This window comes from Ambystoma mexicanum, chromosome 1p (assembly GCF_040938575.1).
Source record: "Ambystoma mexicanum isolate Mex_15411 chromosome 1p, UKY_AmexF1_1, whole genome shotgun sequence".
Classification (NCBI taxonomy): Eukaryota; Metazoa; Chordata; class Amphibia; order Caudata; family Ambystomatidae; genus Ambystoma; species Ambystoma mexicanum.
Window position 1 is genome coordinate 1,028,002,682 of NC_090921.1, and position 128,312 is coordinate 1,028,130,993.

The 128,312-nt window shown below is 41.4% G+C and overlaps 43 non-coding genes across 43 annotated transcripts; all 43 read right to left on the reverse strand.

The window, feature by feature from the left end:
* Positions 1-4,309: 4,309 nt before the first annotated feature.
* TRNAY-GUA (transfer RNA tyrosine (anticodon GUA)) lies at positions 4,310-4,395 on the reverse strand. The gene is given in 2 exon segments: positions 4,310-4,345; positions 4,359-4,395. It is a non-coding gene; the product is annotated as a tRNA-Tyr (tRNA).
* Positions 4,396-10,748: 6,353 nt separating this feature from the next.
* On the reverse strand, positions 10,749-10,834 carry TRNAY-GUA (transfer RNA tyrosine (anticodon GUA)). Its single transcript is given in 2 exon segments — positions 10,749-10,784; positions 10,798-10,834. It is a non-coding gene; the product is annotated as a tRNA-Tyr (tRNA).
* A 2,498-nt stretch (positions 10,835-13,332) lies between these two features.
* On the reverse strand, positions 13,333-13,418 carry TRNAY-GUA (transfer RNA tyrosine (anticodon GUA)). Its single transcript is given in 2 exon segments — positions 13,333-13,368; positions 13,382-13,418. It is a non-coding gene; the product is annotated as a tRNA-Tyr (tRNA).
* A 2,498-nt stretch (positions 13,419-15,916) lies between these two features.
* TRNAY-GUA (transfer RNA tyrosine (anticodon GUA)) lies at positions 15,917-16,002 on the reverse strand. The gene is given in 2 exon segments: positions 15,917-15,952; positions 15,966-16,002. It is a non-coding gene; the product is annotated as a tRNA-Tyr (tRNA).
* Positions 16,003-19,789: 3,787 nt separating this feature from the next.
* TRNAY-GUA (transfer RNA tyrosine (anticodon GUA)) lies at positions 19,790-19,875 on the reverse strand. The gene is given in 2 exon segments: positions 19,790-19,825; positions 19,839-19,875. It is a non-coding gene; the product is annotated as a tRNA-Tyr (tRNA).
* Positions 19,876-21,727: 1,852 nt separating this feature from the next.
* On the reverse strand, positions 21,728-21,813 carry TRNAY-GUA (transfer RNA tyrosine (anticodon GUA)). Its single transcript is given in 2 exon segments — positions 21,728-21,763; positions 21,777-21,813. It is a non-coding gene; the product is annotated as a tRNA-Tyr (tRNA).
* Positions 21,814-22,373: 560 nt separating this feature from the next.
* TRNAY-GUA (transfer RNA tyrosine (anticodon GUA)) lies at positions 22,374-22,459 on the reverse strand. Its single transcript is given in 2 exon segments — positions 22,374-22,409; positions 22,423-22,459. It is a non-coding gene; the product is annotated as a tRNA-Tyr (tRNA).
* A 1,850-nt stretch (positions 22,460-24,309) lies between these two features.
* TRNAY-GUA (transfer RNA tyrosine (anticodon GUA)) lies at positions 24,310-24,395 on the reverse strand. The gene is given in 2 exon segments: positions 24,310-24,345; positions 24,359-24,395. It is a non-coding gene; the product is annotated as a tRNA-Tyr (tRNA).
* A 2,496-nt stretch (positions 24,396-26,891) lies between these two features.
* TRNAY-GUA (transfer RNA tyrosine (anticodon GUA)) lies at positions 26,892-26,977 on the reverse strand. The gene is given in 2 exon segments: positions 26,892-26,927; positions 26,941-26,977. It is a non-coding gene; the product is annotated as a tRNA-Tyr (tRNA).
* Positions 26,978-29,449: 2,472 nt separating this feature from the next.
* Positions 29,450-29,535, reverse strand: TRNAY-GUA (transfer RNA tyrosine (anticodon GUA)). Its single transcript is given in 2 exon segments — positions 29,450-29,485; positions 29,499-29,535. It is a non-coding gene; the product is annotated as a tRNA-Tyr (tRNA).
* A 560-nt stretch (positions 29,536-30,095) lies between these two features.
* TRNAY-GUA (transfer RNA tyrosine (anticodon GUA)) lies at positions 30,096-30,181 on the reverse strand. Its single transcript is given in 2 exon segments — positions 30,096-30,131; positions 30,145-30,181. It is a non-coding gene; the product is annotated as a tRNA-Tyr (tRNA).
* A 2,589-nt stretch (positions 30,182-32,770) lies between these two features.
* On the reverse strand, positions 32,771-32,856 carry TRNAY-GUA (transfer RNA tyrosine (anticodon GUA)). Its single transcript is given in 2 exon segments — positions 32,771-32,806; positions 32,820-32,856. It is a non-coding gene; the product is annotated as a tRNA-Tyr (tRNA).
* A 1,206-nt stretch (positions 32,857-34,062) lies between these two features.
* TRNAY-GUA (transfer RNA tyrosine (anticodon GUA)) lies at positions 34,063-34,148 on the reverse strand. The gene is given in 2 exon segments: positions 34,063-34,098; positions 34,112-34,148. It is a non-coding gene; the product is annotated as a tRNA-Tyr (tRNA).
* Positions 34,149-36,620: 2,472 nt separating this feature from the next.
* TRNAY-GUA (transfer RNA tyrosine (anticodon GUA)) lies at positions 36,621-36,706 on the reverse strand. The gene is given in 2 exon segments: positions 36,621-36,656; positions 36,670-36,706. It is a non-coding gene; the product is annotated as a tRNA-Tyr (tRNA).
* Positions 36,707-39,295: 2,589 nt separating this feature from the next.
* On the reverse strand, positions 39,296-39,381 carry TRNAY-GUA (transfer RNA tyrosine (anticodon GUA)). The gene is given in 2 exon segments: positions 39,296-39,331; positions 39,345-39,381. It is a non-coding gene; the product is annotated as a tRNA-Tyr (tRNA).
* A 560-nt stretch (positions 39,382-39,941) lies between these two features.
* On the reverse strand, positions 39,942-40,027 carry TRNAY-GUA (transfer RNA tyrosine (anticodon GUA)). The gene is given in 2 exon segments: positions 39,942-39,977; positions 39,991-40,027. It is a non-coding gene; the product is annotated as a tRNA-Tyr (tRNA).
* A 1,811-nt stretch (positions 40,028-41,838) lies between these two features.
* Positions 41,839-41,924, reverse strand: TRNAY-GUA (transfer RNA tyrosine (anticodon GUA)). Its single transcript is given in 2 exon segments — positions 41,839-41,874; positions 41,888-41,924. It is a non-coding gene; the product is annotated as a tRNA-Tyr (tRNA).
* A 560-nt stretch (positions 41,925-42,484) lies between these two features.
* TRNAY-GUA (transfer RNA tyrosine (anticodon GUA)) lies at positions 42,485-42,570 on the reverse strand. Its single transcript is given in 2 exon segments — positions 42,485-42,520; positions 42,534-42,570. It is a non-coding gene; the product is annotated as a tRNA-Tyr (tRNA).
* Positions 42,571-45,183: 2,613 nt separating this feature from the next.
* Positions 45,184-45,269, reverse strand: TRNAY-GUA (transfer RNA tyrosine (anticodon GUA)). The gene is given in 2 exon segments: positions 45,184-45,219; positions 45,233-45,269. It is a non-coding gene; the product is annotated as a tRNA-Tyr (tRNA).
* A 1,206-nt stretch (positions 45,270-46,475) lies between these two features.
* On the reverse strand, positions 46,476-46,561 carry TRNAY-GUA (transfer RNA tyrosine (anticodon GUA)). Its single transcript is given in 2 exon segments — positions 46,476-46,511; positions 46,525-46,561. It is a non-coding gene; the product is annotated as a tRNA-Tyr (tRNA).
* Positions 46,562-47,768: 1,207 nt separating this feature from the next.
* TRNAY-GUA (transfer RNA tyrosine (anticodon GUA)) lies at positions 47,769-47,854 on the reverse strand. Its single transcript is given in 2 exon segments — positions 47,769-47,804; positions 47,818-47,854. It is a non-coding gene; the product is annotated as a tRNA-Tyr (tRNA).
* A 4,956-nt stretch (positions 47,855-52,810) lies between these two features.
* On the reverse strand, positions 52,811-52,896 carry TRNAY-GUA (transfer RNA tyrosine (anticodon GUA)). The gene is given in 2 exon segments: positions 52,811-52,846; positions 52,860-52,896. It is a non-coding gene; the product is annotated as a tRNA-Tyr (tRNA).
* Positions 52,897-59,765: 6,869 nt separating this feature from the next.
* TRNAY-GUA (transfer RNA tyrosine (anticodon GUA)) lies at positions 59,766-59,851 on the reverse strand. The gene is given in 2 exon segments: positions 59,766-59,801; positions 59,815-59,851. It is a non-coding gene; the product is annotated as a tRNA-Tyr (tRNA).
* A 1,206-nt stretch (positions 59,852-61,057) lies between these two features.
* On the reverse strand, positions 61,058-61,143 carry TRNAY-GUA (transfer RNA tyrosine (anticodon GUA)). Its single transcript is given in 2 exon segments — positions 61,058-61,093; positions 61,107-61,143. It is a non-coding gene; the product is annotated as a tRNA-Tyr (tRNA).
* A 1,207-nt stretch (positions 61,144-62,350) lies between these two features.
* TRNAY-GUA (transfer RNA tyrosine (anticodon GUA)) lies at positions 62,351-62,436 on the reverse strand. Its single transcript is given in 2 exon segments — positions 62,351-62,386; positions 62,400-62,436. It is a non-coding gene; the product is annotated as a tRNA-Tyr (tRNA).
* Positions 62,437-63,642: 1,206 nt separating this feature from the next.
* Positions 63,643-63,728, reverse strand: TRNAY-GUA (transfer RNA tyrosine (anticodon GUA)). The gene is given in 2 exon segments: positions 63,643-63,678; positions 63,692-63,728. It is a non-coding gene; the product is annotated as a tRNA-Tyr (tRNA).
* A 6,894-nt stretch (positions 63,729-70,622) lies between these two features.
* TRNAY-GUA (transfer RNA tyrosine (anticodon GUA)) lies at positions 70,623-70,708 on the reverse strand. Its single transcript is given in 2 exon segments — positions 70,623-70,658; positions 70,672-70,708. It is a non-coding gene; the product is annotated as a tRNA-Tyr (tRNA).
* Positions 70,709-72,557: 1,849 nt separating this feature from the next.
* On the reverse strand, positions 72,558-72,643 carry TRNAY-GUA (transfer RNA tyrosine (anticodon GUA)). The gene is given in 2 exon segments: positions 72,558-72,593; positions 72,607-72,643. It is a non-coding gene; the product is annotated as a tRNA-Tyr (tRNA).
* Positions 72,644-74,494: 1,851 nt separating this feature from the next.
* Positions 74,495-74,580, reverse strand: TRNAY-GUA (transfer RNA tyrosine (anticodon GUA)). Its single transcript is given in 2 exon segments — positions 74,495-74,530; positions 74,544-74,580. It is a non-coding gene; the product is annotated as a tRNA-Tyr (tRNA).
* Positions 74,581-79,663: 5,083 nt separating this feature from the next.
* On the reverse strand, positions 79,664-79,749 carry TRNAY-GUA (transfer RNA tyrosine (anticodon GUA)). Its single transcript is given in 2 exon segments — positions 79,664-79,699; positions 79,713-79,749. It is a non-coding gene; the product is annotated as a tRNA-Tyr (tRNA).
* Positions 79,750-86,643: 6,894 nt separating this feature from the next.
* TRNAY-GUA (transfer RNA tyrosine (anticodon GUA)) lies at positions 86,644-86,729 on the reverse strand. Its single transcript is given in 2 exon segments — positions 86,644-86,679; positions 86,693-86,729. It is a non-coding gene; the product is annotated as a tRNA-Tyr (tRNA).
* A 1,849-nt stretch (positions 86,730-88,578) lies between these two features.
* TRNAY-GUA (transfer RNA tyrosine (anticodon GUA)) lies at positions 88,579-88,664 on the reverse strand. The gene is given in 2 exon segments: positions 88,579-88,614; positions 88,628-88,664. It is a non-coding gene; the product is annotated as a tRNA-Tyr (tRNA).
* Positions 88,665-90,515: 1,851 nt separating this feature from the next.
* TRNAY-GUA (transfer RNA tyrosine (anticodon GUA)) lies at positions 90,516-90,601 on the reverse strand. The gene is given in 2 exon segments: positions 90,516-90,551; positions 90,565-90,601. It is a non-coding gene; the product is annotated as a tRNA-Tyr (tRNA).
* Positions 90,602-98,199: 7,598 nt separating this feature from the next.
* On the reverse strand, positions 98,200-98,285 carry TRNAY-GUA (transfer RNA tyrosine (anticodon GUA)). Its single transcript is given in 2 exon segments — positions 98,200-98,235; positions 98,249-98,285. It is a non-coding gene; the product is annotated as a tRNA-Tyr (tRNA).
* Positions 98,286-99,422: 1,137 nt separating this feature from the next.
* TRNAY-GUA (transfer RNA tyrosine (anticodon GUA)) lies at positions 99,423-99,508 on the reverse strand. The gene is given in 2 exon segments: positions 99,423-99,458; positions 99,472-99,508. It is a non-coding gene; the product is annotated as a tRNA-Tyr (tRNA).
* Positions 99,509-100,667: 1,159 nt separating this feature from the next.
* On the reverse strand, positions 100,668-100,753 carry TRNAY-GUA (transfer RNA tyrosine (anticodon GUA)). Its single transcript is given in 2 exon segments — positions 100,668-100,703; positions 100,717-100,753. It is a non-coding gene; the product is annotated as a tRNA-Tyr (tRNA).
* A 560-nt stretch (positions 100,754-101,313) lies between these two features.
* On the reverse strand, positions 101,314-101,399 carry TRNAY-GUA (transfer RNA tyrosine (anticodon GUA)). Its single transcript is given in 2 exon segments — positions 101,314-101,349; positions 101,363-101,399. It is a non-coding gene; the product is annotated as a tRNA-Tyr (tRNA).
* Positions 101,400-104,540: 3,141 nt separating this feature from the next.
* TRNAY-GUA (transfer RNA tyrosine (anticodon GUA)) lies at positions 104,541-104,626 on the reverse strand. The gene is given in 2 exon segments: positions 104,541-104,576; positions 104,590-104,626. It is a non-coding gene; the product is annotated as a tRNA-Tyr (tRNA).
* A 9,410-nt stretch (positions 104,627-114,036) lies between these two features.
* On the reverse strand, positions 114,037-114,122 carry TRNAY-GUA (transfer RNA tyrosine (anticodon GUA)). The gene is given in 2 exon segments: positions 114,037-114,072; positions 114,086-114,122. It is a non-coding gene; the product is annotated as a tRNA-Tyr (tRNA).
* A 1,159-nt stretch (positions 114,123-115,281) lies between these two features.
* On the reverse strand, positions 115,282-115,367 carry TRNAY-GUA (transfer RNA tyrosine (anticodon GUA)). Its single transcript is given in 2 exon segments — positions 115,282-115,317; positions 115,331-115,367. It is a non-coding gene; the product is annotated as a tRNA-Tyr (tRNA).
* A 3,786-nt stretch (positions 115,368-119,153) lies between these two features.
* Positions 119,154-119,239, reverse strand: TRNAY-GUA (transfer RNA tyrosine (anticodon GUA)). The gene is given in 2 exon segments: positions 119,154-119,189; positions 119,203-119,239. It is a non-coding gene; the product is annotated as a tRNA-Tyr (tRNA).
* Positions 119,240-120,975: 1,736 nt separating this feature from the next.
* On the reverse strand, positions 120,976-121,061 carry TRNAY-GUA (transfer RNA tyrosine (anticodon GUA)). The gene is given in 2 exon segments: positions 120,976-121,011; positions 121,025-121,061. It is a non-coding gene; the product is annotated as a tRNA-Tyr (tRNA).
* A 2,498-nt stretch (positions 121,062-123,559) lies between these two features.
* Positions 123,560-123,645, reverse strand: TRNAY-GUA (transfer RNA tyrosine (anticodon GUA)). Its single transcript is given in 2 exon segments — positions 123,560-123,595; positions 123,609-123,645. It is a non-coding gene; the product is annotated as a tRNA-Tyr (tRNA).
* Positions 123,646-128,312: the final 4,667 nt, after the last annotated feature.

Sequence of the window (128,312 nt, forward strand, 5' to 3'; positions counted from 1 at the left end):
AGGTTCCCGAATTGAGTAAAAGCACATCAGTTCCCAATTAAAAAAATGACCCCATCCGCAGTCTCCCGCATGTTAATGACCACCATACTAAGGGGGAAAAGTTGAAAGGCGGCGCCTCACAGGCCATCTCCTCAGAGTATTCAGCCGTGTTGGGCCTTGACAATATTTTAATATCTTGGATGGTGTATAGTGTTCTCTCATTTCCCTTGAGAAATCAAGATTGTCAAGGGGATTCTGCTGTTTTGCCAGTTCATAGCAAGAGATGGGGATCCAAAACACCTGACAGGAAACCAATGAAGATTCGTGTTGGACAGAAAAATAACGTGGCCACAGCCTCAAAGCAAAAGGCATCTATTTTCAGTGATGAAATATAATATAATTATAAATTGTCTGTTATTTTACTTTCCAAGTATTTTACTTTCCAAGTATTCAATAAAATGTGCATTTGGCAAAAGTCCTTTGAGCCAGATTTGAACCAGCGACCTAAGGATGCCTGTTTTACCATTACAGTCCTCCGCTCTACAAACTGAGCTATCAAAGGCTTGGCAAATCATTCTCTAGCAAACTCAATACGAGCTTCCACTTCAACCGTCGACTTGTAAACATCTCTTGCAATTCGTGCAAAATACTACAAATTTGGCTTGTGAGGTTCCCGAATTGAGTAAAAGCACATCAGTTCCCAATTTAAAAAATGACCCCCTCCGCAGTCTCCCGCATGTTACTGACCACCATACTAAGGAGGAAAAGTTGAAAGGCGGCACCTCACAGGCCATCTCCTCAGAGTATTCAGCCGTGTTGGGCCTTGACAATATTTTAATATCTTGGATGGTGTATAGTGTTCTCTCATTTCCCTTGAGAAATCAAGATTGTCAAGGAGATTCTGCTGTTCTGCCAGTTCATAGCAAGAGATGGGGATCCAAAACACCTCACAGGAAACCAATGAAGATTGGTGTTGGACAGAAACATAACGTGGCGACAGCCTCAAAGCAAAAGGCATCTATTTTCAGTGATGAAATATAATATAATTATAAATTGTCTGTTATTTTATTTTCCAAGCATTTTACTTTCCAAGTATTCAATAAAATTTGCATTTGGCAAAAGTCCTTCAATCAGAATTTGAACCAGCGACCTAAGGATGCCTGTTTTACCACTACAGTCCTCCGTTCTACCAACTGAGCTATCGAAGGCTTGGCAAACCGTTCTCTAGCAAGCTCAATTCGAGCTTCCACTTCAACCGTCGACATGCAAACATCTCTTGCAATTCGTACAAAATACTACAAATTTGGCTTGTGAGGTTCCTGAATTGAGAAAAGCACATCAGTTCCCAATTAAAAAAATGACCGCCTCCGCAGTCTCCCGCATGTTACTGACCACCATACTAAGGAGGAAAAGTTGAAAGGCGGAACCTCACAAGCCATCTCCTCAGAGTATTTAGCCGCGTTGGGCCTTGACAATATTTTAATATCTTGGATGGTGTATAGTGTTCTCTCATTTTCCTTGAGAAATCAAGATTGTCAAGGGGATTATGCTGTTTTGCCAGTTCATAGCAAGAGATGGGGATCCAAAACACCTCACAGGAAACCAAAGAAGATTGGTGTTGGACAGAAAAATAATGTGGCCACAGCCTCAAAGCAAAAGGCATCTATTTTCAGTGATGAAATATAATATAATTATAAATTGTCTGTTATGTTATTTTCCAAGTATTTTACTTTCCAAGTATTCAATAAAATTTGCATTTGGCAAAAGTCCTTCGAGCCGGGTTTGAACCAGCGACCTAAGGATGCCTGTTTTACCACTACAGTCCTCCCCTCTACCAACTGAGCTATCGAAGGCTTGGCAAACCGTTCTCTAGCAAGCTCAATTCGAGCTTCCACTTCAACCGTCGACATGCAAACATCTCTTGCAATTCGTACAAAATACTACAAATTTGGCTTGTGAGGTTCCCGAATTGAGAAAAGCACATCAGTTCCCAATTAAAAAAATGACCGCCTCCGCAGTCTCCCGCATGTTACTGACCACCATACTAAGGAGGAAAAGTTGAAAGGCGGCGCCTCACAGGCCATCTCCTCAGAGTATTCATCAGTGTTCGGCCTTGACAATATTTTAATATCTTGGATGGTGTATGGTGTTCTCCCATTTCCCTTGAGAAATCAAGATTGTCAAGGGGATTCTGCTGTTTTGTCAGTTCATAGCAAGAGATGGGGATCCAAAACACCTCACAGGAAACCAACGAAGATTGGTGTCGGACAGAAAAATAACGTGACCACAGCCTCAAAGCAAAAGGCATCTATTTTCAGTGATGAAATATAATATAATTATAAATTGTCTGTTATTTTACTTTCCAAGTATTTTACTTTCCAAGTATTCAATAAAATGTGCATTTGGCAAAAGTCCTTTGAGCCCGATTTGAACCAGCGACCTAAGGATGCCAGTTTTACCATTACAGTCCTCCGCTCTACCAACTGAGCTATCGAAGGCTTGGCAAACCGTTCTCTAGCAAGCTCAATTCGAGCTTCCACTTCAACCGTCGACATGCAAACATCTCTTGCAATTCGTACAAAATACTACAAATTTGGCTTGTGAGGTTCCCGAATTGAGAAAAGCACATCAGTTCCCAATTAAAAAAATGACCGCCTCCGCAGTCTCCCGCATGTTACTGACCACCATACTAAGGAGGAAAAGTTGAAAGGCGGCGCCTCACAGGCCATCTCCTCAGAGTATTCATCAGTGTTCGGCCTTGACAATATTTTAATATCTTGGATGGTGTATGGTGTTCTCCCATTTCCCTTGAGAAATCAAGATTGTCAAGGGGATTCTGCTGTTTTGTCAGTTCATAGCAAGAGATGGGGATCCAAAACACCTCACAGGAAACCAACGAAGATTGGTGTCGGACAGAAAAATAACGTGGCCACAGCCTCAAAGCAAAAGGCATCTATTTTCAGTGATGAAATATAATATAATTATAAATTGTCTGTTATTTTACTTTCCAAGTATTTTACTTTCCAAGTATTCAATAAAATGTGCATTTGGCAAAAGTCCTTTGAGCCGGATTTGAACCAGTGACCTAAGGATGCCTGTCCGCTCTACCAACTGAGCTATCGAAGGCTTGGCAAATCAACTCTAGCAAACTCAATACGAGCTTCCACTTCAACCGTGGACTTGTAAACATCTCTTGCAATTCGTGCAAAATACTACAAATTTGGCTTGTGAGGTTCCCGAATTGAGTAAAAGCACATCAGTTCCCAATTAAAAAAATTACCCCCTCCGCAGTCTCCCGCATGTTACTGACCACCATACTAAGGGGGAAAAGTTGAAAGGCGGCACCTCACAGGCCATCTCCTCAGAGTATTCAGCCGCGTTGGGCCTTGACAATATTTTAATATCTTGGATGGTGTATAGTGTTCTCTCATTTCCCTTGAGAAATCAAGATTGTCAAGGGGATTCTGCTGTTTTGCCAGTTCATAGCAAGAGATGGGGATCCAAAATACCTCACAGGAAACCAATGAAGATTGGTGTTGAACAGAAATATAACGTGGCCACAGCCTCAAAGCAAAAGGCATCTATTTTCAGTGATGAAATATAATATAATTATAAATTGTCTGTTATTTTATTTTCCAAGTATTTTACTTTCCAAGTATTCAATAAAATTTGCATTTGGCAAAAGTCCTTCAATCCGGATTTCAACCAGCGACCTAAGGATGCCTGTTTTACCCTACAGTCCTCCGCTCTACCAACTGAGCTATCGAAGGCTTGGCAAATCAGTCTCTAGCAAGCTCAATACGAGCTTACACTTCAACCGTCGACTTGTAAACATCTCTTGCAATTCGTGCAAAATACTATAAATTTGGCTTGTGAGGTTCCCGAATTGAGTAAAAGCACATCAGTTCCCAATTAAAAAAATGACCCCCTCCGCAGTCTCCCGCATTTTAATGACCACCATACTAAGGGGGAAAAGTTGAAAGGCGGCGCCTCACAGGCCATTTCCTCAGAGTATTCAGCCGTGTTGGGCCTTGACAATATTTTAATATCTTGGATGGTGTATACTGTTCTCTCATTTCCCTTGAGAAATCAAGATTGTCAAGGGGATTCTGCTGTTTTGCCAGTTCATAGCAAGAGATGGGGATCTGAATCACCTCACAGGAAACCAATGAAGATTGGTGTTGGACAGAAACATAACGTGGCCACAGCCTCAAAGCAAAAGGCATCTATTTTCAGTGATGAAATATAATATAATTATAAATTGTCTGTTATTTTATTTTCCAAGTATTTTACTTTCCAAGTATTCAATAAAATTTGCATTTGGCAAAAGTCCTTCGAGCCGGATTTGAACCAGCGACCTAAGGATGCCTGTTTTACCACTACAGTCCTCCGCTCTACCAACTGAGCTATCGAAGGCTTGGCAAATCATTCTCTAGCAAACTCAATACGAGCTTCCACTTCAACCGTCGACTTGTAAACATCTCTTGCAATTCGTGCAAAATACTACAAATTTGGCTTGTGAGGTTCCCGAATTGAGTAAAAGCACATCAGTTCCCAATTAAAAAAATGACCCCCTCCGCAGTCTCCCGCATGTTAATGACCACCATACTAAGGGGGAAAAGTTGAAAGGCGGCGCCTCACAGGCCATCTCCTCAGAGTATTCAGCCGTGTTGGGCCTTGACAATATTTTAATATCTTGGATGGTGTATAGTGTTCTCTCATTTCCCTTGAGAAATCAAGATTGTCAAGGGGATTCTGCTGTTTTGCCAGTTCATAGCAAGAGATGGGGATCCAAAACACCTGACAGGAAACCAATGAAGATTCGTGTTGGACAGAAAAATAACGTGGCCACAGCCTCAAAGCAAAAGGCATCTATTTTCAGTGATGAAATATAATATAATTATAAATTGTCTGTTATTTTACTTTCCAAGTATTTTACTTTCCAAGTATTCAATAAAATGTGCATTTGGCAAAAGTCCTTTGAGCCGGATTTGAACCAGCGACCTAAGGATGCCTGTTTTACCATTACAGTCCTCCGCTCTACTAACTGAGCTATCAAAGGCTTGGCAAATCATTCTCTAGCAAACTCAATACGAGCTTCCACTTCAACCGTCGACTTGTAAACATCTCTTGCAATTCGTGCAAAATACTACAAATTTGGCTTGTGAGGTTCCCGAATTGAGTAAAAGCACATCAGTTCCCAATTTAAAAAATGACCCCCTCCGCAGTCTCCCGCATGTTACTGACCACCATACTAAGGAGGAAAAGTTGAAAGGCGGCACCTCACAGGCCATCTCCTCAGAGTATTCAGCCGTGTTGGGCCTTGACAATATTTTAATATCTTGGATGGTGTATAGTGTTCTCTCATTTCCCTTGAGAAATCAAGATTGTCAAGGGGATTCTGCTGTTCTGCCAGTTCATAGCAAGAGATGGGGATCCAAAACACCTCACAGGAAACCAATGAAGATTGGTGTTGGACAGAAACATAACGTGGCGACAGCCTCAAAGCAAAAGGCATCTATTTTCAGTGATGAAATATAATATAATTATAAATTGTCTGTTATTTTATTTTCCAAGCATTTTACTTTCCAAGTATTCAATAAAATTTGCATTTGGCAAAAGTCCTTCAATCTGGATTTGAACCAGCGACCTAAGGATGCCTGTTTTACCACTACAGTCCTCCGTTCTACCAACTGAGCTATCGAAGGCTTGGCAAACCGTTCTCTAGCAAGCTCAATTCGAGCTTCCACTTCAACCGTCGACATGCAAACATCTCTTGCAATTCGTACAAAATACTACAAATTTGGCTTGTGAGGTTCCCGAATTGAGAAAAGCACATCAGTTCCCAATTAAAAAAATGACCGCCTCCGCAGTCTCCCGCATGTTACTGACCACCATACTAAGGAGGAAAAGTTGAAAGGCGGCACCTCACAAGCCATCTCCTCAGAGTATTTAGCCGCGTTGGGCCTTGACAATATTTTAATATCTTGGATGGTGTATAGTGTTCTCTCATTTTCCTTGAGAAATCAAGATTGTCAAGGGGATTATGCTGTTTTGCCAGTTCATAGCAAGAGATGGGGATCCAAAACACCTCACAGGAAACCAAAGAAGATTGGTGTTGGACAGAAAAATAATGTGGCCACAGCCTCAAAGCAAAAGGCATCTATTTTCAGTGATGAAATATAATATAATTATAAATTGTCTGTTATGTTATTTTCCAAGTATTTTACTTTCCAAGTATTCAATAAAATTTGCATTTGGCAAAAGTCCTTCGAGCCGGGTTTGAACCAGCGACCTAAGGATGCCTGTTTTACCACTACAGTCCTCCCCTCTACCAACTGAGCTATCGAAGGCTTGGCAAACCGTTCTCTAGCAAGCTCAATTCGAGCTTCCACTTCAACCGTCGACATGCAAACATCTCTTGCAATTCGTACAAAATACTACAAATTTGGCTTGTGAGGTTCCCGAATTGAGAAAAGCACATCAGTTCCCAATTAAAAAAATGACCGCCTCCGCAGTCTCCCGCATGTTACTGACCACCATACTAAGGAGGAAAAGTTGAAAGGCGGCGCCTCACAGGCCATCTCCTCAGAGTATTCATCAGTGTTCGGCCTTGACAATATTTTAATATCTTGGATGGTGTATGGTGTTCTCCCATTTCCCTTGAGAAATCAAGATTGTCAAGGGGATTCTGCTGTTTTGTCAGTTCATAGCAAGAGATGGGGATCCAAAACACCTCACAGGAAACCAACGAAGATTGGTGTCGGACAGAAAAATAACGTGACCACAGCCTCAAAGCAAAAGGCATCTATTTTCAGTGATGAAATATAATATAATTATAAATTGTCTGTTATTTTACTTTCCAAGTATTTTACTTTCCAAGTATTCAATAAAATGTGCATTTGGCAAAAGTCCTTTGAGCCCGATTTGAACCAGCGACCTAAGGATGCCAGTTTTACCATTACAGTCCTCCGCTCTACCAACTGAGCTATCGAAGGCTTGGCAAACCGTTCTCTAGCAAGCTCAATTCGAGCTTCCACTTCAACCGTCGACATGCAAACATCTCTTGCAATTCGTACAAAATACTACAAATTTGGCTTGTGAGGTTCCCGAATTGAGAAAAGCACATCAGTTCCCAATTAAAAAAATGACCGCCTCCGCAGTCTCCCGCATGTTACTGACCACCATACTAAGGAGGAAAAGTTGAAAGGCGGCGCCTCACAGGCCATCTCCTCAGAGTATTCATCAGTGTTCGGCCTTGACAATATTTTAATATCTTGGATGGTGTATGGTGTTCTCCCATTTCCCTTGAGAAATCAAGATTGTCAAGGGGATTCTGCTGTTTTGTCAGTTCATAGCAAGAGATGGGGATCCAAAACACCTCACAGGAAACCAACGAAGATTGGTGTCGGACAGAAAAATAACGTGGCCACAGCCTCAAAGCAAAAGGCATCTATTTTCAGTGATGAAATATAATATAATTATAAATTGTCTGTTATTTTACTTTCCAAGTATTTTACTTTCCAAGTATTCAATAAAATGTGCATTTGGCAAAAGTCCTTTGAGCCGGATTTGAACCAGTGACCTAAGGATGCCTGTCCGCTCTACCAACTGAGCTATAGAAGGCTTGGCAAATCAACTCTAGCAAACTCAATACGAGCTTCCACTTCAACCGTCGACTTGTAAACATCTCTTGCAATTCGTGCAAAATACTACAAATTTGGCTTGTGAGGTTCCCGAATTGAGTAAAAGCACATCAGTTCCCAATTAAAAAAATGACCCCCTCCGCAGTCTCCCGCATGTTACTGACCACCATACTAAGGGGGAAAAGTTGAAAGGCGGCACCTCACAGGCCATCTCCTCAGAGTATTCAGCCGCGTTGGGCCTTGACAATATTTTAATATCTTGGATGGTGTATAGTGTTCTCTCATTTCCCTTGAGAAATCAAGATTGTCAAGGGGATTCTGCTGTTTTGCCAGTTCATAGCAAGAGATGGGGATCCAAAACACCTCACAGGAAACCAATGAAGATTGGTGTTGGACAGAAACATAACGTGGCGACAGCCTCAAAGCAAAAGGCATCTATTTTCAGTGATGAAATATAATATAATTATAAATTGTCTGTTATTTTATTTTCCAAGCATTTTACTTTCCAAGTATTCAATAAAATTTGCATTTAGCAAAAGTCCTTCAATCTGGATTTGAACCAGCGACCTAAGGATGCCTGTTTTACCACTACAGTCCTCTGCTCTACCAACTGAGCTATCGAAGGCTTGGCAAATCAGTCTCTAGCAAGCTCAATACGAGCTTCCACTTCAACCGTCGACATTCAAACATCTCTTGCAATTCGTGCAAAATACTACAAATTTGGCTTGTGAGGTTCCCGAATTGAGTAAAAGCACATCAGTTCACAATTAAAAAAATGACCCCCTCCGCAGTCTCCCGCATGTTACTGACCACCATACTAAGGGGGAAAAGTTGAAAGGCGGCGCCTCACAGGCCATCTCCTCAGAGTATTCAGCCGTGTTGGGCCTTGACAATATTTTAATATCTTGGATGGTGTATAGTGTTCTCTCATTTCCCTTGAGAAATCAAGATTGTCAAGGGGATTCTGCTGTTTTGCCAGTTCATAGCAAGAGATGGGGATCCAAAACACCTGACAGGAAACCAATGAAGATTCGTGTTGGACAGAAAAATAACGTGGCCACAGCCTCAAAGCAAAAGGCATCTATTTTCAGTGATGAAATATAATATAATTATAAATTGTCTGTTATTTTACTTTCCAAGTATTTTACTTTCCAAGTATTCAATAAAATGTGCATTTGGCAAAAGTCGTTCGAGCCGGATTTGAACCAGCGACCTAAGGATGCCTGTTTTACCACTACAGTCCTCCGCTCTACCAACTGAGCTATCAAAGGCTTGGCAAATCATTCTCTAGCAAACTCAATACGAGCTTCCACTTCAACCGTCGACTTGTAAACATCTCTTGCAATTCGTGCAAAATACTACAAATTTGGCTTGTGAGGTTCCCGAATTGAGTAAAAGCACATCAGTTCCCAATTTAAAAAATGACCCCCTCCGCAGTCTCCCGCATGTTACTGACCACCATACTAAGGAGGAAAAGTTGAAAGACGGCGCCTCACAGGCCATCTCCTCAGAGTATTCAGCCGTGTTGGGCCTTGACAATATTTTAATATCTTGGATGGTGTATAGTGTTCTCTCATTTCCCTTGATAAATCAAGATTGTCAAGGGGATTCTGCTGTTCTGCCAGTTCATAGCAAGAGATGGGGATCCAAAACACCTCACATGAAACCAATGAAGATTCGAGTTGGACAGAAACATAACGTGGCCACAGCCTCAAAGCAACAGGCATCTATTTTCAGTGATTAAATATAATATAATTATAAATTGTCTGTTATTTTACTTTCCAAGTATTTTACTTTCCAAGTATTCAATAAAATTTGCATTTGGCAAAAGTCCTTCGAGCGGGATTTGAACCAGCAACCTAAGGATGCCTGTTGTACCACTACAGTGCTCCGCTCTACCAACTGAGCTATCGAAGGCTTGGCAAATCATTCTCTAGCAAACTCAATACGAGCTTCCACTTCAACCGTCGACTTGTAAACATCTCTTGCAATTCGTGCAAAATACTACAAATTTGGCTTGTGAGGTTCCCAAATTGAGTAAAAGCACATCAGTTCCCAATTAAAAAAATGACCCCCTCCGCAGTCTCCCGCATGTTACTGACCACCATACTAAGGGGGAAAAGTTGAAAGGCGGCACCTCACAGGCCATCTCCTCAGAGTATTCAGCCGCGTTGGGCCTTGACAATATTTTAATATCTTGGATGGTGTATAGTGTTCTCTCATTTTCCTTGAGAAATCAAGATTGTCAAGAGGATTCTGCTGTTTTGTCAGTTCATAGCAAGAGATGGGGATCCAAAATACCTCACAGGAAACCAACGAAGATTGGTGTCGGACAGAAAAATAACGTGGCCACAGCCTCAAAGCAAAAGGCATCTATTTTCAGTGATGAAATATAATATAATTATAAATTGTCTGTTATTTTACTTTCCAAGTATTTTACTTTCCAAGTATTCAATAAAATGTGCATTTGGCAAATGTCATTCGAGCCGGATTTGAACCAGCGACCTAAGGATGCCTGTTTTACCACTAAAGTCCTCCGCTCTACCAACTGAGCTATCGAAGGCCTGGCAAATCATTCTCTAGCAAACTCAATACGAGCTTCCACTTCAACCGTCGACTTGTAAACATCTCTTGCAATTCGTGCAAAATACTACAAATTTGGCTTGTGACGTTCCCGAATTGAGTAAAAGCACATCAGTTCCCAATTAAAAAAATGACCCCCTCCGCAGTCTCCCGCATGTTACTGACCACCATACTAAGGGGGAAAAGTTGAAAGGCGGCTCCTCACAGGCCATCTCCTCAGAGTATTCAGCCGTGTTGGGCCTTGACAATATTTTAATATCTTGGATGGTGTATACTGTTCTCTCATTTCCCTTGAGAAATCAAGATTGTCAAGGGGATTCTGCTGTTTTGCCAGTTCATAGCAAGAGATGGGGATCCGAATCACCTCACAGGAAACCAATGAAGATTGGTGTTGGACAGAAACATAACGTGGCCACAGCCTCAAAGCAAAAGGCATCTATTTTCAGTGATGAAATATAATATAATTATAAATTGTCTGTTATTTTATTTTCCAAGTATTTTACTTTCCAAGTATTCAATAAAATTTGCATTTGGCAAAAGTCCTTCGAGCCGGATTTGAACCAGCGACCTAAGGATGCCCGTTTTACCACTACAGTCCTCCGCTCTACCAACTGAGCTATCGAAGGCTTGACAAATCATTCTCTAGCAAACTCAATACGAGCTTCCACTTCAACCGTCGACTTGTAAACATCTCTTGCAATTCGTGCAAAATACTACAAATTTGGCTTGTGACGTTCCCGAATTGAGTAAAAGCACATCAGTTCCCAATTAAAAAAATGACCCCCTCCGCAGTCTCCCGCATGTTAATGACCACCATACTAAGGGGGAAAAGTTGAAAGGCGGCGCCTCACAGGCCATCTCCTCAGAGTATTCAGCCGTGTTGGGCCTTGACAATATTTTAATATCTTGGATGGTGTATAGTGTTCTCTCATTTCCCTTGAGAAATCAAGATTGTCAAGGGGATTCTGCTGTTTTGCCAGTTCATAGCAAGAGATGGGGATCCAAAACACCTGACAGGAAACCAATGAAGATTCGTGTTGGACAGAAAAATAACGTGGCCACAGCCTCAAAGCAAAAGGCATCTATTTTCAGTGATGAAATATAATATAATTATAAATTGTCTGTTATTTTACTTTCCAAGTATTTTACTTTCCAAGTATTCAATAAAATGTGCATTTGGCAAAAGTCCTTTGAGCCGGATTTGAACCAGCGACCTAAGGATGCCTGTTTTACCATTACAGTGCTCCGCTCTACCAACTGAGCTATCGAAGGCTTGGCAAATCATTCTCTAGCAAACTCAATACGAGCTTCCACTTCAACCGTCGACTTGTAAACATCTCTTGCAATTCGTGCAAAATACTACAAATTTGGCTTGTGAGGTTCCCAAATTGAGTAAAAGCACATCAGTTCCCAATTAAAAAAATGACCCCCTCCGCAGTCTCCCGCATGTTACTGACCACCATACTAAGGGGGAAAAGTTGAAAGGCGGCACCTCACAGGCCATCTCCTCAGAGTATTCAGCCGCGTTGGGCCTTGACAATATTTTAATATCTTGGATGGTGTATAGTGTTCTCTCATTTTCCTTGAGAAATCAAGATTGTCAAGAGGATTCTGCTGTTTTGTCAGTTCATAGCAAGAGATGGGGATCCAAAATACCTCACAGGAAACCAACGAAGATTGGTGTCGGACAGAAAAATAACGTGGCCACAGCCTCAAAGCAAAAGGCATCTATTTTCAGTGATGAAATATAATATAATTATAAATTGTCTGTTATTTTACTTTCCAAGTATTTTACTTTCCAAGTATTCAATAAAATGTGCATTTGGCAAATGTCATTCGAGCCGGATTTGAACCAGCGACCTAAGGATGCCTGTTTTACCACTAAAGTCCTCCGCTCTACCAACTGAGCTATCGAAGGCCTGGCAAATCGTTCTCTAGCAAACTCAATACGAGCTTCCACTTCAACCGTCGACTTGTAAACATCTCTTGCAATTCGTGCAAAATACTACAAATTTGGCTTGTGACGTTCCCGAATTGAGTAAAAGCACATCAGTTCCCAATTAAAAAAATGACCCCCTCCGCAGTCTCCCGCATGTTACTGACCACCATACTAAGGGGGAAAAGTTGAAAGGCGGCTCCTCACAGGCCATCTCCTCAGAGTATTCAGCCGTGTTGGGCCTTGACAATATTTTAATATCTTGGATGGTGTATACTGTTCTCTCATTTCCCTTGAGAAATCAAGATTGTCAAGGGGATTCTGCTGTTTTGCCAGTTCATAGCAAGAGATGGGGATCCGAATCACCTCACAGGAAACCAATGAAGATTGGTGTTGGACAGAAACATAACGTGGCCACAGCCTCAAAGCAAAAGGCATCTATTTTCAGTGATGAAATATAATATAATTATAAATTGTCTGTTATTTTATTTTCCAAGTATTTTACTTTCCAAGTATTCAATAAAATTTGCATTTGGCAAAAGTCCTTCGAGCCGGATTTGACCCAGCGACCTAAGGATGCCAGTTTTACCACTACAGTCCTCCGCTCTACCAACTGAGCTATCGAAGGCTTGACAAATCATTCTCTAGCAAACTCAATACGAGCTTCCACTTCAACCGTCGACTTGTAAACATCTCTTGCAATTCGTGCAAAATACTACAAATTTGGCTTGTGACGTTCCCGAATTGAGTAAAAGCACATCAGTTCCCAATTAAAAAAATGACCCCCTCCGCAGTCTCCCGCATGTTACTGACCACCATACTAAGGGGGAAAAGTTGAAAGGCGGCTCCTCACAGGCCATCTCCTCAGAGTATTCAGCCGTGTTGGGCCTTGACAATATTTTAATATCTTGGATGGTGTATAGTGTTCTCTCATTTCCCTTGAGAAATCAAGATTGTCAAGAGGATTCTGCTGTTTTGTCAGTTCATAGCAAGAGATGGGGATCCAAAATACCTCACAGGAAACCAACGAAGATTGGTGTCGGACAGAAAAATAACGTGGCCACAGCCTCAAAGCAAAAGGCATCTATTTTCAGTGATGAAATATAATATAATTATAAATTGTCTGTTATTTTACTTTCCAAGTATTTTACTTTCCAAGTATTCAATAAAATTTGCATTTGGCAAAAGTCCTTCGAGCCGGATTTGAACCAGCGACCTAAGGATGCCCGTTTTACCACTACAGTCCTCCGCTCTACCAACTGAGCTATCGAAGGCTTGACAAATCATTCTCTAGCAAACTCAATACGAGCTTCCACTTCAACCGTCGACTTGTAAACATCTCTTGCAATTCGTGCAAAATACTACAAATTTGGCTTGTGACGTTCCCGAATTGAGTAAAAGCACATCAGTTCCCAATTAAAAAAATGACCCCCTCCGCAGTCTCCCGCATGTTAATGACCACCATACTAAGGGGGAAAAGTTGAAAGGCGGCGCCTCACAGGCCATCTCCTCAGAGTATTCAGCCGTGTTGGGCCTTGACAATATTTTAATATCTTGGATGGTGTATAGTGTTCTCTCATTTCCCTTGAGAAATCAAGATTGTCAAGGGGATTCTGCTGTTTTGCCAGTTCATAGCAAGAGATGGGGATCCAAAACACCTGACAGGAAACCAATGAAGATTCGTGTTGGACAGAAAAATAACGTGGCCACAGCCTCAAAGCAAAAGGCATCTATTTTCAGTGATGAAATATAATATAATTATAAATTGTCTGTTATTTTACTTTCCAAGTATTTTACTTTCCAAGTATTCAATAAAATGTGCATTTGGCAAAAGTCCTTTGAGCCGGATTTGAACCAGCGACCTAAGGATGCCTGTTTTACCATTACAGTGCTCCGCTCTACCAACTGAGCTATCGAAGGCTTGGCAAATCATTCTCTAGCAAACTCAATACGAGCTTCCACTTCAACCGTCGACTTGTAAACATCTCTTGCAATTCGTGCAAAATACTACAAATTTGGCTTGTGAGGTTCCCAAATTGAGTAAAAGCACATCAGTTCCCAATTAAAAAAATGACCCCCTCCGCAGTCTCCCGCATGTTACTGACCACCATACTAAGGGGGAAAAGTTGAAAGGCGGCACCTCACAGGCCATCTCCTCAGAGTATTCAGCCGCGTTGGGCCTTGACAATATTTTAATATCTTGGATGGTGTATAGTGTTCTCTCATTTTCCTTGAGAAATCAAGATTGTCAAGAGGATTCTGCTGTTTTGTCAGTTCATAGCAAGAGATGGGGATCCAAAATACCTCACAGGAAACCAACGAAGATTGGTGTCGGACAGAAAAATAACGTGGCCACAGCCTCAAAGCAAAAGGCATCTATTTTCAGTGATGAAATATAATATAATTATAAATTGTCTGTTATTTTACTTTCCAAGTATTTTACTTTCCAAGTATTCAATAAAATGTGCATTTGGCAAATGTCATTCGAGCCGGATTTGAACCAGCGACCTAAGGATGCCTGTTTTACCACTAAAGTCCTCCGCTCTACCAACTGAGCTATCGAAGGCCTGGCAAATCGTTCTCTAGCAAACTCAATACGAGCTTCCACTTCAACCGTCGACTTGTAAACATCTCTTGCAATTCGTGCAAAATACTACAAATTTGGCTTGTGACGTTCCCGAATTGAGTAAAAGCACATCAGTTCCCAATTAAAAAAATGACCCCCTCCGCAGTCTCCCGCATGTTACTGACCACCATACTAAGGGGGAAAAGTTGAAAGGCGGCTCCTCACAGGCCATCTCCTCAGAGTATTCAGCCGTGTTGGGCCTTGACAATATTTTAATATCTTGGATGGTGTATACTGTTCTCTCATTTCCCTTGAGAAATCAAGATTGTCAAGGGGATTCTGCTGTTTTGCCAGTTCATAGCAAGAGATGGGGATCCGAATCACCTCACAGGAAACCAATGAAGATTGGTGTTGGACAGAAACATAACGTGGCCACAGCCTCAAAGCAAAAGGCATCTATTTTCAGTGATGAAATATAATATAATTATAAATTGTCTGTTATTTTATTTTCCAAGTATTTTACTTTCCAAGTATTCAATAAAATTTGCATTTGGCAAAAGTCCTTCGAGCCGGATTTGAACCAGCGACCTAAGGATGCCAGTTTTACCACTACAGTCCTCCGCTCTACCAACTGAGCTATCCAAGGCTTGACAAATCATTCTCTAGCAAACTCAATACGAGCTTCCACTTCAACCGTCGACTTGTAAACATCTCTTGCAATTCGTGCAAAATACTACAAATTTGGCTTGTGACGTTCCCGAATTGAGTAAAAGCACATCAGTTCCCAATTAAAAAAATGACCCCCTCCGCAGTCTCCCGCATGTTAATGACCACCATACTAAGGGGGAAAAGTTGAAAGGCGGCGCCTCACAGGCCATCTCCTCAGAGTATTCAGCCGTGTTGGGCCTTGACAATATTTTAATATCTTGGATGGTGTATAGTGTTCTCTCATTTCCCTTGAGAAATCAAGATTGTCAAGGGGATTCTGCTGTTTTGCCAGTTCATAGCAAGAGATGGGGATCCAAAACACCTGACAGGAAACCAATGAAGATTCGTGTTGGACAGAAAAATAACGTGGCCACAGCCTCAAAGCAAAAGGCATCTATTTTCAGTGATGAAATATAATATAATTATAAATTGTCTGTTATTTTACTTTCCAAGTATTTTACTTTCCAAGTATTCAATAAAATGTGCATTTGGCAAAAGTCCTTTGAGCCGGATTTGAACCAGCGACCTAAGGATGCCTGTTTTACCATTACAGTCCTCCGCTCTACCAACTGAGCTATCAAAGGCTTGGCAAATCATTCTCTAGCAAACTCAATACGAGCTTCCACTTCAACCGTCGACTTGTAAACATCTCTTGCAATTCGTGCAAAATACTACAAATTTGGCTTGTGAGGTTCCCGAATTGAGTAAAAGCACATCAGTTCCCAATTTAAAAAATGACCCCCTCCGCAGTCTCCCGCATGTTACTGACCACCATACTAAGGAGGAAAAGTTGAAAGGCGGTGCCTCACAGGCCATCTCCTCAGAGTATTCAGCCGTGTTGGGCCTTGACAATATTTTAATATCTTGGATGGTGTATAGTGTTCTCTCATTTCCCTTGAGAAATCAAGATTGTCAAGGGGATTCTGCTGTTCTGCCAGTTCATAGCAAGAGATGGGGATCCAAAACACCTCACAGGAAACCAATGAAGATTGGTGTTGGACAGAAACATAACGTGGCGACAGCCTCAAAGCAAAAGGCATCTATTTTCAGTGATGAAATATAATATAATTATAAATTGTCTGTTATTTTATTTTCCAAGCATTTTACTTTCCAAGTATTCAATAAAATTTGCATTTGGCAAAAGTCCTTCAATCTGGATTTGAACCAGCGACCTAAGGATGCCTGTTTTACCACTACAGTCCTCCGTTCTACCAACTGAGCTATCGAAGGCTTGGCAAACCGTTCTCTAGCAAGCTCAATTCGAGCTTCCACTTCAACCGTCGACATGCAAACATCTCTTGCAATTCGTACAAAATACTACAAATTTGGCTTGTGAGGTTCCCGAATTGAGAAAAGCACATCAGTTCCCAATTAAAAAAATGACCGCCTCCGCAGTCTCCCGCATGTTACTGACCACCATACTAAGGAGGAAAAGTTGAAAGGCGGCACCTCACAGGCCATCTCCTCAGAGTATTTAGCCGCGTTGGGCCTTGACAATATTTTAATATCTTGGATGGTGTATAGTGTTCTCTCATTTTCCTTGAGAAATCAAGATTGTCAAGGGGATTATGCTGTTTTGCCAGTTCATAGCAAGAGATGGGGATCCAAAACACCTCACAGGAAACCAAAGAAGATTGGTGTTGGACAGAAAAATAATGTGGCCACAGCCTCAAAGCAAAAGGCATCTATTTTCAGTGATGAAATATAATATAATTATAAATTGTCTGTTATGTTATTTTCCAAGTATTTTACTTTCCAAGTATTCAATAAAATTTGCATTTGGCAAAAGTCCTTCGAGCCGGGTTTGAACCAGCGACCTAAGGATGCCTGTTTTACCACTACAGTCCTCCCCTCTACCAACTGAGCTATCGAAGGCTTGGCAAACCGTTCTCTAGCAAGCTCAATTCGAGCTTCCACTTCAACCGTCGACATGCAAACATCTCTTGCAATTCGTACAAAATACTACAAATTTGGCTTGTGAGGTTCCCGAATTGAGAAAAGCACATCAGTTCCCAATTAAAAAAATGACCGCCTCCGCAGTCTCCCGCATGTTACTGACCACCATACTAAGGAGGAAAAGTTGAAAGGCGGCGCCTCACAGGCCATCTCCTCAGAGTATTCATCAGTGTTCGGCCTTGACAATATTTTAATATCTTGGATGGTGTATGGTGTTCTCCCATTTCCCTTGAGAAATCAAGATTGTCAAGGGGATTCTGCTGTTTTGTCAGTTCATAGCAAGAGATGGGGATCCAAAACACCTCACAGGAAACCAACGAAGATTGGTGTCGGACAGAAAAATAACGTGACCACAGCCTCAAAGCAAAAGGCATCTATTTTCAGTGATGAAATATAATATAATTATAAATTGTCTGTTATTTTACTTTCCAAGTATTTTACTTTCCAAGTATTCAATAAAATGTGCATTTGGCAAAAGTCCTTTGAGCCGGATTTGAACCAGCGACCTAAGGATGCCAGTTTTACCATTACAGTCCTCCGCTCTACCAACTGAGCTATCGAAGGCTTGGCAAACCGTTCTCTAGCAAGCTCAATTCGAGCTTCCACTTCAACCGTCGACATGCAAACATCTCTTGCAATTCGTACAAAATACTACAAATTTGGCTTGTGAGGTTCCCGAATTGAGAAAAGCACATCAGTTCCCAATTAAAAAAATGACCCCCTCCGCAGTCTCCCGCATGTTACTGACCACCATACTAAGGAGGAAAAGTTGAAAGGCGGCGCCTCACAGGCCATCTCCTCAGAGTATTCAGCCGTGTTGGGCCTTGACAATATTTTAATATCTTGGATGGTGTATAGTGTTCTCTCATTTCCCTTGAGAAATCAAGATTGTCAAGGGGATTCTGCTGTTCTGCCAGTTCATAGCAAGAGATGGGGATCCAAAACACCTCACAGGAAACCAATGAAGATTGGTGTTGGACAGAAACATAACGTGGCGACAGCCTCAAAGCAAAAGGCATCTATTTTCAGTGATGAAATATAATATAATTATAAATTGTCTGTTATTTTATTTTCCAAGCATTTTACTTTCCAAGTATTCAATAAAATTTGCATTTGGCAAAAGTCCTTCAATCTGGATTTGAACCAGCGACCTAAGGATGCCTGTTTTACCACTACAGTCCTCCGTTCTACTAACTGAGCTATCGAAGGCTTGGCAAACCGCTCTCTAGCAAGCTCAATTCGAGCTTCCACTTCAACCGTCGACTTGTAAACATCTCTTGCAATTCGTACAAAATACTACAAATTTGGCTTGTGAGGTTCCCGAATTGAGTAAAAGCACATCAGTTCCCAATTAAAAAAATGACCCCCTCCGCAGTCTCCCGCATGTTACTGACCACCATACTAAGGAGGAAAAGTTGAAAGGCGGCGCCTCACAGGCCATCTCCTCAGAGTATTCAGCCGTGTTGGGCCTTGACAATATTTTAATATCTTGGATGGTGTATAGTGTTCTCTCATTTCCCTTGAGAAATCAAGATTGTCAAGGGGATTCTGCTGTTTTGCCAGTTCATAGCAAGAGATGGGGATCCAAAACACCTCACAGGAAACCAATGAAGATTGGTGTTGGACAGAAACATAACGTGGCGACAGCCTCAAAGCAAAAGGCATCTATTTTCAGTGATGAAATATAATATAATTATAAATTGTCTGTTATTTTATTTTCCAAGCATTTTACTTTCCAAGTATTCAATAAAATTTGCATTTGGCAAAAGTCCTTCAATCTGGATTTGAACCAGCGACCTAAGGATGCCTGTTTTACCACTACAGTCCTCTGCTCTACCAACTGAGCTATCGAAGGCTTGGCAAATCAGTCTCTAGCAAGCTCAATACGAGCTTCCACTTCAACCGTCGACATTCAAACATCTCTTGCAATTCGTGCAAAATACTACAAATTTGGCTTGTGAGGTTCCCGAATTGAGTAAAAGCACATCAGTTCACAATTAAAAAAATGACCCCCTCCGCAGTCTCCCGCATGTTACTGACCACCATACTAAGGGGGAAAAGTTGAAAGGCGGCGCCTCACAGGCCATCTCCTCAGAGTATTCAGCCGTGTTGGGCCTTGACAATATTTTAATATCTTGGATGGTGTATAGTGTTCTCTCATTTCCCTTGAGAAATCAAGATTGTCAAGGGGATTCTGCTGTTTTGCCAGTTCATAGCAAGAGATGGGGATCCGAATCACCTCACAGGAAACCAATGAAGATTGGTGTTGGACAGAAACATAACGTGGCCACAGCCTCAAAGCAAAAGGCATCTATTTTCAGTGATGAAATATAATATAATTATAAATTGTCTGTTATTTTATTTTCCAAGTATTTTACTTTCCAAGTATTCAATAAAATTTGCATTTGGCAAAAGTCCTTCGAGCCGGATTTGAACCAGCGACCTAAGGATGCCTGTTTTACCACTACAGTCCTCCGCTCTACCAACTGAGCTATCGAAGGCTTGGCAAACCATTCTCTAGCAAACTCAATACGAGCTTCCACTTCAACCGTCGACTTGTAAACATCTCTTGCAATTCGTGCAAAATACTACAAATTTGGCTTGTGAGGTTCCCGAATTGAGTAAAAGCACATCAGTTCCCAATTAAAAAAATGACCCCCTCCCCAGTCTCCTGCATGTTAATGACCACCATACTAAGGGGGAAAAGTTGAAAGGCGGCGCCTCACAGGCCATCTCCTCAGAGTATTCAGCCGTGTTGGGCCTTGACAATATTTTAATATCTTGGATGGTGTATAGTGTTCTCTCATTTCCCTTGAGAAATCAAGATTGTCAAGGGGATTCTGCTGTTTTGCCAGTTCATAGCAAGAGATGGGGATCCAAAACACCTGACAGGAAACCAATGAAGATTCGTGTTGGACAGAAAAATAACGTGGCCACAGCCTCAAAGCAAAAGGCATCTATTTTCAGTAATGAAATATAATATAATTATAAATTGTCTGTTATTTTACTTTCCAAGTATTTTACTTTCCAAGTATTCAATAAAATGTGCATTTGGCAAAAGTCCTTTGAGCCAGATTTGAACCACCGACCTAAGGATGCCTGTTTTACCACTACAGTGCTCCGCTCTACCAACTGAGCTATCGAAGGCTTGGCAAATCATTCTCTAGCAAACTCAATACGAGCTTCCACTTCAACTGTCGACTTGTAAACATCTCTTGCAATTCGTGCAAAATACTACAAATTTGGCTTGTGAGGTTCCCAAATTGAGTAAAAGCACATCAGTTCCCAATTAAAAAAATGACCCCCTCCGCAGTCTTCCGCATGTTACTGACCACCATACTAAGGGGGAAAAGTTGAAAGGCGGCACCTCACGGGCCATCTCCTCAGAGTATTCAGCCGCGTTGGGCCTTGACAATATTTTAATATCTTGGATGGTGTATAGTGTTCTCTCATTTTCCTTGAGAAATCAAGATTGTCAAGGGGATTCTGCTGTTTTGTCAGTTCATAGCAAGAGATGGGGATCCAAAATACCTCACAGGAAACCAACGAAGATTGGTGTCGGACAGAAAAATAACGTGGCCACAGCCTCAAAGCAAAAGGCATCTATTTTCAGTGATGAAATATAATATAATTATAAATTGTCTGTTATTTTACTTTCCAAGTATTTTACTTTCCAAGTATTCAATAAAATGTGCATTTGGCAAATGTCCTTCGAGCCGGATTTGAACCAGCGACCTAAGGATGCCTGTTTTACCACTAAAGTCCTCCGCTCTACCAACTGAGCTATCGAAGGCTTGGCAAATCGTTCTCTAGCAAACTCAATACGAGCTTCCACTTCAACCGTCGACTTGTAAACATCTCTTGCAATTCGTGCAAAATACTACAAATTTGGCTTGTGACGTTCCCGAATTGAGTAAAAGCACATCAGTTCCCAATTAAAAAAATGACCCCCTCCGCAGTCTCCCGCATGTTACTGACCACCATACTAAGGGGGAAAAGTTGAAAGGCGGCTCCTCACAGGCCATCTCCTCAGAGTATTCAGCCGTGTTGGGCCTTGACAATATTTTAATATCTTGGATGGTGTATACTGTTCTCTCATTTCCCTTGAGAAATCAAGATTGTCAAGGGGATTCTGCTGTTTTGCCAGTTCATAGCAAGAGATGGGGATCCGAATCACCTCACAGGAAACCAATGAAGATTGGTGTTGGACAGAAACATAACGTGGCCACAGCCTCAAAGCAAAAGGCATCTATTTTCAGTGATGAAATATAATATAATTATAAATTGTCTGTTATTTTATTTTCCAAGTATTTTACTTTCCAAGTATTCAATAAAATTTGCATTTGGCAAAAGTCCTTCGAGCCGGATTTGAACCAGCGACCTAAGGATGCCTGTTTTACCACTACAGTCCTCCGCTCTACCAACTGAGCTATCGAAGGCTTGGCAAATCATTCTCTAGCAAACTCAATACGAGCTTCCACTTCAACCGTCGACTTGTAAACATCTCTTGCAATTCGTGCAAAATACTACAAATTTGGCTTGTGACGTTCCCGAATTGAGTAAAAGCACATCAGTTCCCAATTAAAAAAATGACCCCCTCCGCAGTCTCCCGCATGTTAATGACCACCATACTAAGGGGGAAAAGTTGAAAGGCGGCGCCTCACAGGCCATCTCCTCAGAGTATTCAGCCGTGTTGGGCCTTGACAATATTTTAATATCTTGGATGGTGTATAGTGTTCTCTCATTTCCCTTGAGAAATCAAGATTGTCAAGGGTATTCTGCTGTTTTGCCAGTTCATAGCAAGAGATGGGGATCCAAAACACCTGACAGGAAACCAATGAAGATTCGTGTTGGACAGAAAAATAACGTGGCCACAGCCTCAAAGCAAAAGGCATCTATTTTCAGTGATGAAATATAATATAATTATAAATTGTCTGTTATTTTACTTTCTAAGTATTTTACTTTCCAAGTATTCAATAAAATGTGCATTTGGCAAAAGTCCTTTGAGCCGGATTTGAACCAGCGACCTAAGGATGCCTGTTTTACCATTACAGTCCTCCGCTCTACCAACTGAGCTATCAAAGGCTTGGCAAATCATTCTCTAGCAAACTCAATACGAGCTTCCACTTCAACCGTCGACTTGTAAACATCTCTTGCAATTCGTGCAAAATACTACAAATTTGGCTTGTGAGGTTCCCGAATTGAGTAAAAGCACATCAGTTCCCAATTTAAAAAATGACCCCCTCCGCAGTCTCCCGCATGTTACTGACCACCATACTAAGGAGGAAAAGTTGAAAGGCGGCGCTTCACAGGCCATCTCCTCAGAGTATTCAGCCGTGTTGGGCCTTGACAATATTTTAATATCTTGGATGGTGTATAGTGTTCTCTCATTTCCCTTGAGAAATCAAGATTGTCAAGGGGATTCTGCTGTTCTGCCAGTTCATAGCAAGAGATGGGGATCCAAAACACCTCACATGAAACCAATGAAGATTCGTGTTGGACAGAAACATAACGTGGCCACAGCCTCAAAGCAACAGGCATCTATTTTCAGTGATGAAATATAATATAATTATAAATTGTCTGTTATTTTACTTTCCAAGTATTTTACTTTCCAAGTATTCAATAAAATTTGCATTTGGCAAAAGTCCTTCGAGCAGGATTTGAACCAGCAACCTAAGGATGCCTGTTGAACCACTACAGTGCTCCGCTCTACCAACTGAGCTATCGAAGGCTTGGCAAATCATTCTCTAGCAAACTCAATACGAGCTTCCACTTCAACCGTCGACTTGTAAACATCTCTTGCAATTCGTGCAAAATACTACAAATTTGGCTTGTGAGGTTCCCAAATTGAGTAAAAGCACATCAGTTCCCAATTAAAAAAATGACCCCCTCCGCAGTCTCCCGCATGTTACTGACCACCATACTAAGGGGGAAAAGTTGAAAGGCGGCTCCTCACAGGCCATCTCCTCATGTATTCAGCTGTGTTGGGCCTTGACAATATTTTAATATCTTGGATGGTGTATACTGTTCTCTCATTTCCCTTGAGAAATCAAGATTGTCAAGGGGATTCTGCTGTTTTGCCAGTTCATAGCAAGAGATGGGGATCCAAATCACCTCACAGGAAACCAATGAAGATTGGTGTTGGACAGAAACATAACGTGGCCACAGCCTCAAAGCAAAAGGCATCTATTTTCAGTGATGAAATATAATATAATTATAAATTGTCTGTTATTTTATTTTCCAAGTATTTTACTTTCCAAGTATTCAATAAAATTTGCATTTGGCAAAAGTCCTTCAATCTGGATTTGAACCAGCGACCTAAGGATGCCTGTTTTACCACTACAGTCCTCTGCTCTACCAACTGAGCTATCGAAGGCTTGGCAAATCATTCTCTAGCAAACTCAATACGAGCTTCCACTTCAACCGTCGACTTGTAAACATCTCTTGCAATTCGTGCAAAATACTACAAATTTGGCTTGTGACGTTCCCGAATTGAGTAAAAGCACATCAGTTCCCAATTAAAAAAATGACCCCCTCCGCAGTCTCCCGCATGTTAATGACCACCATACTAAGGGGGAAAAGTTGAAAGGCGGCGCCTCACAGGCCATCTCCTCAGAGTATTCAGCCGTGTTGGGCCTTGACAATATTTTAATATCTTGGATGGTGTATAGTGTTCTCTCATTTCCCTTGAGAAATCAAGATTGTCAAGGGGATTCTGCTGTTTTGCCAGTTCATAGCAAGAGATGGGGATCCAAAACACCTGACAGGAAACCAATGAAGTTCGTGTTGGACAGAAAAATAACGTGGCCACAGCCTCAAAGCAAAAGGCATCTATTTTCAGTGATGAAATATAATATAATTATAAATTGTCTGTTATTTTACTTTCCAAGTATTTTACTTTCCAAGTATTCAATAAAATGTGCATTTGGCGAAAGTCCTTTGAGCTGGATTTGAACCAGCGACCTAAGGATGCCTGTTTTACCATTACAGTCCTCCGCTCTACCAACTGAGCTATCAAAGGCTTGGCAAATCATTCTCTAGCAAACTCAATACGAGCTTCCACTTCAACCGTCGACTTGTAAACATCTCTTGCAATTCGTGCAAAATACTACAAATTTGGCTTGTGAGGTTCCCGAATTGAGAAAAGCACATCAGTTCCCAATTAAAAAAATGACCGCCTCCGCAGTCTCCCGCATGTTACTGACCACCATACTAAGGAGGAAAAGTTGAAAGGCTGCGCCTCACAGGCCATCTCCTCAGAGTATTCATCAGTGTTCGGCCTTGACAATATTTTAATATCTTGGATGGTGTATGGTGTTCTCCCATTTCCCTTGAGAAATCAAGATTGTCAAGGGGATTCTGCTGTTTTGTCAGTTCATAGCAAGAGATGGGGATCCAAAACACCTCACAGGAAACCAACCAAGATTGGTGTCGGACAGAAAAATAACGTGGCCACAGCCTCAAAGCAAAAGGCATCTATTTTCAGTGATGAAATATAATATAATTATAAATTGTCTGTTATTTTACTTTCCAAGTATTTTACTTTCCAAGTATTCAATAAAATGTGCATTTGGCAAAAGTCCTTTGAGCCGCATTTGAACCAGCGACCTAAGGATGCCTGTTTTACCACTACAGTCCTCCGCTCTACCAACTGAGCTATCGAAGGCTTGGCAAATCAGTCTCTAGCAAGCTCAATACGAGCTTACACTTCAACCGTCGACTTGTAAACATCTCTTGCAATTCGTGCAAAATACTACAAATTTGGCTTGTGAGGTTCCCGAATTGAGTAAAAGCACATCAGTTCCCAATTAAAAAAATGACCCCTCCGCAGTCTCCCGCATGTTACTGACCACCATACTAAGGGGGAAAAGTTGAAAGGCGGCGCCTCACAGGCCATCTCCTCAGAGTATTCAGCCGTGTTGGGCCTTGACAATATTTTAATATCTTGGATGGTGTATACTGTTCTCTCATTTCCCTTGAGAAATCAAGATTGTCAAGGGGATTCTGCTGTTTTGCCAGTTCATAGCAAGAGATGGGGATCCGAATCACCTCACAGGAAACCAATGAAGATTGGTGTTGGACAGAAACATAACGTGGCCACACCCTCAAAGCAAAAGGCATCTATTTTCAGTGATGAAATATAATATAATTATAAATTGTCTGTTATTTTATTTTCCAAGTATTTTACTTTCCAAGTATTCAATAAAATTTGCATTTGGCAAAAGTCCTTCGAGCTGGATTTGAACCAGCGACCTAAGGATGCCTGTTTTACCACTACAGTCCTCCGCTCTACTAACTGAGCTATCGAAGGCTTGGCGAATCATTCTCTAGCAAACTCAATACGAGCTTCCACTTCAACCGTCGACTTGTAAACATCTCTTGCAATTCGTGCAAAATACTACAAATTTGGCTTGTGAGGTTCCCGAATTGAGTAAAAGCACATCAGTTCCCAATTAAAAAAATGACCCCCTCCGCAGTCTCCCGCATGTTAATGACCACCATACTAAGGGGGAAAAGTTGAAAGGCGGCGCCTCACAGGCCATCTCCTCAGAGTATTCAGCCGTGTTGGGCCTTGACAATATTTTAATATCTTGGATGGTGTATAGTGTTCTCTCATTTCCCTTGAGAAATCAAGATTGTCAAGGGGATTCTGCTGTTTTGCCAGTTCATAGCAAGAGATGGGGATCCAAAACACCTGACAGGAAACCAATGAAGATTCGTGTTGGACAGAAAAATAACGTGGCCACAGCCTCAAAGCAAAAGGCATCTATTTTCAGTGATGAAATATAATATAATTATAAATTGTCTGTTATTTTATTTTCCAAGCATTTTACTTTCCAAGTATTCAATAAAATTTGCATTTGGCAAAAGTCCTTCAATCTGGATTTGAACCAGCGACCTAAGGATGCCTGTTTTACCACTACAGCCCTCTGCTCTACCAACTGAGCTATCGAAGGCTTGGCAAATCAGTCTCTAGCAAGCTCAATACGAGCTTCCACTTCAACCGTCGACATTCAAACATCTCTTGCAATTCGTGCAAAATACTACAAATTTGGCTTGTGAGGTTCCCGAATTGAGTAAAAGCACATCAGTTCACAATTAAAAAAATGACCCCCTCCGCAGTCTCCCGCATGTTACTGACCACCATACTAAGGGGGAAAAGTTGAAAGGCGGCGCCTCACAGGCCATCTCCTCAGAGTATTCAGCCGTGTTGGGCCTTGACAATATTTTAATATCTTGGATGGTGTATAGTGTTCTCTCATTTCCCTTGAGAAATCAAGATTGTCAAGGGGATTCTGCTGTTTTGCCAGTTCATAGCAAGAGATGGGGATCCGAATCACCTCACAGGAAACCAATGAAGATTGGTGTTGGACAGAAACGTAACGTGGCCACAGCCTCAAAGCAAAAGGCATCTATTTTCAGTGATGAAATATAATATAATTATAAATTGTCTGTTATTTTATTTTCCAAGTATTTTACTTTCCAAGTATTCAATAAAATTTGCATTTGGAAAAAGTCCTTCGAGCCGGATTTGAACCAGCGACCTAAGGATGCCTGTTTTACCACTACAGTCCTCCGCTCTACCAACTGAGCTATCGAAGGCTTGGCAAATCGTTCTCTAGCAAACTCAATACAAGTTTCCACTTCAACCGTCGACTTGTAAACATCTCTTGCAATTCGTGCAAAATACTACAAATTTGGCTTGTGAGGTTCCCGAATTGAGTAAAAGCACATCAGTTCCCAATTAAAAAAATGACCCCCTCCCCAGTCTCCCGCATGTTAATGACCACCATACTAAGGGGGAAAAGTTGAAAGGCGGCGCCTCACAGGCCATCTCCTCAGAGTATTCAGCCGTGTTGGGCCTTGACAATATTTTAATATCTTGGATGGTGTATAGTGTTCTCTCATTTCCCCTGAGAAATCAAGATTGTCAAGGGGATTCTGCTGTTTTGGCAGTTCATAGCAAGAGATGGGGATCCAAAACACCTGACAGGAAACCAATGAAGATTCGTGTTGGACAGAAAAATAACGTGGCCACAGCCTCAAAGCAAAAGGCATCTATTTTCAGTAATGAAATATAATATAATTATAAATTGTCTGTTATTTTACTTTCCAAGTATTTTACTTTCCAAGTATTCAATAAAATGTGCATTTGGCAAAAGTCCTTTGAGCCAGATTTGAACCAGCGACCTAAGGATGCCTGTTTTACCATTACAGTAGTCCGCTCTACCAACTGAGCTATCGAAGGCTTGGCAAATCAACTCTAGCAAACTCAATACGAGCTTCCACTTCAACCGTCGACTTGTAAACATCTCTTGCAATTCGTGCAAAATACTACAAATTTGGCTTGTGAGGTTCCCGAATTGAGTACAAGCACATCAGTTCCCAATTAAAAAAATGACTCCCTCCGCAGTCTCCCGCATGTTACTGACCACCATACTAAGGGGGAAATGTTGAAAGGCGGCGCCTCACAGGCCATCTCCTCAGAGTATTCAGCCGTGTTGGGCCTTGCCAATATTTTAATATCTTGGATGGTGTATAGTGTTCTCTCATTTCCCTTGAGAAATCAAGATTGTCAAGGGGATTCTGCTGTTCTGCCAGTTCATAGCAAGAGATGGGGATCCAAAACACCTCACATGAAACCAATGAAGATTCGTGTTGGACAGAAACATAACGTGGCCACAGCCTCAAAGCAACAGGCATCTATTTTCAGTGATGAAATATAATATAATTATAAATTGTCTGTTATTTTACTTTCCAAGTATTTTACTTTCCAAGTATTCAATAAAATTTGCATTTGGCAAAAGTCCTTCGAGCAGGATTTGAACCAGCAACCTAAGGATGCCTGTTGTACCACTACAGTGCTCCGCTCTACCAACTGAGCTATCGAAGGCTTGGCAAATCATTCTCTAGCAAACTCAATACGAGCTTCTACTTTAACCGTCGACTTGTAAACATCTCTTGCAATTCGTGCAAAATACTACAAATTTGGCTTGTGAGGTTCCCAAATTGAGTAAAAGCACATCAGTTCCCAATTAAAAAAATGACCCCCTCCGCAGTCTCCCGCATGTTACTGACCACCATACTAAGGGGGAAAAGTTGAAAGGCGGCACCTCACAGGCCATCTCCTCAGAGTATTCAGCCGCGTTGGGCCTTGACAATATTTTAATATCTTGGATGGTGTATAGTGTTCTCTCATTTTCCTTGAGAAATCAAGATTGTCAAGGGGATTCTGCTGTTTTGTCAGTTCATAGCAAGAGATGGGGATCCAAAATACCTCACAGGAAACCAACGAAGATTGGTGTCGGACAGAAAAATAACGTGGCCACAGCCTCAAAGCAAAAGGCATCTATTTTCAGTGATGAAATATAATATAATTATAAATTGTCTGTTATTTTACTTTCCAAGTATTTTACTTTCCAAGTATTCAATAAAATGTGCATTTGGCAAATCGACCTAAGGATGCCTGTTTTACCACTAAAGTCCTCCGCTCTACCAACTGAGCTATCGAAGGCTTGGCAAATCGTTCTCTAGCAAACTCAATACGAGCTTCCACTTCAACCGTCGACTTGTAAACATCTCTTGCAATTCGTGCAAAATACTACAAATTTGGCTTGTGACGTTCCCGAATTGAGTAAAAGCACATCAGTTCCCAATTAAAAAAATGACCCCCTCTGCAGTCTCCCGCATGTTACTGACCACCATACTAAGGGGGAAAAGTTGAAAGGCGGCTCCTCACAGGCCATCTCCTCAGAGTATTCAGCCGTGTTGGGCCTTGACAATATTTTAATATCTTGGATGGTGTATACTGTTCTCTCATTTCCCTTGAGAAATCAAGATTGTCAAGGGGATTCTGCTGTTTTGCCAGTTCATAGCAAGAGATGGGGATCCGAATCACCTCACAGGAAACCAATGAAGATTGGTGTTGGACAGAAACATAACGTGGCCACAGCCTCAAAGCAAAAGGCATCTATTTTCAGTGATGAAATATAATATAATTATAAATTGTCTGTTATTTTATTTTCCAAGTATTTTACTTTCCAAGTATTCAATAAAATTTGCATTTGGCAAAAGTCCTTCGAGCCGGATTTGAACCAGCGACCTAAGGATGCCTGTTTTACCACTACAGTCCTCCGCTCTACCAACTGAGCTATCGAAGGCTTGGCAAATCATTCTCTAGCAAACTCAATACGAGCTTCCACTTCAACCGTCGACTTGTAAACATCTCTTGCAATTCGTGCAAAATACTACAAATTTGGCTTGTGAGGTTCCCGAATTGAGTAAAAGCACATCAGTTCCCAATTAAAAAAATGACCCCCTCCGCAGTCTCCCGCATGTTAATGACCACCATACTAAGGGGGAAAAGTTGAAAGGCGGCGTCTCACAGGCCATCTCCTCAGAGTATTCAGCCGTGTTGGGCCTTGACAATATTTTAATATCTTGGATGGTGTATAGTGTTCTCTCATTTCCCTTGAGAAATCAAGATTGTCATGGGGATTCTGCTGTTTTGCCAGTTCATAGCAAGAGATGGGGATCCAAAACACCTGACAGGAAACCAATGAAGATTCGTGTTGGACAGAAAAATAACGTGGCCACAGCCTCAAAGCAAAAGGCATCTATTTTCAGTGATGAAATATAATATAATTATAAATTGTCTGTTATTTTACTTTCCAAGTATTTTACTTTCCAAGTATTCAATAAAATGTGCATTTGGCAAAAGTCCTTTGAGCCGGATTTGAACCAGCGACCTAAGGATGCCTGTTTTACCATTACAGTCCTCCGCTCTACCAACTGAGCTATCAAAGGCTTGGCAAATCATTCTCTAGCAAACTCAATACGAGCTTCCACTTCAACCGTCGACTTGTAAACATCTCTTGCAATTCGTGCAAAATACTACAAATTTGGCTTGTGAGGTTCCCGAATTGAGTAAAAGCACATCAGTTCCCAATTTAAAAAATGACCCGCTCCGCAGTCTCCCGCATGTTACTGACCACCATACTAAGGAGGAAAAGTTGAAAGGCGGCGCCTCACAGGCCATCTCCTCAGAGTATTCAGCCGTGTTGGGCCTTGACAATATTTTAATATCTTGGATGGTGTATAGTGTTCTCTCATTTCCCTTGAGAAATCAAGATTGTCAAGGGGATTCTGCTGTTCTGCCAGTTCATAGCAAGAGATGGGGATCCAAAACACCTCACATGAAACCAATGAAGATTCGTGTTGGACAGAAACATAACGTGGCCACAGCCTCAAAGCAACAGGCATCTATTTTCAGTGATGAAATATAATATAATTATAAATTGTCTGTTATTTTACTTTCCAAGTATTTTACTTTCCAAGTATTCAATAAAATTTGCATTTGGCAAAAGTCCTTCAATCCGGATTTCAACCAGCGACCTAAGGATGCCTGTTTTACCACTACAGTCCTCCGCTCTACCAACTGAGCTATCGAAGGCTTGGCAAATCAGTCTCTAGCAAGCTCAATACGAGCTTCCACTTCAACCGTCGACTTGTAAACATCTCTTGCAATTCGTGCAAAATACTACAAATCTACCAACTGAGCTATCAAAGGCTTGGCAAATCAACTCTAGCAAACTCAATACGAGCTTCCACTTCAACCGTCGACTTGTAAACATCTCTTGCAATTCGTGCAAAATACTACAAATTTGGCTTGTGAGGTTCCCAAATTGAGTAAAAGCACATCAGTTCCCAATTAAAAAAATGACCCCCTCCGCAGTCTCCCGCATGTTACTGACCACCATACTAAGGGGGAAAAGTTGAAAGGCGGCACCTCACAGGCCATCTCCTCAGAGTATTCAGCCGCGTTGGGCCTTGACAATATTTTAATATCTTGGATGGTGTATAGTGTTCTCTCATTTTCCTTGAGAAATCAAGATTGTCAAGGGGATTCTGCTGTTTTGTCAGTTCATAGCAAGAGATGGGGATCCAAAATACCTCACAGGAAACCAACGAAGATTGGTGTCGGACAGAAAAATAACGTGGCCACAGCCTCAAAGCAAAAGGCATCTATTTTCAGTGATGAAATATAATATAATTATAAATTGTCTGTTATTTTACTTTCCAAGTATTTTACTTTCCAAGTATTCAATAAAATGTGCATCTGGCAAATCGACCTAAGGATGCCTGTTTTACCACTAAAGTCCTCCGCTCTACCAACTGAGCTATCGAAGGCTTGGCAAATCGTTCTCTAGCAAACTCAATACGAGCTTCCACTTCAACCGTCGACTTGTAAACATCTCTTGCAATTCGTGCAAAATACTACAAATTTGGCTTGTGACGTTCCCGAATTGAGTAAAAGCACATCAGTTCCCAATTAAAAAAATGACCCCCTCCGCAGTCTCCCGCATGTTACTGACCACCATACTAAGGGGGAAAAGTTGAAAGGCGGCTCCTCACAGGCCATCTCCTCAGAGTATTCAGCCGTGTTGGGCCTTGACAATATTTTAATATCTTGGATGGTGTATACTGTTCTCTCATTTCCCTTGAGAAATCAAGATTGTCAAGGGGATTCTGCTGTTTTGCCAGTTCATAGCAAGAGATGGGGATCCGAATCACCTCACAGGAAACCAATGAAGATTGGTGTTGGACAGAAACATAACGTGGCCACAGCCTCAAAGCAAAAGGCATCTATTTTCAGTGATGAAATATAATATAATTATAAATTGTCTGTTATTTTATTTTCCAAGTATTTTACTTTCCAAGTATTCAATAAAATTTGCATTTGGCAAAAGTCCTTCGAGCCAGATTTGAACCAGCGACCTAAGGATGCCTGTTTTACCACTACAGTCCTCTGCTCTACCAGCTGAGCTTTCGAAGGCTTGGCAAATCATTCTCTAGCAAACTCAATACGAGCTTCCACTTCAACCGTCGACTTGTAAACATCTCTTGCAATTCGTGCAAAATACTACAAATTTGGCTTGTGAGGTTCCCGAATTGAGTAAAAGCACATCAGTTCCCAATTAAAAAAATGACCCCCTCCGCAGTCTCCCGCATGTTAGTGACCACCATACTAAGGGGGAAAAGTTGAAAGGCGGCGCCTCACAGGCCATCTCCTCAGAGTATTCAGCCGTGTTGGGCCTTGGCAATATTTTAATATCTTGGATGGTGTATACTGTTCTCTCATTTCCCTTGAGAAATCAAGATTGTCAAGGGGATTCTGCTGTTTTGCCAGTTCATAGCAAGAGATGGGGATCCGAATCACCTCACAGGAAACCAATGAAGATTGGTGTTGGACAGAAACATAACGTGGCCACAGCCTCAAAGCAAAAGGCATCTATTTTCAGTGATGAAATATAATATAATTATAAATTGTCTGTTATTTTATTTTCCAAGTATTTTACTTTCCAAGTATTCAATAAAATTTGCATTTGGCAAAAGTCCTTCGAGCTGGATTTGAACCAGCGACCTAAGGATGCCTGTTTTACCACTACAGTCCTCCGCTCTACCAACTGAGCTATCGAAGGCTTGGCGAATCATTCTCTAGCAAACTCAATACGAGCTTCCACTTCAACCGTCGACTTGTAAACATCTCTTGCAATTCGTGCAAAATACTACAAATTTGGCTTGTGAGGTTCCCGAATTGAGTAAAAGCACATCAGTTCCCAATTAAAAAAATGACCCCCTCCGCAGTCTCCCGCATGTTAATGACCACCATACTAAGGGGGAAAAGTTGAAAGGCGGCGCCTCACAGGCCATCTCCTCAGAGTATTCAGCCGTGTTGGGCCTTGACAATATTTTAATATCTTGGATGGTGTATAGTGTTCTCTCATTTCCCTTGAGAAATCAAGATTGTCAAGGGGATTCTGCTGTTTTGCCAGTTCATAGCAAGAGATGGGGATCCAAAACACCTGACAGGAAACCAATGAAGATTCGTGTTGGACAGAAAAATAACGTGGCCACAGCCTCAAAGCAAAAGGCATCTATTTTCAGTGATGAAATATAATATAATTATAAATTGTCTGTTATTTTATTTTCCAAGCATTTTACTTTCCAAGTATTCAATAAAATTTGCATTTGGCAAAAGTCCTTCAATCTGGATTTGAACCAGCGACCTAAGGATGCCTGTTTTACCACTACAGTCCTCTGCTCTACCAACTGAGCTATCGAAGGCTTGGCAAATCAGTCTCTAGCAAGCTCAATACGAGCTTCCACTTCAACCGTCGACATTCAAACATCTCTTGCAATTCGTGCAAAATACTACAAATTTGGCTTGTGAGGTTCCCGAATTGAGTAAAAGCACATCAGTTCCCAATTAAAAAAATGACCCCCTCCGCAGTCTCCCGCATGTTACTGACCACCATACTAAGGGGGAAAAGTTGAAAGGCGGCGCCTCACAGGCCATCTCCTCAGAGTATTCAGCCGTGTTGGGCCTTGACAATATTTTAATATCTTGGATGGTGTATAGTGTTCTCTCATTTCCCTTGAGAAATCAAGATTGTCAAGGGGATTCTGCTGTTTTGCCAGTTCATAGCAAGAGATGGGGATCCGAATCACCTCACAGGAAACCAATGAAGATTGGTGTTGGACAGAAACGTAACGTGGCCACAGCCTCAAAGCAAAAGGCATCTATTTTCAGTGATGAAATATAATATAATTATAAATTGTCTGTTATTTTATTTTCCAAGTATTTTACTTTCCAAGTATTCAATAAAATTTGCATTTGGCAAAAGTCCTTCGAGCCGGATTTGAACCAGCGACCTAAGGATGCCTGTTTTACCACTACAGTCCTCCGCTCTACCAACTGAGCTATCGAAGGCTTGGCAAATTGTTCTCTAGCAAACTCAATACGAGCTTCCACTTCAACCGTCGACTTGTAAACATCTCTTGCAATTCGTGCAAAATACTACAAATTTGACTTGTGAGGTTCCCGAATTGAGTAAAAGCACATCAGTTCCCAATTAAAAAAATGACCCCCTCCCCAGTCTCCCGCATGTTAATGACCACCATACTAAGGGGGAAAAGTTGAAAGGCGGCGCCTCACAGGCCATCTCCTCAGAGTATTCAGCCGTGTTGGGCCTTGACAATATTTTAATATCTTGGATGGTGTATAGTGTTCTCTCATTTCCCTTGAGAAATCAAGATTGTCAAGGGGATTCTGCTGTTTTGTCAGTTCATAGCAAGAGATGGGGATCCAAAACACCTGACAGGAAACCAATGAAGATTCGTGTTGGACAGAAAAATAACGTGGCCACAGCCTCAAAGCAAAAGGCATCTATTTTCAGTAATGAAATATAATATAATTATAAATTGTCTGTTATTTTACTTTCCAAGTATTTTACTTTCCAAGTATTCAATAAAATGTGCATTTGGCAAAAGTCCTTTGAGCCAGATTTGAACCAGCGACCTAAGGATGCCTGTTTTACCATTACAGTACTCCGCTCTACCAACTGAGCTATCGAAGGCTTGGCAAACCAACTCTAGCAAACTCAATACGAGCTTCCACTTCAACCGTCGACTTGTAAACATCTCTTGCAATTCGTGCAAAATACCAAAAATTTGGCTTGTGAGGTTCCCGAATTGAGTAAAAGCACATCAGTTCCCAATTAAAAAAATGACTCCCTCCGCAGTCTCCCGCATGTTACTGACCACCATACTAAGGGGGAAATGTTGAAAGGCGGCGCCTCACAGGCCATCTCCTCAGAGTATTCAGCCGTGTTGGGCCTTGCCAATATTTTAATATCTTGGATGGTGTATAGTGTTCTCTCATTTCCCTTGAGAAATCAAGATTGTCAAGGGGATTCTGCTGTTCTGCCAGTTCATAGCAAGAGATGGGGATCCAAAACACCTCACATGAAACCAATGAAGATTCGTGTTGGACAGAAACATAACGTGGCCACAGCCTCAAAGCAACAGGCATCTATTTTCAGTGATGAAATATAATATAATTATAAATTGTCTGTTATTTTACTTTCCAAGTATTTTACTTTCCAAGTATTCAATAAAATGTGCATTTGGCAAATCGACCTAAGGATGCCTGTTTTACCACTAAAGTCCTCCGCTCTACCAACTGAGCTATCGAAGGCTTGGCAAATCGTTCTCTAGCAAACTCAATACGAGCTTCCACTTCAACCGTCGACTTGTAAACATCTCTTGCAATTCGTGCAAAATACTACAAATTTGGCTTGTGACGTTCCCGAATTGAGTAAAAGCACATCAGTTCCCAATTAAAAAAATGACCCCCTCCGCAGTCTCCCGCATGTTACTGACCACCATACTAAGGGGGAAAAGTTGAAAGGCGGCTCCTCACAGGCCATCTCCTCAGAGTATTCAGCCGTGTTGGGCCTTGACAATATTTTAATATCTTGGATGGTGTATACTGTTCTCTCATTTCCCTTGAGAAATCAAGATTGTCAAGGGGATTCTGCTGTTTTGCCAGTTCATAGCAAGAGATGGGGATCCGAATCACCTCACAGGAAACCAATGAAGATTGGTGTTGGACAGAAACATAACGTGGCCACAGCCTCAAAGCAAAAGGCATCTATTTTCAGTGATGAAATATAATATAATTATAAATTGTCTGTTATTTTATTTTCCAAGTATTTTACTTTCCAAGTATTCAATAAAATTTGCATTTGGCAAAAGTCCTTCGAGTCGGATTTGAACCAGCGACCTAAGGATGCCTGTTTTACCACTACAGTCCTCTGCTCTACCAACTGAGCTATCGAAGGCTTGGCAAATCATTCTCTAGCAAACTCAATACGAGCTTCCACTTCAACCGTCGACTTGTAAACATCTCTTGCAATTCGTGCAAAATACTACAAATTTGGCTTGTGAGGTTCCCGAATTGAGTAAAAGCACATCAGTTCCCAATTAAAAAAATGACCCCCTCCGCAGTCTCCCGCATGTTAATGACCACCATACTAAGGGGGAAAAGTTGAAAGGCGGCGCCTCACAGGCCATCTCCTCAGAGTATTCAGCCGTGTTGGGCCTTGACAATATTTTAATATCTTGGATGGTGTATAGTGTTCTCTCATTTCCCTTGAGAAATCAAGATTGTCATGGGGATTCTGCTGTTTTGCCAGTTCATAGCAAGAGATGGGGATCCAAAACACCTGACAGGAAACCAATGAAGATTCGTGTTGGACAGAAAAATAACGTGGCCACAGCCTCAAAGCAAAAGGCATCTATTTTCAGTGATGAAATATAATATAATTATAAATTGTCTGTTATTTTACTTTCCAAGTATTTTACTTTCCAAGTATTCAATAAAATGTGCATTTGGCAAAAGTCCTTTGAGCCGGATTTGAACCAGCGACCTAAGGATGCCTGTTTTACCATTACAGTCCTCCGCTCTACCAACTGAGCTATCAAAGGCTTGGCAAATCATTCTCTAGCAAACTCAATACGAGCTTCCACTTCAACCGTCGACTTGTAAACATCTCTTGCAATTCGTGCAAAATACTACAAATTTGGCTTGTGAGGTTCCCGAATTGAGTAAAAGCACATCAGTTCCCAATTTAAAAAATGACCCCCTCCGCAGTCTCCCGCATGTTACTGACCACCATACTAAGGAGGAAAAGTTGAAAGGCGGCGCCTCACAGGCCATCTCCTCAGAGTATTCAGCCGTGTTGGGCCTTGACAATATTTTAATATCTTGGATGGTGTATAGTGTTCTCTCATTTCCCTTGAGAAATCAAGATTGTCAAGGGGATTCTGCTGTTCTGCCAGTTCATAGCAAGAGATGGGGATCCAAAACACCTCACATGAAACCAATGAAGATTCGTGTTGGACAGAAACATAACGTGGCCACAGCCTCAAAGCAACAGGCATCTATTTTCAGTGATGAAATATAATATAATTATAAATTGTCTGTTATTTTACTTTCCAAGTATTTTACTTTCCAAGTATTCAATAAAATTTGCATTTGGCAAAAGTCCTTCAATCCGGATTTCAACCAGCGACCTAAGGATGCCTGTTTTACCACTACAGTCCTCCGCTCTACCAACTGAGCTATCGAAGGCTTGGCAAATCAGTCTCTAGCAAGCTCAATACGAGCTTCCACTTCAACCGTCGACTTGTAAACATCTCTTGCAATTCGTGCAAAATACTACAAATCTACCAACTGAGCTATCAAAGGCTTGGCAAATCAACTCTAGCAAACTCAATACGAGCTTCCACTTCAACCGTCGACTTGTAAACATCTCTTGCAATTCGTGCAAAATACTACAAATTTGGCTTGTGAGGTTCCCGAATTGAGTAAAAGCACATCAGTTCCCAATTAAAAAAATGACCCCCTCCGCAGTCTCCCGCATGTTACTGACCACCATACTAAGGGGGAAAAGTTGAAAGGCGGCGCCTCACAGGCCATCTCCTCAGAGTATTCAGCCGTGTTGGGCCTTGACAATATTTTAATATCTTGGATGGTGTATAGTGTTCTCTCATTTCCCTTGAGAAATCAAGATTGTCAAGGGGATTCTGCTGTTCTGCCAGTTCATAGCAAGAGATGGGGATCCAAAACACCTCACATGAAACCAATGAAGATTCGTGTTGGACAGAAACATAACGTGGCCACAGCCTCAAAGCAACAGGCATCTATTTTCAGTGATGAAATATAATATAATTATAAATTGTCTGTTATTTTACTTTCCAAGTATTTTACTTTCCAAGTATTCAATAAAATTTGCATTTGGCAAAAGTCCTTCGAGCGGGATTTGAACCAGCAACCTAAGGATGCCTGTTGTACCACTACAGTCCTCCGCTCTACCAACTGAGCTATCGAAGGCTTGGCAAATCAATCTCTAGCAAACTCAATACGAGCTTCCACTTCAACCGTCGACCTGTAAACATCTCTTGCAATTCGTGCAAAATACTACAAATTTGGCTTGTGAGGTTCCCAAATTGAGTAAAAGCACATCAGTTCCCAATTAAAAAAATGACCCCCTCCGCAGTCTCCCGCATGTTACTGACCACCATACTAAGGGGAAAAAGTTGAAAGGCGGCACCTCACAGGCCATCTCCTCAGAGTATTCAGCCGCGTTGGGCCTTGACAATATTTTAATATCTTGGATGGTGTATAGTGTTCTCTCATTTTCCTTGAGAAATCAAGATTGTCAAGGGGATTCTGCTGTTTTGTCAGTTCATAGCAAGAGATGGGGATCCAAAATACCTCACAGGAAACCAACGAAGATTGGTGTCGGACAGAAAAATAACGTGGCCACAGCCTCAAAGCAAAAGGCATCTATTTTAAGTGATGAAATATAATATAATTATAAATTGTCTGTTATTTTACTTTCCAAGTATTTTACTTTCCAAGTATTCAATAAAATGTGCATTTGGCAAATCGACCTAAGGATGCCTGTTTTACCACTAAAGTCCTCCGCTCTACCAACTGAGCTATCGAAGGCTTGACAAATCGTTCTCTAGCAAACTCAATACGAGCTTCCACTTCAACCGTCGACTTGTAAACATCTCTTGCAATTCGTGCAAAATACTACAAATTTGGCTTGTGACGTTCCCGAATTGAGTAAAAGCACATCAGTTCCCAATTAAAAAAATGACCCCCTCCGCAGTCTCCCGCATGTTACTGACCACCATACTAAGGGGGAAAAGTTGAAAGGCGGCTCCTCACAGGCCATCTCCTCAGAGTATTCAGCCGTGTTGGGCCTTGACAATATTTTAATATCTTGGATGGTGTATACTGTTCTCTCATTTCCCTTGAGAAATCAAGATTGTCAAGGGGATTCTGCTGTTTTGCCAGTTCATAGCAAGAGATGGGGATCCGAATCACCTCACAGGAAACCAATGAAGATTGGTGTTGGACAGAAACATAACGTGGCCACAGCCTCAAAGCAAAAGGCATCTATTTTCAGTGATGAAATATAATATAATTATAAATTGTCTGTTATTTTATTTTCCAAGTATTTTACTTTCCAAGTATTCAATAAAATTTGCATTTGGCAAAAGTCCTTCGAGCCGGATTTGAACCAGCGACCTAAGGATGCCTGTTTTACCACTACAGTCCTCCGCTCTACCAACTGAGCTATCAAAGGCTTGGCAAATCATTCTCTAGCAAACTCAATACGAGCTTCCACTTCAACCGTCGACTTGTAAACATCTCTTGCAATTCGTGCAAAATACTACAAATTTGGCTTGTGAGGTTCCCGAATTGAGTAAAAGCACATCAGTTCCCAATTTAAAAAATGACCCCCTCCGCAGTCTCCCGCATGTTACTGACCACCATACTAAGGGGGAAAAGTTGAAAGGCGGCGCCTCACAGGCCATCTCCTCAGAGTATTCAGCCGTGTTGGGCCTTGACAATATTTTAATATCTTGGATGGTGTATACTGTTCTCTCATTTCCCTTGAGAAATCAAGATTGTCAAGGGGATTCTGCTGTTTTGCCAGTTCATAGCAAGAGATGGGGATCCGAATCACCTCACAGGAAACCAATGAAGATTGGTGTTGGACAGAAACATAACGTGGCCACAGCCTCAAAGCAAAAGGCATCTATTTTCAGTGATGAAATATAATATAATTATAAATTGTCTGTTATTTTATTTTCCAAGTATTTTACTTTCCAAGTATTCAATAAAATTTGCATTTGGCAAAAGTCCTTCGAGCCGGATTTGAACCAGCGACCTAAGGATGCCTGTTTTACCACTACAGTCCTCCGCTCTACCAACTGAGCTATCGAAGGCTTGGCAAATCATTCTCTAGCAAACTCAATACGAGCTTCCACTTCAACCGTCGACTTGTAAACATCTCTTGCAATTCGTGCAAAATACTACAAATTTGGCTTGTGAGGTTCCCGAATTGAGTAAAAGCACATCAGTTCCCAATTAAAAAAATGACCCCCTCCGCAGTCTCCCGCATGTTACTGACCACCATACTAAGGGGGAAAAGTTGAAAGGCGGCGCCTCACAGGCCATCTCCTCAGAGTATTCAGCCGTGTTGGGCCTTGACAATATTTTAATATCTTGGATGGTGTATAGTGTTCTCTCATTTCCCTTGAGAAATCAAGATTGTCAAGGGGATTCTGCTGTTCTGCCAGTTCATAGCAAGAGATGGGGATCCAAAACACCTCACATGAAACCAATGAAGATTCGTGTTGGACAGAAACATAACGTGGCCACAGCCTCAAAGCAACAGGCATCTATTTTCAGTGATGAAATATAATATAATTATAAATTGTCTGTTATTTTACTTTCCAAGTATTCAATAAAATTTGCATTTGGCAAAAGTCCTTCGAGCGGGATTTGAACCAGCAACCTAAGGATGCCTGTTGTACCACTACAGTCCTCCGCTCTACCAACTGAGCTATCGAAGGCTTGGCAAATCAATCTCTAGCAAACTCAATACGAGCTTCCACTTCAACCGTCGACCTGTAAACATCTCTTGCAATTCGTGCAAAATACTACAAATTTGGCTTGTGAGGTTCCCAAATTGAGTAAAAGCACATCAGTTCCCAATTAAAAAAATGACCCCCTCCGCAGTCTCCCGCATGTTACTGACCACCATACTAAGGGGAAAAAGTTGAAAGGCGGCACCTCACAGGCCATCTCCTCAGAGTATTCAGCCGCGTTGGGCCTTGACAATATTTTAATATCTTGGATGGTGTATAGTGTTCTCTCATTTTCCTTGAGAAATCAAGATTGTCAAGGGGATTCTGCTGTTTTGTCAGTTCATAGCAAGAGATGGGGATCCAAAATACCTCACAGGAAACCAACGAAGATTGGTGTCGGACAGAAAAATAACGTGGCCACAGCCTCAAAGCAAAAGGCATCTATTTTAAGTGATGAAATATAATATAATTATAAATTGTCTGTTATTTTACTTTCCAAGTATTTTACTTTCCAAGTATTCAATAAAATGTGCATTTGGCAAATCGACCTAAGGATGCCTGTTTTACCACTAAAGTCCTCCGCTCTACCAACTGAGCTATCGAAGGCTTGACAAATCGTTCTCTAGCAAACTCAATACGAGCTTCCACTTCAACCGTCGACTTGTAAACATCTCTTGCAATTCGTGCAAAATACTACAAATTTGGCTTGTGAGGTTCCCGAATTGAGTAAAAGCACATCAGTTCCCAATTAAAAAAATGACCCCCTCCGCAGTCTCCCGCATGTTACTGACCACCATACTAAGGGGGAAAAGTTGAAAGGCGGCGCCTCACAGGCCATCTCCTCAGAGTATTCAGCCGTGTTGGGCCTTGACAATATTTTAATATCTTGGATGGTGTATACTGTTCTCTCATTTCCCTTGAGAAATCAAGATTGTCAAGGGGATTCTGCTGTTTTGCCAGTTCATAGCAAGAGATGGGGATCCGAATCACCTCACAGGAAACCAATGAAGATTGGTGTTGGACAGAAACATAACGTGGCCACAGCCTCAAAGCAAAAGGCATCTATTTTCAGTGATGAAATATAATATAATTATAAATTGTCTGTTATTTTATTTTCCAAGTATTTTACTTTCCAAGTATTCAATAAAATTTGCATTTGGCAAAAGTCCTTCGAGCCGGATTTGAACCAGCGACCTAAGGATGCCTGTTTTACCACTACAGTCCTCCGCTCTACCAACTGAGCTATCGAAGGCTTGGCAAATCATTCTCTAGCAAACTCAATACGAGCTTCCACTTCAACCGTCGACTTGTAAACATCTCTTGCAATTCGTGCAAAATACTACAAATTTGGCTTGTGAGGTTCCCGAATTGAGTAAAAGCACATCAGTTCCCAATTAAAAAAATGACCCCCTCCGCAGTCTCCCGCATGTTAATGACCACCATACTAAGGGGGAAAAGTTGAAAGGCGGCGCCTCACAGGCCATCTCCTCAGAGTATTCAGCCGTGTTGGGCCTTGACAATATTTTAATATCTTGGATGGTGTATAGTGTTCTCTCATTTCCCTTGAGAAATCAAGATTGTCAAGGGGATTCTGCTGTTTTGCCAGTTCATAGCAAGAGATGGGGATCCAAAACACCTGACAGGAAACCAATGAAGATTCGTGTTGGACAGAAAAATAACGTGGCCACAGCCTCAAAGCAAAAGGCATCTATTTTCAGTGATGAAATATAATATAATTATAAATTGTCTGTTATTTTACTTTCCAAGTATTTTACTTTCCAAGTATTCAATAAAATGTGCATTTGGCAAAAGTCCTTTGAGCCGGATTTGAACCAGCGACCTAAGGATGCCTGTTTTACCATTACAGTCCTCCGCTCTACCAACTGAGCTATCAAAGGCTTGGCAAATCATTCTCTAGCAAACTCAATACGAGCTTCCACTTCAACCGTCGACTTGTAAACATCTCTTGCAATTCGTGCAAAATACTACAAATTTGGCTTGTGAGGTTCCCGAATTGAGTAAAAGCACATCAGTTCCCAATTTAAAAAATGACCCCCTCCGCAGTCTCCCGCATGTTACTGACCACCATACTAGGAGGAAAAGTTGAAAGGCGGCGCCTCACAGGCCATCTCCTCAGAGTATTCAGCCGTGTTGGGCCTTGACAATATTTTAATATCTTGGATGGTGTATAGTGTTCTCTCATTTCCCTTGAGAAATCAAGATTGTCAAGGGGATTCTGCTGTTCTGCCAGTTCATAGCAAGAGATGGGGATCCAAAACACCTCACATGAAACCAATGAAGATTCGTGTTGGACAGAAACATAACGTGGCCACAGCCTCAAAGCAACAGGCATCTATTTTCAGTGATGAAATATAATATAATTATAAATTGTCTGTTATTTTACTTTCCAAGTATTTTACTTTCCAAGTATTCAATAAAATTTGCATTTGGCAAAAGTCCTTCAATCCGGATTTCAACCAGCGACCTAAGGATGCCTGTTTTACCACTACAGTCCTCCGCTCTACCAACTGAGCTATCGAAGGCTTGGCAAATCAGTCTCTAGCAAGCTCAATACGAGCTTCCACTTCAACCGTCGACTTGTAAACATCTCTTGCAATTCGTGCAAAATACTACAAATCTACCAACTGAGCTATCAAAGGCTTGGCAAATCAACTCTAGCAAACTCAATACGAGCTTCCACTTCAACCGTCGACTTGTAAACATCTCTTGCAATTCGTGCAAAATACTACAAATTTGGCTTGTGAGGTTCCCGAATTGAGTAAAAGCACATCAGTTCCCAATTAAAAAATGACCCCCTCCGCAGTCTCCCGCATGTTACTGACCACCATACTAAGGGGGAAAAGTTGAAAGGCGGCGCCTCACAGGCCATCTCATCAGAGTATTCAGCCGTGTTGGGCCTTGACAATATTTTAATATCTTGGATGGTGTATAGTGTTCTCTCATTTCCCTTGAGAAATCAAGATTGTCAAGGGGATTCTGCTGTTCTGCCAGTTCATAGCAAGAGATGGGGATCCAAAACACCTCACATGAAACCAATGAAGATTCGTGTTGGACAGAAACATAACGTGGCCACAGCCTCAAAGCAACAGGCATCTATTTTCAGTGATGAAATATAATATAATTATAAATTGTCTGTTATTTTACTTTCCAAGTATTTTACTTTCCAAGTATTCAATAAAATTTGCATTTGGCAAAAGTCCTTCGAGCGGGATTTGAACCAGCAACCTAAGGATGCCTGTTGTACCACTACAGTCCTCCGCTCTACCAACTGAGCTATCGAAGGCTTGGCAAATCATTCTCTAGCAAACTCAATACGAGCTTCCACTTCAACCGTCGACTTGTAAACATCTCTTGCAATTCGTGCAAAATACTACAAATTTGGCTTGTGAGGTTCCCAAATTGAGTAAAAGCACTTCAGTTCCCAATTAAAAAAATGACCCCCTCCGCAGTCTCCCGCATGTTAGTGACCACCATACTAAGGGGGAAAAGTTGAAAGGCGGCACCTCACAGGCCATCTCCTCAGAGTATTCAGCCGCGTTGGGCCTTGACAATATTTTAATATCTTGGATGGTGTATAGTGTTCTCTCATTTTCCTTGAGAAATCAAGATTGTCAAGGGGATTCTGCTGTTTTGTCAGTTCATAGCAAGAGATGGGGATCCAAAATACCTCACAGGAAACCAACGAAGATTGGTGTCGGACAGAAAAATAACGTGGCCACAGCCTCAAAGCAAAAGGCATCTATTTTCAGTGATGAAATATAATATAATTATAAATTGTCTGTTATTTTACTTTCCAAGTATTTTACTTTCCAAGTATTCAATAAAATGTGCATTTGGCAAAAGTCATTCGAGCCGGATTTGAACCAGCGACCTAAGGATGCCTGGTTTACCACTACAGTCCTCCCCTCTACCAACTGAGCTATCGAAGGCTTGGCAAATCGTTTTCTAGCAAACTCAATACGAGCTTCCACTTCAACCGTCGACTTGTAAACATCTCTTGCAATTCGTGCAAAATACTACAAATTTGGCTTGTGAGGTTCCCGAATTGAGTAAAAGCACATCAGTTCCCAATTAAAAAAATGACCCCCTCCGCAGTCTCCCGCATGTTACTGACCACCATACTAAGGGGGAAAAGTTGAAAGGCGGCTCCTCACAGGCCATCTCCTCAGAGTATTCAGCCGTGTTGGGCCTTGACAATATTTTAATATCTTGGATGGTGTATACTGTTCTCTCATTTCCCTTGAGAAATCAAGATTGTCAAGGGGATTCTGCTGTTTTGCCAGTTCATAGCAAGAGATGGGGATCCGAATCACCTCACAGGAAACCAATGAAGATTGGTGTTGGACAGAAACATAACGTGACCACAGGCCTCAAAGCAAAAGGCATCTATTTTCAGTGATGAAATATAATATAATTATAAATTGTCTGTTATTTTATTTTCCAAGTATTTTACTTTCCAAGTATTCAATAAAATTTGCATTTGGCAAAAGTCCTTCGAGCCGGATTTGAACCAGCGACCTAAGGATGCCTGTTTTACCACTACAGTCCTCTGCTCTACCAACTGAGCTATCGAAGGCTTGGCACATCATTCTCTAGCAAACTCAATACGAGCTGCCACTTCAACCGTCGACTTGTAAACATCTCTTGCAATTCGTGCAAAATACTACAAATTTGGCTTGTAACGTTCCCGAATTGAGTAAAAGCACATCAGTTCCCAATTAAAAAAATGACCCCTTCCGCAGTCTCCCGCATGTTACTGACCACCATACTAAGGGGGAAAAGTTGAAAGGCGGCGCCTCACAGGCCATCTCCTCAGAGTATTCAGCCGTGTTGGGCCTTGACAATATTTTAATATCTTGGATGGTGTATAGTGTTCTCTCATTTCCCTTGAGAAATCAAGATTGTCAAGGGGATTCTGCTGTTTTGCCAGTTCATAGCAAGAGATGGGGATCCAAAATACCTCACAGGAAACCAATGAAGATTGGTGTTGAACAGAAATATAACGTGGCCACAGCCTCAAAGCAAAAGGCATCTATTTTCAGTGATGAAATATAATATAATTATAAATTGTCTGTTATTTTATTTTCCAAGTATTTTACTTTCCAAGTATTCAATAAAATTTGCATTTGGCAAAAGTCCTTCAATCCGGATTTCAACCAGCGACCTAAGGATGCCTGTTTTACCACTACAGTCCTCCGCTCTACCAACTGAGCTATCGAAGGCTTGGCAAATCAGTCTCTAGCAAGCTCAATACGAGCTTCCACTTCAACCGTCGACTTGTAAACATCTCTTGCAATTCGTGCAAAATACTACAAATTTGGCTTGTGAGGTTCCCGAATTGAGTAAAAGCACATCAGTTCCCAATTAAAAAAATGACCCCCTCCGCAGTCTCCCGCATGTTACTGACCACCATACTAAGGGGGAAAAGTTGAAAGGCGGCGCCTCACAGGCCATTTCCTCAGAGTATTCAGCCGTGTTGGGCCTTGACAATATTTTAATATCTTGGATGGTGTATACTGTTCTCTCATTTCCCTTGAGAAATCAAGATTGTCAAGGGGATTCTGCTGTTTTGCCAGTTCATAGCAAGAGATGGGGATCCGAATCACCTCACAGGAAACCAATGAAGATTGGTGTTGGACAGAAACATAACGTGGCCACAGCCTCAAAGCAAAAGGCATCTATTTTCAGTGATGAAATATAATATAATTATAAATTGTCTGTTATTTTATTTTCCAAGTATTTTACTTTCCAAGTATTCAATAAAATGTGCATTTGGCAAAAGTCCTTCGAGCCGGATTTGAACCAGCGACCTAAGGATGCCTGTTTTACCACTACAGTCCTCCGCTCTACCAACTGAGCTATCGAAGGCTTGGCAAATCATTCTCTAGCAAACTCAATAGGAGCTTCCACTTCAACCGTCGACTTGTAAACATCTCTTGCAATTCGTGCAAAATACTACAAATTTGGCTTGTGAGGTTCCCGAATTGAGTAAAAGCACATCAGTTCCCAATTTAAAAAATGACCCCCTCCGCAGTCTCCCGCATGTTACTGACCACCATACTAAGGGGGAAAAGTTGAAAGGCGGCTCCTCACAGGCCATCTCCTCAGAGTATTCAGCCGTGTTGGGCCATGACAATATTTTAATATCTTGGATGGTGTATACTGTTCTCTCATTTACCCTTGAGAAATCAAGATTGTCAAGGGGATTCTGCTGTTTTGCCAGTTCATAGCAAGAGATGGGGATCCGAATCACCTCACAGGAAACCAATGAAGATTGGTGTTGGACAGAAACATAACGTGGCCACAGCCTCAAAGCAAAAGGCATCTATTTTCAGTGATGAAATATAATATAATTATAAATTGTCTGTTATTTTATTTTCCAAGTATTTTACTTTCCAAGTATTCAATAAAATTTGCATTTGGCAAAAGTCCTTCGAGCCGGATTTGAACCAGCGACCTAAGGATGCCTGTTTTACCACTACAGTCCTCCGCTCTACCAACTGAGCTATCGGAGGCTTGGCAAATTGTTCTCTAGCAAACTCAATACGAGCTTCCACTTCAACCGTCGACTTGTAAACATCTCTTGCAATTCGTGCAAAATACTACAAATTTGGCTTGTGACGTTCCCGAATTGAGTAAAAGCACATCAGTTCCCAATTAAAAAAATGACCCCCTCCGCAGTCTCCCGCATGTTACTGACCACCATACTAAGGGGGAAAAGTTGAAAGGCGGCGCCTCACAGGCCATTTCCTCAGAGTATTCAGCCGTGTTGGGCCTTGACAATATTTTAATATCTTGGATGGTGTATACTGTTCTCTCATTTCCCTTGAGAAATCAAGCTTGTCAAGGGGATTCTGCTGTTTTGCCAGTTCATAGCAAGAGATGGGGATCCGAATCACCTCACAGGAAACCAATGAAGATTGGTGTTGGACAGAAACATAACGTGGCCACAGCCTCAAAGCAAAAGGCATCTATTTTCAGTGATGAAATATAATATAATTATAAATTGTCTGTTATTTTATTTTCCAAGTATTTTACTTTCCAAGTATTCAATAAAATGTGCATTTGGCAAAAGTCCTTCGAGCCGGATTTGAACCAGCGACCTAAGGATGCCTGTTTTACCACTACAGTCCTCCGCTCTACCAACTGAGCTATCGAAGGCTTGGCAAATCATTCTCTAGCAAACTCAATAGGAGCTTCCACTTCAACCGTCGACTTGTAAACATCTCTTGCAATTCGTGCAAAATACTACAAATTTGGCTTGTGAGGTTCCCGAATTGAGTAAAAGCACATCAGTTCCCAATTTAAAAAATGACCCCCTCCGCAGTCTCCCGCATGTTACTGACCACCATACTAAGGGGGAAAAGTTGAAAGGCGGCTCCTCACAGGCCATCTCCTCAGAGTATTCAGCCGTGTTGGGCCTTGACAATATTTTAATATCTTGGATGGTGTATACTGTTCTCTCATTTACCCTTGAGAAATCAAGATTGTCAAGGGGATTCTGCTGTTTTGCCAGTTCATAGCAAGAGATGGGGATCCGAATCACCTCACAGGAAACCAATGAAGATTGGTGTTGGACAGAAACATAACGTGGCCACAGCCTCAAAGCAAAAGGCATCTATTTTCAGTGATGAAATATAATATAATTATAAATTGTCTGTTATTTTATTTTCCAAGTATTTTACTTTCCAAGTATTCAATAAAATTTGCATTTGGCAAAAGTCCTTCGAGCCGGATTTGAACCAGCGACCTAAGGATGCCTGTTTTACCACTACAGTCCTCCGCTCTACCAACTGAGCTATCGGAGGCTTGGCAAATTGTTCTCTAGCAAACTCAATACGAGCTTCCACTTCAACCGTCGACTTGTAAACATCTCTTGCAATTCGTGCAAAATACTACAAATTTGGCTTGTGACGTTCCCGAATTGAGTAAAAGCACATCAGTTCCCAATTAAAAAAATGACCCCCTCCGCAGTCTCCCGCATGTTACTGACCACCATACTAAGGGGGAAAAGTTGAAAGGCGGCTCCTCACAGGCCATCTCCTCAGAGTATTCAGCCGTGTTCGGCCTTGACAATATTTTAATATCTTGGATGGTGTATACTGTTCTCTCATTTCCCTTGAGAAATCAAGCTTGTCAAGGGGATTCTGCTGTTTTGCCAGTTCATAGCAAGAGATGGGGATCCGAATCACCTCACAGGAAACCAATGAAGATTGGTGTTGGACAGAAACATAACGTGGCCACAGCCTCAAAGCAAAAGGCATGTATTTTCAGTGATGAAATATAATATAATTATAAATTGTCTGTTATTTTATTTTCCAAGTATTTTACTTTCCAAGTATTCAATAAAATTTGCATTTGGCAAAAGTCCTTCGAGCCAGATTTGAACCAGCGACCTAAGGATGCCTGTTTTACCACTACAGTCCTCCGCTCTACCAACTGAGCTATCGAAGGCTTGTCAGACCATTCTCTAGCAAACTCAATACAAGCTTCCACTTCAACCGTCGACTTGTAAACATCTCTTGCAATTCGTGCAATATACTACAAATTTGGCTTGTGACGTTCCCGAATTGAGTAAAAGCACATCAGTTCATAGTGTTCTCTCATTTCCCTTGAGAAATCAAGATTGTCAAGGGGATTCTGCTGTTTTGCCAGTTCATAGCAAGAGATGGGGATCCAAAACACCTCACAGGAAACTAATGAAGATTGGTGTTGGACAGAAACATAACGTGGCGACAGCCTCAAAGCAAAAGGCATCTATTTTCAGTGATGAAATATAATATAATTATAAATTGTCTGTTATTTTATTTTCCAAGCATTTTACTTTCCAAGTATTCAATAAAATGTGCATTTGGCAAAAGTCCTTCGAGCCGGATTTGAACCAGCGACCTAAGGATGCCTGTTTTACCACTACAGTCCTCCGCCCTACCAACTGAGCTATCGAAGGCTTGGCAAATCGTTCTCTACCAAACTCAATACGAGCTTCCACTTCAACCGTCGACTTGTAAACATCTCTTGCAATTCGTGCAAAATACTACAAATTTGGCTTGTGACATTCCCGAATTGAGTAAAAGCACATCAGTTCCCAATTAAAAAAATGACCCCCTCCGCAGTCTCCCGCATGTTACTGACCACCATACTAAGGGGGAAAAGTTGAAAGGCGGCGCCTCACAGGCCATCTCCTCAGAGTATTCAGCCGTGTTGGGCCTTGACAATATTTTAATATCTAGGATGGTGTATACTGTTCTCTCATTTCCCTTGAGAAATCAAGATTGTCAAGGGGATTCTGCTGTTTTGCCAGTTCATAGCAAGAGATGGGGATCCGAATCACCTCACAGGAAACCAATGAAGATTGGTGTTGGACAGAAACATAATGTGGCCACAGCCTCAAAGCAAAAGGCATCTATTTTCAGTGATGAAATATAATATAATTATAAATTGTCTGTTATTTTATTTTCCAAGTATTTTACTTTCCAAGTATTCAATAAAATTTGCATTTGGCAAAAGTCCTTCGAGCCGGATTTGAACCAGCGACCTAAGGATGCCTGTTTTACTACTACAGTCCTCCGCTCCACCAACTGAGCTATCGAAGGCTTGGCAAATCCTTCTCTAGCAAACTCAATACGAGCTTCCACTTCAACCGTCGACTTGTAAACATCTCTTGCAATTCGTGCAAAATACTACAAATTTGGCTTGTGAGGTTCCCGAATTGAGTAAAAGCACATCAGTTCCCAATTAAAAAAATGACCCCCTCCGCAGTCTCCCGCATGTTAATGACCACCATACTAAGGGGGAAAAGTTGAAAGGCGGCGCCTCACAGGCCATCTCCTCAGAGTATTCAGCCGTGTTGGGCCTTGACAATATTTTAATATCTTGGATGGTGTATAGTGTTCTCTCATTTCCCTTGAGAAATCAAGATTGTCAAGGGGATTCTGCTGTTTTGCCAGTTCATAGCAAGAGATGGGGATCCAAAACACCTGACAGGAAACCAATGAAGATTCGTGTTGGACAGAAAAATAACGTGGCCACAGCCTCAAAGCAAAAAGCATCTATTTTCAGTAATGAAATATAATATAATTATAAATTGTCTGTTATTTTACTTTCCAAGTATTTTACTTTCCAAGTATTCAATAAAATGTGCATTTGGCAAAAGTCCTTTGAGCCGGATTTGAACCAGTGACCTAAGGATGCCTGTTTTACCATTACAGTCCTCCACTCTACCAACTGAGCTATCGAAGGCTTGGCAAATCAACTCTAGCAAACTCAATACGAGCTTCCACTTCAACCGTCGACTTGTAAACATCTCTTGCAATTCGTGCAAAATACTACAAATTTGGCTTGTGAGGTTCCCGAATTGAGTAAAAGCACATCAGTTCCCAATTAAAAAAATGACCCCCTCCGCAGTCTCCCGCATGTTACTGACCACCATACTAAGGGGGAAAAGTTGAAAGGCGGCACCTCACAGGCCATCTCCTCAGAGTATTCAGCCGCGTTGGGCCTTGACAATATTTTAATATCTTGGATGGTGTATAGTGTTCTCCCATTTCCCTTGAGAAATCAAGATTGTCAAAGGGATTCTGCTGTTTTGTCAGTTCATAGCAAGAGATGGGGATCCAAAACACCTCACAGGAAACCAACGAAGATTCGTGTTGGACAGAAAAATAACATGGTCACAGCCTCAAAGCAAAAGGCATCTATTTTCAGTGATGAAATATAATATAATTATAAATTGTCTGTTATTTTACTTTCCAAGTATTTTACTTTCCAAGTATTCAATAAAATGTGCATTTGGCAAAAGTCCTTCGAGCCGGATTTGAACCAGTGACCTAAGGATGCCTGTTTTACCACTACAGTCCTCCGCTCTACCAACTGAGCTATCGAAGGCTTGGCAAATCATTCTCTAGCAAACTCAATACGAGCCTCCACTTCAACCGTCGACTTGTAAACATCTCTTGCAATTCGTGCAAAATACTACAAATTTGGCTTGTGAGGTTCCCGAATTGAGTAAAAGCACATCAGTTCCCAATTAAAAAAATGACCCCCTCCGCAGTCTCCCGCATGTTACTGACCACCATACTAAGGGGGAAAAGTTGAAAGGCGGCGCCTCACAGGCCATCTCCTCAGAGTATTCAGCCGTGTTGGGCCTTGACAATATTTTAATATCTTGGATGGTGTATAGTGTTCTCTCATTTCCCTTGAGAAATCAAGATTGTCAAGGGGATTCTGCTGTTTTGCCAGTTCATAGCAAGAGATGGGGATCCAAAACACCTCACAGGAAACCAATGAAGATTGGTGTTGAACAGAAATATAACGTGGCCACAGCCTCAAAGCAAAAGGCATCTATTTTCAGTGATGAAATATAATATCATTATAAATTGTCTGTTATGTTATTTTCCAAGTATTTTACTTTCCAAGTATTCAATAAAATTTGCATTTGGCAAAAGTCCTTCAATCCGGATTTCAACCAGCGACCTAAGGATGCCTGTTTTACCACTACAGTCCTACGCTCTACCAACTGAGCTATCGAAGGCTTGGCAAATCAGTCTCTAGCAAGCTCAATACGAGCTTCCACTTCAACCGTCGATATACGAGCTTCCACTTCAACCGTCGACTTGTAAACATCTCTTGCAATTCGTGCAAAATACTACAAATTTGGCTTGTGAGGTTCCCGAATTGAGTAAAAGCACATCAGTTCCCAATTAAAAAAATGACCCCCTCCGCAGTCTCCCTCATGTTAATGACCACCATACTAAGGGGGAAAAGTTGAAAGGCGGCGCCTCACAGGCCATCTCCTCAGAGTATTCAGCCGTGTTGGGCCTTGACAATATTTTAATATCTTGGATGGTGTATACTGTTCTCTCATTTCCCTTGAGAAATCAAGCTTGTCAAGGGGATTCTGCTGTTTTGCCAGTTCATAGCAAGAGATGGGGATCCGAATCACCTCACAGGAAACCAATGAAGATTGGTGTTGGACAGAAACATAACGTGGCCACAGCCTCAAAGCAAAAGGCATCTATTTTCAGTGATGAAATATAATATAATTATAAATTGTCTGTTATTTTATTTTCCAAGTATTTTACTTTCCAAGTATTCAATAAAATGTGCATTTGGCAAAAGTCCTTCGAGCCGGATTTGAACCAGCGACCTAAGGATGCCTGTTTTACCACTACAGTCCTCCGCTCTACCAACTGAGCTATCGAAGGCTTGGCAAATCATTCTCTAGCAAACTCAATAGGAGCTTCCACTTCAACCGTCGACTTGTAAACATCTCTTGCAATTCGTGCAAAATACTACAAATTTGGCTTGTGAGGTTCCCGAATTGAGTAAAAGCACATCAGTTCCCAATTTAAAAAATGACCCCCTCCGCAGTCTCCCGCATGTTACTGACCACCATACTAAGGGGGAAAAGTTGAAAGGCGGCTCCTCACAGGCCATCTCCTCAGAGTATTCAGCCGTGTTGGGCCTTGACAATATTTTAATATCTTGGATGGTGTATACTGTTCTCTCATTTACCCTTGAGAAATCAAGATTGTCAAGGGGATTCTGCTGTTTTGCCAGTTCATAGCAAGAGATGGGGATCCGAATCACCTCACAGGAAACCAATGAAGATTGGTGTTGGACAGAAACATAACGTGGCCACAGCCTCAAAGCAAAAGGCATCTATTTTCAGTGATGAAATATAATATAATTATAAATTGTCTGTTATTTTATTTTCCAAGTATTTTACTTTCCAAGTATTCAATAAAATTTGCATTTGGCAAAAGTCCTTCGAGCCGGATTTGAACCAGCGACCTAAGGATGCCTGTTTTACCACTACAGTCCTCCGCTCTACCAACTGAGCTATCGGAGGCTTGGCAAATTGTTCTCTAGCAAACTCAATACGAGCTTCCACTTCAACCGTCGACTTGTAAACATCTCTTGCAATTCGTGCAAAATACTACAAATTTGGCTTGTGACGTTCCCGAATTGAGTAAAAGCACATCAGTTCCCAATTAAAAAAATGACCCCCTCCGCAGTCTCCCGCATGTTACTGACCACCATACTAAGGGGGAAAAGTTGAAAGGCGGCTCCTCACAGGCCATCTCCTCAGAGTATTCAGCCGTGTTCGGCCTTGACAATATTTTAATATCTTGGATGGTGTATACTGTTCTCTCATTTCCCTTGAGAAATCAAGCTTGTCAAGGGGATTCTGCTGTTTTGCCAGTTCATAGCAAGAGATGGGGATCCGAATCACCTCACAGGAAACCAATGAAGATTGGTGTTGGACAGAAACATAACGTGGCCACAGCCTCAAAGCAAAAGGCATGTATTTTCAGTGATGAAATATAATATAATTATAAATTGTCTGTTATTTTATTTTCCAAGTATTTTACTTTCCAAGTATTCAATAAAATTTGCATTTGGCAAAGGTCCTTCGAGCCAGATTTGAACCAGCGACCTAAGGATGCCTGTTTTACCACTACAGTCCTCCGCTCTACCAACTGAGCTATCGAAGGCTTGTCAGACCATTCTCTAGCAAACTCAATACAAGCTTCCACTTCAACCGTCGACTTGTAAACATCTCTTGCAATTCGTGCAATATACTACAAATTTGGCTTGTGACGTTCCCGAATTGAGTAAAAGCACATCAGTTCATAGTGTTCTCTCATTTCCCTTGAGAAATCAAGATTGTCAAGGGGATTCTGCTGTTTTGCCAGTTCATAGCAAGAGATGGGGATCCAAAACACCTCACAGGAAACTAATGAAGATTGGTGTTGGACAGAAACATAACGTGGCGACAGCCTCAAAGCAAAAGGCATCTATTTTCAGTGATGAAATATAATATAATTATAAATTGTCTGTTATTTTATTTTCCAAGCATTTTACTTTCCAAGTATTCAATAAAATGTGCATTTGGCAAAAGTCCTTCGAGCCGGATTTGAACCAGCGACCTAAGGATGCCTGTTTTACCACTACAGTCCTCCGCCCTACCAACTGAGCTATCGAAGGCTTGGCAAATCGTTCTCTACCAAACTCAATACGAGCTTCCACTTCAACCGTCGACTTGTAAACATCTCTTGCAATTCGTGCAAAATACTACAAATTTGGCTTGTGACATTCCCGAATTGAGTAAAAGCACATCAGTTCCCAATTAAAAAAATGACCCCCTCCGCAGTCTCCCGCATGTTACTGACCACCATACTAAGGGGGAAAAGTTGAAAGGCGGCGCCTCACAGGCCATCTCCTCAGAGTATTCAGCCGTGTTGGGCCTTGACAATATTTTAATATCTAGGATGGTGTATACTGTTCTCTCATTTCCCTTGAGAAATCAAGATTGTCAAGGGGATTCTGCTGTTTTGCCAGTTCATAGCAAGAGATGGGGATCCGAATCACCTCACAGGAAACCAATGAAGATTGGTGTTGGACAGAAACATAACGTGGCGACAGCCTCAAAGCAAAAGGCATCTATTTTCAGTGATGAAATATAATATAATTATAAATTGTCTGTTATTTTATTTTCCAAGCATTTTACTTTCCAAGTATTCAATAAAATGTGCATTTGGCAAAAGTCCTTCGAGCCGGATTTGAACCAGCGACCTAAGGATGCCTGTTTTACCACTACAGTCCTCCGCCCTACCAACTGAGCTATCGAAGGCTTGGCAAATCGTTCTCTACCAAACTCAATACGAGCTTCCACTTCAACCGTCGACTTGTAAACATCTCTTGCAATTCGTGCAAAATACTACAAATTTGGCTTGTGACATTCCCGAATTGAGTAAAAGCACATCAGTTCCCAATTAAAAAAATGACCCCCTCCGCAGTCTCCCGCATGTTACTGACCACCATACTAAGGGGGAAAAGTTGAAAGGCGGCGCCTCACAGGCCATCTCCTCAGAGTATTCAGCCGTGTTGGGCCTTGACAATATTTTAATATCTAGGATGGTGTATACTGTTCTCTCATTTCCCTTGAGAAATCAAGATTGTCAAGGGGATTCTGCTGTTTTGCCAGTTCATAGCAAGAGATGGGGATCCGAATCACCTCACAGGAAACCAATGAAGATTGGTGTTGGACAGAAACATAATGTGGCCACAGCCTCAAAGCAAAAGGCATCTATTTTCAGTGATGAAATATAATATAATTATAAATTGTCTGTTATTTTATTTTCCAAGTATTTTACTTTCCAAGTATTCAATAAAATTTGCATTTGGCAAAAGTCCTTCGAGCCGGATTTGAACCAGCGACCTAAGGATGCCTGTTTTACTACTACAGTCCTCCGCTCCACCAACTGAGCTATCGAAGGCTTGGCAAATCCTTCTCTAGCAAACTCAATACGAGCTTCCACTTCAACCGTCGACTTGTAAACATCTCTTGCAATTCGTGCAAAATACTACAAATTTGGCTTGTGAGGTTCCCGAATTGAGTAAAAGCACATCAGTTCCCAATTAAAAAAATGACCCCCTCCGCAGTCTCCCGCATGTTAATGACCACCATACTAAGGGGGAAAAGTTGAAAGGCGGCGCCTCACAGGCCATCTCCTCAGAGTATTCAGCCGTGTTGGGCCTTGACAATATTTTAATATCTTGGATGGTGTATAGTGTTCTCTCATTTCCCTTGAGAAATCAAGATTGTCAAGGGGATTCTGCTGTTTTGCCAGTTCATAGCAAGAGATGGGGATCCAAAACACCTGACAGGAAACCAATGAAGATTCGTGTTGGACAGAAAAATAACGTGGCCACAGCCTCAAAGCAAAAAGCATCTATTTTCAGTAATGAAATATAATATAATTATAAATTGTCTGTTATTTTACTTTCCAAGTATTTTACTTTCCATGTATTCAATAAAATGTGCATTTGGCAAAAGTCCTTTGAGCCGGATTTGAACCAGTGACCTAAGGATGCTTGTTTTACCATTACAGTCCTCCACTCTACCAACTGAGCTATCGAAGGCTTGGCAAATCAACTCTAGCAAACTCAATACGAGCTTCCACTTCAACCGTCGACTTGTAAACATCTCTTGCAATTCGTGCAAAATACTACAAATTTGGCTTGTGAGGTTCCCGAATTGAGTAAAAGCACATCAGTTCCCAATTAAAAAAATGACCCCCTCCGCAGTCTCCCGCATGTTACTGACCACCATACTAAGGGGGAAAAGTTGAAAGGCGGCACCTCACAGGCCATCTCCTCAGAGTATTCAGCCGCGTTGGGCCTTGACAATATTTTAATATCTTGGATGGTGTATAGTGTTCTCCCATTTCCCTTGAGAAATCAAGATTGTCAAAGGGATTCTGCTGTTTTGTCAGTTCATAGCAAGAGATGGGGATCCAAAACACCTCACAGGAAACCAACGAAGATTCGTGTTGGACAGAAAAATAACATGGTCACAGCCTCAAAGCAAAAGGCATCTATTTTCAGTGATGAAATATAATATAATTATAAATTGTCTGTTATTTTACTTTCCAAGTATTTTACTTTCCAAGTATTCAATAAAATGTGCATTTGGCAAAAGTCCTTCGAGCCGGATTTGAACCAGTGACCTAAGGATGCCTGTTTTACCACTACAGTCCTCCGCTCTACCAACTGAGCTATCGAAGGCTTGGCAAATCATTCTCTAGCAAACTCAATACGAGCCTCCACTTCAACCGTCGACTTGTAAACATCTCTTGCAATTCGTGCAAAATACTACAAATTTGGCTTGTGAGGTTCCCGAATTGAGTAAAAGCACATCAGTTCCCAATTAAAAAAATGACCCCCTCCGCAGTCTCCCGCATGTTACTGACCACCATACTAAGGGGGAAAAGTTGAAAGGCGGCGCCTCACAGGCCATCTCCTCAGAGTATTCAGCCGTGTTGGGCCTTGACAATATTTTAATATCTTGGATGGTGTATACTGTTCTCTCATTTCCCTTGAGAAATCAAGATTGTCAAGGGGATTCTGCTGTTTTGCCAGTTCATAGCAAGAGATGGGGATCCAAAACACCTCACAGGAAACCAATGAAGATTGGTGTTGAACAGAAATATAACGTGGCCACAGCCTCAAAGCAAAAGGCATCTATTTTCAGTGATGAAATATAATATCATTATAAATTGTCTGTTATGTTATTTTCCAAGTATTTTACTTTCCAAGTATTCAATAAAATTTGCATTTGGCAAAAGTCCTTCAATCCGGATTTCAACCAGCGACCTAAGGATGCCTGTTTTACCACTACAGTCCTCCGCTCTACCAACTGAGCTATCGAAGGCTTGGCAAATCAGTCTCTAGCAAGCTCAATACGAGCTTCCACTTCAACCGTCGATATACGAGCTTCCACTTCAACCGTCGACTTGTAAACATCTCTTGCAATTCGTGCAAAATACTACAAATTTGGCTTGTGAGGTTCCCGAATTGAGTAAAAGCACATCAGTTCCCAATTAAAAAAATGACCCCCTCCGCAGTCTCCCGCATGTTACTGACCACCATACTAAGGGGGAAAAGTTGAAAGGCGGCGCCTCACAGGCCATCTCATCAGAGTATTCAGCCGTGTTGGGCCTTGACAATATTTTAATATCTTGGATGGTGTATAGTGTTCTCTCATTTCCCTTGAGAAATCAAGATTGTCAAGGGGATTCTGCTGTTCTGCCAGTTCATAGCAAGAGATGGGGATCCAAAACACCTCACATGAAACCAATGAAGATTCGTGTTGGACAGAAACATAACGTGGCCACAGCCTCAAAGCAACAGGCATCTATTTTCAGTGATGAAATATAATATAATTATAAATTGTCTGTTATTTTACTTTCCAAGTATTTTACTTTCCAAGTATTCAATAAAATTTGCATTTGGCAAAAGTCCTTCGAGCGGGATTTGAACCAGCAACCTAAGGATGCCTGTTGTACCACTACAGTCCTCCGCTCTACCAACTGAGCTATCGAAGGCTAGGCAAATCATTCTCTAGCAAACTCAATACGAGCTTCCACTTCAACCGTCGACTTGTAAACATCTCTTGCAATTCGTGCAAAATACTACAAATTTGGCTTGTGAGGTTCCCAAATTGAGTAAAAGCACATCAGTTCCCAATTAAAAAAATGACCCCCTCCGCAGTCTCCCGCATGTTAGTGACCACCATACTAAGGGGGAAAAGTTGAAAGGCGGCACCTCACAGGCCATCTCCTCAGAGTATTCAGCCGCGTTGGGCCTTGACAATATTTTAATATCTTGGATGGTGTATAGTGTTCTCTCATTTTCCTTGAGAAATCAAGATTGTCAAGGGGATTCTGCTGTTTTGTCAGTTCATAGCAAGAGATGGGGATCCAAAATACCTCACAGGAAACCAACGAAGATTGGTGTCGGACAGAAAAATAACGTGGCCACAGCCTCAAAGCAAAAGGCATCTATTTTAAGTGATGAAATATAATATAATTATAAATTGTCTGTTATTTTACTTTCCAAGTATTTTACTTTCCAAGTATTCAATAAAATGTGCATTTGGCAAATCGACCTAAGGATGCCTGTTTTACCACTAAAGTCCTCCGCTCTACCAACTGAGCTATCGAAGGCTTGACAAATCGTTCTCTAGCAAACTCAATACGAGCTTCCACTTCAACCGTCGACTTGTAAACATCTCTTGCAATTCGTGCAAAATACTACAAATTTGGCTTGTGAGGTTCCCGAATTGAGTAAAAGCACATCAGTTCCCAATTAAAAAAATGACCCCCTCCGCAGTCTCCCGCATGTTACTGACCACCATACTAAGGGGGAAAAGTTGAAAGGCGGCTCCTCACAGACCATCTCCTCAGAGTATTCAGCCGTGTTGGGCCTTGACAATATTTTAATATCTTGGATGGTGTATACTGTTCTCTCATTTCCCTTGAGAAATCAAGATTGTCAAGGGGATTCTGCTGTTTTGCCAGTTCATAGCAAGAGATGGGGATCCGAATCACCTCACAGGAAACCAATGAAGATTGGTGTTGGACAGAAACATAACGTGGCGACAGCCTCAAAGCAAAAGGCATCTATTTTCAGTGATGAAATATAATATAATTATAAATTGTCTGTTATTTTATTTTCCAAGTATTTTACTTTCCAAGTATTCAATAAAATTTGCATTTGGCAAAAGTCCTTCGAGCCGGATTTGAACCAGCGACCTAAGGATGCCTGTTTTACCACTACAGTCCTCCGCTCTACCAACTGAGCTATCGAAGGCTTGGCACATCATTCTCTAGCAAACTCAATACGAGCTGCCACTTCAACCGTCGACTTGTAAACATCTCTTGCAATTCGTGCAAAATACTACAAATTTGGCTTGTAACGTTCCCGAATTGAGTAAAAGCACATCAGTTCCCAATTAAAAAAATGACCCCTTCCGCAGTCTCCCGCATGTTACTGACCACCATACTAAGGGGGAAAAGTTGAAAGGCGGCGCCTCACAGGCCATCTCCTCAGAGTATTCAGCTGTGTTGGGCCTTGACAATATTTTAATATCTTGGATGGTGTATAGTGTTCTCTCATTTCCCTTGAGAAATCAAGATTGTCAAGGGGATTCTGCTGTTTTGCCAGTTCATAGCAAGAGATGGGGATCCAAAATACCTCACAGGAAACCAATGAAGATTGGTGTTGAACAGAAATATAACGTGGCCACAGCCTCAAAGCAAAAGGCATCTATTTTCAGTGATGAAATATAATATAATTATAAATTGTCTGTTATTTTATTTTCCAAGTATTTTACTTTCCAAGTATTCAATAAAATTTGCATTTGGCAAAAGTCCTTCAATCCGGATTTCAACCAGCGACCTAAGGATGCCTGTTTTACCACTACAGTCCTCCGCTCTACCAACTGAGCTATCGAAGGATTGGCAAATCAGTCTCTAGCAAGCTCAATACGAGCTTCCACTTCAACCGTCGACTTGTAAACATCTCTTGCAATTCGTGCAAAATACTACAAATTTGGCTTGTGAGGTTCCCGAATTGAGTAAAAGCACATCAGTTCCCAATTAAAAAAATGACCCCCTCCGCAGTCTCCCGCATGTTACTGACCACCATACTAAGGGGGAAAAGTTGAAAGGCGGCGCTTCACAGGCCATTTCCTCAGAGTATTCAGCCGTGTTGGGCCTTGACAATATTTTAATATCTTGGATGGTGTATACTGTTCTCTCATTTCCCTTGAGAAATCAAGATTGTCAAGGGGATTCTGCTGTTTTGCCAGTTCATAGCAAGAGATGGGGATCCGAATCACCTCACAGGAAACCAATGAAGATTGGTGTTGGACAGAAACATAACGTGGCCACAGCCTCAAAGCAAAAGGCATCTATTTTCAGTGATGAAATATAATATAATTATAAATTGTCTGTTATTTTATTTTCCAAGTATTTTACTTTCCAAGTATTCAATAAAATGTGCATTTGGCAAAAGTCCTTCGAGCCGGATTTGAACCAGCGACCTAAGGATGCCTGTTTTACCACTACAGTCCTCCGCTCTACCAACTGAGCTATCGAAGGCTTGGCAAATCATTCTCTAGCAAACTCAATACGAGCTTCCACTTCAACCGTCGACTTGTAAACATCTCTTGCAATTCGTGCAAAATACTACAAATTTGGCTTGTGAGGTTCCCGAATTGAGTAAAAGCACATCAGTTCCCAATTTAAAAAATGACCCCCTCCGCAGTCTCCCGCATGTTACTGACCACCATACTAAGGGGGAAAAGTTGAAAGGCGGCTCCTCACAGGCCATCTCCTCAGAGTATTCAGCCGTGTTGGGCCTTGACAATATTTTAATATCTTGGATGGTGTATACTGTTCTCTCATTTACCCTTGAGAAATCAAGATTGTCAAGGGGATTCTGCTGTTTTGCCAGTTCATAGCAAGAGATGGGGATCCGAATCACCTCACAGGAAACCAATGAAGATTGGTGTTGGACAGAAACATAACGTGGCCACAGCCTCAAAGCAAAAGGCATCTATTTTCAGTGATGAAATATAATATAATTATAAATTGTCTGTTATTTTATTTTCCAAGTATTTTACTTTCCAAGTATTCAATAAAATTTGCATTTGGCAAAAGTCCTTCGAGCCGGATTTGAACCAGCGACCTAAGGATGCCTGTTTTACCACTACAGTCCTCCGCTCTACCAACTGAGCTATCGGAGGCTTGGCAAATTGTTCTCTAGCAAACTCAATACGAGCTTCCACTTCAACCGTCGACTTGTAAACATCTCTTGCAATTCGTGCAAAATACTACAAATTTGGCTTGTGAGGTTCCCGAATTGAGTAAAAGCACATCAGTTCCCAATTAAAAAAATGACCCCCTCCGCAGTCTCCCGCATGTTACTGACCACCATACTAAGGGGGAAAAGTTGAAAGGCGGCTCCTCACAGGCCATCTCCTCAGAGTATTCAGCCGTGTTGGGCCTTGACAATATTTTAATATCTTGGATGGTGTATACTGTTCTCTCATTTCCCTTGAGAAATCAAGATTGTCAAGGGGATTCTGCTGTTTTGCCAGTTCATAGCAAGAGATGGGGATCCGAATCACCTCACAGGAAACCAATGAAGATTGGTGTTGGACAGAAACATAACGTGGCGACAGCCTCAAAGCAAAAGGCATCTATTTTCAGTGATGAAATATAATATAATTATAAATTGTCTGTTATTTTATTTTCCAAGTATTTTACTTTCCAAGTATTCAATAAAATTTGCATTTGGCAAAAGTCCTTCGAGCCGGATTTGAACCAGCGACCTAAGGATGCCTGTTTTACCACTACAGTCCTCCGCTCTACCAACTGAGCTATCGAAGGCTTGGCACATCATTCTCTAGCAAACTCAATACGAGCTGCCACTTCAACCGTCGACTTGTAAACATCTCTTGCAATTCGTGCAAAATACTACAAATTTGGCTTGTAACGTTCCCGAATTGAGTAAAAGCACATCAGTTCCCAATTAAAAAAATGACCCCTTCCGCAGTCTCCCGCATGTTACTGACCACCATACTAAGGGGGAAAAGTTGAAAGGCGGCGCCTCACAGGCCATCTCCTCAGAGTATTCAGCTGTGTTGGGCCTTGACAATATTTTAATATCTTGGATGGTGTATAGTGTTCTCTCATTTCCCTTGAGAAATCAAGATTGTCAAGGGGATTCTGCTGTTTTGCCAGTTCATAGCAAGAGATGGGGATCCAAAATACCTCACAGGAAACCAATGAAGATTGGTGTTGAACAGAAATATAACGTGGCCACAGCCTCAAAGCAAAAGGCATCTATTTTCAGTGATGAAATATAATATAATTATAAATTGTCTGTTATTTTATTTTCCAAGTATTTTACTTTCCAAGTATTCAATAAAATTTGCATTTGGCAAAAGTCCTTCAATCCGGATTTCAACCAGCGACCTAAGGATGCCTGTTTTACCACTACAGTCCTCCGCTCTACCAACTGAGCTATCGAAGGATTGGCAAATCAGTCTCTAGCAAGCTCAATACGAGCTTCCACTTCAACCGTCGACTTGTAAACATCTCTTGCAATTCGTGCAAAATACTACAAATTTGGCTTGTGAGGTTCCCGAATTGAGTAAAAGCACATCAGTTCCCAATTAAAAAAATGACCCCCTCCGCAGTCTCCCGCATGTTACTGACCACCATACTAAGGGGGAAAAGTTGAAAGGCGGCGCTTCACAGGCCATTTCCTCAGAGTATTCAGCCGTGTTGGGCCTTGACAATATTTTAATATCTTGGATGGTGTATACTGTTCTCTCATTTCCCTTGAGAAATCAAGATTGTCAAGGGGATTCTGCTGTTTTGCCAGTTCATAGCAAGAGATGGGGATCCGAATCACCTCACAGGAAACCAATGAAGATTGGTGTTGGACAGAAACATAACGTGGCCACAGCCTCAAAGCAAAAGGCATCTATTTTCAGTGATGAAATATAATATAATTATAAATTGTCTGTTATTTTATTTTCCAAGTATTTTACTTTCCAAGTATTCAATAAAATGTGCATTTGGCAAAAGTCCTTCGAGCCGGATTTGAACCAGCGACCTAAGGATGCCTGTTTTACCACTACAGTCCTCCGCTCTACCAACTGAGCTATCGAAGGCTTGGCAAATCATTCTCTAGCAAACTCAATACGAGCTTCCACTTCAACCGTCGACTTGTAAACATCTCTTGCAATTCGTGCAAAATACTACAAATTTGGCTTGTGAGGTTCCCGAATTGAGTAAAAGCACATCAGTTCCCAATTTAAAAAATGACCCCCTCCGCAGTCTCCCGCATGTTACTGACCACCATACTAAGGGGGAAAAGTTGAAAGGCGGCTCCTCACAGGCCATCTCCTCAGAGTATTCAGCCGTGTTGGGCCTTGACAATATTTTAATATCTTGGATGGTGTATACTGTTCTCTCATTTACCCTTGAGAAATCAAGATTGTCAAGGGGATTCTGCTGTTTTGCCAGTTCATAGCAAGAGATGGGGATCCGAATCACCTCACAGGAAACCAATGAAGATTGGTGTTGGACAGAAACATAACGTGGCCACAGCCTCAAAGCAAAAGGCATCTATTTTCAGTGATGAAATATAATATAATTATAAATTGTCTGTTATTTTATTTTCCAAGTATTTTACTTTCCAAGTATTCAATAAAATTTGCATTTGGCAAAAGTCCTTCGAGCCGAATTTGAACCAGCGACCTAAGGATGCCTGTTTTACCACTACAGTCCTCCGCTCTACCAACTGAGCTATCGGAGGCTTGGCAAATTGTTCTCTAGCAAACTCAATACGAGCTTCCACTTCAACCGTCGACTTGTAAACATCTCTTGCAATTCGTGCAAAATACTACAAATTTGGCTTGTGACGTTCCCGAATTGAGTAAAAGCACATCAGTTCCCAATTAAAAAAATGACCCCCTCCGCAGTCTCCCGCATGTTACTGACCACCATACTAAGGGGGAAAAGTTGAAAGGCGGCTCCTCACAGGCCATCTCCTCAGAGTATTCAGCCGTGTTCGGCCTTGACAATATTTTAATATCTTGGATGGTGTATACTGTTCTCTCATTTCCCTTGAGAAATCAAGCTTGTCAAGGGGATTCTGCTGTTTTGCCAGTTCATAGCAAGAGATGGGGATCCGAATCACCTCACAGGAAACCAATGAAGATTGGTGTTGGACAGAAACATAACGTGGCCACAGCCTCAAAGCAAAAGGCATGTATTTTCAGTGATGAAATATAATATAATTATAAATTGTCTGTTATTTTATTTTCCAAGTATTTTACTTTCCAAGTATTCAATAAAATTTGCATTTGGCAAAAGTCCTTCGAGCCAGATTTGAACCAGCGACCTAAGGATGCCTGTTTTACCACTACAGTCCTCCGCTCTACCAACTGAGCTATCGAAGGCTTGTCAGACCATTCTCTAGCAAACTCAATACAAGCTTCCACTTCAACCGTCGACTTGTAAACATCTCTTGCAATTCGTGCAATATACTACAAATTTGGCTTGTGACGTTCCCGAATTGAGTAAAAGCACATCAGTTCATAGTGTTCTCTCATTTCCCTTGAGAAATCAAGATTGTCAAGGGGATTCTGCTGTTTTGCCAGTTCATAGCAAGAGATGGGGATCCAAAACACCTCACAGGAAACTAATGAAGATTGGTGTTGGACAGAAACATAACGTGGCGACAGCCTCAAAGCAAAAGGCATCTATTTTCAGTGATGAAATATAATATAATTATAAATTGTCTGTTATTTTATTTTCCAAGCATTTTACTTTCCAAGTATTCAATAAAATGTGCATTTGGCAAAAGTCCTTCGAGCCGGATTTGAACCAGCGACCTAAGGATGCCTGTTTTACCACTACAGTCCTCCGCCCTACCAACTGAGCTATCGAAGGCTTGGCAAATTGTTCTCTACCAAACTCAATACGAGCTTCCACTTCAACCGTCGACTTGTAAACATCTCTTGCAATTCGTGCAAAATACTACAAATTTGGCTTGTGACATTCCCGAATTGAGTAAAAGCACATCAGTTCCCAATTAAAAAAATGACCCCCTCCGCAGTCTCCCGCATGTTACTGACCACCATACTAAGGGGGAAAAGTTGAAAGGCGGCGCCTCACAGGCCATCTCCTCAGAGTATTCAGCCGTGTTGGGCCTTGACAATATTTTAATATCTAGGATGGTGTATACTGTTCTCTCATTTCCCTTGAGAAATCAAGATTGTCAAGGGGATTCTGCTGTTTTGCCAGTTCATAGCAAGAGATGGGGATCCGAATCACCTCACAGGAAACCAATGAAGATTGGTGTTGGACAGAAACATAACGTGGCCACAGCCTCAAAGCAAAAGGCATCTATTTTCAGTGATGAAATATAATATAATTATAAATTGTCTGTTATTTTATTTTCCAAGTATTTTACTTTCCAAGTATTCAATAAAATTTGCATTTGGCAAAAGTCCTTCGAGCCGGATTTGAACCAGCGACCTAAGGATGCCTGTTTTACTACTACAGTCCTCCGCTCCACCAACTGAGCTATCGAAGGCTTGGCAAATCCTTCTCTAGCAAACTCAATACGAGCTTCCACTTCAACCGTCGACTTGTAAACATCTCTTGCAATTCGTGCAAAATACTACAAATTTGGCTTGTGAGGTTCCCGAATTGAGTAAAAGCACATCAGTTCCCAATTAAAAAAATGACCCCCTCCGCAGTCTCCCGCATGTTAATGACCACCATACTAAGGGGGAAAAGTTGAAAGGCGGCGCCTCACAGGCCATCTCCTCAGAGTATTCAGCCGTGTTGGGCCTTGACAATATTTTAATATCTTGGATGGTGTATAGTGTTCTCTCATTTCCCTTGAGAAATCAAGATTGTCAAGGGGATTCTGCTGTTTTGCCAGTTCATAGCAAGAGATGGGGATCCAAAACACCTGACAGGAAACCAATGAAGATTCGTGTTGGACAGAAAAATAACGTGGCCACAGCCTCAAAGCAAAAAGCATCTATTTTCAGTAATGAAATATAATATAATTATAAATTGTCTGTTATTTTACTTTCCAAGTATTTTACTTTCCAAGTATTCAATAAAATGTGCATTTGGCAAAAGTCCTTTGAGCCGGATTTGAACCAGTGACCTAAGGATGCCTGTTTTACCATTACAGTCCTCCGCTCTACCAACTGAGCTATCGACGGCTTGGCAAATCAACTCTAGCAAACTCAATACGAGCTTCCACTTCAACCGTCGACTTGTAAACATCTCTTGCAATTCGTGCAAAATACTACAAATTTGGCTTGTGAGGTTCCCGAATTGAGTAAAAGCACATCAGTTCCCAATTAAAAAAATGACCCCCTCCGCAGTCTCCCGCATGTTACTGACCACCATACTAAGGGGGAAAAGTTGAAAGGCGGCACCTCACAGGCCATCTCCTCAGAGTATTCAGCCGCGTTGGGCCTTGACAATATTTTAATATCTTGGATGGTGTATAGTGTTCTCCCATTTCCCTTGAGAAATCAAGATTGTCAAGGGGATTCTGCTGTTTTGTCAGTTCACAGCAAGAGATGGGGATCCAAAACACCTCACAGGAAACCAACGAAGATTCGTGTTGGACAGAAAAATAACATGGTCACAGCCTCAAAGCAAAAGGCATCTATTTTCAGTGATGAAATATAATATAATTATAAATTGTCTGTTATTTTACTTTCCAAGTATTTTACTTTCCAAGTATTCAATAAAATGTGCATTTGGCAAAAGTCCTTCGAGCCGGATTTGAACCAGTGACCTAAGGATGCCTGTTTTACCACTACAGTCCTCCGCTCTACCAACTGAGCTATCGAAGGCTTGGCAAATCATTCTCTAGCAAACTCAATACGAGCCTCCACTTCAACCGTCGACTTGTAAACATCTCTTGCAATTCGTGCAAAATACTACAAATTTGGCTTGTGAGGTTCCCGAATTGAGTAAAAGCACATCAGTTCCCAATTAAAAAAATGACCCCCTCCGCAGTCTCCCGCATGTTACTGACCACCATACTAAGGGGGAAAAGTTGAAAGGCGGCGCCTCACAGGCCATCTCCTCAGAGTATTCAGCCGTGTTGGGCCTTGACAATATTTTAATATCTTGGATGGTGTATAGTGTTCTCTCATTTCCCTTGAGAAAACAAGATTGTCAAGGGGATTCTGCTGTTTTGCCAGTTCATAGCAAGAGATGGGGATCCAAAACACCTCACAGGAAACCAATGAAGATTGGTGTTGAACAGAAATATAACGTGGCCACAGCCTCAAAGCAAAAGGCATCTATTTTCAGTGATGAAATATAATATCATTATAAATTGTCTGTTATGTTATTTTCCAAGTATTTTACTTTCCAAGTATTCAATAAAATTTGCATTTGGCAAAAGTCCTTCAATCCGGATTTCAACCAGCGACCTAAGGATGCCTGTTTTACCACTACAGTCCTCCGCTCTACCAACTGAGCTATCGAAGGCTTGGCAAATCAGTCTCTAGCAAGCTCAATACGAGCTTCCACTTCAACCGTCGATATACGAGCTTCCACTTCAACCGTCGACTTGTAAACATCTCTTGCAATTCGTGCAAAATACTACAAATTTGGCTTGTGAGGTTCCCGAATTGAGTAAAAGCACATCAGTTCCAAATTAAAGAAATGACCCCCTCCGCAGTCTCCCGCATGTCACTGACCACCATACTAAGGGGGAAAAGTTGAAAGGCGGCGCCTCACAGGCCATCTCCTCAGAGTATTCAGCCGTGTTGGGCCTTGACAATATTTTAATATCTTGGATGGTGTATACTGTTCTCTCATTTCCCTTGAGAAATCAAGATTGTCAAGGGGATTCTGCTGTTTTGCCAGTTCATAGCAAGAGATGGGGATCCGAATCACCTCACAGGAACCCAATGAAGATTGGTGTTGGACAGAAACATAACGTGGCCACAGCCTCAAAGCAAAAGGCATCTATTTTCAGTGATGAAATATAATATAATTATAAATTGTCTGTTATTTTACTATCCAAGTATTTTACTTTCCAAGTATTCAATAAAATTTGCATTTGGCAAAAGTCCTTCGAGCCGGATTTGAACCAGCGACCTAAGGATGCCTGTTTTACCACTACAGTGCTCCGCTCTACCAACTGAGCTATCGAAGGCTTGGCAAATCATTCTCTAGCAAACTCAATACGAGCTTCCACTTCAACCGTCGACTTGTAAACATCTCTTGCAATTCGTGCAAAATACTGCAAATTTGGCTTGTGGGGTTCCCGAATTGAGTAAAAGCACATCAGTTCCCAATTAAAAAAATGACCCCCTCCGCAGTCTCCCGCATGTTACTGACCACCATACTAAGGAGGAAAAGTTGAAAGGCGGCGCCTCACAGGCCATCTCCTCAGAGTATTCAGCCGTGTTGGGCCTTGACAATATTTTGATATCTTGGATGGTGTATAGTGTTCTCTCATTTCCCTTGAGAAATCAAGATTGTCAAGGGGATTCTGCTGTTTTGCCAGTTCATAGCAAGAAATGGGGATCCAAAACACCTCACAGGAAATCAATGAAGATTGGTGTTGGACAGAAACATAACGTGGCCACAGCCTCAAAGCAAAAGGCATCTATTTTCAGTGATGAAATATAATATAATTATAAATTGTCTGTTATTTTATTTTCCAAGTATTTTACTTTCCAAGTATTCAATAAAATTTGCATTTGGCAAAAGTCCTTCGAGCCTGATTTGAACCAGCAACCTAAGGATGCCTGTTTTACCATTACAGTCCTCCGCTCTACCAACTGAGCTATCAAAGGCTTGGCAAATCAACTCTAGCAAACTCAATACGAGCTTCCACTTCAACCGTCGACTTGTAAACATCTCTTGCAATTCGTGCAAAATACTACAAATTTGGCTTGTGAGGTTCCCGAATTGAGTAAAAGCACATCAGTTCCCAATTAAAAAAATGACCCCCTCCGCAGTCTCCCGCATGTTACTGACCACCATACTAAGGGGGAAAAGTTGAAAGGCGGCACCTCACAGGCCATCTCCTCAGAGTATTCAGCCGCGTTGGGCCTTGACAATATTTTGATATCTTGGATGGTGTATAGTGTTCTCTCATTTTCCTTGAGAAATCAAGATTGTCAAGGGGATTATGCTGTTTTGCCAGTTCATAGCAAGAGATGGGGATCAAAAAAACACCTCACAGGAAACCAAAGAAGATTGGTGTTGGACAGAAAAATAATGTGGCCACAGCCTCAAAGCAAAAGGCATCTATTTTCAGTGATGAAATATAATATAATTATAAATTGTCTGTTATGTTATTTTCCAAGTATTTTACTTTCCAAGTATTCAATAAAATTTGCATTTGGCAAAAGTCCTACGAGCCGGATTTGAACCAGCGACCTAAGGATGCCTGTTTTACCACTACTGTCCTCCCCTCTACCAACTGAGCTATCGAAGGCTTGGCAAACCGTTCTCCAGCAAGCTCAATTCGAGCTTCCACTTCAACCGTCGGCATGCAAACATCTCTTGCAATTCGTACAAAATACTACAAATTTGGCTTGTGAGGTTCCCGAATTGAGAAAAGCACATCAGTTCCCAATTAAAAAAATGACCGCCTCCGCAGTCTCCCGCATGTTACTGACCACCATACTAAGGAGGAAAAGTTGAAAGGCGGCGCCTCACAGGCCATCTCCTCAGAGTATTCATCAGTGTTCGGCCTTGACAATATTTTAATATCTTGGATGGTGTATGGTGTTCTCCCATTTCCCTTGAGAAATCAAGATTGTCAAGGGGATTCTGCTGTTTTGTCAGTTCATAGCAAGAGATGGGGATCCAAAACACCTCACAGGAAACCAACGAAGATTGGTGTCGGACAGAAAAATAACGTGGCCACAGCCTCAAAGCAAAAGGCATCTATTTTCAGTGATGAAATATAATATAATTATAAATTGTCTGTTATTTTACTATCCAAGTATTTTACTTTCCAAGTATTCAATAAAATTTGCATTTGGCAAAAGTCCTTTGAGCCGGATTTGAACCAGCGACCTAAGGATGCCTGTTTTACCATTACAGTCCTCCGCTCTACCAACTGAGCTATCAAAGGCTTGGCAAATCAACTCTAGCAAACTCAATACGAGCTTCCACTTCAACCGTCGACTTGTAAACATCTCTTGCAATTCGTGCAAAATACTACAAATTTGGCTTGTGAGGTTCCCGAATTGAGTAAAAGCACATCAGTTCCCAATTAAAAAAATGACCCCCTCCGCAGTCTCCCGCATGTTACTGACCACCATACTAAGGGGGAAAAGTTGAAAGGCGGCGCCTCACAGGCCATCTCCTCAGAGTATTCAGCCGTGTTGGGCCTTGACAATATTTTAATATCTTGGATGGTGTATAGTGTTCTCTCATTTCCCTTGAGAAATCAAGATTGTCAAGGGGATTCTGCTGTTTTGCCAGTTCATAGCAAGAGATGGGGATCCAAAACACCTCACATGAAACCAATGAAGATTCGTGTTGGACAGAAACATAACGTGGCCACAGCCTCAAAGCAAAAGGCATCTATTTTCAGTGATGAAATATAATATAAATATAAATTGTCTGTTATTTTACTTTCCAAGTATTTTACTTTCCAAGTATTCAATAAAATGTGCATTTGGCAAAAGTCCTTTGAGCCGGATTTGAACCAGCGACCTAAGGATGCCTGTTTTACCACTACAGTCCTCCGCTCTACCAACTGAGCTATCGAAGGCTTGGCAAATCAACTCTAGCAAACTCAATACGAGCTTCCACTTCAACCGTCGACTTGTAAACATCTCTTGCAATTCGTGCAAAATACTACAAATTTGGCTTGTGAGGTTCCCGAATTGAGTAAAAGCACATCAGTTCCCAATTAAAAAAATGACCCCCTCCGCAGTCTCCCGCATGTTACTGACCACCATACTAAGGGGGAAAAGTTGAAAGGCGGCACCTCACAGGCCATCTCCTCAGAGTATTCAGCCGCGTTGGGCCTTGACAATATTTTAATATCTTGGATGGTGTATAGTGTTCTCTCATTTCCCTTGAGAAATCAAGATTGTCAAGGTGATTCTGCTGTTTTGCCAGTTCATAGCAAGAGATGGGGATCCAAAACACCTCACAGGAAACCAATGAAGATTCGTGTTGGACAGAAAAATAACGTGGTCACAGCCTCAAAGCAAAAGGCATCTATTTTCAGTGATGAAATATAATATAATTATAAATTATCTGTTATTTTACTTTCCAAGTATTTTACTTTCCAAGTATTCAATAAAATGTGCATTTGGCAAAAGTCCTTCGAGCCGGATTTGAACCAGTGACCTAGGGATGCCTGTTTTACCACTACAGTCCTCTGCTCTACCAACTGAGCTATCGAAGGCTTGGCAAACCAGTCTCTAGCAAGCTCAATACGAGCTTCCACTTCAACCGTCGACATTCAAACATCTGTTGCAATTCGTGCAAAATACTACAAATTTGGCTTGTGAGGTTCCCGAATTGAGTAAAAGCACATCAGTTCACAATTAAAAAAATGACCCCCTCCGCAGTCTCCCGCATGTTACTGACCACCATACAAAGGAGGAAAAGTTGAAAGGCGGCGCCTCACAGGCCATCTCCTCAGAGTATTCATCAGTGTTCGGCCTTGACAATATTTAATATCTTGGATGGTGTATAGTGTTCTCCCATTTCCCTTGAGAAATCAAGATTGTCAAGGGGATTCTGCTGTTTTGTCAGTTCATAGCAAGAGATGGGGATCCAAAATACCTCACAGGAAACCAACGAAGATTGGTGTCGGACAGAAAAATAACGTGGCCACAGCCTCAAAGCAAAAGGCATCTATTTTCAGTGATGAAATATAATATAATTATAAATTGTCTGTTATTTTACTTTCCAAGTATTTTACTTTCCAAGTATTCAATAAAATGTGCATTTGGCAAAAGTCCTTCGAGCCGGATTTGAACCAGCGACCTAAGGATGCCTGTTTTACCACTACAGTCCTCCGCTCTACCAACTGAGCTATCGAAGGCTTGGCAAATTGTTCTCTAGCAAACTCAATACGAGCTTCCACTTCAACCGTCGACTTGTAAACATCTCTTGCAATTCGTGCAAAATACTACAAATTTGGCTTGTGAGGTTCCCGAATTGAGTAAAAGCACATCCGTTCCCAATTTAAAAAATGACCCCCTCCGCAGTCTCCCGCATGTTACTGACCACCATACTAAGGGGGAAAAGTTGAAAGGCGGCGCCTCACAGGCCATCTCCTCAGAGTATTCAGCCGTGTTGGGCCTTGACAATATTTTAATATCTTGGATGGTGTATAGTGTTCTCTCATTTCCCTTGAGAAATCAAGATTGTCAAGGGGATTCTGCTGTTTTGCCAGTTCATAGCAAGAGATGGGGAACCATAACACCTCACAGGAAACCAATGAAGATTGGTGTTGAACAGAAATATAACGTGGCCACAGCCTCAAAGCAAAAGGCATCTATTTTCAGTGATGAAATATAATATAATTATAAATTGTCTGTTATTTTATTTTCCAAGTATTTTACTTTCCAAGTATTAAATAAAATTTGCATTTGGCAGAAGTCCTTCAATCCGGATTTCAACCAGCGACCTAAGGATGCCTGTTTTACCACTACAGTCCTCAGCTCTACCAACTGAGCTATCGAAGGCTTGGCAAATCAGTCTCTAGCAAGCTCAATATGAGCTTCCACTTCAACCGTCGACTTGTAAACATCTCTTGCAATTCGTGCAAAATACTTCAAATTTGGCTTGTGACGTTCCCGAATTGAGTAAAAGCACATCGTTCCCAATTAAAAAATGACCCCCTCCGCAGTCTCCCGCATGTTACTGACCACCATACTAAGGGGGAAAAGTTGAAAGGCGGCGCCTCACAGGCCATCTCCTCAGAGTATTCAGCCGTGTTGGGCCTTGACAATATTTTAATATCTTGGATGGTGTATACTGTTCTCTCATTTCCCTTGAGAAATCAAGATTGTCAAGGGGATTCTGCTGTTTTGCCAGTTCATAGCAAGAGATGGGGATCCAAAACACCTCACAGGAAACCAATGAAGATTGGTGTTGAACAGAAATATAACGTGGCCACAGCCTCAAAGCAAAAGGCATCTATTTTCAGTGATGAAATATAATATAATTATAAATTGTCTGTTATTTTATTTTCCAAGTATTTTACTTTCCAAGTATTCAATAAAATTTGCATTTGGCAAAAGTCCTTCAATCCGGATTTCAACCAGCGACCTAAGGATGCCTGTTTTACCACTACAGTCCTCCGCTCTACCAACTGAGCTATCGAAGGCTTGGCAAATCAGTCTCTAGCAAGCTCAATACGAGCTTCCACTTCAACCGTCGACATGCAAACATCTATTTCAATTCGTGCAAAATACTACAAATTTGGCTTGTTAGGTTCCCGAATTGAGTAAAAGCACATCATTTCCCAATTAAAAAAAATGACCCCCTCCGCAGTCTCCCGCATGTTACTGACCACCATACTAAGGAGGAAAAGTTGAAAGGCGGCGCCTCACAGGCCATCTCCTCAGAGTATTCATCAGTGTTCGGCCTTGACAATATTTTAATATCTTGGATGGTGTATAGTGTTCTCCCATTTCCCTTGAGAAATCAAGATTGTCAAGGGGATTCTGCTGTTTTGCCAGTTCATAGCAAGAGATGGGGATCCAAAACACCTCACAGGAAAACAATGAAGATTGGTGTTGGACAGAAACATAACGTGGCGACAGCCTCAAAGCAAAAGGCATCTATTTTCAGTGATGAAATATAATATAATTATAAATTGTCTGTTATTTTATTTTCCAAGCATTTTACTTTCCAAGTATTCAATAAAATGTGCATTTGGCAAAAGTCCTTCGAGCTGGATTTGAACCAGCGACCTAAGGATGCCTGTTTTACCACTACAGTCCTCCGCTCTACCAACTGAGCTATCAAAGGCTTGGCAAATCGTTCTCTAGCAAACTCAATACGAGCTTCCACTTCAACCGTCGACTTGTAAACATCTCTTGCAATTCGTGCAAAATACTACAAATTTGGCTTGTGACATTCCCGAATTGAGTAAAAGCACATCAGTTCCCAATTAAAAAAATGACCCCCTCCGCAGTCTCCCGCATGTTACTGACCACCATACTAAGGGGGAAAAGTTGAAAGGCGGCGCCTCACAGGCCATCTCCTCAGAGTATTCAGCCGTGTTGGGCCTTGACAATATTTTAATATCTTGGATGGTGTATACTGTTCTCTCATTTCCCTTGAGAAATCAAGATTGTCAAGGGGATTCTGCTGTTTTGCCAGTTCATAGCAAGAGATGGGGATCCGAATCACCTCACAGGAAACCAATGAAGATTGGTGTTGGACAGAAACATAACGTGGCCACAGCCTCAAAGCAAAAGGCATCTATTTTCAGTGATGAAATATAATATAATTATAAATTGTCTGTTATTTTATTTTCCAAGTATTTTACTTTCCAAGTATTCAATAAAATTTGCATTTGGCAAAAGGCCTTCGAGCCGGATTTGAACCAGCGACCTAAGGATGCTTGTTGTACCACTACAGTCCTCCGCTCTACCAACTGAGCTATCAAAGGCTTGCCAAATCATTCTCTAGCAAACTCAATACGAGCTTCTACTTCAACCGCCGACTTGTAAACATCTCTTGCAATTCGTGCAAAATACTACAAATTTGGCTTGTGAGGTTCCCGAATTGAGTAAAAGCACATCAGATCCCAATTAAAAAAATGACCCCCTCCGCAGTCTCCCGCATGTTACTGACCACCATACTAAGGGGGAAAAGTTGAAAGGCGGCACCTCACAGGCCATCTCCTCAGAGTACTCAGCCGCGTTGGGCCTTGACAATATTTTGATATCTTGGATGGTGTATAGTGTTCTCTCATTTTCCTTGAGAAATCAAGATTGTCAAGGGGATTATGCTGTTTTGCCAGTTCATAGCAAGAGATGGGGATCAAAAAAACACCTCACAGGAAACCAAAGAAGATTGGTGTTGGACAGAAAAATAATGTGGCCACAGCCTCAAAGCAAAAGGCATCTATTTTCAGTGATGAAATATAATATAATTATAAATTGTCTGTTATGTTATTTTCCAAGTATTTTACTTTCCAAGTATTCAATAAAATGTGCATTTGGCAAAAGTCCTTCGAGCCGGATTTGAACCAGCGACCTAAGGATGCCTGTTTTACCACTACTGTCCTCCCCTCTACCAACTGAGCTATCGAAGGCTTGGCAAACCGTTCTCCAGCAAGCTCAATTCGAGCTTCCACTTCAACCGTCGACATGCAAACATCTCTTGCAATTCGTACAAAATACTACAAATTTGGCTTGTGAGGTTCCCGAATTGAGAAAAGCACATCAGTTCCCAATTAAAAAAATGACCCCCTCCGCAGTCTCCCGCATGTTACTGACCACCATAATAAGGGGGAAAAGTTGAAAGGCGGCGCCTCACAGGCCATCTCCTCAGAGTATTCAGCCGTGTTGGGCCTTGACAATATTTTAATATCTTGGATGGTGTATAGTGTTCTCTCATTTCCCTTGAGAAATCAAGATTGTCAAGGGGATTCTGCTGTTTTGCCAGTTCATAGCAAGAGATGGGGATCCAAAACACCTCACATGAAACCAATGAAGATTCGTGTTGGACAGAAACATAACGTGGCCACAGCCTCAAAGCAAAAGGCATCTATTTTCAGTGATGAAATATAATATAATTATAAATTGTCTGTTATTTTACTTTCCAAGTATTTTACTTTCCAAGTATTCAATAAAATTTGCATTTGGCAAAAGGCCTTCAAGACGGATTTGAACCAGCGACCTAAGGATGCCTGTTGTACCACTACAGTCCTCCGCTCTACCAACTGAGCTATCAAAGGATTGCCAAATCATTCTCTAGCAAACTCAATACGAGCTTCTACTTCAACCGTCGACTTGTAAACATCTCTTGCAATTCGTGCAAAATACTACAAATTTGGCTTGTGAGGTTCCCGAATTGAGTAAAAGCACATCAGATCCCAATTAAAAAAATGACCCCCTCCGCAGTCTCCCGCATGTTACTGACCACCATACTAAGGGGGAAAAGTTGAAAGGCGGCACCTCACAGGCCATCTCCTCAGAGTACTCAGCCGCGTTGGGCCTTGACAATATTTTGATATCTTGGATGGTGTATAGTGTTCTCTCATTTTCCTTGAGAAATCAAGATTGTCAAGGGGATTATGCTGTTTTGCCAGTTCATAGCAAGAGATGGGGATCAAAAAAACACCTCACAGGAAACCAAAGAAGATTGGTGTTGGACAGAAAAATAATGTGGCCACAGCCTCAAAGCAAAAGGCATCTATTTTCAGTGATGAAATATAATATAATTATAAATTGTCTGTTATGTTATTTTCCAAGTATTTTACTTTCCAAGTATTCAATAAAATTTGCATTTGGCAAAAGTCCTTCGAGCCGGATTTGAACCAGCGACCTAAGGATGCCTGTTTTACCACTACTGTCCTCCCCTCTACCAACTGAGCTATCGAAGGCTTGGCAAACCGTTCTCCAGCAAGCTCAATTCGAGCTTCCACTTCAACCGTCGACATGCAAACATCTCTTGCAATTCGTACAAAATACTACAAATTTGGCTTGTGAGGTTCCCGAATTGAGAAAAGCACATCAGTTCCCAATTAAAAAAATGACCGCCTCCGCAGTCTCCCGCATGTTACTGACCACCTTACTAAGGAGGAAAAGTTGAAAGGCGGCGCCTCACAGGCCATCTCCTCAGAGTATTCATCAGTGTTCGGCCTTGACAATATTTTAATATCTTGGATGGTGTATGGTGTTCTCCCATTTCCCTTGAGAAATCAAGATTGTCAAGGGGATTCTGCTGTTTTGTCAGTTCATAGCAAGAGATGGGGATCCAAAACACCTCACAGGAAACCAACGAAGATTGGTGTCGGACAGAAAAATAACGTGGCCACAGCCTCAAAGCAAAAGGCATCTATTTTCAGTGATGAAATATAATATAAATATAAATTGTCTGTTATTTTACTTTCCAAGTATTTTACTTTCCAAGTATTCAATAAAATGTGCATTTGGCAAAAGTCCTTTGAGCCGGATTTGAACCAGCGACCTAAGGATGCCTGTTTTACCACTACAGTCCTCCGCTCTACCAACTGAGCTATCGAAGGCTTGGCAAATCAACTCTAGCAAACTCAATACGAGCTTCCACTTCAACCGTCGACTTGTAAACATCTCTTGCAATTCGTGCAAAATACTACAAATTTGGCTTGTGAGGTTCCCAAATTGAGTAAAAGCACATCAGTTCCCAATTAAAAAAATGACCCCCTCCGCAGTCTCCCGCATGTTACTGACCACCATACTAAGGGGGAAAAGTTGAAAGGCGGCACCTCACAGGCCATCTCCTCAGAGTATTCAGCCGCGTTGGGCCTTGACAATATTTTAATATCTTGGATGGTGTATAGTGTTCTCTCATTTCCCTTGAGAAATCAAGATTGTCAAGGTGATTCTGCTGTTTTGCCAGTTCATAGCAAGAGATGGGGATCCAAAACACCTCACAGGAAACCAATGAAGATTCGTGTTGGACAGAAAAATAACGTGGTCACAGCCTCAAAGCAAAAGGCATCTATTTTCAGTGATGAAATATAATATAATTATAAATTATCTGTTATTTTACTTTCCAAGTATTTTACTTTCCAAGTATTCAATAAAATGTGCATTTGGCAAAAGTCCTTCCAGCCGGATTTGAACCAGTGACCTAGGGATGCCTGTTTTACCACTACAGTCCTCTGCTCTACCAACTGAGCTATCGAAGGCTTGGCAAACCAGTCTCTAGCAAGCTCAATACGAGCTTCCACTTCAACAGTCGACATTCAAACATCTGTTGCAATTCGTGCAAAATACTACAAATTTGGCTTGTGAGGTTCCCGAATTGAGTAAAAGCACATCAGTTCACAATTAAAAAAATGACCCCCTCCGCAGTCTCCCGCATGTTACTGACCACCATACAAAGGAGGAAAAGTTGAAAGGCGGCGCCTCACAGGCCATCTCCTCAGAGTATTCATCAGTGTTCGGCCTTGACAATATTTTAATATCTTGGATGGTGTATAGTGTTCTCCCATTTCCCTTGAGAAATCAAGATTGTCAAGGGGATTCTGCTGTTTTGTCAGTTCATAGCAAGAGATGGGGATCCAAAATACCTCACAGGAAACCAACGAAGATTGGTGTCGGACAGAAAAATAACGTGGCCACAGCCTCAAAGCAAAAGGCATCTATTTTCAGTGATGAAATATAATATAATTATAAATTGTCTGTTATTTTACTTTCCAAGTATTTTACTTTCCAAGTATTCAATAAAATGTGCATTTGGCAAAAGTCCTTCGAGCCGGATTTGAAACAGCGACCTAAGGATGCCTGTTTTACTACTACAGTCCTCCGCTCTACCAACTGAGCTATCGAAGGCTTGGCAAATCGTTCTCTAGCAAACTCAATACGAGCTTCCACTTCAACCGTCGACTTGTAAACATCTCTTGCAATTCGTGCAAAATACTACAAATTTGGCTTGTGAGGTTCCCGAATTGAGTAAAAGCACATCCGTTCCCAATTTAAAAAATGACCCCCTCCGCAGTCTCCCGCATGTTACTGACCACCATACTAAGGGGGAAAAGTTGAAAGGCGGCGCTTCACAGGCCATTTCCTCAGAGTATTCAGCCGTGTTGGGCCTTGACAATATTTTAATATCTTGGATGGTGTATACTGTTCTCTCATTTCCCTTGAGAAATCAAGATTGTCAAGGGGATTCTGCTGTTTTGCCAGTTCATAGCAAGAGATGGGGATCCGAATCACCTCACAGGAAACCAATGAAGATTGGTGTTGGACAGAAACATAACGTGGCCACAGCCTCAAAGCAAAAGGCATCTATTTTCAGTGATGAAATATAATATAATTATAAATTGTCTGTTATTTTATTTTCCAAGTATTTTACTTTCCAAGTATTCAATAAAATGTGCATTTGGCAAAAGTCCTTCGAGCCGGATTTGAACCAGCGACCTAAGGATGCCTGTTTTACCACTACAGTCCTCCGCTCTACCAACTGAGCTATCGAAGGCTTGGCAAATCATTCTCTAGCAAACTCAATACGAGCTTCCACTTCAACCGTCGACTTGTAAACATCTCTTGCAATTCGTGCAAAATACTACAAATTTGGCTTGTGAGGTTCCCGAATTGAGTAAAAGCACATCAGTTCCCAATTTAAAAAATGACCCCCTCCGCAGTCTCCCGCATGTTACTGACCACCATACTAAGGGGGAAAAGTTGAAAGGCGGCTCCTCACAGGCCATCTCCTCAGAGTATTCAGCCGTGTTGGGCCTTGACAATATTTTAATATCTTGGATGGTGTATACTGTTCTCTCATTTACCCTTGAGAAATCAAGATTGTCAAGGGGATTCTGCTGTTTTGCCAGTTCATAGCAAGAGATGGGGATCCGAATCACCTCACAGGAAACCAATGAAGATTGGTGTTGGACAGAAACATAACGTGGCCACAGCCTCAAAGCAAAAGGCATCTATTTTCAGTGATGAAATATAATATAATTATAAATTGTCTGTTATTTTATTTTCCAAGTATTTTACTTTCCAAGTATTCAATAAAATTTGCATTTGGCAAAAGTCCTTCGAGCCGGATTTGAACCAGCGACCTAAGGATGCCTGTTTTACCACTACAGTCCTCCGCTCTACCAACTGAGCTATCGGAGGCTTGGCAAATTGTTCTCTAGCAAACTCAATACGAGCTTCCACTTCAACCGTCGACTTGTAAACATCTCTTGCAATTCGTGCAAAATACTACAAATTTGGCTTGTGACGTTCCCGAATTGAGTAAAAGCACATCAGTTCCCAATTAAAAAAATGACCCCCTCCGCAGTCTCCCGCATGTTACTGACCACCATACTAAGGGGGAAAAGTTGAAAGGCGGCTCCTCACAGGCCATCTCCTCAGAGTATTCAGCCGTGTTCGGCCTTGACAATATTTTAATATCTTGGATGGTGTATACTGTTCTCTCATTTCCCTTGAGAAATCAAGCTTGTCAAGGGGATTCTGCTGTTTTGCCAGTTCATAGCAAGAGATGGGGATCCGAATCACCTCACAGGAAACCAATGAAGATTGGTGTTGGACAGAAACATAACGTGGCCACAGCCTCAAAGCAAAAGGCATGTATTTTCAGTGATGAAATATAATATAATTATAAATTGTCTGTTATTTTATTTTCCAAGTATTTTACTTTCCAAGTATTCAATAAAATTTGCATTTGGCAAAAGTCCTTCGAGCCAGATTTGAACCAGCGACCTAAGGATGCCTGTTTTACCACTACAGTCCTCCGCTCTACCAACTGAGCTATCGAAGGCTTGTCAGACCATTCTCTAGCAAACTCAATACAAGCTTCCACTTCAACCGTCGACTTGTAAACATCTCTTGCAATTCGTGCAATATACTACAAATTTGGCTTGTGACGTTCCCGAATTGAGTAAAAGCACATCAGTTCATAGTGTTCTCTCATTTCCCTTGAGAAATCAAGATTGCCAAGGGGATTCTGCTGTTTTGCCAGTTCATAGCAAGAGATGGGGATCCAAAACACCTCACAGGAAACTAATGAAGATTGGTGTTGGACAGAAACATAACGTGGCGACAGCCTCAAAGCAAAAGGCATCTATTTTCAGTGATGAAATATAATATAATTATAAATTGTCTGTTATTTTATTTTCCAAGCATTTTACTTTCCAAGTATTCAATAAAATGTGCATTTGGCAAAAGTCCTTCGAGCCGGATTTGAACCAGCGACCTAAGGATGCCTGTTTTACCACTACAGTCCTCCGCCCTACCAACTGAGCTATCGAAGGCTTGGCAAATTGTTCTCTACCAAACTCAATACGAGCTTCCACTTCAACCGTCGACTTGTAAACATCTCTTGCAATTCGTGCAAAATACTACAAATTTGGCTTGTGACATTCCCGAATTGAGTAAAAGCACATCAGTTCCCAATTAAAAAAATGACCCCCTCCGCAGTCTCCCGCATGTTACTGACCACCATACTAAGGGGGAAAAGTTGAAAGGCGGCGCCTCACAGGCCATCTCCTCAGAGTATTCAGCCGTGTTGGGCCTTGACAATATTTTAATATCTAGGATGGTGTATACTGTTCTCTCATTTCCCTTGAGAAATCAAGATTGTCAAGGGGATTCTGCTGTTTTGCCAGTTCATAGCAAGAGATGGGGATCCGAATCACCTCACAGGAAACCAATGAAGATTGGTGTTGGACAGAAACATAACGTGGCCACAGCCTCAAAGCAAAAGGCATCTATTTTCAGTGATGAAATATAATATAATTATAAATTGTCTGTTATTTTATTTTCCAAGTATTTTACTTTCCAAGTATTCAATAAAATTTGCATTTGGCAAAAGTCCTTCGAGCCGGATTTGAACCAGCGACCTAAGGATGCCTGTTTTACTACTACAGTCCTCCGCTCCACCAACTGAGCTATCGAAGGCTTGGCAAATCCTTCTCTAGCAAACTCAATACGAGCTTCCACTTCAACCGTCGACTTGTAAACATCTCTTGCAATTCGTGCAAAATACTACAAATTTGGCTTGTGAGGTTCCCGAATTGAGTAAAAGCACATCAGTTCCCAATTAAAAAAATGACCCCCTCCGCAGTCTCCCGCATGTTAATGACCACCATACTAAGGGGGAAAAGTTGAAAGGCGGCGCCTCACAGGCCATCTCCTCAGAGTATTCAGCCGTGTTGGGCCTTGACAATATTTTAATATCTTGGATGGTGTATAGTGTTCTCTCATTTCCCTTGAGAAATCAAGATTGTCAAGGGGATTCTGCTGTTTTGCCAGTTCATAGCAAGAGATGGGGATCCAAAACACCTGACAGGAAACCAATGAAGATTCGTGTTGGACAGAAAAATAACGTGGCCACAGCCTCAAAGCAAAAAGCATCTATTTTCAGTAATGAAATATAATATAATTATAAATTGTCTGTTATTTTACTTTCCAAGTATTTTACTTTCCAAGTATTCAATAAAATGTGCATTTGGCAAAAGTCCTTTGAGCCGGATTTGAACCAGTGACCTAAGGATGCCTGTTTTACCATTACAGTCCTCCGCTCTACCAACTGAGCTATCGACGGCTTGGCAAATCAACTCTAGCAAACTCAATACGAGCTTCCACTTCAACCGTCGACTTGTAAACATCTCTTGCAATTCGTGCAAAATACTACAAATTTGGCTTGTGAGGTTCCCGAATTGAGTAAAAGCACATCAGTTCCCAATTAAAAAAATGACCCCCTCCGCAGTCTCCCGCATGTTACTGACCACCATACTAAGGGGGAAAAGTTGAAAGGCGGCACCTCACAGGCCATCTCCTCAGAGTATTCAGCCGCGTTGGGCCTTGACAATATTTTAATATCTTGGATGGTGTATAGTGTTCTCCCATTTCCCTTGAGAAATCAAGATTGTCAAGGGGATTCTGCTGTTTTGTCAGTTCACAGCAAGAGATGGGGATCCAAAACACCTCACAGGAAACCAACGAAGATTCGTGTTGGACAGAAAAATAACATGGTCACAGCCTCAAAGCAAAAGGCATCTATTTTCAGTGATGAAATATAATATAATTATAAATTGTCTGTTATTTTACTTTCCAAGTATTTTACTTTCCAAGTATTCAATAAAATGTGCATTTGGCAAAAGTCCTTCGAGCCGGATTTGAACCAGTGACCTAAGGATGCCTGTTTTACCACTACAGTCCTCCGCTCTACCAACTGAGCTATCGAAGGCTTGGCAAATCATTCTCTAGCAAACTCAATACGAGCCTCCACTTCAACCGTCGACTTGTAAACATCTCTTGCAATTCGTGCAAAATACTACAAATTTGGCTTGTGAGGTTCCCGAATTGAGTAAAAGCACATCAGTTCCCAATTAAAAAAATGACCCCCTCCGCAGTCTCCCGCATGTTACTGACCACCATACTAAGGGGGAAAAGTTGAAAGGCGGCGCCTCACAGGCCATCTCCTCAGAGTATTCAGCCGTGTTGGGCCTTGACAATATTTTAATATCTTGGATGGTGTATAGTGTTCTCTCATTTCCCTTGAGAAATCAAGATTGTCAAGGGGATTCTGCTGTTTTGCCAGTTCATAGCAAGAGATGGGGATCCAAAACACCTCACAGGAAACCAATGAAGATTGGTGTTGAACAGAAATATAACGTGGCCACAGCCTCAAAGCAAAAGGCATCTATTTTCAGTGATGAAATATAATATCATTATAAATTGTCTGTTATGTTATTTTCCAAGTATTTTACTTTCCAAGTATTCAATAAAATTTGCATTTGGCAAAAGTCCTTCAATCCGGATTTCAACCAGCGACCTAAGGATGCCTGTTTTACCACTACAGTCCTCCGCTCTACCAACTGAGCTATCGAAGGCTTGGCAAATCAGTCTCTAGCAAGCTCAATACGAGCTTCCACTTCAACCGTCGATATACGAGCTTCCACTTCAACCGTCGACTTGTAAACATCTCTTGCAATTCGTGCAAAATACTACAAATTTGGCTTGTGAGGTTCCCGAATTGAGTAAAAGCACATCAGTTCCAAATTAAAGAAATGACCCCCTCCGCAGTCTCCCGCATGTCACTGACCACCATACTAAGGGGGAAAAGTTGAAAGGCGGCGCCTCACAGGCCATCTCCTCAGAGTATTCAGCCGTGTTGGGCCTTGACAATATTTTAATATCTTGGATGGTGTATACTGTTCTCTCATTTCCCTTGAGAAATCAAGATTGTCAAGGGGATTCTGCTGTTTTGCCAGTTCATAGCAAGAGATGGGGATCCGAATCACCTCACAGGAACCCAATGAAGATTGGTGTTGGACAGAAACATAACGTGGCCACAGCCTCAAAGCAAAAGGCATCTATTTTCAGTGATGAAATATAATATAATTATAAATTGTCTGTTATTTTACTATCCAAGTATTTTACTTTCCAAGTATTCAATAAAATTTGCATTTGGCAAAAGTCCTTCGAGCCGGATTTGAACCAGCGACCTAAGGATGCCTGTTTTACCACTACAGTGCTCCGCTCTACCAACTGAGCTATCGAAGGCTTGGCAAATCATTCTCTAGCAAACTCAATACGAGCTTCCACTTCAACCGTCGACTTGTAAACATCTCTTGCAATTCGTGCAAAATACTGCAAATTTGGCTTGTGGGGTTCCCGAATTGAGTAAAAGCACATCAGTTCCCAATTAAAAAAATGACCCCCTCCGCAGTCTCCCGCATGTTACTGACCACCATACTAAGGAGGAAAAGTTGAAAGGCGGCGCCTCACAGGCCATCTCCTCAGAGTATTCAGCCGTGTTGGGCCTTGACAATATTTTGATATCTTGGATGGTGTATAGTGTTCTCTCATTTCCCTTGAGAAATCAAGATTGTCAAGGGGATTCTGCTGTTTTGCCAGTTCATAGCAAGAAATGGGGATCCAAAACACCTCACAGGAAATCAATGAAGATTGGTGTTGGACAGAAACATAACGTGGCCACAGCCTCAAAGCAAAAGGCATCTATTTTCAGTGATGAAATATAATATAATTATAAATTGTCTGTTATTTTATTTTCCAAGTATTTTACTTTCCAAGTATTCAATAAAATTTGCATTTGGCAAAAGTCCTTCGAGCCTGATTTGAACCAGCAACCTAAGGATGCCTGTTTTACCATTACAGTCCTCCGCTCTACCAACTGAGCTATCAAAGGCTTGGCAAATCAACTCTAGCAAACTCAATACGAGCTTCCACTTCAACCGTCGACTTGTAAACATCTCTTGCAATTCGTGCAAAATACTACAAATTTGGCTTGTGAGGTTCCCGAATTGAGTAAAAGCACATCAGTTCCCAATTAAAAAAATGACCCCCTCCGCAGTCTCCCGCATGTTACTGACCACCATACTAAGGGGGAAAAGTTGAAAGGCGGCACCTCACAGGCCATCTCCTCAGAGTATTCAGCCGCGTTGGGCCTTGACAATATTTTGATATCTTGGATGGTGTATAGTGTTCTCTCATTTTCCTTGAGAAATCAAGATTGTCAAGGGGATTATGCTGTTTTGCCAGTTCATAGCAAGAGATGGGGATCAAAAAAACACCTCACAGGAAACCAAAGAAGATTGGTGTTGGACAGAAAAATAATGTGGCCACAGCCTCAAAGCAAAAGGCATCTATTTTCAGTGATGAAATATAATATAATTATAAATTGTCTGTTATGTTATTTTCCAAGTATTTTACTTTCCAAGTATTCAATAAAATTTGCATTTGGCAAAAGTCCTACGAGCCGGATTTGAACCAGCGACCTAAGGATGCCTGTTTTACCACTACTGTCCTCCCCTCTACCAACTGAGCTATCGAAGGCTTGGCAAACCGTTCTCCAGCAAGCTCAATTCGAGCTTCCACTTCAACCGTCGGCATGCAAACATCTCTTGCAATTCGTACAAAATACTACAAATTTGGCTTGTGAGGTTCCCGAATTGAGAAAAGCACATCAGTTCCCAATTAAAAAAATGACCGCCTCCGCAGTCTCCCGCATGTTACTGACCACCATACTAAGGAGGAAAAGTTGAAAGGCGGCGCCTCACAGGCCATCTCCTCAGAGTATTCATCAGTGTTCGGCCTTGACAATATTTTAATATCTTGGATGGTGTATGGTGTTCTCCCATTTCCCTTGAGAAATCAAGATTGTCAAGGGGATTCTGCTGTTTTGTCAGTTCATAGCAAGAGATGGGGATCCAAAACACCTCACAGGAAACCAACGAAGATTGGTGTCGGACAGAAAAATAACGTGGCCACAGCCTCAAAGCAAAAGGCATCTATTTTCAGTGATGAAATATAATATAATTATAAATTGTCTGTTATTTTACTATCCAAGTATTTTACTTTCCAAGTATTCAATAAAATTTGCATTTGGCAAAAGTCCTTTGAGCCGGATTTGAACCAGCGACCTAAGGATGCCTGTTTTACCATTACAGTCCTCCGCTCTACCAACTGAGCTATCAAAGGCTTGGCAAATCAACTCTAGCAAACTCAATACGAGCTTCCACTTCAACCGTCGACTTGTAAACATCTCTTGCAATTCGTGCAAAATACTACAAATTTGGCTTGTGAGGTTCCCGAATTGAGTAAAAGCACATCAGTTCCCAATTAAAAAAATGACCCCCTCCGCAGTCTCCCGCATGTTACTGACCACCATACTAAGGGGGAAAAGTTGAAAGGCGGCGCCTCACAGGCCATCTCCTCAGAGTATTCAGCCGTGTTGGGCCTTGACAATATTTTAATATCTTGGATGGTGTATAGTGTTCTCTCATTTCCCTTGAGAAATCAAGATTGTCAAGGGGATTCTGCTGTTTTGCCAGTTCATAGCAAGAGATGGGGATCCAAAACACCTCACATGAAACCAATGAAGATTCGTGTTGGACAGAAACATAACGTGGCCACAGCCTCAAAGCAAAAGGCATCTATTTTCAGTGATGAAATATAATATAAATATAAATTGTCTGTTATTTTACTTTCCAAGTATTTTACTTTCCAAGTATTCAATAAAATGTGCATTTGGCAAAAGTCCTTTGAGCCGGATTTGAACCAGCGACCTAAGGATGCCTGTTTTACCACTACAGTCCTCCGCTCTACCAACTGAGCTATCGAAGGCTTGGCAAATCAACTCTAGCAAACTCAATACGAGCTTCCACTTCAACCGTCGACTTGTAAACATCTCTTGCAATTCGTGCAAAATACTACAAATTTGGCTTGTGAGGTTCCCAAATTGAGTAAAAGCACATCAGTTCCCAATTAAAAAAATGACCCCCTCCGCAGTCTCCCGCATGTTACTGACCACCATACTAAGGGGGAAAAGTTGAAAGGCGGCACCTCACAGGCCATCTCCTCAGAGTATTCAGCCGCGTTGGGCCTTGACAATATTTTAATATCTTGGATGGTGTATAGTGTTCTCTCATTTCCCTTGAGAAATCAAGATTGTCAAGGTGATTCTGCTGTTTTGCCAGTTCATAGCAAGAGATGGGGATCCAAAACACCTCACAGGAAACCAATGAAGATTCGTGTTGGACAGAAAAATAACGTGGTCACAGCCTCAAAGCAAAAGGCATCTATTTTCAGTGATGAAATATAATATAATTATAAATTATCTGTTATTTTACTTTCCAAGTATTTTACTTTCCAAGTATTCAATAAAATGTGCATTTGGCAAAAGTCCTTCGAGCCGGATTTGAACCAGTGACCTAGGGATGCCTGTTTTACCACTACAGTCCTCTGCTCTACCAACTGAGCTATCGAAGGCTTGGCAAACCAGTCTCTAGCAAGCTCAATACGAGCTTCCACTTCAACCGTCGACATTCAAACATCTGTTGCAATTCGTGCAAAATACTACAAATTTGGCTTGTGAGGTTCCCGAATTGAGTAAAAGCACATCAGTTCACAATTAAAAAAATGACCCCCTCCGCAGTCTCCCGCATGTTACTGACCACCATACAAAGGAGGAAAAGTTGAAAGGCGGCGCCTCACAGGCCATCTCCTCAGAGTATTCATCAGTGTTCGGCCTTGACAATATTTAATATCTTGGATGGTGTATAGTGTTCTCCCATTTCCCTTGAGAAATCAAGATTGTCAAGGGGATTCTGCTGTTTTGTCAGTTCATAGCAAGAGATGGGGATCCAAAATACCTCACAGGAAACCAACGAAGATTGGTGTCGGACAGAAAAATAACGTGGCCACAGCCTCAAAGCAAAAGGCATCTATTTTCAGTGATGAAATATAATATAATTATAAATTGTCTGTTATTTTACTTTCCAAGTATTTTACTTTCCAAGTATTCAATAAAATGTGCATTTGGCAAAAGTCCTTCGAGCCGGATTTGAACCAGCGACCTAAGGATGCCTGTTTTACCACTACAGTCCTCCGCTCTACCAACTGAGCTATCGAAGGCTTGGCAAATTGTTCTCTAGCAAACTCAATACGAGCTTCCACTTCAACCGTCGACTTGTAAACATCTCTTGCAATTCGTGCAAAATACTACAAATTTGGCTTGTGAGGTTCCCGAATTGAGTAAAAGCACATCCGTTCCCAATTTAAAAAATGACCCCCTCCGCAGTCTCCCGCATGTTACTGACCACCATACTAAGGGGGAAAAGTTGAAAGGCGGCGCCTCACAGGCCATCTCCTCAGAGTATTCAGCCGTGTTGGGCCTTGACAATATTTTAATATCTTGGATGGTGTATAGTGTTCTCTCATTTCCCTTGAGAAATCAAGATTGTCAAGGGGATTCTGCTGTTTTGCCAGTTCATAGCAAGAGATGGGGAACCATAACACCTCACAGGAAACCAATGAAGATTGGTGTTGAACAGAAATATAACGTGGCCACAGCCTCAAAGCAAAAGGCATCTATTTTCAGTGATGAAATATAATATAATTATAAATTGTCTGTTATTTTATTTTCCAAGTATTTTACTTTCCAAGTATTAAATAAAATTTGCATTTGGCAGAAGTCCTTCAATCCGGATTTCAACCAGCGACCTAAGGATGCCTGTTTTACCACTACAGTCCTCAGCTCTACCAACTGAGCTATCGAAGGCTTGGCAAATCAGTCTCTAGCAAGCTCAATATGAGCTTCCACTTCAACCGTCGACTTGTAAACATCTCTTGCAATTCGTGCAAAATACTTCAAATTTGGCTTGTGACGTTCCCGAATTGAGTAAAAGCACATCGTTCCCAATTAAAAAATGACCCCCTCCGCAGTCTCCCGCATGTTACTGACCACCATACTAAGGGGGAAAAGTTGAAAGGCGGCGCCTCACAGGCCATCTCCTCAGAGTATTCAGCCGTGTTGGGCCTTGACAATATTTTAATATCTTGGATGGTGTATACTGTTCTCTCATTTCCCTTGAGAAATCAAGATTGTCAAGGGGATTCTGCTGTTTTGCCAGTTCATAGCAAGAGATGGGGATCCAAAACACCTCACAGGAAACCAATGAAGATTGGTGTTGAACAGAAATATAACGTGGCCACAGCCTCAAAGCAAAAGGCATCTATTTTCAGTGATGAAATATAATATAATTATAAATTGTCTGTTATTTTATTTTCCAAGTATTTTACTTTCCAAGTATTCAATAAAATTTGCATTTGGCAAAAGTCCTTCAATCCGGATTTCAACCAGCGACCTAAGGATGCCTGTTTTACCACTACAGTCCTCCGCTCTACCAACTGAGCTATCGAAGGCTTGGCAAATCAGTCTCTAGCAAGCTCAATACGAGCTTCCACTTCAACCGTCGACATGCAAACATCTATTTCAATTCGTGCAAAATACTACAAATTTGGCTTGTTAGGTTCCCGAATTGAGTAAAAGCACATCATTTCCCAATTAAAAAAAATGACCCCCTCCGCAGTCTCCCGCATGTTACTGACCACCATACTAAGGAGGAAAAGTTGAAAGGCGGCGCCTCACAGGCCATCTCCTCAGAGTATTCATCAGTGTTCGGCCTTGACAATATTTTAATATCTTGGATGGTGTATAGTGTTCTCCCATTTCCCTTGAGAAATCAAGATTGTCAAGGGGATTCTGCTGTTTTGCCAGTTCATAGCAAGAGATGGGGATCCAAAACACCTCACAGGAAAACAATGAAGATTGGTGTTGGACAGAAACATAACGTGGCGACAGCCTCAAAGCAAAAGGCATCTATTTTCAGTGATGAAATATAATATAATTATAAATTGTCTGTTATTTTATTTTCCAAGCATTTTACTTTCCAAGTATTCAATAAAATGTGCATTTGGCAAAAGTCCTTCGAGCTGGATTTGAACCAGCGACCTAAGGATGCCTGTTTTACCACTACAGTCCTCCGCTCTACCAACTGAGCTATCAAAGGCTTGGCAAATCGTTCTCTAGCAAACTCAATACGAGCTTCCACTTCAACCGTCGACTTGTAAACATCTCTTGCAATTCGTGCAAAATACTACAAATTTGGCTTGTGACATTCCCGAATTGAGTAAAAGCACATCAGTTCCCAATTAAAAAAATGACCCCCTCCGCAGTCTCCCGCATGTTACTGACCACCATACTAAGGGGGAAAAGTTGAAAGGCGGCGCCTCACAGGCCATCTCCTCAGAGTATTCAGCCGTGTTGGGCCTTGACAATATTTTAATATCTTGGATGGTGTATACTGTTCTCTCATTTCCCTTGAGAAATCAAGATTGTCAAGGGGATTCTGCTGTTTTGCCAGTTCATAGCAAGAGATGGGGATCCGAATCACCTCACAGGAAACCAATGAAGATTGGTGTTGGACAGAAACATAACGTGGCCACAGCCTCAAAGCAAAAGGCATCTATTTTCAGTGATGAAATATAATATAATTATAAATTGTCTGTTATTTTATTTTCCAAGTATTTTACTTTCCAAGTATTCAATAAAATTTGCATTTGGCAAAAGGCCTTCGAGCCGGATTTGAACCAGCGACCTAAGGATGCTTGTTGTACCACTACAGTCCTCCGCTCTACCAACTGAGCTATCAAAGGCTTGCCAAATCATTCTCTAGCAAACTCAATACGAGCTTCTACTTCAACCGCCGACTTGTAAACATCTCTTGCAATTCGTGCAAAATACTACAAATTTGGCTTGTGAGGTTCCCGAATTGAGTAAAAGCACATCAGATCCCAATTAAAAAAATGACCCCCTCCGCAGTCTCCCGCATGTTACTGACCACCATACTAAGGGGGAAAAGTTGAAAGGCGGCACCTCACAGGCCATCTCCTCAGAGTACTCAGCCGCGTTGGGCCTTGACAATATTTTGATATCTTGGATGGTGTATAGTGTTCTCTCATTTTCCTTGAGAAATCAAGATTGTCAAGGGGATTATGCTGTTTTGCCAGTTCATAGCAAGAGATGGGGATCAAAAAAACACCTCACAGGAAACCAAAGAAGATTGGTGTTGGACAGAAAAATAATGTGGCCACAGCCTCAAAGCAAAAGGCATCTATTTTCAGTGATGAAATATAATATAATTATAAATTGTCTGTTATGTTATTTTCCAAGTATTTTACTTTCCAAGTATTCAATAAAATGTGCATTTGGCAAAAGTCCTTCGAGCCGGATTTGAACCAGCGACCTAAGGATGCCTGTTTTACCACTACTGTCCTCCCCTCTACCAACTGAGCTATCGAAGGCTTGGCAAACCGTTCTCCAGCAAGCTCAATTCGAGCTTCCACTTCAACCGTCGACATGCAAACATCTCTTGCAATTCGTACAAAATACTACAAATTTGGCTTGTGAGGTTCCCGAATTGAGAAAAGCACATCAGTTCCCAATTAAAAAAATGACCCCCTCCGCAGTCTCCCGCATGTTACTGACCACCATAATAAGGGGGAAAAGTTGAAAGGCGGCGCCTCACAGGCCATCTCCTCAGAGTATTCAGCCGTGTTGGGCCTTGACAATATTTTAATATCTTGGATGGTGTATAGTGTTCTCTCATTTCCCTTGAGAAATCAAGATTGTCAAGGGGAATCTGCTGTTTTGCCAGTTCATAGCAAGAGATGGGGATCCAAAACACCTCACATGAAACCAATGAAGATTCGTGTTGGACAGAAACATAACGTGGCCACAGCCTCAAAGCAAAAGGCATCTATTTTCAGTGATGAAATATAATATAATTATAAATTGTCTGTTATTTTACTTTCCAAGTATTTTACTTTCCAAGTATTCAATAAAATTTGCATTTGGCAAAAGGCCTTCAAGACGGATTTGAACCAGCGACCTAAGGATGCCTGTTGTACCACTACAGTCCTCCGCTCTACCAACTGAGCTATCAAAGGATTGCCAAATCATTCTCTAGCAAACTCAATACGAGCTTCTACTTCAACCGTCGACTTGTAAACATCTCTTGCAATTCGTGCAAAATACTACAAATTTGGCTTGTGAGGTTCCCGAATTGAGTAAAAGCACATCAGATCCCAATTAAAAAAATGACCCCCTCCGCAGTCTCCCGCATGTTACTGACCACCATACTAAGGGGGAAAAGTTGAAAGGCGGCACCTCACAGGCCATCTCCTCAGAGTACTCAGCCGCGTTGGGCCTTGACAATATTTTGATATCTTGGATGGTGTATAGTGTTCTCTCATTTTCCTTGAGAAATCAAGATTGTCAAGGGGATTATGCTGTTTTGCCAGTTCATAGCAAGAGATGGGGATCAAAAAAACACCTCACAGGAAACCAAAGAAGATTGGTGTTGGACAGAAAAATAATGTGGCCACAGCCTCAAAGCAAAAGGCATCTATTTTCAGTGATGAAATATAATATAATTATAAATTGTCTGTTATGTTATTTTCCAAGTATTTTACTTTCCAAGTATTCAATAAAATTTGCATTTGGCAAAAGTCCTTCGAGCCGGATTTGAACCAGCGACCTAAGGATGCCTGTTTTACCACTACTGTCCTCCCCTCTACCAACTGAGCTATCGAAGGCTTGGCAAACCGTTCTCCAGCAAGCTCAATTCGAGCTTCCACTTCAACCGTCGACATGCAAACATCTCTTGCAATTCGTACAAAATACTACAAATTTGGCTTGTGAGGTTCCCGAATTGAGAAAAGCACATCAGTTCCCAATTAAAAAAATGACCGCCTCCGCAGTCTCCCGCATGTTACTGACCACCTTACTAAGGAGGAAAAGTTGAAAGGCGGCGCCTCACAGGCCATCTCCTCAGAGTATTCATCAGTGTTCGGCCTTGACAATATTTTAATATCTTGGATGGTGTATGGTGTTCTCCCATTTCCCTTGAGAAATCAAGATTGTCAAGGGGATTCTGCTGTTTTGTCAGTTCATAGCAAGAGATGGGGATCCAAAACACCTCACAGGAAACCAACGAAGATTGGTGTCGGACAGAAAAATAACGTGGCCACAGCCTCAAAGCAAAAGGCATCTATTTTCAGTGATGAAATATAATATAAATATAAATTGTCTGTTATTTTACTTTCCAAGTATTTTACTTTCCAAGTATTCAATAAAATGTGCATTTGGCAAAAGTCCTTTGAGCCGGATTTGAACCAGCGACCTAAGGATGCCTGTTTTACCACTACAGTCCTCCGCTCTACCAACTGAGCTATCGAAGGCTTGGCAAATCAACTCTAGCAAACTCAATACGAGCTTCCACTTCAACCGTCGACTTGTAAACATCTCTTGCAATTCGTGCAAAATACTACAAATTTGGCTTGTGAGGTTCCCAAATTGAGTAAAAGCACATCAGTTCCCAATTAAAAAAATGACCCCCTCCGCAGTCTCCCGCATGTTACTGACCACCATACTAAGGGGGAAAAGTTGAAAGGCGGCACCTCACAGGCCATCTCCTCAGAGTATTCAGCCGCGTTGGGCCTTGACAATATTTTAATATCTTGGATGGTGTATAGTGTTCTCTCATTTCCCTTGAGAAATCAAGATTGTCAAGGTGATTCTGCTGTTTTGCCAGTTCATAGCAAGAGATGGGGATCCAAAACACCTCACAGGAAACCAATGAAGATTCGTGTTGGACAGAAAAATAACGTGGTCACAGCCTCAAAGCAAAAGGCATCTATTTTCAGTGATGAAATATAATATAATTATAAATTATCTGTTATTTTACTTTCCAAGTATTTTACTTTCCAAGTATTCAATAAAATGTGCATTTGGCAAAAGTCCTTCCAGCCGGATTTGAACCAGTGACCTAGGGATGCCTGTTTTACCACTACAGTCCTCTGCTCTACCAACTGAGCTATCGAAGGCTTGGCAAACCAGTCTCTAGCAAGCTCAATACGAGCTTCCACTTCAACAGTCGACATTCAAACATCTGTTGCAATTCGTGCAAAATACTACAAATTTGGCTTGTGAGGTTCCCGAATTGAGTAAAAGCACATCAGTTCACAATTAAAAAAATGACCCCCTCCGCAGTCTCCCGCATGTTACTGACCACCATACAAAGGAGGAAAAGTTGAAAGGCGGCGCCTCACAGGCCATCTCCTCAGAGTATTCATCAGTGTTCGGCCTTGACAATATTTTAATATCTTGGATGGTGTATAGTGTTCTCCCATTTCCCTTGAGAAATCAAGATTGTCAAGGGGATTCTGCTGTTTTGTCAGTTCATAGCAAGAGATGGGGATCCAAAATACCTCACAGGAAACCAACGAAGATTGGTGTCGGACAGAAAAATAACGTGGCCACAGCCTCAAAGCAAAAGGCATCTATTTTCAGTGATGAAATATAATATAATTATAAATTGTCTGTTATTTTACTTTCCAAGTATTTTACTTTCCAAGTATTCAATAAAATGTGCATTTGGCAAAAGTCCTTCGAGCCGGATTTGAAACAGCGACCTAAGGATGCCTGTTTTACTACTACAGTCCTCCGCTCTACCAACTGAGCTATCGAAGGCTTGGCAAATCGTTCTCTAGCAAACTCAATACGAGCTTCCACTTCAACCGTCGACTTGTAAACATCTCTTGCAATTCGTGCAAAATACTACAAATTTGGCTTGTGAGGTTCCCGAATTGAGTAAAAGCACATCAGTTCCCAATTTAAAAAATGACCCCCTCCGCAGTCTCCCGCATGTTACTGACCACCATACTAAGGGGGAAAAGTTGAAAGGCGGCGCCTCACAGGCCATCTCCTCAGAGTATTCAGCCGTGTTGGGCCTTGACAATATTTTAATATCTTGGATGGTGTATAGTGTTCCCTCATTTCCCTTGAGAAATCAAGATTGTCAAGGGGATTCTGCTGTTTTGCCAGTTCATAGCAAGAGATGGGGATCCATAACACCTCACAGGAAACCAATGAAGATTGGTGTTGAACAGAAATATAACGTGGCCACAGCCTCAAAGCAAAAGGCATCTATTTTCAGTGATGAAATATAATATAATTATAAATTGTCTGTTATTTTATTTTCCAAGTATTTTACTTTCCAAGTATTCAATAAAATTTGCATTTGGCAAAAGTCCTTCAATCCGGATTTCAACCAGCGACCTAAGGATGCCTGTTTTACCATTACAGTCCTCAGCTCTACCAACTGAGCTATCGAAGGCTTGGCAAATCAGTCTCTAGCAAGCTCAATATGAGCTTCCACTTCAACCGTCGACTTGTAAACATCTCTTGCAATTCGTGCAAAATACTTCAAATTTGGCTTGTGACGTTCCCGAATTGAGTAAAAGCACATCAGTTCCCAATTAAAAAATGACCCGCTCCGCAGTCTCCCGCATGTTACTGACCACCATACTAAGGGGGAAAAGTTGAAAGGCGGCGCCTCACAGGCCATCTCCTCAGAGTATTCAGCCGTGTTGGGCCTTGACAATATTTTAATATCTTGGATGGTGTATACTGTTCTCTCATTTCCCTTGAGAAATCAAGATTGTCAAGGGGATTCTGCTGTTTTGCCAGTTCATAGCAAGAGATGGGGATCCAAAACACCTCACAGGAAACCAATGAAGATTGGTGTTGAACAGAAATATAACGTGGCCACAGCCTCAAAGCAAAAGGCATCTATTTTCAGTGATGAAATATAATATAATTATAAATTGTCTGTTATTTTATTTTCCAAGTATTTTACTTTCCAAGTATTCAATAAAATTTGCATTTGGCAAAAGTCCTTCAATCCGGATTTCAACCAGCGACCTAAGGATGCCTGTTTTACCACTACAGTCCTCCGCTCTACCAACTGAGCTATCGAAGGCTTGGCAAATCAGTCTCTAGCAAGCTCAATACGAGCTTCCACTTCAACCGTCGACATGCAAACATCTATTGCAATTCGTGCAAAATACTACAAATTTGGCTTGTTAGGTTCCCGAATTGAGTAAAAGCACATCAGTTCCCAATTAAAAAAAATGACCCCCTCCGCAGTCTCCCGCATGTTACTGACCACCATACTAAGGAGGAAAAGTTGAAAGGCGGCGCCTCACAGGCCATCTCCTCAGAGTATTCATCAGTGTTCGGCCTTGACAATATTTTATTTTCTTGGATGGTGTATAGTGTTCTCCCATTTCCCTTGAGAAATCAAGATTGTCAAGGGGATTCTGCTGTTTTGCCAGTTCATAGCAAGAGATGGGGATCCAAAACACCTCACAGGAAAACAATGAAGATTGGTGTTGGACAGAAACATAACGTGGCCACAGCCTCAAAGCAAAAGGCATCTATTTTCAGTGATGAAATATAATATAATTATAAATTGTCTGTTATTTTATTTTCCAAGTATTTTACTTTCCAAGTATTCAATAAAATTTGCATTTGGCAAAAGTCCTTCGAGCCGGATTTGAACCAGCAACCTAAGGATGCCTGTTTTACCACTACAGTCCTCCGCTCTACCAACTGAGCTATCAAAGGCTTGGCAAATCATTCTCTAGCAAACTCAATACGAGCTTCCACTTAAACCGTCGACTTGTAAACATCTCTTGCAATTCGTGCAAAATACTACAAATTTGGCTTGTGAGGTTCCCGAATTGAGTAAAAGCACATCAGTTCCCAATTAAAAAAATGACCCCCTCCGCAGTCTCCCGCATGTTACTGACCACCATACTAAGGGGGAAAAGTTGAAAGGCGGCGCCTCACAGGCCATCTCCTCAGAGTATTCAGCCGTGTTGGGCCTTGACAATATTTTAATATCTTGGATGATGTATAGTGTTCTCCCATTTCCCTTGAGAAATCAAGATTGTCAAGGGGATTCTGCTGTTTTGTCAGTTCATAGCAAGAGATGGGGATCCAAAACACCTCACAGGAAACCAACGAAGATTGGTGTCGGACAGAAAAATAACGTGGCCACAGCCTCAAATCAAAAGGCATCTATTTTCAGTGATGAAATATAATATAATTATAAATTGTCTGTTATTTTACTTTCCAAGTATTTTACTTTCCAAGTATTCAATAAAATGTGCACTTGGCAAAAGTCCTTCGAGCCGGATTTGAACCAGCGACCTAAAGATGCCTGTTTTACCACTACAGTCCTCCGCTCTACCAACTGAGCTATCGAAGGCTTGGCAAATCATTCTCTAGCAAACTTGGCTTGTGAGGTTCCCAAATTGAGTAAAAGCACATCAGTTCCCAATTAAAAAAATGACCCCCTCCGCAGTCTCCCGCATGTTACTGACCACCATGCTAAGGGGGAAAAGTTGAAAGGCGACACCTCACAGGCCATCTCCTCAGAGTATTCAGCCGTGTTGGGCCTTGACAATATTTTAATATCTTGGATGGTGTATAGTGTTCTCTCATTTCCCTTGAGAAATCAAGATTGTCAAGGGGATTCTGCTGTTTTGCCAGTTCATAGCAAGAGATGGGGATCCAAAACACCTCACAGGAAACCAATGAAGATTCGTGTTGGACAGAAAAATAACGTGGCCACAGCCTCAAAGCAAAAGGCATCTATTTTCAGTGATGAAATATAATATAATTATAAATTGTCTGTTATTTTACTTTCCAAGTATTTTACTTTCCAAGTATTCAATAAAATGTGCATTTGGCAAAAATTCCTTCGAGCCGGATTTGAACCAGCGACCTAAGGATGCCTGTTTTACTACTACAGTCCTCCGCTCTACCAACTGAGCTATCGAAGGCTAGGCAAACCTGTCTCTAGCAAACTCAATACGAGCTTCCACTTACACCGTCGACTTGTAAACATCTCTTGCAATTCGTGCAAAATACTACAAATTTGGCTTGTGAGGTTCCCGAATTGAGTAAAAGCACATCAGTTCCCAATTTAAAAAATGACCCCCTCCGCAGTCTCCCGCATGTTACTGACCACCATACTAAGGGGGAAAAGTTGAAAGGCGGCGCCTCACAGGCCATCTCCTCAGAGTATTCAGCCGTGTTGGGCCTTGACAATATTTTAATATCTTGGATGGTGTATAGTGTTCTCTCATTTCCCTTGAGAAATCAAGATTGTCAAGGGGATTCTGCTGTTTTGCCAGTTCATAGCAAGAGATGGGGATCCATAACACCTCACAGGAAACCAATGAAGATTGGTGTTGAACAGAAATATAACGTGGCCACAGCCTCAAAGCAAAAGGCATCTATTTTCAGTGATGAAATATAATATAATTATAAATTGTCTGTTATTTTACTTTCCAAGTATTTTACTTTCCAAGTATTCAATAAAATGTGCACTTGGCAAAAGTCCTTCGAGCCGGATTTGAACCAGCGACCTAATGACGCCTGTTTTACCACTACAGTCCTCCGCTCTACCAACTGAGCTATCGAAGGCTTGGCAAATCATTCTCTAGCAAACTTGGCTTGTGAGGTTCCCAAATTGAGTAAAAGCACATCAGTTCCCAATTAAAAAAATGACCCCCTCCGCAGTTTCCCGCATGTTACTGACCACCATACTAAGGGGGAAAAGTTGAAAGGCGACACCTCACAGGCCATCTCCTCAGAGTATTCAGCCGTGTTGGGCCTTGACAATATTTTAATATCTTGGATGGTGTATAGTGTTCTCTCATTTCCCTTGAGAAATCAAGATTGTCAAGGGGATTCTGCTGTTTTGCCAGTTCATAGCAAGAGATGGGGATCCAAAACACCTCACAGGAAACCAATGAAGATTCGTGTTGGACAGAAAAATAACGTGGCCACAGCCTCAAAGCAAAAGGCATCTATTTTCAGTGATGAAATATAATATAATTATAAATTGTCTGTTATTTTACTTTCCAAGTATTTTACTTTCCAAGTATTCAATAAAATGTGCATTTGGCAAAAATTCCTTCGAGCCGGATTTGAACCAGCGACCTAAGGATGCCTGTTTTACCACTACAGTCCTCCGCTCTACCAACTGAGCTATCGAAGGCTTGGCAAATCAACTCTAGCAAACTCAATACGAGCTTCCACTTCAACCGTCGACATTCAAACATCTCTTGCAATTCTTGCAAAATACTACAAATTTGGCTTGTGAGGTTCCCGAATTGAGTAAAAGCACATCAGTTCACAATTAAAAAAATGACCCCCTCCGCAGTCTCCCGCATGTTACTGACCACCATACTAAGGAGGAAAAGTTGAAAGGCGGCGCCTCACAGGCCATCTCCTCAGAGTATTCATCCGTGTTCGGCCATGACAATATTTTAATATCTTGGATGGTGTATAGTGTTCTCTCATTTTCCTTGAGAAATCAAGATTGTCAAGGGGATTCTGCTGTTTTGCCAGTTCATAGCAAGAAATGGGGATCCAAAACACCTCACAGGAAACCAAAGAAGATTCGTGTTGGACAGAAAAATAACGTGGCCACAGCCTCAAAGCAAAAGGCATCTATTTTCAGTGATGAAATATAATATAATTATAAATTGTCTGTTATTTTACTTTCCAAGTATTTTACTTTCCAAGTATTCAATAAAATGTGCATTTGGCAAAAGTCCTTTGAGCCGGATTTGAACCAGCGACGAGCTATCGAAGGCTTGGCAAATCATTCTCTAGCAAACTCAATACGAGCTTCCACTTCAACCGTCGACTTGTAAACATCTCTTGCAATTACTGCAAAATACTACAAATTTGGCTTGTGAGGTTCCCGAATTGAGTAAAAGCACATCAGTTCTCAATTACAAAAATGACCCCCTCCGCAGTCTCCCGCATGTTACTGACCACCATACTAAGGGGGAAAAGTTGAAAGGCGCGCCTCACAGGCCATCTCCTCAGAGTATTCAGCCGTGTTGGGCCTTGACAATATTTTAATATCTTGGATGGTGTATAGTGTTCTCCCATTTCCCTTGAGAAATCAAGATTGTCAAGGGGATTCTGCTGTTTTGTCAGTTCATCGCAAGAGATGGGGATCCAAAACACCTCACAGGAAACCAACGAAGATTGGTTTCGGACAGAAAAATAACGTGGCCACAGCCTCAAAGCAAAAGGCATCTATTTTCAATGATGAAATATAATATAATTATAAATTGTCTGTTATTTTACTTTCCAAGTATTTTACTTTCCAAGTATTCAATAAAATGTGCATTTGGCAAAAGTCCTTCGAGCCGGATTTGAACCAGCGACCTAAGGATGCCTGTTTTATCACTACAGTCCTCCGCTCTACCAACTGAGCTATCGAAGGCTTGGCAAATCATTCTCTAGCAAACTCAATACGAGCTTCCACTTCAACCGTCGACTTGTAAACATCTCTTGCAATTCGTGCAAAATACTACAAATTTGGCTTGTGAGGTTCCCGAATTGAGTAAAAGCACATCAGTTCCCAATTAAAAAAATGACCCCCTCCGCAGTCTCCCGCATGTTACTGACCACCATACTAAGGAGGAAAAGTTGAAAGCGGCGCCTCACAGTCCATCTCCTCAGAGTATTCAGCCGTGTTGGGCCTTGACAATATTTTAATATCTTGGATGGTGTATAGTGTTCTCTCATTTCCCTTGAGAAATCAAGATTGTCAAGGGGATTCTGCTGTTTTGCCAGTTCATAGCAAGAGATGGGGATCCAAAACACCTCACAGGAAACCAATGAAGATTGGTGTTGGACAGAAACATAACGTGGCGACAGCCTCAAAGCAAAAGGCATCTATTTTCAATGATGAAATATAATATAATTATAAATTGTCTGTTATTTTACTTTCCAAGTATTTTACTTTCCAAATATTCAATAAAATGTGCATTTGGCAAAAATTCCTTCGAGCCGGATTTGAACCAGCAACCTAAGGATGCCTGTTTTACCACTACAGTCCTCCGCTCTACCAACTGAGCTATCGAAGGCTAGGCAAATCAGTCTCTAGCAAGCTCAATACGAGCTTCCACTTCAACCGTCGACATTCAAACATCTCTTGCAATTCGTGCAAAATACTACAAATTTGGCTTGTGAGGTTCCCGAATTGAGTAAAAGCACATCAGTTCACAATTAAAAAAATGACCCCCTCCGCAGTCTCCCGCATGTTACTGACCACCATACTAAGGGGGAAAAGTTGAAAGGCGGCGCCTCACAGGCCATCTCCTCAGAGTATTCAGCCGTGTTGGGCCTTGACAATATTTTAATATCTTGGATGGTGTATAGTGTTCTCTCATTTCCCTTGAGAAATCAAGATTGTCAAGGGGATTCTGCTGTTTTGCCAGTTCATAGCAAGAGATGGGGATCCAAAACACCTGACAGGAAACCAATGAAGATTCGTGTTGGACAGAAAAATAACGTGGCCACAGCCTCAAAGCAAAAGGCATCTATTTTCAGTAATGAAATATAATATAATTATAAATTGTCTGTTATTTTACTTTCCAAGTATTTTACTTTCCAAGTATTCAATAAAATGTGCATTTGGCAAAAGTCCTTTGGCCGGATTTGAACCAGCAACCTAAGGATGCCTGTTTTACCATTACAGTCCTCCGCTCTACCAACTGAGCTATCGAAGGCTTGGCAAATCAACTCTAGCAAACTCAATACGAGCTTCCATTTCAACCGTCGACTTGTAAACATCTCTTGCAATTCGTGCAAAATACTACAAATTTGGCTTGTGAGGTTCCCGAATTGAGTAAAAGCACATCAGTTCCCAATTTAAAAAATGACCCCCTCCGCAGTCTCCCGCATGTTACTGACCACCATACTAAGGGGGAAAAGTTGAAAGGCGGCACCTCACAGGCCATCTCCTCAGAGTATTCAGCCGCGTTGGGCCTTGACAATATTTTAATATCTTGGATGGTGTATAGTGTTCTCCCATTTCCCTTGAGAAATCAACATTGTCAAGGGGATTCTGCTGTTTTGTCAGTTCATAGCAAGAGATGGGGATCCAAAACACCTCAAAGGAAACCAGCGAAGATTCGTGTTGGACAGAAAAATAACATGGTCACAGCCTCAAAGCAAAAGGCATCTATTTTCAGTGATGAAATATAATATAATTATAAATTGTCTGTTATTTTACTTTCCAAGTATTTTACTTTCCAAGTATTCAATAAAATGTGCATTTGGCAAAAGTCCTGCGAGCCGGATTTGAACCAGTGACCTAATGATGCCTGTTTTACCACTACAGTCCTCCGCTCTACCAACTGAGCTATCGAAGGCTTGGCAAATCAGTCTCTAGCAAACTCAATACGAGCTTCCACTTCAACCGTCGACTTGTAAACATCTCTTGCAATTCGTGCAAAATACTACAAATTTGGCTTGTGAGGTTCCCGAATTGAGTAAAAGCACATCAGTTCCCAATTTAAAAAATGACCCCCTCCGCAGTCTCCCGCATGTTACTGACCACCATACTAAGGGGGAAAAGTTGAAAGGCGGCACCTCACAGGCCATCTCCTCAGAGTATTCAGCCGCGTTGGGCCTTGACAATATTTTAATATCTTGGATGATGTATAGTGTTCTCCCATTTCCCTTGAGAAATCAAGATTGTCAAGGGGCTTCTGCTGTTTTGTCAGTTCATAGCAAGAGATGGGGATCCAAAACACCTCACAGGAAACCAATGAAGATTGGTGTTGGACAGAAACATAACGTGGCGACAGCCTCAAAGCAAAAGGCATCTATTTTCAATGATGAAATATAATATAATTATAAATTGTCTGTTATTTTATTTTCCAAGCATTTTACTTTCCAAGTATTCAATAAAATTTGCATTTGGCAAAAGTCCTTCAATCTGCATTTGAACCAGCGACCTAAGGATGCCTGTTTTACCACTACAGTCCTCTGCTCTACCAACTGAGCTATCGAAGGCTTGGCAAACCAGGCTCTAGCAAGCTCAATACGAGCTTCCACTTCAACCGTCGACATTCAAACATCTCTTGCAATTCGTGCAAAATACTACAAATTTGGCTTGTGAGGTTCCCGAATTGAGTAAAAGCACATCAGTTCACAATTAAAAAAATGACCCCCTCCGCAGTCTCCCGCATGTTACTGACCACCATACTAAGGGGGAAAAGTTGAAAGGCGGCGCCTCACAGGCCATCTCCTCAGAGTATTCAGCCGTGTTGGGCCTTGACAATATTTTAATATCTTGGATGGTGTATAGTGTTCTCTCATTTCCCTTGAGAAATCAAGATTGTCAAGGGGATTCTGCTGTTTTGCCAGTTCATAGCAAGAGATGGGGATCCAAAACACCTGACAGGAAACCAATGAAGATTCGTGTTGGACAGAAAAATAACGTGGCCACAGCCTCAAAGCAAAAGGCATCTATTTTCAGTAATGAAATATAATATAATTATAAATTGTCTGTTATTTTACTTTCCAAGTATTTTACTTTCCAAGTATTCAATAAAATGTGCATTTGGCAAAAGTCCTTTGGCCGGATTTGAACCAGCGACCTAAGGATGCCTGTTTTACCATTACAGTCCTCCGCTCTACCAACTGAGCTATCGAAGGCTTGGCAAATCAACTCTAGCAAACTCAATACGAGCTTCCACTTCAACCGTCGACTTGTAAACATCTCTTGCAATTCGTGCAACATACTACAAATTTGGCTTGTGAGGTTCCCGAATTGAGTAAAAGCACATCAGTTCCCAATTAAAAAAATGACCCCCTCCGCAGTCTCCCGCATGTTACTGACCACCATACTAAGGGGGAAAAGTTGAAAGGCGGCACCTCACAGGCCATCTCCTCAGAGTATTCAGCCGCGTTGGGCCTTGACAATATTTTAATATCTTGGATGGTGTATAGTGTTCTCCCATTTCCCTTGAGAAATCAAGATTGTCAAGGGGATTCTGCTGTTTTGTCAGTTCATAGCAAGAGATGGGGATCCAAAACACCTCACAGGAAACCAACGAAGATTCGTGTTGGACAGAAAAATAACATGGTCACAGCCTCAAAGCAAAAGGCATCTATTTTCAGTGATGAAATATAATATAATTATAAATTGTCTGTTATTTTACTTTCCAAGTATTTTACTTTCCAAGTATTCAATAAAATGTGCATTTGGCAAAAATTCCTTCGAGCCGGATTTGAACCAGCGACCTAAGGATGCCTGTTTTACCACTACAGTCCTCCGCTCTACCAACTGAGCTATCGAAGGCTAGGCAAATCAGTCTCTAGCAAGCTCAATACGAGCTTCCACTTCAACCGTCGACATTCAAACATCTCTTGCAATTCGTGCAAAATACTACAAATTTGGCTTGTGAGGTTCCCGAATTGAGTAAAAGCACATCAGTTCACAATTAAAAAAATGACCCCCTCCGCAGTCTCCCGCATGTTACTGACCACCATACTAAGGGGGAAAAGTTGAAAGGCGGCGCCTCACAGGCCATCTCCTCAGAGTATTCAGCCGTGTTGGGCCTTGACAATATTTTAATATCTTGGATGGTGTATAGTGTTCTCTCATTTCCCTTGAGAAATCAAGATTGTCAAGGGGATTCTGCTGTTTTGCCAGTTCATAGCAAGAGATGGGGATCCAAAACACCTGACAGGAAACCAATGAAGATTCGTGTTGGACAGAAAAATAACGTGGCCACAGCCTCAAAGCAAAAGGCATCTATTTTCAGTAATGAAATATAATATAATTATAAATTGTCTGTTATTTTACTTTCCAAGTATTTTACTTTCCAAGTATTCAATAAAATGTGCATTTGGCAAAAGTCCTTTGGCCGGATTTGAACCAGCAACCTAAGGATGCCTGTTTTACCATTACAGTCCTCCGCTCTACCAACTGAGCTATCGAAGGCTTGGCAAATCAACTCTAGCAAACTCAATACGAGCTTCCACTTCAACCGTCGACTTGTAAACATCTCTTGCAATTCGTGCAAAATACTACAAATTTGGCTTGTGAGGTTCCCGAATTGAGTAAAAGCACATCAGTTCCCAATTTAAAAAATGACCCCCTCCGCAGTCTCCCGCATGTTACTGACCACCATACTAAGGAGGAAAAGTTGAAAGGCGGCGCCTCACAGGCCATCTCCTCAGAGTATTCAGCCGTGTTGGGCCTTGACAATATTTTAATATCTTGGATGGTGTATAGTGTTCTCTCATTTCCCTTGAGAAATCAAGATTGTCAAGGGGATTCTGCTGTTTTGCCAGTTCATAGCAAGAGATGGGGATCCAAAACACCTCACAGGAAACCAATGAAGATTGGTGTTGGACAGAAACATAACGTGGCGACAGCCTCAAAGCAAAAGGCATCTATTTTCAATGATGAAATATAATATAATTATAAATTGTCTGTTATTTTATTTTCCAAGCATTTTACTTTCCAAGTATTCAATAAAATTTGCATTTGGCAAAAGTCCTTCAATCTGCATTTGAACCAGCGACCTAAGGATGCCTGTTTTACCACTACAGTCCTCTGCTCTACCAACTGAGCTATCGAAGGCTTGGCAAACCAGGCTCTAGCAAGCTCAATACGAGCTTCCACTTCAACCGTCGACATTCAAACATCTCTTGCAATTCGTGCAAAATACTACAAATTTGGCTTGTGAGGTTCCCGAATTGAGTAAAAGCACATCAGTTCACAATTAAAAAAATGACCCCCTCCGCAGTCTCCCGCATGTTACTGACCACCATACTAAGGGGGAAAAGTTGAAAGGCGGCGCCTCACAGGCCATCTCCTCAGAGTATTCAGCCGTGTTGGGCCTTGACAATATTTTAATATCTTGGATGGTGTATAGTGTTCTCTCATTTCCCTTGAGAAATCAAGATTGTCAAGGGGATTCTGCTGTTTTGCCAGTTCATAGCAAGAGATGGGGATCCAAAACACCTGACAGGAAACCAATGAAGATTCGTGTTGGACAGAAAAATAACGTGGCCACAGCCTCAAAGCAAAAGGCATCTATTTTCAGTAATGAAATATAATATAATTATAAATTGTCTGTTATTTTACTTTCCAAGTATTTTACTTTCCAAGTATTCAATAAAATGTGCATTTGGCAAAAGTCCTTTGGCCGGATTTGAACCAGCGACCTAAGGATGCCTGTTTTACCATTACAGTCCTCCGCTCTACCAACTGAGCTATCGAAGGCTTGGCAAATCAACTCTAGCAAACTCAATACGAGCTTCCACTTCAACCGTCGACTTGTAAACATCTCTTGCAATTCGTGCAACATACTACAAATTTGGCTTGTGAGGTTCCCGAATTGAGTAAAAGCACATCAGTTCCCAATTAAAAAAATGACCCCCTCCGCAGTCTCCCGCATGTTACTGACCACCATACTAAGGGGGAAAAGTTGAAAGGCGGCACCTCACAGGCCATCTCCTCAGAGTATTCAGCCGCGTTGGGCCTTGACAATATTTTAATATCTTGGATGATGTATAGTGTTCTCCCATTTCCCTTGAGAAATCAAGATTGTCAAGGGGATTCTGCTGTTTTGTCAGTTCATAGCAAGAGATGGGGATCCAAAACACCTCACAGGAAACCAATGAAGATTGGTGTTGGACAGAAACATAACGTGGCGACAGCCTCAAAGCAAAAGGCATCTATTTTCAATGATGAAATATAATATAATTATAAATTGTCTGTTATTTTATTTTCCAAGCATTTTACTTTCCAAGTATTCAATAAAATTTGCATTTGGCAAAAGTCCTTCAATCTGCATTTGAACCAGCGACCTAAGGATGCCTGTTTTACCACTACAGTCCTCTGCTCTACCAACTGAGCTATCGAAGGCTTGGCAAACCAGGCTCTAGCAAGCTCAATACGAGCTTCCACTTCAACCGTCGACATTCAAACATCTCTTGCAATTCGTGCAAAATACTACAAATTTGGCTTGTGAGGTTCCCGAATTGAGTAAAAGCACATCAGTTCACAATTAAAAAAATGACCCCCTCCGCAGTCTCCCGCATGTTACTGACCACCATGCTAAGGGGGAAAAGTTGAAAGGCGGCGCCTCACAGGCCATCTCCTCAGAGTATTCAGCCGTGTTGGGCCTTGACAATATTTTAATATCTTGGATGGTGTATAGTGTTCTCTCATTTCCCTTGAGAAATCAAGATTGTCAAGGGGATTCTGCTGTTTTGCCAGTTCATAGCAAGAGATGGGGATCCAAAACACCTGACAGGAAACCAATGAAGATTCGTGTTGGACAGAAAAATAACGTGGCCACAGCCTCAAAGCAAAAGGCATCTATTTTCAGTAATGAAATATAATATAATTATAAATTGTCTGTTATTTTACTTTCCAAGTATTTTACTTTCCAAGTATTCAATAAAATGTGCATTTGGCAAAAGTCCTTTGGCCGGATTTGAACCAGCGACCTAAGGATGCCTGTTTTACCATTACAGTCCTCCGCTCTACCAACTGAGCTATCGAAGGCTTGGCAAATCAACTCTAGCAAACTCAATACGAGCTTCCACTTCAACCGTCGACTTGTAAACATCTCTTGCAATTCGTGCAACATACTACAAATTTGGCTTGTGAGGTTCCCGAATTGAGTAAAAGCACATCAGTTCCCAATTAAAAAAATGACCCCCTCCGCAGTCTCCCGCATGTTACTGACCACCATACTAAGGGGGAAAAGTTGAAAGGCGGCACCTCACAGGCCATCTCCTCAGAGTATTCAGCCGCGTTGGGCCTTGACAATATTTTAATATCTTGGATGATGTATAGTGTTCTCCCATTTCCCTTGAGAAATCAAGATTGTCAAGGGGATTCTGCTGTTTTGTCAGTTCATAGCAAGAGATGGGGATCCAAAACACCTCACAGGAAACCAATGAAGATTGGTGTTGGACAGAAACATAACGTGGCGACAGCCTCAAAGCAAAAGGCATCTATTTTCAATGATGAAATATAATATAATTATAAATTGTCTGTTATTTTATTTTCCAAGCATTTTACTTTCCAAGTATTCAATAAAATTTGCATTTGGCAAAAGTCCTTCAATCTGCATTTGAACCAGCGACCTAAGGATGCCTGTTTTACCACTACAGTCCTCTGCTCTACCAACTGAGCTATCGAAGGCTTGGCAAACCAGGCTCTAGCAAGCTCAATACGAGCTTCCACTTCAACCGTCGACATTCAAACATCTCTTGCAATTCGTGCAAAATACTACAAATTTGGCTTGTGAGGTTCCCGAATTGAGTAAAAGCACATCAGTTCACAATTAAAAAAATGACCCCCTCCGCAGTCTCCCGCATGTTACTGACCACCATACTAAGGGGGAAAAGTTGAAAGGCGGCGCCTCACAGGCCATCTCCTCAGAGTATTCAGCCGTGTTGGGCCTTGACAATATTTTAATATCTTGGATGGTGTATAGTGTTCTCTCATTTCCCTTGAGAAATCAAGATTGTCAAGGGGATTCTGCTGTTTTGCCAGTTCATAGCAAGAGATGGGGATCCAAAACACCTGACAGGAAACCAATGAAGATTCGTGTTGGACAGAAAAATAACGTGGCCACAGCCTCAAAGCAAAAGGCATCTATTTTCAGTAATGAAATATAATATAATTATAAATTGTCTGTTATTTTACTTTCCAAGTATTTTACTTTCCAAGTATTCAATAAAATGTGCATTTGGCAAAAGTCCTTTGGCCGGATTTGAACCAGCGACCTAAGGATGCCTGTTTTACCATTACAGTCCTCCGCTCTACCAACTGAGCTATCGAAGGCTTGGCAAATCAACTCTAGCAAACTCAATACGAGCTTCCACTTCAACCGTCGACTTGTAAACATCTCTTGCAATTCGTGCAACATACTACAAATTTGGCTTGTGAGGTTCCCGAATTGAGTAAAAGCACATCAGTTCCCAATTAAAAAAATGACCCCCTCCGCAGTCTCCCGCATGTTACTGACCACCATACTAAGGGGGAAAAGTTGAAAGGCGGCACCTCACAGGCCATCTCCTCAGAGTATTCAGCCGCGTTGGGCCTTGACAATATTTTAATATCTTGGATGGTGTATAGTGTTCTCCCATTTCCCTTGAGAAATCAAGATTGTCAAGGGGATTCTGCTGTTTTGTCAGTTCATAGCAAGAGATGGGGATCCAAAACACCTCACAGGAAACCAACGAAGATTCGTGTTGGACAGAAAAATAACATGGTCACAGCCTCAAAGCAAAAGGCATCTATTTTCAGTGATGAAATATAATATAATTATAAATTGTCTGTTATTTTACTTTCCAAGTATTTTACTTTCCAAGTATTCAATAAAATGTGCATTTGGCAAAAGTCCTTCGAGCCGGATTTGAACCAGTGACCTAATGATGCCTGTTTTACCACTACAGTCCTCCGCTCTACCAACTGAGCTATCGAAGGCTTGGCAAATCAGTCTCTAGCAAACTCAATACGAGCTTCCACTTCAACCGTCGACTTGTAAACATCTCTTGCAATTCGTGCAAAATACTACAAATTTGGCTTGTGCGGTTCCCGAATTGAGTAAAAGCACATCAGTTCCCAATTTAAAAAATGACCCCCTCCGCAGTCTCCCGCATGTTACTGACCACCATACTAAGGGGGAAAAGTTGAAAGGCAGCGCCTCACAGGCCATCTCCTCAGAGTATTCAGCCGTGTTGGGCCTTGACAATATTTTAATATCTTGGATGATGTATAGTGTTCTCCCATTTCCCTTGAGAAATCAAGATTGTCAAGGGGATTCTGCTGTTTTGTCAGTTCATAGCAAGAGATGGGGATCCAAAACACCTCACAGGAAACCAACGAAGATTGGTGTCGGACAGAAAAATAACGTGGCCACAGCCTCAAATCAAAAGGCATCTATTTTCAGTGATGAAATATAATATAATTATAAATTGTCTGTTATTGTACTTTCCAAGTATTTTACTTTCCAAGTATTCAATAAAATGTGCACTTGGCAAAAGTCCTTCGAGCCGGATTGGAACCAGCGACCTAAGGATGCCTGTTTTCCCACTACAGTCCTCCGCTCTACCAACTGAGCTATTGAAGGCTTGGCAAATCATTCGCTAGCAAACTTGGCTTGTGAGGTTCCCAAATTGAGTAAAAGCACATCAGTTCCCAATTAAAAAAATGACCCCCTCCGCAGTCTCCCGCATGTTACTGACCACCATACTAAGGGGGAAAAGTTGAAAGGCGACACCTCACAGGCCATCTCCTCAGAGTATTCAGCCGTGTTGGGCCTTGACAATATTTTAATATCTTGGATGGTGTATAGTGTTCTCTCATTTCCCTTGAGAAATCAAGATTGTCAAGGGGATTCTGCTGTTTTGCCAGTTCATAGCAAGAGATGGGGATCCAAAACACCTCACAGGAAACCAATGAAGATTCGTGTTGGACAGAAAAATAACGTGGCCACAGCCTCAAAGCAAAAGGCATCTATTTTCAGTGATGAAATATAATATAATTATAAATTGTCTGTTATTTTACTTTCCAAGTATTTTACTTTCCAAGTATTCAATAAAATGTGCATTTGGCAAAAATTCCTTCGAGCCGGATTTGAACCAGCCACCTAAGGATGCCTGTTTTACCACTACAGTCCTCCGCTCTACCAACTGAGCTATCGAAGGCTAGGCATATCAGTCTCTAGCAAGCTCAATACGAGCTTCACTTCAACCGTCGACATTCAAACATCTCTTGCAATTCTTGCAAAATACTACAAATTTGGCTTGTGAGGTTCCCGAATTGAGTAAAAGCACATCAGTTCACAATTAAAAAAATGACCCCCTCCGCAGTCTCCCGCATGTTACTGACCACCATACTAAGGAGGAAAAGTTGAAAGGCGGCGCCTCGCAGGCCATCTCCTCAGAGTATTCATCAGTGTTCGGCCATGACAATATTTTAATATCTTGGATGGTGTATAGTGTTCTCTCATTTTCCTTGAGAAATCAAGATTGTCAAGGGGATTCTGCTGTTTTGCCAGTTCATAGCAAAAATGGGGATCCAAAACACCTCACAGGAAACCAAAGAAGATTCGTGTTGGACAGAAAAATAACGTGGCCACAGCCTCAAAGCAAAAGGCATCTATTTTCAGTGATGAAATATAATATAATTATAAATTGTCTGTTATTTTACTTTCCAAGTATTTTACTTTCCAAGTATTCAATAAAATGTGCATTTGGCAAAAGTCCTTTGAGCCGGATTTGAACCAGCGACGAGCTATCGAAGGCTTGGCAAATCATTCTCTAGCAAACTCAATACGAGCTTCCACTTCAACCGTCGACTTGTAAACATCTCTTGCAATTCGTGCAAAATACTACAAATTTGGCTTGTGAGGTTCCCGAATTGAGTAAAAGCACATCAGTTCACAATTAAAAAAATGACCCCCTCCGCAGTCTCCCGCATGTTACTGACCACCATACTAAGGGGGAAAAGTTGAAAGGCGGCGCCTCACAGGCCATCTCCTCAGAGTATTCAGCCGTGTTGGGCCTTGACAATATTTTAATATCTTGGATGGTGTATAGTGTTCTCTCATTTCCCTTGAGAAATCAAGATTGTTAAGGGGATTCTGCTGTTTTGCCAGTTCATAGCAAGAGATGGGGATCCAAAACACCTGACAGGAAACCAATGAAGATTTGTGTTGGACAGAAAAATAACGTGGCCACAGCCTCAAAGCAAAAGGCATCTATTTTCAGTAATGAAATATAATATAATTATAAATTGTCTGTTATTTTACTTTCCAAGTATTTTACTTTCCAAGTATTCAATAAAATGTGCATTTGGCAAAAGTCCTTTGGCCGGATTTGAACCAGCAACCTAAGGATGCCTGTTTTGCCATTACAGTCCTCCGTTCTACCAACTGAGCTATCGAAGGCTTGGCAAATCATTCTCTAGCAAACTCAATACGAGCTTCCACTTCAACCGTCGACTTGTAAACATCTCTTGCAATTCGTGCAAAATACTACAAATTTGGCTTGTGAGGTTCCCGAATTGAGTAAAAGCACATCAGTGCCCAATTAAAAAAATGACCCCCTCCGCAGTCTCCCGCATGTTACTGACCACCATACTAAGGGGGAAAAGTTGAAAGGCGGCACCTCACAGGCCATCTCCTCAGAGTATTCAGCCGCGTTGGGCCTTGACAATATTTTAATATCTTGGATGGTGTATAGTGTTCTGCCATTTCCCTTGAGAAATCAAGATTGTCAAGGGGATTCTGCTGTTTTGTCAGTTCATAGCAAGATATGGGGATCCAAAACACCTCACAGGAAACCAACGAAGATTCGTGTTGGACAGAAAAATAACATGGTCACAGCCTCAAAGCAAAAGGCATCTATTTTCAGTGATGAAATATAATATAATTATAAATTGTCTGTTATTTTACTTTCCAAGTATTTTACTTTCCAAGTATTCAATAAAACGTGCATTTGGCAAAAGTCCTTCGAGCCGGATTTGAACCAGTGACCTAATGATGCCTGTTTTACCACTACAGTCCTCCGCTCTACCAACTGAGCTATCGAAGGCTTGGCAAATCAGTCTCTAGCAAACTCAATACGAGCTTCCACTTACACCGTCGACTTGTAAACATCTCTTGCAATTAGTGCAAAATACTACAAATTTGGCTTGTGAGGTTCCCGAATTGAGTAAAAGCACATCAGTTCCCAATTTAAAAAATGACCCCCTCCGCAGTCTCCCGCATGTTACTGACCACCATACTAAGGGGGAAAAGTTGAAAGGCGGCGCCTCACAGGCCATCTCCTCAGAGTATTCAGCCGTGTTGGGCCTTGACAATATTTTAATATCTTGGATGGTGTATAGTGTTCTCTCATTTCCCTTGAGAAATCAAGATTGTCAAGGGGATTCTGCTGTTTTGCCAGTTCATAGCAAGAGATGGGGATCCATAACACCTCACAGGAAACCAATGAAGATTGGTGTTGAACAGAAATATAACGTGGCCACAGCCTCAAAGCAAAAGGCATCTATTTTCAGTGATGAAATATAATATAATTATAAATTGTCTGTTATTTTACTTTCCAAGTATTTTACTTTCCAAGTATTCAATAAAATGTGCACTTGGCAAAAGTCCTTCAAGCCGGATTTGAACCAGCGACCTAAGGATGCCTGTTTTACCACTACAGTCCTCCGCTCTACCAACTGAGCTGTCGAAGGCTTGGCAAATCATTCTCTAGCAAACTTGGCTTGTGAGGTTCCCAAATTGAGTAAAAGCACATCAGTTCCCAATTAAAAAAATGACCCCCTCCGCAGTCTCCCGCATGTTACTGACCACCATACTAAGGGGGAAAAGTTGAAAGGCGACACCTCACAGGCCATCTCCTCAGAGTATTCAGCCGTGTTGGGCCTTGACAATATTTTAATATCTTGGATGGTGTATAGTGTTCTCTCATTTCCCTTGAGAAATCAAGATTGTCAAGGGGATTCTGCTGTTTTGCCAGTTCATAGCAAGAGATGGGGATCCAAAACACCTCACAGGAAACCAATGAAGATTCGTGTTGGACAGAAAAATAACGTGGCCACAGCCTCAAAGCAAAAGGCATCTATTTTCAGCGATGAAATATAATATAATTATAAATTGTCTGTTATTTTACTTTCCAAGTATTTTACTTTCCAAGTATTCAATAAAATGTGCATTTGGCAAAAATTCCTTCGAGCCGGATTTGAACCAGCGACCTAAGGATGCCTGTTTTACCACTACAGTCCTCCGCTCTACCAACTGAGCTATCGAAGGCTTGGCAAATCAATTCTAGCAAACTCAATACGAGCTTCCACTTCAACCGTCGACATTCAAACATCTCTTGCAATTCTTGCAAAATACTACAAATTTGGCTTGTGAGGTTCCCGAATTGAGTAAAAGCACATCAGTTCACAATTAAAAAAATGACCCCCTCCGCAGTCTCCCGCATGTTACTGACCACGATACTAAGGAGGAAAAGTTGAAAGGCGGCGCCTCGCAGGCCATCTCCTCAGAGTATTCATCCGTGTTCGGCCATGACAATATTTTAATATCTTGGATGGTGTATAGTGTTCTCTCATTTTCCTTGAGAAATCAAGATTGTCAAGGGGATTCTGCTGTTTTGCCAGTTCATAGCAAGAAATGGGGATCCAAAACACCTCACAGGAAACCAAAGAAGATTCGTGTTGGACAGAAAAATAACGTGGCCACAGCCTCAAAGCAAAAGGCATCTATTTTCAGTGATGAAATATAATATAATTATAAATTGTCTGTTATTTTACTTTCCAAGTATTTTACTTTCCAAGTATTCAATAAAATGTGCATTTGGCAAAAGTCCTTTGAGCCGGATTTGAACCAGCGACGAGCTATCGAAGGCTTGGCAAATCATTCTCTAGCAAACTCAATACGAGCTTCCACTTCAACCGTCGACTTGTAAACATCTCTTGCAATTACTGCAAAATACTACAAATTTGGCTTGTGAGGTTCCCGAATTGAGTAAAAGCACATCAGTTCTCAATTACAAAAATGACCCCCTCCGCAGTCTCCCGCATGTTACTGACCACCATACTAAGGGGGAAAAGTTGAAAGGCGCGCCTCACAGGCCATCTCCTCAGAGTATTCAGCCGTGTTGGGCCTTGACAATATTTTAATATCTTGGATGGTGTATAGTGTTCTCCCATTTCCCTTGAGAAATCAAGATTGTCAAGGGGATTCTGCTGTTTTGTCAGTTCATAGCAAGAGATGGGGATCCAAAACACCTCACAGGAAACCAACGAAGATTGGTTTCGGACAGAAAAATAACGTGGCCACAGCCTCAAAGCAAAAGGCATCTATTTTCAATGATGAAATATAATATAATTATAAATTGTCTGTTATTTTACTTTCCAAGTATTTTACTTTCCAAGTATTCAATAAAATGTGCATTTGGCAAAAGTCCTTCGAGCCGGATTTGAACCAGCGACCTAAGGATGCCTGTTTTATCACTACAGTCCTCCGCTCTACCAACTGAGCTATCGAAGGCTAGGCAAATCAGTCTCTAGCAAGCTCAATACGAGCTTCCACTTCAACCGTCGACATTCAAACATCTCTTGCAATTCGTGCAAAATACTACAAATTTGGCTTGTGAGGTTCCCGAATTGAGTAAAAGCACATCAGTTCACAATTAAAAAAATGACCCCCTCCGCAGTCTCCCGCATGTTACTGACCACCATACTAAGGGGGAAAAGTTGAAAGGCGGCGCCTCACAGGCCATCTCCTCAGAGTATTCAGCCGTGTTGGGCCTTGACAATATTTTAATATCTTGGATGGTGTATAGTGTTCTCTCATTTCCCTTGAGAAATCAAGATTGTCAAGGGGATTCTGCTGTTTTGCCAGTTCATAGCAAGAGATGGGGATCCAAAACACCTGACAGGAAACCAATGAAGATTCATGTTGGACAGAAAAATAACGTGGCCACAGCCTCAAAGCAAAAGGCATCTATTTTCAGTAATGAAATATAATATAATTATAAATTGTCTGTTATTTTACTTTCCAAGTATTTTACTTTCCAAGTATTCAATAAAATGTGCATTTGGCAAAAGTCCTTTGGCCGGATTTGAACCAGCAACCTAAGGATGCCTGTTTTACCATTACAGTCCTCCGCTCTACCAACTGAGCTATCGAAGGCTTGGCAAATCAACTCTAGCAAACTCAATACGAGCTTCCACTTCAACCGTCGACTTGTAAACATCTCTTGCAATTCGTGCAAAATACTACAAATTTGGCTTGTGAGGTTCCCGAATTGAGTAAAAGCACATCAGTTCCCAATTAAAAAAATGACCCCCTCCGCAGTCTCCCGCATGTTACTGACCACCATACTAAGGGGGAAAAGTTGAAAGGCGGCACCTCACAGGCCATCTCCTCAGAGTATTCAGCCGCGTTGGGCCTTGACAATATTTTAATATCTTGGATGGTGTATAGTGTTCTCCCATTTCCCTTGAGAAATAAACATTGTCAAGGGGATTCTGCTGTTTTGTCAGTTCATAGCAAGAGATGGGGATCCAAAACACCTCACAGGAAACCAGCGAAGATTCGTGTTGGACAGAAAAATAACATGGTCACAGCCTCAAAGCAAAAGGCATCTATTTTCAGTGATGAAATATAATATAATTATAAATTGTCTGTTATTTTACTTTCCAAGTATTTTACTTTCCAAGTATTCAATAAAATGTGCATTTGGCAAAAGTCCTGCGAGCCGGATTTGAACCAGTGACCTAATGATGCCTGTTTTACCACTACAGTCCTCCGCTCTACCAACTGAGCTATCGAAGGCTTGGCAAATCAGTCTCTAGCAAACTCAATACGAGCTTCCACTTCAACCGTCGACTTGTAAACATCTCTTGCAATTCGTGCAAAATACTACAAATTTGGCTTGTGAGGTTCCCGAATTGAGTAAAAGCACATCAGTTCCCAATTTAAAAAATGACCCCCTCCGCAGTCTCCCGCATGTTACTGACCACCATACTAAGGAGGAAAAGTTGAAAGGCGGCGCCTCACAGGCCATCTCCTCAGAGTATTCAGCCGTGTTGGGCCTTGACAATATTTTAATATCTTGGATGGTGTATAGTGTTCTCTCATTTCCCTTGAGAAATCAAGATTGTCAAGGGGATTCTGCTGTTTTGCCAGTTCATAGCAAGAGATGGGGATCCAAAACACCTCACAGGAAACCAATGAAGATTGGTGTTGGACAGAAACATAACGTGGCGACAGCCTCAAAGCAAAAGGCATCTATTTTCAATGATGAAATATAATATAATTATAAATTGTCTGTTATTTTATTTTCCAAGCATTTTACTTTCCAGGTATTCAATAAAATTTGCATTTGGCAAAAGTCCTTCAATCTGCATTTGAACCAGCGACCTAAGGATGCCTGTTTTACCACTACAGTCCTCTGCTCTACCAACTGAGCTATCGAAGGCTTGGCAAACCAGGCTCTAGCAAGCTCAATACGAGCTTCCACTTCAACCGTCGACATTCAAACATCTCTTGCAATTCGTGCAAAATACTACAAATTTGGCTTGTGAGGTTCCCGAATTGAGTAAAAGCACATCAGTTCACAATTAAAAAAATGACCCCCTCCGCAGTCTCCCGCATGTTACTGACCACCATACTAAGGGGGAAAAGTTGAAAGGCGGCGCCTCACAGGCCATCTCCTCAGAGTATTCAGCCGTGTTGGGCCTTGACAATATTTTAATATCTTGGATGGTGTATAGTGTTCTCTCATTTCCCTTGAGAAATCAAGATTGTCAAGGGGATTCTGCTGTTTTGCCAGTTCATAGCAAGAGATGGGGATCCAAAACACCTGACAGGAAACCAATGAAGATTCGTGTTGGACAGAAAAATAACGTGGCCACAGCCTCAAAGCAAAAGGCATCTATTTTCAGTAATGAAATATAATATAATTATAAATTGTCTGTTATTTTACTTTCCAAGTATTTTACTTTCCAAGTATTCAATAAAATGTGCATTTGGCAAAAGTCCTTTGGCCGGATTTGAACCAGCGACCTAAGGATGCCTGTTTTACCATTACAGTCCTCCGCTCTACCAACTGAGCTATCGAAGGCTTGGCAAATCAACTCTAGCAAACTCAATACGAGCTTCCACTTCAACCGTCGACTTGTAAACATCTCTTGCAATTCGTGCAACATACTACAAATTTGGCTTGTGAGGTTCCCGAATTGAGTAAAAGCACATCAGTTCCCAATTAAAAAAATGACCCCCTCCGCAGTCTCCCGCATGTTACTGACCACCATACTAAGGGGGAAAAGTTGAAAGGCGGCACCTCACAGGCCATCTCCTCAGAGTATTCAGCCGCGTTGGGCCTTGACAATATTTTAATATCTTGGATGGTGTATAGTGTTCTCCCATTTCCCTTGAGAAATCAAGATTGTCAAGGGGATTCTGCTGTTTTGTCAGTTCATAGCAAGAGATGGGGATCCAAAACACCTCACAGGAAACCAACGAAGATTCGTGTTGGACAGAAAAATAACATGGTCACAGCCTCAAAGCAAAAGGCATCTATTTTCAGTGATGAAATATAATATAATTATAAATTGTCTGTTATTTTACTTTCCAAGTATTTTACTTTCCAAGTATTCAATAAAATGTGCATTTGGCAAAAGTCCTTCGAGCCGGATTTGAACCAGTGACCTAATGATGCCTGTTTTACCACTACAGTCCTCCGCTCTACCAACTGAGCTATCGAAGGCTTGGCAAATCAGTCTCTAGCAAACTCAATACGAGCTTCCACTTCAACCGTCGACTTGTAAACATCTCTTGCAATTCGTGCAAAATACTACAAATTTGGCTTGTGCGGTTCCCGAATTGAGTAAAAGCACATCAGTTCCCAATTTAAAAAATGACCCCCTCCGCAGTCTCCCGCATGTTACTGACCACCATACTAAGGGGGAAAAGTTGAAAGGCGGCGCCTCACAGGCCATCTCCTCAGAGTATTCAGCCGTGTTGGGCCTTGACAATATTTTAATATCTTGGATGATGTATAGTGTTCTCCCATTTCCCTTGAGAAATCAAGATTGTCAAGGGGATTCTGCTGTTTTGTCAGTTCATAGCAAGAGATGGGGATCCAAAACACCTCACAGGAAACCAACGAAGATTGGTGTCGGACAGAAAAATAACGTGGCCACAGCCTCAAATCAAAAGGCATCTATTTTCAGTGATGAAATATAATATAATTATAAATTGTCTGTTATTTTACTTTCCAAGTATTTTACTTTCCAAGTATTCAATAAAATGTGCACTTGGCAAAAGTCCTTCGAGCCGGATTTGAACCAGCGACCTAAGGATGCCTGTTTTCCCACTACAGTCCTCCGCTCTACCAACTGAGCTATCGAAGGCTTGGCAAATCATTCTCTAGCAAACTTGGCTTGTGAGGTTCCCAAATTGAGTAAAAGCACATCAGTTCCCAATTAAAAAAATGACCCCCTCCGCAGTCTCCCGCATGTTACTGACCACCATACTAAGGGGGAAAAGTTGAAAGGCGACACCTCACAGGCCATCTCCTCAGAGTATTCAGCCGTGTTGGGCCTTGACAATATTTTAATATCTTGGATGGTGTATAGTGTTCTCTCATTTCCCTTGAGAAATCAAGATTGTCAAGGGGATTCTGCTGTTTTGCCAGTTCATAGCAAGAGATGGGGATCCAAAACACCTCACAGGAAACCAATGAAGATTCGTGTTGGACAGAAAAATAACGTGGCCACAGCCTCAAAGCAAAAGGCATCTATTTTCAGTGATGAAATATAATATAATTATAAATTGTCTGTTATTTTACTTTCCAAGTATTTTACTTTCCAAGTATTCAATAAAATGTGCATTTGGCAAAAATTCCTTCGAGCCGGATTTGAACCAGCCACCTAAGGATGCCTGTTTTACCACTACAGTCCTCCGCTCTACCAACTGAGCTATCGAAGGCTAGGCAAATCAGTCTCTAGCAAGCTCAATACGAGCTTCACTTCAACCGTCGACATTCAAACATCTCTTGCAATTCTTGCAAAATACTACAAATTTGGCTTGTGAGGTTCCCGAATTGAGTAAAAGCACATCAGTTCACAATTAAAAAAATGACCCCCTCCGCAGTCTCCCGCATGTTACTGACCACCATACTAAGGAGGAAAAGTTGAAAGGCGGCGCCTCGCAGGCCATCTCCTCAGAGTATTCATCAGTGTTCGGCCATGACAATATTTTAATATCTTGGATGGTGTATAGTGTTCTCTCATTTTCCTTGAGAAATCAAGATTGTCAAGGGGATTCTGCTGTTTTGCCAGTTCATAGCAAGAAATGGGGATCCAAAACACCTCACAGGAAACCAAAGAAGATTCGTGTTGGACAGAAAAATAACGTGGCCACAGCCTCAAAGCAAAAGGCATCTATTTTCAGTGATGAAATATAATATAATTATAAATTGTCTGTTATTTTACTTTCCAAGTATTTTACTTTCCAAGTATTCAATAAAATGTGCATTTGGCAAAAGTCCTTTGAGCCGGATTTGAACCAGCGACGAGCTATCGAAGGCTTGGCAAATCATTCTCTAGCAAACTCAATACGAGCTTCCACTTCAACCGTCGACTTGTAAACATCTCTTGCAATTACTGCAAAATACTACAAATTTGGCTTGTGAGGTTCCCGAATTGAGTAAAAGCACATCAGTTCTCAATTACAAAAATGACCCCCTCCGCAGTCTCCCGCATGTTACTGACCACCATACTAAGGGGGAAAAGTTGAAAGGCGCGCCTCACAGGCCATCTCCTCAGAGTATTCAGCCGTGTTGGGCCTTGACAATATTTTAATATCTTGGATGGTGTATAGTGTTCTCCCATTTCCCTTGAGAAATCAAGATTGTCAAGGGGATTCTGCTGTTTTGTCAGTTCATAGCAAGAGATGGGGATCCAAAACACCTCACAGGAAACCAACAAAGATTGGTTTCGGACAGAAAAATAACGTGGCCACAGCCTCAAAGCAAAAGGCATCTATTTTCAATGATGAAATATAATATAATTATAAATTGTCTGTTATTTTACTTTCCAAGTATTTTACTTTCCAAGTATTCAATAAAATGTGCATTTGGCAAAAGTCCTTCGAGCCGGATTTGAACCAGCGACCTAAGGATGCCTGTTTTATCACTACAGTCCTCTGCTCTACCAACTGAGCTATCGAAGGCTTGGCAAATCATTCTCTAGCAAACTCAATACGAGCTTCCACTTCAACCGTCGACTTGTAAACATCTCTTGCAATTCGTGCAAAATACTACAAATTTGGCTTGTGAGGTTCCCGAATTGAGTAAAAGCACATCAGTTCCCAATTAAAAAAATGACCCCCTCCGCAGTCTCCCGCATGTTACTGACCACCATACTAAGGAGGAAAAGTTGAAAGGCGGCGCCTCACAGGCCATCTCCTCAGAGTATTCAGCCGTGTTGGGCCTTGACAATATTTTAATATCTTGGATGGTGTATAGTGTTCTCTCATTTCCCTTGAGAAATCAAGATTGTCAAGGGGATTCTGCTGTTTTGCCAGTTCATAGCAAGAGATGGGGATCCAAAACACCTCACAGGAAACCAATGAAGATTGGTGTTGGACAGAAACATAACGTGGCGACAGCCTCAAAGCAAAAGGCATCTATTTTCAATGATGAAATATAATATAATTATAAATTGTCTGTTATTTTATTTTCCAAGCATTTTACTTTCCAAGTATTCAATAAAATTTGCATTTGGCAAAAGTCCTTCAATCTGCATTTGAACCAGCGACCTAAGGATGCCTGTTTTACCACTACAGTCCTCTGCTTTACCAACTGAGCTATCGAAGGCTTGGCAAACCAGGCTCTAGCAAGCTCAATACGAGCTTCCACTTCAACCGTCGACATTCAAACATCTCTTGCAATTCGTGCAAAATACTACAAATTTGGCTTGTGAGGTTCCCGAATTGAGTAAAAGCACATCAGTTCACAATTAAAAAAATGACCCCCTCCGCAGTCTCCCGCATGTTACTGACCACCATACTAAGGGGGAAAAGTTGAAAGGCGGCGCCTCACAGGCCATCTCCTCAGAGTATTCAGCCGTGTTGGGCCTTGACAATATTTTAATATCTTGGATGGTGTATAGTGTTCTCTCATTTCCCTTGAGAAATCAAGATTGTTAAGGGGATTCTGCTGTTTTGCCAGTTCATAGCAAGAGATGGGGATCCAAAACACCTGACAGGAAACCAATGAAGATTTGTGTTGGACAGAAAAATAACGTGGCCACAGCCTCAAAGCAAAAGGCATCTATTTTCAGTAATGAAATATAATATAATTATAAATTGTCTGTTATTTTACTTTCCAAGTATTTTACTTTCCAAGTATTCAATAAAATGTGCATTTGGCAAAAGTCCTTTGGCCGGATTTGAACCAGCAACCTAAGGATGCCTGTTTTGCCATTACAGTCCTCCGTTCTACCAACTGAGCTATCGAAGGCTTGGCAAATCATTCTCTAGCAAACTCAATACGAGCTTCCACTTCAACCGTCGACTTGTAAACATCTCTTGCAATTCGTGCAAAATACTACAAATTTGGCTTGTGAGGTTCCCGAATTGAGTAAAAGCACATCAGTTCCCAATTAAAAAAATGACCCCCTCCGCAGTCTCCCGCATGTTACTGACCACCATACTAAGGGGGAAAAGTTGAAAGGCGGCACCTCACAGGCCATCTCCTCAGAGTATTCAGCCGCGTTGGGCCTTGACAATATTTTAATATCTTGGATGGTGTATAGTGTTCTCCCATTTCCCTTGAGAAATCAAGATTGTCAAGGGGATTCTGCTGTTTTGTCAGTTCATAGCAAGAGATGGGGATCCAAAACACCTCACAGGAAACCAACGAAGATTCGTGTTGGACAGAAAAATAACATGGTCACAGCCTCAAAGCAAAAGGCATCTATTTTCAGTGATGAAATATAATATAATTATAAATTGTCTGTTATTTTACTTTCCAAGTATTTTACTTTCCAAGTATTCAATAAAATGTGCATTTGGCAAAAGTCCTTCGAGCCGGATTTGAACCAGTGACCTAATGATGCCTGTTTTACCACTACAGTCCTCCGCTCTACCAACTGAGCTATCGAAGGCTTGGCAAATCAGTCTCTAGCAAACTCAATACGAGCTTCCACTTACACCGTCGACTTGTAAACATCTCTTGCAATTCGTGCAAAATACTACAAATTTGGCTTGTGAGGTTCCCGAATTGAGTAAAAGCACATCAGTTCCCAATTAAAAAAATGACCCCCTCCGCAGTCTCCCGCATGTTACTGACCACCATACTAAGGGGGAAAAGTTGAAAGGCGACACCTCACAGGCCATCTCCTCAGAGTATTCAGCCGTGTTGGGCCTTGACAATATTTTAATATCTTGGATGGTGTATAGTGTTCTCTCATTTCCCTTGAGAAATCAAGATTGTCAAGGGGATTCTGCTGTTTTGCCAGTTCATAGCAAGAGATGGGGATCCAAAACACCTCACAGGAAACCAATGAAGATTCGTGTTGGACAGAAAAATAACGTGGCCACAGCCTCAAAGCAAAAGGCATCTATTTTCAGTGATGAAATATAATATAATTATAAATTGTCTGTTATTTTACTTTCCAAGTATTTTACTTTCCAAGTATTCAATAAAATGTGCATTTGGCAAAAATTCCTTCGAGCCGGATTTGAACCAGCGACCTAAGGATGCCTGTTTTACCACTACAGTCCTCCGCTCTACCAACTGAGCTATCGAAGGCTTGGCAAATCAACTCTAGCAAACTCAATACGAGCTTCCACTTCAACCGTCGACATTCAAACATCTCTTGCAATTCTTGCAAAATACTACAAATTTGGCTTGTGAGGTTCCCGAATTGAGTAAAAGCACATCAGTTCACAATTAAAAAAATGACCCCCTCCGCAGTCTCCCGCATGTTACTGACCACCATACTAAGGAGGAAAAGTTGAAAGGCGGCGCCTCGCAGGCCATCTCCTCAGAGTATTCATCCGTGTTCGGCCATGACAATATTTTAATATCTTGGATGGTGTATAGTGTTCTCTCATTTTCCTTGAGAAATCAAGATTGTCAAGGGGATTCTGCTGTTTTGCCAGTTCATAGCAAGAAATGGGGATCCAAAACACCTCACAGGAAACCAATGAAGATTGGTGTTGGACAGAAACATAACGTGGCGACAGCCTCAAAGCAAAAGGCATCTATTTTCAGTGATGAAATATAATATAATTATAAATTGTCTGTTATTTTACTTTCCAAGTATTTTACTTTCCAAGTATTCAATAAAATGTGCATTTGGCAAAAGTCCTTTGAGCCGGATTTGAACCAGCGACGAGCTATCGAAGGCTTGGCAAATCATTCTCTAGCAAACTCAATACGAGCTTCCACTTCAACCGTCGACTTGTAAACATCTCTTGCAATTACTGCAAAATACTACAAATTTGGCTTGTGAGGTTCCCGAATTGAGTAAAAGCACATCATTTCTCAATTACAAAAATGACCCCCTCCGCAGTCTCCCGCATGTTACTGACCACCATACTAAGGGGGAAAAGTTGAAAGGCGCGCCTCACAGGCCATCTCCTCAGAGTATTCAGCCGTGTTGGGCCTTGACAATATTTTAATATCTTGGATGGTGTATAGTGTTCTCCCATTTCCCTTGAGAAATCAAGATTGTCAAGGGGATTCTGCTGTTTTGTCAGTTCATAGCAAGAGATGGGGATCCAAAACACCTCACAGGAAACCAACGAAGATTGGTTTCGGACAGAAAAATAACGTGGCCACAGCCTCAAAGCAAAAGGCATCTATTTTCAATGATGAAATATAATATAATTATAAATTGTCTGTTATTTTACTTTCCAAGTATTTTACTTTCCAAGTATTCAATAAAATGTGCATTTGGCAAAAGTCCTTCGAGCCGGATTTGAACCAGCGACCTAAGGATGCCTGTTTTATCACTACAGTCCTCTGCTCTCCCAACTGAGCTATCGAAGGCTTGGCAAATCATTCTCTAGCAAACTCAATACGAGCTTCCACTTCAACCGTCGACTTGTAAACATCTCTTGCAATTCGTGCAAAATACTACAAATTTGGCTTGTGAGGTTCCCGAATTGAGTAAAAGCACATCAGTTCCCAATTAAAAAAATGACCCCCTCCGCAGTCTCCCGCATGTTACTGACCACCATACTAAGGAGGAAAAGTTGAAAGGCGGCGCCTCACAGGCCATCTCCTCAGAGTATTCAGCCGTGTTGGGCCTTGACAATATTTTAATATCTTGGATGGTGTATAGTGTTCTCTCATTTCCCTTGAGAAATCAAGATTGTCAAGGGGATTCTGCTGTTTTGCCAGTTCATAGCAAGAGATGGGGATCCAAAACACCTCACAGGAAACCAATGAAGATTGGTGTTGGACAGAAACATAACGTGGCGACAGCCTCAAAGCAAAAGGCATCTATTTTCAATGATGAAATATAATATAATTATAAATTGTCTGTTATTTTATTTTCCAAGCATTTTACTTTCCAAGTATTCAATAAAATTTGCATTTGGCAAAAGTCCTTCAATCTGCATTTGAACCAGCGACCTAAGGATGCCTGTTTTACCACTACAGTCCTCTGCTCTACCAACTGAGCTATCGAAGGCTTGGCAAACCAGGCTCTAGCAAGCTCAATACAAGCTTCCACTTCAACCGTCGACATTCAAACATCTCTTGCAATTCGTGCAAAATACTACAAATTTGGCTTGTGAGGTTCCCGAATTGAGTAAAAGCACATCAGTTCACAATTAAAAAAATGACCCCCTCCGCAGTCTCCCGCATGTTACTGACCACCATACTAAGGGGGAAAAGTTGAAAGGCGGCGCCTCACAGGCCATCTCCTCAGAGTATTCAGCCGTGTTGGGCCTTGACAATATTTTAATATCTTGGATGGTGTATAGTGTTCTCTCATTTCCCTTGAGAAATCAAGATTGTTAAGGGGATTCTGCTGTTTTGCCAGTTCATAGCAAGAGATGGGGATCCAAAACACCTGACAGGAAACCAATGAAGATTCGTGTTGGACAGAAAAATAACGTGGCCAAAGCCTCAAAGCAAAAGGCATCTATTTTCAGTAATGAAATATAATATAATTATAAATTGTCTGTTATTTTACTTTCCAAGTATTTTACTTTCCAAGTATTCAATAAAATGTGCATTTGGCAAAAGTCCTTTGGCCGGATTTGAACCAGCAACCTAAGGATGCCTGTTTTGCCATTACAGTCCTCCGTTCTACCAACTGAGCTATCGAAGGCTTGGCAAATATTTCTCTAGCAAACTCAATACGAGCTTCCACTTCAACAGTCGACTTGTAAACATCTCTTGCAATTCGTGCAAAATACTACAAATTTGGCTTGTGAGGTTCCCGAATTGAGTAAAAGCACATCAGTTCCCAATTAAAAAAATGACCCCCTCCGCAGTCTCCCGCATGTTACTGACCACCATACTAAGGGGGAAAAGTTGAAAGGCGGCACCTCACAGGCCATCTCCTCAGAGTATTCAGCCGCGTTGGGCCTTGACAATATTTTAATATCTTGGATGGTGTATAGTGTTCTCCCATTTCCCTTGAGAAATCAAGATTGTCAAGGGGATTCTGCTGTTTTGTCAGTTCATAGCAAGAGATGGGGATCCAAAACACCTCACAGGAAACCAACGAAGATTCGTGTTGGACAGAAAAATAACATGGTCACAGCCTCAAAGCAAAAGGCATCTATTTTCAGTGATGAAATATAATATAATTATAAATTGTCTGTTATTTTACTTTCCAAGTATTTTACTTTCCAAGTATTCAATAAAATGTGCATTTGGCAAAAGTCCTTCGAGCCGGATTTGAACCAGTGACCTAATGATGCCTGTTTTACCACTACAGTCCTCCGCTCTACCAACTGAGCTATCGAAGGCTTGGCAAATCAGTCTCTAGCAAACTCAATACGAGCTTCCACTTACACCGTCGACTTGTAAACATCTCTTGCAATTCGTGCAAAATACTACAAATTTGGCTTGTGAGGTTCCCGAATTGAGTAAAAGCACATCAGTTCCCAATTTAAAAAATGACCCCCTCCGCAGTCTCCCGCATGTTACTGACCACCATACTAAGGGGGAAAAGTTGAAAGGCGGCGCCTCACAGGCCATCTCCTCAGAGTATTCAGCCGTGTTGGGCCTTGACAATATTTTAATATCTTGGATGGTGTATAGTGTTCTCTCATTTCCCTTGAGAAATCAAGATTGTCAAGGGGATTCTGCTGTTTTGCCAGTTCATAGCAAGAGATGGGGATCCAAAACACCTCACAGGAAACCAATGAAGATTGGTGTTGGACAGAAACATAACGTGGCGACAGCCTCAAAGCAAAAGGCATCTATTTTCAATGATGAAATATAATATAATTATAAATTGTCTGTTATTTTATTTTCCAAGCATTTTACTTTCCAAGTATTCAATAAAATTTGCATTTGGCAAAAGTCCTTCAATCTGCATTTGAACCAGCGACCTAAGGATGCCTGTTTTACCACTACAGTCCTCTGCTCTACCAACTGAGCTATCGAAGGCTTGGCAAAACAGGCTCTAGCAAGCTCAATACGAGCTTCCACTTCAACCGTCGACATTCAAACATCTCTTGCAATTCGTGCAAAATACTACAAATTTGGCTTGTGAGGTTCCCGAATTGAGTAAAAGCACATCAGTTCACAATTAAAAAAATGACCCCCTCCGCAGTCTCCCGCATGTTACTGACCACCATACTAAGGGGGAAAAGTTGAAAGGCGGCGCCTCACAGGCCATCTCCTCAGAGTATTCAGCCGTGTTGGGCCTTGACAATATTTTAATATCTTGGATGGTGTATAGTGTTCTCTCATTTCCCTTGAGAAATCAAGATTGTTAAGGGGATTCTGCTGTTTTGCCAGTTCATAGCAAGAGATGGGGATCCAAAACACCTGACAGGAAACCAATGAAGATTCGTGTTGGACAGAAAAATAACGTGGCCACAGCCTCAAAGCAAAAGGCATCTATTTTCAGTAATGAAATATAATATAATTATAAATTGTCTGTTATTTTACTTTCCAAGTATTTTACTTTCCAAGTATTCAATAAAATGTGCATTTGGCAAAAGTCCTTTGGCCGGATTTGAACCAGCGACCTAAGGATGCCTGTTTTGCCGTTACAGTCCTCCGTTCTACCAACTGAGCTATCGAAGGCTTGGCAAATCATTCTCTAGCAAACTCAATACGAGCTTCCACTTCAACCGTCGACTTGTAAACATCTCTTGCAATTCGTGCAAAATACTACAAATTTGGCTTGTGAGGTTCCCGAATTGAGTAAAAGCACATCAGTTCCCAATTTAAAAAATGACCCCCTCCGCAGTCTCCCGCATGTTACTGACCACCATACT